Here is a 139,664-nt window from a genome sequence, read left to right on the forward strand (position 1 = left end):
CCAAGCTCCTGTGGGACTGAAATGTCCCTTCCAAATGCTTGGGCTGCTCGGTGGGGAGGTGCTGAACTGCCCAGGAGCTCCGGCAGTGACACATGTCCCCACAGCGAGGAGCTCAGCACCCTTCTGGCTGGGTGCTGGCTTCACCGTGAGCCCCGCCGTGGTACAGCTCTCTGTGTGTGTCCTTCAGCCTCCTCCCCAAACCCCCATCTCCCTCCACCTATCACATTTGCAGATTCCTTTGCCTTAAAATAATAACCAAGCCCCTGCTGTGAGGGGCTCACTCCTGCCCTGCTGTAATAAAGAGGGAAGATGAAAAGACGGGGAGAAAATTTGCTTCTGTAGCACCTCTCTGTGCTTGCCATCCTTATTCCTCATTCTCCTTTCCAGGAGCTGTCTGTAACCCTTTGATAACACCCTCCTCTCTCCCAAAAGCTGGTGTCCCCTCCTGCCTGTGCCACCAGACGCGTCACACGCCCCTTTGATGTCAGGATAATGCACAGACGCAGCCCCGTGTTCGTGTGTGACAAACACAAACAGCCAGCTCTGTCCCAAATCTGCTAATTCAGGGAGAAAAGGGGGGAAAAAGACATCTTAAAATGAATTCTTGCTGGCCAACACACACACAGAGCTGGTCTGGGTAGGCTGGGCCCCCAGATGGCCAGTGCCAGGGCTGTCCTGCTGACCCCCACTACTGAGCCCTGGGGACAGCCCTGGCAGGTCTGTGCCCAGAGGTGACACCCTGCAGCCTGGGCAGAGTGTGGGGCTGTTGCCAAGGACCCCCTTAGAGCAAACCAAGCAGCTCCAGCCCCGGGTTTGGCCTAAGGCACTTTGAGGATGGATTTGCAGGGAGCCCTCACCCACTGGCAGGGCAGGTCCCAGGGCTGCCCTGCTGAGCCTGGCACCCCCCACACCCCATTGTCCCTTCCTGCAGCAGCCCCTCTGCAGGCCCTGCTCCGGGATCACAGTGCCTGTAGAGCACCCAGAAACCTCCCACTGCTCCCTCTGTCCAGCCCCTCTGACTGAGGAGGGGTTTCTCTGATCCAAGTGAGCCCACACGTTCCTGTTAGGATGGAGGATGAGCCCCTGCCCTGCCCTGCCCTGCCCTGCCAGCATGGGGGCAGCCCCTGACCCCTCCAATCCCACACGGCTTGGAATGAGCACAGGCAGGAACCATCCCAGGAGTGATTTGGATGTATCCAGCATCCAAAATGGATGGGCAGACAAAGGATTCTGTTCTCAGACCCTCGGGTGTTCCCCTGGCTCTTGGGCCCGGTGCCAGCAGGGACACATCCCGCTGCAGTCAGGGCATGGTGTGACCATGGAGGACGGACAGAGCAACCCAGATGGCCGAGGAGCCCCTCCAGCGCCCCGATCCCGTGGGAAGCAGCACAGCCCGGAAAGCAGGCAGAGCTCCGTGTCCTTCCCCACAGGGCCTCTCCCCACCTCTCACGGCCCAGCATCATTTCCATTTCCATCCTCACATCCTGCTCCTGCAGCAGCTTCACGACCAGCCCGGCACATCCCTGACTCCTCACATCCGCCAGGTCCCTCAGCAGGAGCCAGAGCTGAGTGTGCTGCCAGCACATGGAGGGAGCAGGGCTTGATCCCATCAAACCCAGTGCTAATGCTGGTGCCAACATTCCCAGTGCACGTGGAGCGGCTGGAGGGGAGGGCCTGTGGTGGGTCGGCCCCTGTTTGCCTAAAGCAGCCAGTGATGCCTGGGGCCACCAACTCGTCCCTGGGGAGCGTGACAAGCGTGGCAGGCTGGCAGGCAAGCCCACGGCAGCAATGACAGCTCCGTGTGACTGCCTCAGGCTCTTGCTCATCCCGGCTCCGTGACTCACAGCACACAGAGGGGCCGGGGGGTGTGGGGGACACTCACCCCAGCACGGGGGTCAGGCTGGGACCTTCTGCCATCAGCAGGAACAGCAGGTCCCACCAGGGGCACTGGGGGCAAGAGCAGGGCAGTGAGTTGGGCACGCTGTTGGGACAGGCTCTTCCAGAGAGCTGGAGATTGTTCCACTCTGGATCCAGGCTCTGACATGCACGGAGGTCCTGCTCCATGGTCACACAGTGACCCTGCTCCACATGAAGACTCGGATCTGCTCGGTGATCCTGTCCCACAGGGTGACCCTGTTCCTCACAGTGACCCTGCTCCGGGGTGACCATGCTCCACGTGAGACACCCTGCTCCGTGATGGCCCTGCTCTGGACAGTGACCTAGCTCCACGGTGGCCCTGTTCCACAGTGACCCTGCTCCTGTGCTTTGTCCCCTGCAAGCCACCCATAGCCAGGCCTGGCTTGAGGCTTGTACCCCCAAAAGAGCTCTCCCCTCCTGACCCAGAACTTTCTGTAAGAGCAGGGACTGCAGTGAGAGCAGCTCCTGGGGCTCCTCGCTCCCTGCTCCGGCCACGCTGCCCCTGCACCCCACAGACACCTCCTGCTGCTCCTCCGGGAGCTGGGGGCTCTCACTGTCTCGGGGTGCAGCTGTGGGGGGCTTACAAGAACGAGCTCCAAACCTGGAGCATGTGGCTCCTGAAGTCTCCAGCGACTCTGCAGCCTTCCCTCAAAATCGCTTCCCTTCTCTTTTTCCCTCTGCTCTGCTGCAGACCCTCAGCATCGGGGGAGCCGGGGGGACTGGGGGAGCATGGACTAGATGGTGTTCTCCTCGTCCGTGCTGCTCACCTGCCCTCTCGGAACGCCCCAGACCGCTCTGCCCTGTTCATGGGAATCTGGGAGAGGCTGGGTTTGTCTAAGCCGGAGTCACCCGGAGCAGCGCTCGTCATTAGCGGTGAGTAAAGCGCGGTGAGTCACTGCTGCCATTACCCACACTCCGCGGAGGGCCGGGGAATGCAGCAAGCAGGGAACTGCTGCTCCTGGTAGCTCTTGCCTTCTCCCAGCATCTCTGCGCTGCCACCTGGGACGGCTGTGTCCCCCTCCTGCCCCACGGGTGGCTGCCCCCAGGGCCGTGTCCCCAGGCCAGGCTCTTCGCTCGGGGCTGTCACCCTGAGCCGCGCCTGCCCCACTCCCCCGAGCTTCCCGGCTGCTCCTCGTACTCCGGCGTTTCTAAAGGTTAATGCATGCAGGACACTTGTGCTTTTCCCCAGCTAATTGATGCTAAAGACACCACCAGCAAGGAGCTGCTCGGTGCCACCGTGGTGAGGGCAGTGTGACCCTGTCCCATGTGCTGCTGCCCCTGGGTCTGCCACAGCCCGATCCTGCGTGTCACCCCTGTCCATGGACCCGGAGCTATTTGTGAGCCCAGCTCCCGAGGCCACTCCACTGCCTGTCACCTTCCCCTGGCTCAGCCCCACCGCACCCCACGGCCACTGCAGGGACGCTGCTGGGACCCCCTGGGACCCCCACCTCCATCCCCACCCCTGCCCTGCTCCTGTGCCCTGTCCGAGGGTCACACAGAGGCACTAGCACTTGGGATAAGCTGTGGCTATCACACCAAACTCCTGCTCCACACGCTGCCCTGGATGGCCCGGTTCAGCCTCTCTCCCTGCCCATCACAGCCGGGGCTGCTCCTGCTCTCTGCCTTGTCCTCTGCTCACCTCACACCCTCATCCCCTCTTCCCTCACTCCTTGTTTTTCAGCTTTTTGGCTTTTTTTCCATCCTCCTGCTCCAGGTCTCCTTTTATCCTCAGCACTGAAAACACAAACGCCAGCACACCTAAGGCCAGACCCCTGCTGGGATGGGTTTGCCCTGGGGATCACCTTGGCCCCAGCCCATCCCAGCTCCGGTGTGGCCATGCCCAGCTGGTTTGCCAGTGCTGCAAAAGGGCCCTGGTGACCAGGTACTGCCACTGCCACCACCGCAGGGACAGCAGGAGGTGACCTGTGGCCCTGCTGCTGGGGTGCTCTGCTGGGTACCACAGAGAGAAATGAAAATGCCAAAACTCGGAAGAAAGCAGAGGGCTCATGGAACCTGAGAGGGGAGAGCAGTTCCTGCCGGCACCAAGAGGAGCCCTCATCCCTGCCCCAAGAGCTCTGCTCCATGCTGCCACCCCTGTGTCCTGCCCAGGCTCCAGGGCGAGGCACTCAGATCTTCCTATTCAAACGGATTACAAATTACTGTCTGATCCACTAATTAGGACGGGAAGACGAGTGTGCTTCTGACCGTGCTGTTTAGCAGCCATTTAGAAATTGCTCTGAAGGCACCGCACGGCGAGGGGCCACATCTGCTCCAGAAGCCAGCCTGGGACCATCCCCGGGGCCACCCCGCCGGCCCTGCTGCCAGCAGCTCTGCCCGACCCCATCCCACTCCCAGCGCTGGTCCTGCCCCGCTGCAGAGCCCGCCCGGCTCCCAAGGATGTCCCCAGGCCGTTTGGCTCCCAGCCCTGCTGCCATTACTTCGTATTTATTTAACAAAATTAAAACCTGCTTAGTGGGGCCAGGGAAGGCAAGGCAGACAAATCGGATCTGCTGCTGCTGCTGCTGCCGGGGAAGGGCAGCCTGGCGCCGGGCTGGGGCCACCTGTGCGGCCTTAGGGGCACATGGACCCTCCTTCCCGTAACTGGGAAGTCCCACCAGGGGCTGGGCAGCAGCACGAGCACCCCAGCTCCCCCTGACCACTGGTGACAGAGGGCTGGGTCCAGCTGGGGAAGGACTCCAAGAGGAAAGCCCTGGGCTGGGCTGGAGTCCCCAAGAGCCATGGGGTGCAACCAGGCATGGCTGTAAATCTGAGAGGAACCCCCTGCCCACCTGCTGGGCATGGGGGCAGCAGCCTGTAGGGTTTGGGTGATGCCGAGTGTGTGGAGGCTGCTCTGGACTCCTCCTTCAGGCATTGTCCAGGCACAGGATGCTGCCCCAGCCCAGGAGGGGCCTCATCTCCCTCTGAGCCCTCGCTGTCCCTGGCAGGGCCTCTGTGTCCCTGTGGCCTGTAGCTCCTTACAGGACCAAGCCCCTCTCTCCCAGGTGAGAAACCTCCTCCGGGTCAGGCAGGAGCCCAGGTGGGCCCAGGAGCCCCTCAGGAACAGCTCTACAGTCTTGGCCTTCCCAAAAGCCATCGTAGTGCTGGTCCCCATTCCCCAGCCTCACACCCCTTCCAAACCCACCCCAGTGATGGGCACAGAGCCAGGAGGCCCAGCTCCCTCCTGAAGTGCTCCAAGACTTTCCACCGGAGAGAGCACAGAGCCAGAAGCACAAACCACATCCCCAGGGCACCAGGGCAGGGATCCCCCTGCCCTCCAGCTGGGTGGGACCCACCGTGGGGTCTCCCACCTGGGCACTGAGCCAGCCCTGGCACAGCCCTGCTCCAGCATCACCCAACACAGGATTGCAAAGCCACTGGGAGGGCAGAGGGAGGGGTGGGAAGCTTCAGCTACAGGTACAGGCACCCACAGAGGAGCAGCTTCACCACAGAGCCTGGCCCAGCCATTACTGGAGGAGTTACAGTGCCATTAATGAGTGCTTTCAATTTTAATGAAGTTAATCTACCTCTAAAAGCTCTTTATGCCCACAAACATATGATCTGAGAGAGAATAGGACCTGCAGCTACATTTTTACAGCACTTGAGCATGGTTTTTGCAGCCACCTATTTCCCAGCAGAGCAGCTGGGGGAAGAACACCCACTGACCAAACTGCAGCCCCTCCACTGTGCCAGTCACATGAGAAGGTCCATGGCCTTCCAGGAAAAGCAAGAGTCCATGTTCCCATTATGACAAAACTTGGAAAACCAGCGAATTTCAGTGAAAAAATAGACATTGTCTTTTCTCAGCTGGGGAGGAGATGGTGCTGGCAGAACGAGGTGCTCAGGGAGCTGATGAGAAGCCCCTGCCCAGCACAGCCCCCAGGCCCCTGGGCTCTCCCTGTCCCCCTGCTCCCATCCTGAGTGGAGAGCCCATCCTGCCAGCCAGGCTCTCAGCAGGAGCTCTGCTGGGTCCCTGCCTGCTTTGCCAGCTGAGGATCATTTTTCTGACACCTGTTACTCCTGGAACAGGGTGCAGGTGCCCTGGGTTTGATTGTCTGGCTCCTTTCCAGTTTCCTCTTTCCCATCACTGGGAAAAACAGGAGAGTTGGAGCGTGATGTAAACCTGGGATGAACTCCTCAAATCCAAGGTCTGGATTTGTTGCTCCCTCGTCCCTGTGAATCCTGTGAGACTGCCCTTCCCCAGTGTGCCAGCAGCCCCCAGGGCAGCAGCCCTGCAGGGGAGGACAAACAGAGCCACCCTCCCCAAAAACGTCCAGCTGAGCAGAAACCATCCCATGGCACCGGCAGAGCGAGGGCGGAGCAGGAATGGCACTGGAGGTTAGAACAGCTCAAGGGACAGGACAGTTTTCCCCCAGGAGAGGCAGGCGAGGCTCTGAGGGCTCCGAGGGCTCTGAGGGCACCGTGCTGGGCAGCAGCTGCTCTGATCCTCGAGGAGAGGCACAGGAGGGGTGGCCTGGATGAGGGATGGCCTGGGGCTCTCCCTGGCCACAAAGCCCCCACCAGGACCCCCTCTGCGGGGTGCCTGGGCTGGGCCCAGGGCAGAGCTGAGTCCTCTCCAGCCACAGTGGTGGTTTGCTCTCCACATTCTGCCTTTCCAACCAAAAATACCTCTCCCTCCAGCCTGCCCCAGCCCCTGGCAGCATTGCCAATGGCAGGAGATGCCCTGTGCCATGGGAGTCCCCAGCAGCACCCAGTCCTGCTGCCACCCCTGCTCCTCTTGCCCTGTTCCCACAGCTCTGTCACAGCCTGGTGGGTCTCAGGAAAACCTGGGAGGTTCCCCTCCTACACTGGGGCATCACCACAGGCTCCTCCTGCCACCAGCTTCCCCAAAGGCCACAATGTGCTGTGACTTCTCCTCATGGAAATCCTCATGGAAAAGGTCCCCATGTGCCCCCCAGTCCCAGGCAACCCCTTGGGGGTGACTCCCTGCCCACGGTGGGGGATGTCAAAGCAGCTGCCCCTCTCCCTCTTGCCCCTCTCCCTCCTGCCCCTCTCCCTGCCAGGAGAACAGCTCTGAGACCCCAGCCCTGAGCCCCAGGCACACGGAATATCCCTTCACACCCCTCTGAGACAGGGAGGTTCCAGCAGCTTCCCAGCTCCAGTGGAAGCCAGTAGCTCAGTGTAAACAGACGTTTGTGGAAATAAAACTCCTTTTATCTTTCTCTGAAATTTGCCTCTGTCCACAGAGCCTTGGCTGCTCCTGCCGTGGGCTCTGGGATGCTCCTGGAGCACCCACAGATCCACCCCAGACCCAGATGGGAGCCTGCAGAGGAATCCTGATGGACCTGGCTTGGGCTGAGCCCATCCCTGTGGAAGTGGCTGGAGGAATGGGGATGCCAAACACATTCCTGGCTTCTTGGCAGGGGCAAAAATGGCTGAATTTGATGGTTATGAGGTCAGAACCACAAAGCAGGAGTTCCTACAGAACCACAGAATATCCTGAGAATATCCTATAAGGATCTTTGAGTCCAACCCCTGGCCCTGCCCAAGACACCCCAACAATCTCTGGCAGCGCTGTCCAAACGCTCCTGGAGCTCTGGCAGCCTCGGGGCCGTGCCCATTCCCTGGGGAGCCTGGGCAGTGCCCAGCAGCCTCTGGGGGAAGAACCTTTCCCTGATATCCAACCTAACCCCGCCCCTGACAGCTCCGGCTGGAAATTCCCAAACAGCTACAACTCATCTTCTTGGGGATAACCAGTCCTGGAGGGTCCAGCGGATCAGCCCGGGATGTGTGGAATGCTCTGGGGGGCATTCCCAGGGGCAGAAATGCACAGCCATGCTGAGTGCCTCAGGCATGGGCATCACTGAACCTCAGGACCGGTGTTCAGAAGGACAGGGCTCTCCAGAGGCAGAGCAGATGCAGTTTGGGGTGTTCTCTAACGAGGTAAAGCCTGACTCAGAGGGACCTCTCCAATCCCCGGTTTGCCTGTGGCCTTCGGCAGTCCCATGGCCAGTCCCATGTCCTGCAGCTGTGTCAGGCACTGCATTTGGTCACTCTGTCCCACAGGGAAGTGAGATGAGGGCCTGGCCTGGCTCCTGCCACCATCACCTCCCTGACCTTCTCCTGCAGGTCAGCAAGGTCCCCCAAAGCCACCAAAGCCCCAGCAGAGGAGAGGACACGTGGTCATCCAGCCTGGAGACAGCGAGGGAGGAGCCCAGCAGGCAGGGCTCCCTGCTGGAAGTGGCTCACCTTCGCTGGGACAAGCAGTGCCACCAAAGTAGGGCTGCGGGGCTCCCGGGGCCGCGGGGCACAGCAGCTCCCTCGGCACGGAACAGGGCATCTCATCTAATTATATCAGCTGTGTCCCACAAAGAGCAGCTGGCAGCTGGGCTGCCCTATTTCCTGAGCCCTCCTTTGGGCCCGGCAGCGCCGCGCTGGCACCGGCCCGGCCCCGGCCTGGCACTGGGATGGCCCCGCAGCCTCCGGCCGCAGCGGCTGCAGAAGGGCCAGCAGCCACATCTCCGCACCCAGGATGGCCCAGCACAGCCCGGATGGAAGCTTCCTTCTGGGCAGGAGATGCATGCACAGGTCTGGGGCAGTTCTGATGGGCTGGTGGTCTCCATCCCCCCTCCAGACCGTGGCCTGGCTCATACTGGGTTCCTGACGGGCTGTGAGCGATCCCACCCTGCCACAAGGTCCAAACACCAGAGCGGCGTGCTGGGGACAGGAGCCAGCCCAGCAGTGCCCTCCCACAGGACTCTGGAGTTTGTGGCCAGGGCAGGTGTGTCCCCACTGCCCCACCTCCCACCGGCACCAGTGCTGGAGCTGTGGAGGGCTCTGCAGCACAGAGACTCCCCCAGCTCCGAATGGGTGCCATGGGCACCCAAACCTGACAGTGTCCTCACACCTCCTCCTGCCCCACTCCCTGCCCAGCTCTCACTTTCCAGCTCAGCTCAGCCCAGCCCCTGCCCCAGGAGATCCCGTCCCCCTCAGGGCTGTGGTAGGATCTCAGAATCCCAGAATGGTTTGGGTTGGAAGGGATATTAAAGCCCATCCCATTCCACCCCTGCCATGGGCAGGGACACCTTCCACTGTCCCAGGTTCCTCCAAGCCCCATCCAGCCCGGCCTTGGATGCTTCCAGGGATGGGGCATGGATAGCAGCCCTGTGCCAAGATCCTCTGGAGGTGGCTGGAGCCATCAGAAGGTAAATGCCACCTCAGGCAGCACCAGGGCTCTGCCAGGAGCAAATTCCTCCTGCTCGTGATGGAACAACTGGAATGAACACATTATGCTGGGGTTATTCTCTGGCTTGGACAGTGCCAGGCAAGGGACTGGGCCGGAGCCAAGGACACTCAGAGCTGGTGGTGGAGGGGGTGACAAGGGGTCTGTGGGTCCCATCCAAAGTCCTCTGTGCTCACCTCCCAGAAACTTCCCTCTGGAGGTCCTGGCACAAGCCTCTCTCTCCTCATCTGGGATCTCTGGATGCTCCAGATAATCAGCAGCCTGTCCAAAGGGTGCCAGAGACCTGGCCCCTCTGTGCATGCTTGGAGATGCCCCTTGGACCTCCCTGGGAGCCAATCCTGTGGGACTCCCTCCCTCCTTGCACCCAGCTCAGCCCTGGAGCCGCTGCCGCTGGGGTGCCGGTGGCAGGCGCAGTCCTGCTCCAGAGGGCTGGCAGGAGAGGGCTCCCCCAGCCCCATCCCGGGGAAACCCAGGGGCTGGGGAGTGGCTGGGGGCTGCCTGGCCCCTGCCACCCAGGGGGATGATGGTTTAATCCCCGGCTTATTTCGGTTGCTAGGTGATCAAATCATCCATCTGCTTGTGACGGGAGAGCGCCGGGAGAGCGCCGTGAGTCAGCCCCTGCCACAGGCAGCAGAGGGGTGCACTCCAGCCCACCCCCAGCCTGGCCCAGGGCCCTGTGTGCCCACAGGGTGCTCTGGCAGCAGAGCCTGCCATGGACAGGGGAAACAGGTCCTGCCTGGGGAAGTCAGGCTGCCATGGGGCTGGGGGCATCTTCCCACGTGCTCCTGGAGGACAGGACCCCCACGGCATCTTGGAGAGCACCTCTGAGCTGTGTCCTCACTGCACCACCTTGCACGAGGGGTTTGCCCTATTGCACTGGATTTTTGGAAAAAATTCTTCCCTGTGTGGCTGCCCCTGGATCCCTGGAAGTGTCTAAGGGCAGGTTGGAGGGGCCTTGGAGCAACCTGGGACAGTGGAAGGTGTCCCTGCCCATGGCAGGGGTGGCACTGGATGGTCTGTAATGTCCTTTCAACACTTTCAGTCCCACTCTGGGATTCAGTGATTCAATCCAGAGCAACTCTGAAGGATCAGATGAGCCCCACTTGAAGTATGGGCAGGTTTGGTGTCCCCCCCCCCCCGCACAGCTCAGCCCCCCCAGCACCTTCCCCCTTCTGCAGGGACATCCCTACCCCAGCACACTGGGAGCTCAGGGAAAGCCAACAGGCTGCTCAGGAGAGCAAAGCAGAAAGGCAACAGTTTGGGAGAAAATAACATTTTCATAAAGTGTTTGAAGTCATTTGGAGGAGGAAAGTGGGAAGGGAGAGGAATCAGAGTCTCTGTGTGTGTGATGCGTGCGTATGTGAGAGAGCGACAACAGGAGCCTCCCTCTCCGCAGAGCAGAAACCATCTCAGTTTCTCAGGTTTGGGAGAGTGTTGAGACACTGGGAAATTAAAGCAGTGCCCACAGAATGTGTTTGCAAAGTCCAGCTTCTTTGGTGAGGCACCACGTGTAGGTGTCACACTCGTGCTGCCAGCGGGCACGTGCTGGGGACGGGCGCTGGCTGCGGGGCTGGGGGATGCCCGGGACCCCCGCCCTCTGCCACGTGCAGCCCTTGGGATCTGAAGGCCACCAGGGCCAGTGGACATCTCCTGTGAGATCCATGGGCCTCTGTGGGAGCATCAGCGGCCACCTCCTGCCCAAGGCAGCCCCGAAGGAGGAGCTCTGCAGCAGGATGAGGAACACCATGGATGGCAGATATGGGGCAAAACCATGGCAGAGCAGCTGGGAGCTGCCCACTGTCTCTGCCTCCTGTCACTGCATGTGGGCAAAAGACCCCCTGACTGTCCCCGCCCTCTTCCCCCACACCCCTCGTGCTGTGCCGGGGGCTCAACCAGCACCGAGGCAGCCCTGCAGCATCCCAGCCCCAGTGCCCAGCATCCTAAATCCCAGGAGCTGGGCTGGTGGCCTCCCCGCTGCTCTCCACAGACCTCCCAGGTCCCCTGGCAGCTATCACGACTTCTTAGTGCAAAGAGACTCATTAATGAAGCGGAAAAGGAGGAGGAGGAGCAGGCTGAACGGTCTGTCCTAAGGGACAGTGCAGCAAGCAGGAGGAGGAGAGCGCTGAGCATTGATCTCAGGATAAGCAGCCACCCGAGAGGGGAACGACTGCCTGGAAAACAGCGGGCTGGAAGGGCCGAGGGCAGGCAGAGGCAGCCTGGGGGTGGGAGCCGTGCAGGTGTGGGCAGGCAAGCAGCCCCCAGCATCACGGTGCCACCCGCAGCACCCTCTCCCGAGGCAGGAGGCACGGGGAGCCTGCAGCGCTGGGGGCAGCAGGGCTGGGCCCTGGGGACACCCGTGGCACCCACTGCCTGCCCTGGAGCTCAGGTGTGCCCGTCCTGCAGGGCACCAGCCCTTCGCTGTGGGCTGCAGCTCCCGCAGCAGCACCGGGAGGGCAGGAGGGAGGGAGGAGGGCACGCTGCGATGGGTGGGAAGGGCGTTTTCTGTGGCTCAGCGGTTCCCAGTTTCCAAGCTGGCTCTGCAAGGCCTGGCTGCCTGTGGGAAGCGCTGCCGGGGGGCTGGAGGCAGCCACTGACCCCCGGCCACCTCCCCTGGGCGGGCAGCATCCCCAGGAGCGGGGCTGTTCACATCTCGGGTGGGCAGTGCCAGAGGCTGCCAGGGAGCCACGGGAGGGGAAGGTTTCCATCCCCAGCTCACAGCTCCAAGCAGAGGACAGGAGGCATGAAGGCAACAGGGGCACGTGGGCAGCAGCTCCTTGCTCTTCCCAAACCTAGGGAGCCCCAGAGTGCAGCAGCCTCCTGTCCCCAGGTCACACAGGGGGCTCTGAGCCCACCTGGGCTCCTGTGTGGGCAGGGGAGGGCTGCTGTCCCCTGCTCAGGGCTGGGGACAGGACTCCTGAGCCTGGCCTGTCCCAGGAAAGGATTGAGGAGCTCATGGGGAGCTTGGGTGTCCCACACCTGCCCATCCCTTCTGCCTCATCGTGCAGGGCACACAACTTCTGGGAGCATCACCCCTCCATGAGCATCACCCCCTCAGGATGTGTCACCCCCTCAGGGAGCGTCACTGTCTGTGCTGAGCAGGGGCAGGACACACCTCTGTGCTGTGAAGGGCTGTCTGTCCGTGTCCCTCCATATATCCAGTATCCTGCTTGGAAAGCACAATCCAAACCTTGGCCTGCCATGAAATTGGTTTTCCCATCCCAGAGGCTTCTCCCCACAGCGGGCAGGAGAGGCAGGGAATGGTACCAGTGGCTGTGAGCTGAGTGCTGAGAGCTGAAAGCCGCTCTGTGCTCCAGCCAGCTGAAACACCTCTGAACACATCACTGTCACTGGCCTTTGGGCTCTTCCCAAACCAGCAGCAGTGCCCAGCTGAGACGGAGGGAGGGTGGGCTATTTAGAAAATGCCAAACCAGCCCTTTCTGATCATTCAGAAAATCACCTCAAACTGTTCAGAATGAGAAAATCACTGGACAAAGGACCTCGTCCATCAGCTGGATCTGCTCAGTCCCAACCCCAGCCCCGAGCCCTGGCTGCCCCAGTGGTCCCCAGGGCAGGGCAGCAGGTCCCTGCCCCACCTGCGGTGCCCATGTCCAGGGCTTCCCCAAGCCCACGGCGTCCCAGCTGAAGCCCCGGAGCAGCCATCCCATCTCCACCATCGGTCAAGGAAAACAGTGAGGGAGCGTCACCTTCATTCCCGCAGTGAAAACTGTGCCATTAAAATCCTCTCTCCTATGACACACACCGAGCCTATTTCCGTAATAGTTTGGCAGGGGAATAACATTACGGAGCCTATAAATACCTCGTGGGGTGCTGCTCTGCTGACGGAGCAGCAGGACGGGCCCCTGCCCGCCCCAGCCCAGCCACCACCACCACGGCACCGCGAGGGGGAAGGACAGGAGAGCACGGCAGGGCTGTCCCAGCCCGGGGGACAGCGGGTGCCTGGGAGAGGACCGTGGTCAGTGGGGACAGAGCAGGAGCTGGGCAGGACAGCGGAGGGGACAGAGCTGAGCCGAGGGAGCACGGAGGTAAGAAAATGGTGGAAAGCACTGGCACCCTGAGCATGTTCCCAAAGCAAGCTGTGAGGTCCCTGTGGCTGCAGCCGAGGACTCTGCTCTGACCCAAAGCAGGCTGGCACACAACCGGCTCCTCTCTGTCCTCCCCATGGGGACCCCAGGTGCAGAGGGGGTCTCACACCAGAGCAGGCACCAACGGAGGCTCCTCAGGGCACAAGGGGATGCCCTGGAACACCCCAGGGATGCTCGCTGTGGGTGCTTCCCAGCTCACCCAGCAGAAGGAAGCTGCTCCCTGCGGAGTCGTGGCCGTCAGCTGGGCCACCCCAGGACCCAACATGAGGAATCAGTGACCACCTCCAGCACCTGCTCCTCTACCAAGGCCCGGAGGCACTGTGGGTGAAGAATATACCTCAGCCCAGCTGAGAGGGAAGCAGTGGGGAGGGGATCCAAGCCTCCCAGCCCCCAGCCAGGCTGTCCAGCCCCCCCTGGAATGACTGGAGCCTGGTGCTGTCACCCGTCTGCCACCTGCCAGGGGAAATGGTGTGGGTGGTTCCTGCCCTGCAGAGACACACGGAGACAAACGGCTCAGGGATTGGGATATTAAACACTTGACGTAAGGGGACTCTCACGATGCTCATCACAGGCCTTACCACTCCTCCTGAGCACAAGTGTCACCTCAAAGCTCCAGCAGAGAGATCAGCTCCTCTGAGTCCTCAGCAACAGCCCTATGGACAGCACAGGACATCCAGGGGACACCAAAGCCAAAGGCAGCTGTTGGAGGCCTGAGGGAATGGGGTCCTCCCCTGTGGGAGTCGATCAAGGGATGTACAGAAGGGCCCACACATCCCAGGGACTGCAGAAGCCAGGCCCAGGAACATTTAACCATCCCACAGCCAGCAGAGTGTAGGTTTGGGGCTGCCTGTCTCTCTGACGCCCCATCCCATTCTCCCCCAGCGGGCATAAACCCACCAAGACCATAGAATCAGGGGATCAGAGAGTGGTTTGGGTTGGAGAGGACCTTAAATGTCACCTAGTTCCAACTCTCTGCCACGAGATCTCCGTAACAGCTGTGGAAGCTGTGCTGTGCCTCCTTGCAGCAGCTCTGCTCTCTTGGCGAAGAGCTGCAGCCAGGCCTCAATTGGGCAAAGCTCTCAGGAAAGACAATTTTCCTGACAGCCCATGGTCCAGACGCACCAGGCAACCACAGGAAAGGCTGACATCCACGGGAGCCTTCCTGAGCAGAGCCAGAGCAGGCACGGGAGTGCTCAGCGTGGTGGGAACCTTCCCTCTACAACGTCTCTGCAGCAGGAAGGGGCTCAGCACCTTCTCTTGCACACCCAAAACATGGGGTCACACCCAGACACCACAGCAGTGTCCCTGGGAGCTGCATGGTTGGCATAGCCACAGTCTGTGCCCACAGAGGGACCCGGGTGGCAAGCCCAGGTGCTCCCAGAGCAGAGCTGTGAGCAGGTATGAGGTGAGGAACAGGCATCCACAATCCCTGCCACAGCGCTGCGAGGGAGAGCAGCACGTGCCGAGCCCGGGCTGCAGGAGGATGGTGCCAACCCCTGGAGTGTGGCTTCAGCTAAACTCTGCTGCGGGCACCCAGCTTTCAGCGCCTCAAACCTTGAGCCAAGGGCTTCCCCCCACACCTGAGCACAACCTTCACCTCTATTCTGCACGGAGGTAAACACACCCCCAAAACGAGAATAACAAGGCAGCCTCACTGCTCAAACTGACTGCCCCTGACCACCCCAGGGACAGCCTGACATCACCTGCAGCCCCTTTGCCTCAGTGAGTCCGACCAGAGCCCCCCTCCAACAGGCACCGGGGGGGAGGTGGGCGATGCTCAGCCCACCGTGGGTGCCCAGCACAGCCCACCCCGCTCCCAGAGGGGCTGTCCTGGGCTGTGGCGCTGCTGTGAGGGGCTGCCCACCCCAATGTGGCCGGTCCAAGCACAGCCAGCTGCGGTTCCAGGCTGGAACCAGGGCAAGAAAAACCCCGCCAAGCTCCGAGTCAGCTCCCTGAACCCCATCCAAGAGCAAACGGGAGCCAGCCCAGCTCCTGGCAGCCCGGCTCTGCCTCGCCTGGGGCTGGCAGCGCTCGGCACGAGCTGCCGGCCCCGGCCTGAGTTGGGCAGCAGAACGGGGGGCGCAGGTGGCTGTCGGGGACAGGGCCCTCCCAGGGCCAGCCCTGGCGGGCTGCTGCCCTGCTCCGCTGCCCTGCTCCGCTGCCCTGCGCTGCGGATGGCGAGGGGAGGATGCGGGCAGCGAGGAAGGCAGCTGCCATCTGGATCCAGGGCTCTCCATCTCTGCGGCGGTGGCAGCAGCGGCTCGGTGCTGATTGTGGGCAGATTAGAGGGGACACAGCGTGCTCATCCCGATCCTGCTGCGCTGCCACTAGCCAGGCTGGAAATAAAGCCTCGTTTTTCATGCAAAGATGCACAATGGTTAACAGGGAAAAGCTTGCCTGGGAGGCATGCAGGTAGCAAACCAATTTCCAAACGGGTCTCCAATTACTCCTGATGGTTATTCGATTTACATTTTTTTCTGGCTCACCAGATGTTGATGCTCCGAGGGTGAAATTGGGCCCAGCACGAGGGTGTGGGAAGGTGCAGGAGTCTCCTGCTGCAGAGTGGCACGTTTCCCTGGAGCTGCTCTGTTCCTTGCCACTCGCAGCCGTGCTTCCAACCACACCGTGCGTCATGGACATGGAGAGGAGCGAGGGAGCCGGGCTGCTGCAGGCACCGGAGCCACATCTGCCAAGCCCACAGCTGGAAAAGCCCCATTTTCCTGCCGGCACAAGCAGCAGCCCCATGTCCCAGAGCAGGAGTGGCAGCTCCTAGCAGGCGACAGCTTCCTGTGAGAAGCCCTGAGCTGTCTCTGTGCTCTGCTTCCTCGGAGGAGAAGCAGCTGGAGGTGGATTCACGAGGCTCCGAGAGTCCATTTTGCAGAAGTGCTCCAAGATGCCCAGGTCCTGCGGAGCGCCAGCCCCGCGCCTCTGCACGGACACGGCTGCTCCTGGCGCTGCAGGTGCTGGCCCCACACCAGGCACGGGGTCAGGAAGGTCACCAAGGCTCTGCTCCTCAAAGGCATGTTGGTGCCAAACTCCAATGGAAACGATGGCAACAAGGCTCTAAATCCTGTTCCTGCCCGGGCCTCATCCTGGATTGGAGCTTCCAGAGTGCGTCATGGCAAAGGCCCACAGGAGAGTTTGTTATGTGGCACCTCTCTCCTGGAGGGGACTGGCACATGGAGGGCATTCGTCTGCCCCTCCAAAAGTCTAATGATAGTGCAATGACCCAACCACCACCCTGGGACTGATCCAGGCCCTTGCTGCAGCTGGAGGGGCACCGGGGGTGGCACACAGGGACAGGGACAGCAGGCACTGACCTGCCAGGCGCTGCCACTCGCTGCCAGCCAGCTCCATTCCCTGCCCACTCCATTCCCCCCGGTCCCGCTGGCTCTGGACAACCTGGAGCACCTTTACACAGGAAAACCCGCGGGAAGAGGGGTGAGGGTTGGGCAGAGGGGTGAGGGTCGGGCAGCTCTGCCCGCAGCCACTGCCTGCACACTGCAAACCATCCCGGCTGAGGGGAAGGACGGGACACATCCCAGGCACAGCAAACACAAGCCGGGGCCATGCTCAGTGCCGGTGGCCACTCGTGGGGACGGGGCCAGATGCCCAGAGACCGGCGGGGCTGCAGCCAGCTCACACAGCTCCCCACACGTGCCCGCTCCCTCCATCACCCCTGTGCGTTCCCTGGCACACACCTCCAGCCCCACGCCCTGCACACCGCAGGGACATCACCACCGACCGCTGCACACGCGTGTATGTGACACGCACCCCCGGCGGGGCACACGCACGTCCGAGCCAGAGCACACACGCATCCAAAGGGAGCACAAGCACATCCAAGGGGAAGCACACGCACGTCCAAGGGGAAGCACACGCACCTCGAGCGGAGCACACGCAGGCGCGGGCCGCGCACACCCGCACGCCCGGGCTGGGGCCGCTCCCCCGCCCCGGCTCGCTGCGGAGGGCACGCACCGGGAAACGGGGCCACCCTCAGCCCCGCGCCGCGGGTCCCGCAGCGGGTCCCCCGCACAGGCGCCGGGCCGGGGTTCCCGCACACGCAGATATTTGTGCTGCGGGGAGCAGCGAGGCAGCGGCGGGGCCGGGCTCTGCCGTGGCTCCCGCACCCTGCGCAGCCGCGGCCCCGCCACGCCGCAGCCCGCACCGGCACCGGCCGCTGCCCCGCACGGACACGCGTGGGGTGGGCTGGGCCACGCCCCCGGGGTGCTGGACCTCACATACACACACACACACACGCACACACACGCACACACACACACACTCTGAGCCCCGTTGCTCCGCAGCCACTTAACTCCTTGTTGCCCGTTCCCGCACCAGTCAGCCCAGCCCTGCACCAGCCAGCCCCTTCCCGCACCGTCCGGCCACACACCCCGCACCGCCCGGCCATCTACCCCGCACCGTCCGGCCACACACCCCGCACCGCCCGGCCATCTACCCCGCACCGTCCGGCCACACACCCCGCACCGCCCGGCCACACACCCCGCACCGCCCGGCCATCCACCCCGCACCGCCCGGCCATCCACCCCGCACCGTCCGGCCATCCCTCCCGCATCAGCCAGCCCATTTCCGCACCGCTCGGACCTTCAACCCGCACCGTCCATCCCTCCATCCCGCACCGTCCAAGCCGTTCCCCACACCGTCCGTACCTTGGCCCCGCACCGTCCATCCCCTCACCGCCCTCCCGCCCCGCTCCCGGCGCCCCCGGCCCCCTCGCAGCCCCTCCTCACCTGGCCCGGCTGTGCGGGTCCCGTGGCGGGGCAGCGCCCGCTCCTCGCAGCGTCCCGGCGGGCTGGGCGGGGGGCCCGGCTCGGCTCGGCCCGGCCCGGCCCGGCCCCGGCCCCGGCCCCGGCCGCTGGCCGGCCCCGCTGCCCCCCTGCCCGCGGCGCGGTGCGGCCGCCTCGCCCCTATGCGGAGGCTCGAGCGGCACCGAGGCGATGCCCATTCATTCAGCTTGGCCCCCGCAGCCCTCCCCTTCCGCCCCGCGCCCCAGCCGCCTGCATGGAGGGGGCTGGCGATGCTGCAGCGGTACCCAGAGCCCCCGGAGAGCACAGTGCGGAGAGGAGGGAGGGAGAGGAGGAGGAAGGAGAGCAGAAGGAGGGAAGAGGAAAGAGGGAGAGGGAGATGGCTGCCCCCAAAACCAGAGCTGGATCTGGAGAAGACTCCGGGATTTCCACCAGGAAATCAGGGCAGGGAGTGGAGCGGGGCCGGCGCAGCACCCCCCGCCCAGCCCGGCACGGCAGCCCCCGCCCGGCTCCGGGGATGCCAAGGCAGAGGCTGGGGCTGCGGGCGGTGGGCACGGCCCCGCGCAGGGCCAGGGCAGGGCACGGCCCCCCTGCAGAACCCAAATGTCCCCCCTAACCCAGGGCTGGCCCAGCCGGGGGGCACCAGCCACCCCAGCCAGGAGCTTGGCTCGAAGGGCATGGAAAGCTCCGGGGGCACCTTTTGATGGTGTTGCCAACCTGGTGTGCAGGGGCTGCACGCTTGGCCCCACATCTGCCCTTTTTGCAGAGCCCAGCTTTGCTCTGATGGGGCCCTTCACCCTCACACACAGTAAGGACCCCCTCCAATCACTGGGGTCCTGAGCCCCAGGATAACATCCTGTACACCACATCAAAATTTCTCAGCTTTTCCTAATCTGGGTCTTGCTTAACCCTCTGGAAAATAATCCACTGACCATCTGCCACGGTGAAATTCATTTACAGCCTTGCACAAATTAGGCTCAACTGTTCACTTCCTGCTCCTCTTCTGCTCAGGGCTTTTGGTCACTCAGGTGCCTGTGTGTCTTCCTTCCCATGGGCTGGGATGTCCTTGCCATGGGCTGGCAGTGACCCTGCCATGGGCTGGGGGTGACCCTGCCATGGGCTGGGATGTCCTTGCCATGGGCTGGCAGTGACCTTGCCAGTGCTGGGCTGCAGGGCAGTGCCTGCTCCTGACACGATCTTGGATCTCAGGGTGCTTTGCTCCTGGCAGGATGGCATTCCCATGCCCAGCCTGCACAGGCAGGGCTGAGGAGCCTTTTCGGGGAACAGCCTCTCTCTCTGGCTGCCCTTGGAGGTGTGTGCAGGGCAGGTGAGGAGCTCTCACGGGTCCAGGCAGGACAGAGAGCAAGAGCTCTTGGATTTCCCTCTGCCAGGGATTCCCAGCCTGACCTCAGGCGATCCAGGTATTGATCCAGGTATTGGTGGTTTCAGAGGTGATTATGAATCCGTGGATTTTGCCAGTTTGGGATGCCTGGCCAGGGCTGCCCTATGGGTGCCAGGACTGCTCAGTTCAGTGAAACACCTCTGCAGTCTCTGCACCTGCGTTAGAGCCTGGCCTGAGGGGTGAGCACGGTGTGGGAGCAGCCACCATGGGGATTTTCCCATCCCTTTGCCCTGGTGCCGTTGCAAATGGAGAGCTGCCTTTCTGGGGAAGAAGCTTCATTCTCTAAGGAAAATGGAAATATACAGATTTTTTTTTTCCTTCCTGTAGCAGATTCAGCAAAAGTGCAGCTGCCTTCCCAGTCCTGAATACAGAATTGACCATTCAGTTCATCCCTAAGGGGAAATGGCCCAGCAGAGAGGAACAACGAGCCCCACAGTGCTCTCTGCACCCTCCAAAGTCTTTCTCAACCCTGGCATTTTCCTCTCCCAAATTCCAGGGGTGCCTGTCTCCCTTTGCAGGGCAGTGAAGGTTTTCCTCATGCTTCCAACCCCCCTCTCTGAAAGCCTATCAGCCTCAAAATGTATCTTTTTTCCCCTTAAATTGCAATTTGACAGGTTATTTGGCCGTGCTGGCCTGGGCACTGGAGGCACTGGGACAAGCAGAGCAGGAGCTGGGTGAGTGACTCACTGAAGGGCACCCCAGTGGCAAAGGGCATTCCAGCCCAAAGGGATCCCAGAGCCCGGAATCTTTTGGCTGTGAGGAGCAACCCCTTTTCCATCATCCTGCCTGTTCCTGAGCCTTATGGCTGAGAGGACATGGAATGAAGGAATGAGTGATGATGTTTGCTGCTGATCTCACCGGGAGTGTCTGGGTGCTCCTCAGGAAAGTCACTCGGTGTCCTGAGCAGGCCAGAGCAGGTGCAGTGCCGGGGGGATGGAGCAGCTCTGGCAGGCTGCAGGAGCCCCTGCTGGGGTTTCAGTCAGCAGCCCAGCAAAGCCCGTGTGCAGGAAAGGATAAGAAGGGATATTTGGAATTTAGGAAGACATTTAGGAAAAAATTATTTTATAATATTTGAGAAGAAATTCCTCCCTGTGAGGGTGCTGAGGCCCTGGCACATCCCTGGGAGTGCCCAAGGCCAGGTTGGACAGGGCTTGGGACAACCTGGCATAGTGGAAGGTGTCCCTGCCCATGGCAGGGGGGGTGTAACAAGATGTTCTTTGGGGTCCCTTCCAACCCAAACCATTCTGGAATTCTGGGATTCTGTGAATGAAGGGCAGATGGGAAGGTGTGTCTGTGAAAGAGCCCAAAGCCTCATTTCTCAACAGGAGTCAAGAGGGGGCTTGGACACCTGCAGGAGAGCCACAGGCAGCTACAGAGGCTTCTCCAAGCAAAGACAAATGGTTCTCATTCCTGGTGATCCAGGAGGGAGAATCACAGGGGCCTAGAAAGAGGTGACACATTCAAGGCAAAGGGGAAATGATCTCTCCAGGAGCTGGTGTGGTGAGCCCTGGGCAACTGCCAGGCTGGAGAGCTGAGGGCAGCCCTAATCCAGGGGAAACGCCCCTGAGCCCCGGGGAGTGCTGTCCCTGAGGGACAGTGGTGGGGAGAACGGGTGGGACTCAGGCGCAGCTGGGAGCGGCAAGCTGAGCTCGAGGTGGAGGAGAGCAGTGTCTGCCCAGCGGGGATGGGGGAAGGCTTGGGACCAGGGCGAGGAACTCTGCTCCCCGTGTGCTAGAACTGGGCTGAGGGGCTGACCCTGCACCGGGAAACGCCAGCCAGGCTGGCTGGGTTTCTGAGAGGAAGAGACAAGCGTGGCACTGCACGGTGGATCCGAGAGTCACCATAGTGATAGCGGCTGGAGCGGGTGGGCGGTGGGGATCAGCCAGCGGCGGCTGTGAGAGGGGAGCAGGCTGCAGGACAGCGTGCTCCGGGCACCCAGCAGGACAGGGAGGCAGGGGAAGGGCAGGCACAGATGACAAAGGCACATAGGAAACAAGGGAAGGGCATCAGAGAGGCTTTCTAAGCCTTTCTAAGCGTGGCTGAATGTGTGGAGAGCAGGAGAAAGATCAGAGAGCTTTGAAACCTTTGGGAGGAACCTGGGGACAGGATTCTGCTGGGCAGGTGGGACAGAAGGCAGGGACAGTGGGAGTGTGGAGGTGGAGGAGGAGGAGGCCTGGGAGGTGGGGCAGCAATCCAAAGGGATTTCTCCAGGCTTAGAGATGGTTGTGCTGCAAACCTGAGGGGCCCTGGCACTGGTTGTGGGGACAGCAGAGCAGAGCTGAGGGAGGGTGGGATCAGGCTGTCCCCATGGCAGGGAGCTGATGGTGTTGCCAGGAGAACCAGAGGGATCCAGAAGAGCCCCACCAGGGCAGCAGCGCACAGCAGAAGAGGGTGAGGGCTCACAAGTGATGGGCTCTTGCATCCCTGAGAAGGATGCTGTGTGGGAGGGCAGCCAGCTGAGAGGAGCAGGGTCCTTCAGAGAGGAGGAGACGGAAGCAAATCCCAAAGGAACTGTTTAGAGCTGAGGAGTTGCCTTGAGGTGGGGTCTTGCATTATGGCTTGCTCCATGGGCACGCAGAGTGTGTGACCCCCCTGCTCGCACTAAGACCCTTCGATTTCAAGTTTCATCCTGCCAGGGTTTAGCTGGTGGTGGCTCTGCAGCCCACAGGACAGGCTGTGCCTGTCACTCTGCTCTTAGGCAGGAACAAGTCCCCTGGCACCGTGTTGCTGCTGTCTGCAGGGGTGACAGAGTGGGTCAAAGGTGACAATGGCCAGTTCAGCTGTAATGGGCCAGACCTTGCTGCCAAGAGGAGAAATGATGGGTCTGGCTCTGCCCAGGAAGCTGGGGAGGGACTGGGGGAAAATGTGAGGAGTGGAAGGTGAGAGGAGAAGCCGCGACCAAGGAGGCAGCGCCCAGGGATGGACACAGTGCCCAGGGGTGGACACAGCGCCCAGGGGTGGACACAGCGCCCAGGGGTGGACGCAGCACCCAGGGGTGGACACAGCGCCCAGGGGTGGACACAGTGCCCAGGGATGGACACAGCACCCGGGGATGGACACAGTGCCCAGGGGTGGATGCAGTGCCCAGGGATGGACGCAGTGCCCAGGGATGGACGCGGTGCCCAGGGATGGACACAGTGCCCAGGGGTGGACGCAGTGCCCAGGGATGGACGCGGTGCCCAGGGATGGACACAATGCCCAGGGGTGGACGCGGTGCCCAGGGATGGACACAATGCCCAGGGGTGGACGCGGTGCCCAGGGATGGACACAATGCCCAGGGGTGGACGCGGTGCCCAGGGGTGGACATGGTGCCCAGGGGTGGACGCGGTGCCCAGGGGTGGACGCGGTGCCCAGGGGTGGACACGGTGCTGAGCGCACTGAGCAGTGCTGGGGCTGCTGGGGCTGTGGGACAAACAACCAGGGCTGGCCCAGGACTGGGGGGACAAGGAGGAGCTCTCAGCCACACAGGGGCAGGAACAGGGACATGCACTGACCACTTGGCACCCCCCAGACTCAGCAAGCTCTGAGCCCTTCCAGGGACATCCTACAACCTTCTGCACTTCGGGGTGCTGCAGATACCTCTGGAGACCGCTGAGGGGTGGAAGGGCAGAAAATCTGTGGTGGGCTGTGAGAGATGGGGGATGTGTGCCTGGCAGGTGCAGACATCCCTCTCCTCCCCACCAGGCACAGGACAGGCCTGCTTTGCTTTGCTCTCCTGCCCACAAATCTCTCAGAAGTCAACTCTTCCCCTCTCTACTCCTCACTGAAGTCAAACACTGGTGAGTAGCAGCCTGTTAACGCAGCGTGGTGCCCAGAACCTCTGTGTCCCTCTGCCCCTGCCTTGCTCCGACGTGGCAGCCCCTGCAAAGCCTGTTTCACATGAAGGAACCCTCTGCCACAGCAGCCTCTGCTGCTCTTTGTCCCACAGCTCCTCCTGACCAGGTTGTGGTTCATTCCAGGCCACGTGGCTCTGCTGGAGGTTTGAAATTCACTCTGAGGACACATGGGGGTTTATTCCATGGGCAGCTCTGGGCAGATCAAGGGGCTCTTGCCCTGCCTGGAGGCCACCAGCACGACTGAGGACAGACGTGTTCCATGCAGAAAAAATGCATCATCTACAGCTGGTGAGATCTTGGGATAAAAAATGTCCCGTGCCCTATTCTTGGAGCACATGGAAATAGTGCTGAATACCCAGAAGGGTGAGAGAACTGAACAGAAGTCAGTCCAGCTCTCACATGTGGAATGTTGGGTTCCATACATGATGAGCCAAGGAGTGAGCACAGGCGGGCTGGGAGCATCTGTGGTTACCTGCCAGGGAAGAGCACTGAGGAGGAATGGGGTAAAACTGAAGGGAAGAGCTCAGTGAGGTTCAGAAGGGAGATCAGGCACTTAGGGAGCAGAGGAGCACCTGCAGCCACGTCAGGCTCGAGGAGGAGGCGAACAAGGGACTGCAGCCCAAGTGCTGCTCCAGCCGGGACCCAGCCCCTCAGGGCAGGGCTGCAGGGCTGGAACCCAGAGTCATGGAATATCCTGAGCTGGAGGGGACCCCCTGGATCTTCAGCAACTCCTGGCCCTGCACAGACACCACAACAATCCCTGGCAGCGCTGTCCAAACACTCCTGGAGCTCTGGCAGCCTCGGGCCGTGCCCATTCCCTGGGGAGCCTGGGCAGTGCCCAGCAGCCTCTGGGGGAAGAACTTTAAGGGTGTTTAAGGACTTCCTTGGGAGTGTTTGCCATGAACCACCGTTGAACACGCAGACAGGGCACCAGTCTGCTCCAGCGTGATGTCTGCAGGTTTTTGCAGCAGGAAACCATGGCCTGGGCATGAGGACACTGCTGGACATTGTCCAGCTGCTCCTCAAGAGCTGCCAGTGCATGTGGCATCTGCACAGCTCTGAGTGATATTCTGTGACAAATGAGCCTGTACCAGAAAGGAAGATGGAAATTAATAAGGCAGCTCCAATCTTCCCTCCACAGCTCAGGAGCTCCCGGTGCCGCTGTGCTCAGAGCACAGCCCGTGGGCTGGGGAGCAGCTTCACCATGGAGCTCCAGCCCCTTCCCTGCCAGAGCAGGGCTGGGGGGCCCAGGGGCACCAGAGCAGGGCAGGGGGATGTGCTGTACCCATCAGGATGGCCCTGAGTACCAGAGCTTTGCAGGGCTTTGTTCCTGGAGCCCGGCTCAAGGTGCTCCCCTCTGCTGCCAGCCTGGCCAGAGCACTGCAGGGAGGTGCTGCGGGCAGGGCAGGGCAGGGCTCTGCCAAGAGTGCAGCGGGGCAGGGGCTGATGTGAGGCAGGAATCTCTTCCAGAAGGAGGAGATGAGGAGGAAGGTGGTTGCTGAGTAGGGATGAGGCAGAGCAGCGTGGCAGGACCCTCCCTGCGCTCCGACTCCTGCCCGTGTCCCCGCGGGCTCCAGGCTGTGGCAGTGCCAGCCCACACGCTCCTGTTTGCCCCCTGAACCAGGGGCCACATCCTCAGGTGTGGGAATGCCGGGCTTGGCCCACAGGGCTCCTTCATGCAGGGACCAGACTGCAGCCCCAGAGCATCCCAATTCCTCTCACAGGGAATTGCATCCCCACGTTACTGAACTGAGCTCCTGCTGCTCCAGCAGCGCTGGGGTGATGGAGCCCTGAGTCACCACTGTGCCTTGGGTCCCATCCAGCGCCCCTGCCGGTGTCCCCTCGGCTGAGTGCCTGTGCAGGAGGGGCAGGCTGGCCCTTCCCGAGGCTGGGAACACGGACGCCGGGTCCCTCCATCTCACGGCGGAGATCAGCTGCTGGATGCTCGTTGCTTGGCAGCCACAGGCTTAGAAATGTCAATTTCTAATTAAAACCATGCACCCAAAATCTGCACACGCTCCCCAAAGCCCGGGATTTTGTACCCTGTTCTCAGCTGCGGGGGGCACGGCAATATCCCCCAGTGGGCCAGCACCTGGGAATGAGCCAGGGTTGTGCCAGGGAGGAGCCAGGTGAGGCACAGGCACCAGCTGAGCAGGAGGGCATCCAGCTAAAAAAAGCAGATGCCAGCTGATAAGGAGGGAGATCAAAGATGTGACCCAGAAGCAGGAGTGAGGAGCAAAGCCAGGGTGCCAGGTGCAGAAATGAGGGCAGTGGGATGGGAATCCCGTGGGACATGGAAGTGCTGGGACCTGGACATGGGAATGAGGCCACAGAGGAGCGGGCAGCCCCCTCTGCCAGGGCAGTGCCAGCACCCAGGGCCAGCCAGGCCACGTTTCCTTCCCTTGGGGACACGTGTGTCCCTGGAGCCTGTGCTGGGCAGTGCTGCCTGGAAAGCACCAAATCCAGAATATTTTGGGTAGGGAGGGACCTTAAAGCCCATCCAGTGCCACCCCTGCCATGGGCAGGGACACCTCCCACTGTCCCAGGCTGCTCCAAGCCCCAATGTCCAGCCTGGCCTTGGGCACTGCCAGGGATCCAGGGGCAGCCACAGCTGCTCTGGGCACCCTGTGCCAGGGCCTCCCCACCCTCCCAGGGAACAATTCCCAGTTCCCAATATCCCATCCAGCGCTGCCCTATTGGGTTTCCTTGTGCGAACTGCTGTTTGCAGCGCTGGGATCTTGTCTCAGGGTGCCAGGCACCTGGTCCCTGGTTCTGCTTTGGGCAGGGACACAGCAAATCCAGCCCCTGTGGCTCCAGAAAGAAGAAGGTAGCTCCGTGGTAAAGACTAAGCATGAAAAAACTCAACCTCACTGAAAAGTGCAATAAAAGAAATCAGTGGTTTTTAAATCCATGTCATTGGATCACAGATTTGGAGAGATTAAAAATAAGAATTGTTGGCTTTATGGTGTCTGAACCTTTAGAGTTTGTATTTCTATGCTCTTGCTCCATGAGAATGACAACAAGGAGAGGGGGAAAAGGCACTGGGACCCCCCAGTGAAGCCCCCCTGCCAACGAGGCCGTGGCCAGCGCTGGGCTCACAGAAGCAAAGAGCCTCACTGGGGAAGGGATTTTATTTTTTGAAGTTTGCAGAACCTCTTTTTAGCATTTTCTCACGGAATAATTCTGGGTTTCTGCTTCCAAGTGACATTCAATTTCCACATCTGAGCTGGGGATAAAATGAATATTTTTACAACCTGACTGAATTCAAACCAAAATGCTCAAAAAATGATGAAACTGTCATCCGTGGAGCCAGGCAGGGGTGGGCAGGCAGCTCCAGCTGCTTGATGGCTGGGGGGGTTGGTTTGCCCAGTTCAGACTGGAGGAAGCTCCAGTTTGCCCAGTTGGTGGCTGCCCAGTGCCCAGCCGGGGGTGCCCGAAGGAGATGGGCTCCGGAGCAGCCTCAGGGCACAGCCTGGGCAGGGGCTCTGCCCGTTCTGGGGGCTTTACCCGGTCAGATCCGCCGCCGTACCGGGCTCATCTCTGCCACCCTCTGCCTCCCTTATCTCCTTTCAGCTGATCTCAGGAGACATTTGATTGGCAGGTCATGCCAAACACATTTGCTTTGAAGTTTTCCCAGTTTCCTCGGAAGAGACTTTCTCATGAAAAGGCCCTCGATGCCTGATTTCCCTCAGGGGGAGAGCAGAGCCCTGAGATGGGGAGGGCAGCAGATGCTTCGCTGGGCAACCTGGGCTACTGCAGGCCCCGTGGCAGGGGGTGGAATGAGATGGGATTTATGTTCCTTTCCATCCCAAACCAGTCTGGGATTCTGTGCTAGATACATCAATAATAATAATACGTAATTTTTTTTTCCCCAGGGTCTCACATCCCCTATGCCATAAAATCATCCTTTAATTAGTGAGGCCAAAGGGTTCCATGGTTAACAGTGGGACCTTGCATAATGGACACACCTAATTAGTCAGGTTTGGTTAATCCTGGGTTTGCTCCACTCTCATCCTTCAGCATCTACTGGGCTTTCTAAAATCTCCAGATTCTGTCTCAAGATCCAATTCCTGGCTGAGGCACAGACAAAACAGCATTTGCCCCCTGTTTTGCAGGGTTCTTTGGGAAAAGACAGCTGGGAAAAGACCCAGCTTTTGGGAAAAAATGCAACTTCTAGGTGTCAGGCTGGAGTTCCCTCAAGAGAAGTCGGATTTCCAGGGACTGGGAAGCAGCAAACACAACACGTGGGGTCACTGGGCTATCCCAGAGCAATTGGCTCTACACCAGTGCAGGGGGAAGGCTGGGAGCGTTATTCCTGAGGATTTTGTTAGTGGGATGCTGAGGTGTCCCCCGGCAGGATGGGGTGGGGGGATAGGGCTGGCTCGGAGGTGCAGCGTCAGCATCCCCTAGGCCTGCAGTTAATTACCCAAAAAAGCCAACTCTAAGCTTCATAAAAGCCTATAAAGGCGTCATAAAAGCCTAATAGAAATAGAAATAGCTGTGCTTTGTTTTTAAAATCACTTACAACACGGATCATTATTAGTCTAATTATCTCCCTGCAGTGTGGCGATGCCTCGTTTGGGGCTTTTTTTTTGTATTTTTCAGGCACAGAAAGCACACAAGGCGTGTTTTGGAGATGGAATGGGATGGAATAGGAAGGCCAAGTGGGAGGCAAGGAAAGCTGTGCTGTCCCAGGAGCCCAGGGCTGACTCCTGCCCCGGTGTCCAGCTCCCTGCTGCCCTCCCCACTCTGGATCCTGGATCCAACCGTAACAAGGTTCAGCCCAAGGCTGGGCTGAGGGGGGCGGAGCTGTGGCACCCCTGGCACAGGGCGGTGAAGGTGCCAAGAGTGATGGAGCTCGAAAGAGAAATGAGTGACAGCACAGCACAAGTATGAAAAGTAAATAAATGGAAATGAATTAAACCCACGGGCACGTTACTGACCATCCACAGACCAGGTCTGTGGTGTGGAGTCCCTGAACGGAGCTGGAGGAGCTTTAGGGTCTTTTCCAACCCAAACCTTCTGTGATTCTGTTGTTTGTGAAATCCCCATTCTGCGTTCAGGGCACTGACACCAACAAGATACTGCAGCCAAAGGACACAGGGGACATTCTCCTGAATTACCGTGCCACGTTTAGTGGCAGATACCCTTCTTCCCTGCCAGCCATTTATTCTCCTTTACTGACATTCCACCCCTTTCCTGGTGGCTGCTGCTCCCTGGGTGCATTAACAGCAGCAGCTCAGCACATCCCAGAGTCCCTCCCGAGCTCCTCGTGGAGGAGCAGTGCCTGGCCCAAAGCCCGTGGGAGGTCACAGAGGTGGCACTGGGGGTGAGCAGCGAGGCAGGAGTGACCTGGTGAGCAGCGGGGCCAAAGGCACTTTGCACTGGGGCACCCAAGCGGGCACCGTCCGTGTGCTTTGGGCACAGCCAAGGGCATCCTTCCACCCTCCAAGGGCACTGCAGGACACACAGGACTTCCCTGGAGCTGAGGCCACCGAGCTGGGATGCAGCCACTCCAGCTGGGAGCCTGCCTGCTGCAGCCCCTCTCTGTCCATCTGCTGCAGATGGAGCCCTGCAGGCACTCCGTGGGCACAGGGATTGCTGCTGCCCTTCACGGGCACCTGTGCAGGGGCAGGGACCCTGCAGACACTCTTGCCAAGGTAGAGAGGTTCTTTTAGCATCGCTTCAAATGCCACGCTCCGAGCGGGCTGCTCAGAGTGTCCCTGTGCCCTCGCCTGCCCCTGCAGGAGCTCCCTGCCTCGAGCCAGGTGGGGGTGGGTGGGGGAGGTCAGGCGGGCACCTCTGTGGGTTGGTGTGCTGGGATCTGGGAGAGAGAGGAGGGCAGAGGTGGTGCCCAGCCTGGCATCCACCCAGGGAGGGCAGAGAGGGGCTTGGCTGGGCTCGTGTGCAGGAGGTGCAGCTCTGCCTCCCTGTGTGCAGGGTCTGGACATCAGAGCTCTCCTCTGACACATTTGTGGCCTCTTAGCACTTGCCCAGCTCCAGGTGCCTCCAGCAGGTTCTGGCCCAGCCCTGCCAGGAAGGAGGGAGAGATCCCAGGCATGTGAGGATGGATGGGCTCTGTCCCCTGCCAGGATCACCTGCTCAGCATGTACATGGACACCCGTGGGACAGAAAACACCAGGCCTGGCTGGTTTGGGTGCAGAGCCCACCAGCAAGGGCCTGTCCTGTGCTGGGACAGGAGCAGTGGCCACGGCATTGCTCAGGATGGGGAGAGTGACAGAGCTGTGCCTTGGGGGAAAACAAGGGACCCTGTGACTCTGCAGCCCGGGAATCCCAGAAGCCCAGAATGGTTTCGATTGTAAGGGACCTTAAAGCTCATCTTCTTCCAGCCCCCTGCCATGCTTGCTCCAAGCCCTGTCCAACCTGGCCTGGGACACTTGCAGGGATGGCACAGCCACAGCTGCTCTGGCAGGAGCTTTCCTGGATCTCCATGAGGCACCAGAGCAGCCAGGACAGTTAATGCCACACCACTCGCCCCAGCTGCCTCCTGCTCCTCCAGAACACGTGGAGGGGGAGCAGGTCCTCCCAGCAGCCGTGTGAGAGTGAGGGACACACGGCTCCCTCCTGCTCCCGGGGAGCTCTGGGATAACAGCACGGCCTCCCGACGGGGCTGGGCCTGGTGTCAGAACTGGGGCCCAAAGGGAGCGGCAGAGGCTGGGCACGACTCCCTTGGATGCTGTTTTCCTAACAGCACCATGGGTCCGTGGAGAATCCCAGCATTCCCAACAGCTCTGGCTGCAGGAACCCCCTCCAGGGCTGGGCTGGGAGCCTGGGGAGCGCGGGGCAGCCCCTGGGGAGCGCGGGGCAGCCCCTGCTCCATCCCCGTGTGCTCCCACCCTTGCAAAGAGTGGGGAGGAGGAACCCCCTGCAGCCCCTCTGTGGCAGGGGGTGAGGTGGTGGCAGCTGGGCACAGTCACGGGCGCGTGCCCAGGGTACTGCTGACAGGAAGGGACATCCGCACCTCCTCTGGCCACCAGCCCACAAGGGACAGCAATGGGCAGCAGGAGGGGTGGCACCCAGCTGTACCTCAGGGCGGCTGAGACTTGGCAACTGCGGCTAGTGAGAAACTGCCACCACCTGAAAGCCGCATCAATGGCAGCTGAGGGGAGAGCTGTGCCATAAAGAGAGCACTTCCAGAATAGCTATAACTGGGGAAACGAAAGCGCAAAAAATAAAATGAACCTTTGAAATAAAGTGCATGAAATTTAGGATAAAATACCATTTCCCAGGGATGCGAATGGTATTTCTCCCCACTTCTCTGACCCAGCAGTGCTGTGTAACATGCACCAGGCACGCGGTGTGGCAGAGGACTCCTGCTCTTCCATTAATTTATTCCCATTGCTGTATTTGTTTTACAACATTCAGAGCAGCTTTTACTCAGTGTTGATTGAAACATCTTATTTTCCAGATCAAAGTGCTGCTTTGTGCTTTAATGAAATACTTTGACACAATAGCTCTGCGTTTGTTGGAAATCATTATTGAATATATTGAGAGCTGCTGGTCCTCTCATTAACTTGCTGTGTGCTTGTCTTCCCGTCTTGTTCAAAGTGTCAAAACATTTCATACAGAACAATTCCATCAGGATACACCAGCAGTGGTTGCACACACCGGGATGAGGCTTTGGATGGGATGTGGGTGCTGGCCCAGTATCAAAATAATAACAACAGTGAAAATTAGAGGCTTGAAATTAAAATTAATTTTGAGTGTAATTGTTGTTTCCGCAGTGAAAAATTTTTACTCTTTGCCCAAATTCCGCCCAATTTCTCCCCTTTTCTGTCCCTCACCTGTCCCTTTTTCCCATACGTTCATTTCTCTGCATCTGTAAAAGTCCCTTTTTTCCACTCGGAGTGCCCAGCAGGGGCAGTGGAACAGGGAGCTGCTCTCTGCCAGGCTCCTCTTCCCTCGTCAGGAATGCAGCAATCCTTCCGTCTCCACAACACATTTGCAAAATCCTACAAATATTTTCACTAAAAACTGCCAGTTTCTCTAATCCCTGGGAAAAGTATAGGAAAGAAACGAAGAATTTAAAGTGTGATTTGAATTGTCCTCAGCCTGGAAATATCCATTTTGTGTCTCTGAGAGAAAAGGCTCAACTTTAAGAGCAGCAATCGCAGGAGTGGAGGAGCAGCGGCAGAAATTTGGGCTGTGCAGAGCTGAGCTCCGGCCATTCCCTGCCCTCCTGGGCTCGGGGTTTGGTGCCACCCGGGCTCGGGGTTTGGTGCCACCTGGGCTCGGGGTTTGGTGCCACTGCTTTGGCAGCGATGGGGACAAAAGGCTCGGGCTGGATTAGTGGGAGCGCCCCGGAGAGATGCTGCATCCCTGAGCTCCCGCAGAGCGAGATGTGCCCTCTGTGCTCACTTACTGCACTCCAGCTGACCCGTGAAAGGCTTTTGAATGCTTTTCCAGCCCGTGCCAGCCCCTGCCCGTGTTCACCCAGCCATGTGCTCCCTGGCAGCTCCCGGGGATTCGCTGGAGCCGCTCCCGCTGCAGCCGCTGCCTGTGCGGGCACAGCGGATCTTGCTCTGCGTGTGAGCGTGTGCCTGGCACACGGAGCTCGGGGAGAAACCCGATTCCATTATTCATCTTTTCTTTTTTGGCCGCTCTCGTGTCGCAGGAAGGCGGCTGAGGTGGCTCTGACGGGCTCGGGACGGAGCCGTTCCTCAGCCCAAGCTCCTGCCTCACCCTTTCCCCAGCCCCTCCGGGAGGGTTTTGTCCACTCAGCTGCGGAATAACCCAGGGCTGGGCCAGGGGCAAGGGGCTGGGGGCACGGGGGGGAGGGCAGGGAAGGGCTGGGCACGACCCCGGCACCTCCTGCGGGAAGGCATCCGGTGCTTCCCGTGCGGAGTTCTTAACCAGACCATGGACCACCGCCTGCTCCCGTGCACCCCCACAGACCCAGCGATGCAAAGGCTTTGCTCTGGGGGAAAAAAAAAAAAAAGCAGGGAATTGTCCCATCAGAAAAGTCCCAGGCTATGGGTGGCTCCTGCAGGGTCCTTGGGGCACCTTGGATGGGGACACGAGGCAGCACTGGTGGTTCACTGTCTCACGGCACAGGAGCTAATCCAGCTCAGATGCTGCCACACAGAGGGTTTGAAACATGCAAAAGGCAGGGTCTGCTGTAAATATGTGAGGGGGAATTACGGAGAATGAGGGAATTCGGGGTGGGGGAGGTCGAACATCCAAGGTGATGGTCTGCACACAGCCCCAGCAGTCTCTGGACCAGCAGTGGCACCTCAGCGAGGCAGCTCTGGAAGGAGTTTGGGCTTGTCATGCTCCCTCAGCATCCTCCGCTGGCCACAGGCTCTTGTGGCAGCAAAGCCTTAAAGTTCCTTTCCTCAATACCTCGAACACCTCGGGAGCAGCACCTCCTCTTTTCAGAGAAAATCTATCCCAGAATCCCAGAATGGTTTGGGTTGGAAAAGGACCTTAAAGCTCATCCCATTCCACCCCTCCTGCCCCCCTCCCTCTAGACCAGGTTGCTCCATCCAAGCTGGCCTGGAACACCTCCAGGGGTGGGAAGCAGGTACGGGCTCTGGAGCCCAGCCCACGGCCTGGGACAGTTGGATTTTGTGCAGGGTGTCCCTGTGCCCCTCCCTGTCTCTGAGCTTTGATTGAGAGGTGCAAGACATGGCCATGCTTGCCCAAGCGTGCCTGTCCCGGGCTGCAAGTCCAGCCAGAAGCACAGCAGGAGCTCTCAGCCAGGTGCACAGAGCCATGTTTCATTCACCTTAGGTACATAAAGCAGGGTTTGCCTCACTGCTCTGTTCATTCTGCACCACAGATCAAAGGAAAAGATCCCTTTCAGCGTGGCACTGCCTGCTGGGCCACAGCCAGGGCAGGGCGACATTGCCAGCAGGGTCTGTCCCAGGATACCCGGGCAGGGGAGCAGGGCAGGTCCAGCCCAGAGCTACCACCACCAGGGCAAGAGGAAATGGCCTCAAGTTGTGCCAAGGGAGCTTTGCAGTGGATATCAGGGAAAATTTCTTCAGGGAAAGGGTGCCCAGGGCAGTGGTGGAGCCACCATCCCTGGAGGTGTTCAAAGAAGGTGTGGATGTAGCACCTGGGGACAGGGCCTAGTGGTGACCTTGGTGGTGTCTGGGGACACGGCTGGACTCGATGATCTCAGAGGGTTTCTGTCCTTAGCGAGTCCATGCTGTGATCGCACTCTGGTGGTGGCACAGCTCCAGGGCCAAGCCGGGCAGGCGACTCCAGGAGCCAGGGTCAGGGGTGGCACCTGGGGTCAGCCCAGTGCCCACCCAGCAAACCCCCAGCAGGGCAGCAGCTCAGGAGCCAGACAGGCCCTGGGTGCAGGGGAGCGCAGTGCCAGTGATGGGATCAGCCCTCACCCAGCCCCTGCAGAGCTCTGGGACTGCACCAGGGGCCCCAAGGGACAGGGACCACCCTGGGGCCTCGCCAGACCAGCCCTCGTGGGGGGATGCTCTGGGGACCCACCCTGGGGGTGCTGGGTGGCAGAACACGACTCACCAGCCTGGCAGGGATGGTGGCACGGGCACTGCCAGCACCCAGGCGGCAAAGTCCTTCAGCTCCGGGGTCAGACAGCCTGTGGCAGCCTTGGTGGGCTGGGGTGAGGCTGCCCGCCCGCCCTGTGCCAGCACAGGTACACAAACACAGCAGTGCCCCTGGCTGTCCCTGGGGCAGGGACCTGGAAATGTCACTGGGGTGCTCTTGGGAAGCCTCCAGTGCCTGGCACGGAACAGGGACGTGCCAGGGGAGCTGCTAATGGGGGGTACAGACCCCCTTCTCAGCCCACCTGCCTGTCCCAGGCTCCTCTGGGCTCTGGGCAGCAGGCCTGGCACTCTGCCTGTGTAACTCCCCGGGAGATAAACACTGCCCCAGTGGCTGTCAGGTAATTGTGGTTTTGTTTCCCGATAACCGCTGCCCAGGAGAGGTGCTGGGGTAAAACAGCACTCGAGGAACATGTGCAGGAGCCACCTGGGAGGCAGCTGGGACAGGCTGGCTGCAGTGCAAGTTGTGGCTCATCCCCAAATCCCAGAGCTGGGCTGAACTTAGGTGGGAACCAGAGTCCTCACTGTCCCTGGGGGTGGGGGACCCTGCTGTCCCTTCCCCCCAGCTGCCACGGACTGATTATCACACCTGTGATACAGGTATGTCACAAATGAGCCCGAGGACTCATTCAGGACAGGACCTTCAGTCTTCCTCAAAGCACGAGAAGACACAAAAATGGTGGGTTTGTCCTTCTTTGGACCTTCATGCCAAACTCTGGTGGTTGTATTTGTGCCTGTGGGAGACTGAAGTTTGGTCAGATGAAATGAACTGGTGACCACAAACCTCCCCTGAGACATCCGAGCACTGAAGTGGTGGAGAAGGCACAGATGGGGCAGCAGGATCCTGCTCGAGGGCATCGGGAGCAGCAGTGCGGGGTCAGGATCCATGGGGATGAGCTGGGGGTGAGCAGCAGTGCAGGGTCAGGATCCACGGGGATGAGCTGGAACAGGAGCAGCAGTGCAGGGTCAGGATCCACAGGGATGAGCTGGGGGTGAGCAGGACCCCGGCCAGGCTGGGAGGGGAGGCCTGAGGCTCCTCCAGCAGCGAGCCCAAGCAGCAGCCGTGCAGCTGGGACAGGAGGGCGTTGCACAGACTCCTGTAGGAACCTTGCACTGCTCAGGTCACCCCAAGCCTCCCCAGCCCCTTCTCCTGCCCGCTGCACTTTCGAGGCACTGACATTCCCTGCTCTCCCCTCTCTGGCAGCAGCAGCTCCTGGCAGAGCACAGCTCCTGGGGAGCTGATGGATCCTTCATGTGCAACCACCTCAGCCAAGGGACAGGGTAGGGCAGGGGCTGCCCCCAGCTCTGGCACCCCGAAGGGGGCTGTGGGGGTGGCACAGGGCAGCACCTCGGGCAGGGGGGGGCATGTTTGGCAATGCACAGAGCTCGGGGTTGGTGCCCTGGCTCTGTCCTGCCCTTTCTCACTGCTTCACTGACTCTTGATCCAGCTCCCAGAGAGCACCAGCCAGGAGAGGTGCAGGACATGAGGGGACATCCCTCAGGTCCCCACCCTCACAGCCTGGGGTGAACCTGCCTGCTCTGCCAGCAGCCAGATTTGCCCTGTGCTGGTGTCACTGGTGTCACTGGTGTCACTGGTGTCACTGGTGTTGGCCAGTGACTGCTCAGAGCCAAGTCTGGCCCCTCACTGTGCCCATCACCACCCCAGACATGTTATTTACTGACTCCATCCTTTTCACTGCTTCATCTCCTGACTCTTCCCAAAACTTTGTGGGGTGGTGTCTGTGATGGTTTCCCTTGGATTTAGAGGTCCCAGTGGAGCCCCTGGGCTCTGCCCTGCTCTCCTAAATGCACCATTTCACGTGAAGCCCCTCAGGGCTGACCACAGTGTCAGTGTCAGAGAAATCTCCTCTTGTGGGAGATTCTGAATCCTCAAAACCCTGTGCTCGCTTTCCCTGAGGGAATCTTCCAGATGCTGCAGGTACAGCCAGGGCATGAACTGATTTGGGGGCCATAGGGGGTGTGGAGGCAGCAGAACATGTTTTCTTGCAGAATCACAGTATTCTTTCAGCTCCCCTGGACCCCAGCAGTGACCAGGGGAGCGACACTGGCTTCTCCCACCCCTCTGTTTGCAGTTTCTCACCCCTCTGTGCTGCTGCCTCAGTGCACGTTGCCCGTCCAGAGCCCTCCTGCAATCAAAGGCTGATCCAGGTCCTTCCTCCCCACCCTGAGCAGCTCCTCTCCCCCTTCCCAGCCATTTCCCATCCAACACTGTGACTGCAGCCCCTGCAGACCCACTCTTTGCAAACTCCCACCTCGTGTCCTTTCCTGGAACAGCCAGATCCTCTGCCAGGGCAAGAGCATCAGGGCGACTCATGCTCCATCAGCCAGTTATTGTGTTTGCCTTTGGGGAGTGACTCCTGATCAGTTTGGGGTTCATTCTGTGTCCTTCTGGTGGCTTTCTGAGCTTTTCCCTCATCTCTGAATTGCTAAAAGGCCTCATCTCCTCTGAGGAATCCATCAGCCCTGGCAACGTTGCCCCCTCAGATTCGCAGGAGGCACAAATTCTCTGTGCTGATTTCTGTGCTCATTCAAAGCTGCTCCTCAGCTCCTCGGGTTTTACGAAGGGCACAGAACTCCTCGGTTTTCCCTAATTCCCAGTGATCATCATCTTCCTCTGCCTAGATTGATTGAGAGTACCACAAACATCCTGTGCTTCAGGCTCTGGGTGGGAGGCAAGGAGCTGCCTTCCCTCACCCTTCCCTCTCCACCTTGCAGAGACCTGGGGCAGCACCCTGAGCCAGCTCCCAGCCGGCCCCTTCCCGAGGGGCTGTGCCTTGGGCAGGGCTTGCTGCTCCCCTTGGGGATGTCTCCAGGTTGGGTGTGAGCCGTGGGTACCAGGGATCAGCCCCTGATGCCAGGCTGGGCACGGCACTGGGAGCAGCCTGAACCTTCCCCCTGCTCAGCAGGGCATGAAGGGTGATCCCACCTTTGCCTCAGTCCTGTGGAGCAGCCCCTCACTTGGGGCTCAGCCCCTTGCTTTGGGGGTCCCTGCAGTGCCGTGCAGCAGCAGCAGGGTTTGGGGTGGGCTGAGGGGAGCTTTTCCAGAGCCTTGGAAGCGCCATGCCAGACACCTGGATCCCTCTGCCGGCAAAGCCTCGGTCACTGGGACCATCCCTGCAGCCAGGGGCTGCTCTGAGCCTCTCCATCCCCACACCCCCAGAACAGCCCCTCGCCTCTGCTCGGGGTGGGTGGGGACTCTGAGGACCAGGACAGCCACATGGAGCAGAACAGTGGCACAAATCCCATCCCACAGGACTCACCAAGGTGCTGAGGTGACCACTTCGCTCCTGGGATGGATGGAGCCTGTTCCACAGCCTTCCTATCCTCTGCCAGCTGGGAGGCTGAACGGTGCCCCTGCCCCCAGAGCCAGCGTGGGCACAGAGCGCCCGATGGTGTGTGGTGGGAGGGGTGAACTGGGAGCTGCTCTGGGGACTCGTGTCACCTGTCACTGCCCTGCTGAGGGGGCCAGCTGACACCGGGGTGGGCAGGGCACATGGCAGTCATTGTGCAGGGGCTGTGGAGGAGCTGAGGAACTCTCAGAGCCATCACAGTCCCACAGTCTTGCCCAGCACTGGCTCCCCCAGAGGACACAGAACCAGCTCTGGGCTGCCACAGGTGAGGCTGAACCCTGGAACCCTCCTGTGCCCTCCTTCTGCAAGGTCACCCAAATCTCTGGAAGTCACTAAATACTGTGAATTGCTGTGATTAGTTGTCCCACGATGCACCAAACACCCATCACCACCAGTGTGCCACCAGCTCTCTCCACTCTTGCTTCCCCCAGAACAGCAAGAGAGGATGCACCGCCCGAGCAGGCCTCCTCCTCTGCCTTCTCCTCCTTTTCCACCTCCTCCTCTGCCTCCTCCTCCTCCCAGCACTGCTGAGGAAGGCAGGTGAGGTCCTGCCAAGCGCAGCCCTCGCCTCATTCTGCCATTAAGCATCACGTCAGGGCAGTGATTACCTGCTGTCAGCCCTGCCTGTGCCTCCACCCTGAGCACACGAGGGACCAGGGCCGCTCAGCACCCGCTGAGAGGTGCAAAGGTCCCAGGTGGCCTGGGGAGCCAGAGCCGTGCGCTTCCCCGGCCCTGGTTTGCTGCAGAAGAGGCTCGTGGGTCCCAGTTCTGTCAGCCCCATTTTCAGGCTTCGCTGGAGAGCAACTGGAGCAGCAGTGGCAGCAGGATCAGCACGGCTGCGTGGGGGACACTGGGGGTCTCAGGGGGGAGCTGTGTTAGCCTCGAATGCCCAGCTTGGAGCAGGAGCCCTCGGAGCAGCCGCTGTCGAGGTGCTTTGGGGTGGCTGGAGGAAGAGCAGGGCTGGCACTCACCTGTGCTGCAACCCTTTGTGCTGAGAGCGCCTGGGGGGCTGCACCTGCAGCCTGGCCCAGATGTGAGCTGTGGCACATCTGTGAGGAGAAAAGCTCTCAGGACATGGCCAGAAACTATTTCCCTTCTGACCTTTCCCTTCAGAGCAAGAAAAAGACAGTCTTGATCTAAATTGGAGCCTTGAGGAGCACAGCAACCTTTAACCTGTCTCTGCAAGCTTTTTCTTCTAAGACACCCAAGAAAGGGTCTGCCCCAGTAGAAGCAAACCCAACTCACTTGATTCCAGCGAGCCATGTGCTCCTGCCCAGCAAACAGCCTGGGAAACCAAACTCCAGCACCAGCCACGGACAGGAATTGCTAAGGAATGAGCCCAAGGGTCAGAAGGGCCGGGAGCCACAGCACTGCCTGCAGGAGCCCCAGCGTGTCCCTCGGATGGCAGGCACACAGTGGGGAGAACACCCGTCTGCTCCCTCCTGCCAGGGCACCCCTTGCTCCCTGACAGAACGAGGATGGGGTGGCATGGGGACTTCGGGGGTTTGGGGCCCTCCTTCCCCATTTCCCTTGGGAGGGAGAATGCTTTGAGTTGCGACTGCTTTTTTACATAAATCGTGGCTTTCTGTCCGGGATGTTTTGCCTCAGTCTCGGCTTTGTGACAGTGCTGCTGCTGGGCCGTGCCTGGAGCAGTGGTGGCAGGTGGCTCCGTGTCACTCTGTCCTTGCCAGGGCCCTGCAGGGCTGATGGGCACAGCGCTGTGGCTCAGCTGTTCCTCTGCAGGGGGCCCAGCCTGGGGGCTCTGGCCCAAATCTTGCCCCCTGTCCTTCATCCCAGCAATCCTGGGGTGGCAGAGGGCGGGGCAGGGCTGGGTGTTTGTGCCCAGGGCTGGCAGCATCCCTAGCTGTGCTCACAGCCAGCCCTGCTCCTCAAAGGATCGGAGAGGCTGGGGCGTCCCACCGGAGCCAGGGCAGACTCAGGCGCTGTGCTACCCATACCGGTGACCCTGCCACCCCTCCCTCTCCCCCGTCCCACGGAGTGCTCCAGAGCACAGCACCAGCTGCTCCAGCAGCATTCCCAGCCTTTGAAGTCTCGTCAGCCTGGACAAGGCTGCAGAGAAAGGGATGAATCGCTCCAGGGGCTCCTCTGCTGCTCCCGTTGCTGCAGCCAGCCAGGGGAGATGGCTGGGGGTGCTGTGGCTCTGCAGGGATGCGGTGAGGTGTGTGTCACCGTGGCCAGCAGCCCAGGACTGGCACACCACAGTGCTCCCAAAGGCCTGGCAGAGATGGCATCAGGTGGCTGGAGGTGCTCAGGGAGGGCGCTGAGCCTCCGAGGCAGCGTCTGTACAGATCTCCTGGATAATTCCAGGACAGACTCGTAGACCAGGCAAACCCAGCCAGATCCAATTGGCAGATTGGGTTAGTGAAGAGAGATAAGCCGATCCACTTAGGGGCTTTGCTGGGCTGGATTGGCTAAACCAGATTAGGTGCAGCTGCTCGGGAGGCGGCCCAGGGCTGGGGGGCCAGGACACAGCACCAGGGCTTCCCTCCTGGTAATCTCCAGGGTCACAGGGGGAGAGCTGCAAAGTGGCATTAATGCAGAGTGATGGATTAAATGGGAGGCTGGCAGGTAGCACTAGGCACAAATTTCTGCTTTGGCTCACTCCAGACACCTCCCCCCAGCCCTTCTGCAGAGACGGGGGATGCACCAGTGCTCAGCCCCTCTGCCAAGTGCTGCCCTTGGCACCCCTGGTCCCTTTGGCCAGGCTGCTCCAAGCCCTGTCCAGCCTGGCCTTGGGCACTGCCAGGGATCCAGGGGCAGCCACAGCTGCTCTGGGCACCCTGTGCCAGGGCCTCCCCACCCTCCCGGGGAACAATTCCTTCCCAATATCCCATCCATCCCTGCCCTCTGGCAGCGGGAAGCCATTCCCTGTGTCCTGTCCCTCTTCAGTGCTCTTGGAGCCCCTTTAGGCACTGGGAGCACCTCTCCCATGAGGAAGGGCTGAGAGAGCTGGGGCTCGGAGAAGAGAACGCTCCAGGGAGACCTCAGAGCGCCCTTGAAACCCGGGGAGCTTTAAGATCCCTTCCAACCCAAACCACTCTGGGATTCCATGATCCATCCTTCCTCCTGTGATTCTCCCTGCCCAGCGCAGCTCCTTCCCTCTGCCCTCAGCCGCATCCAGAGGTGACAGGGAGCGGGCACATGACGGGAACAGCTCCAGTGGAATGTGGGAGGAGCGGCTCCCGTGCACCTGGGGCAGGTCCCGGAGCCGGCCCCGCTGAGGGCGGCAGCCGCAGCCCCGGGCAGGGACAGCTCCAGCGAATGAATGAGGCAGCTGATGAATATTCAGGATTGGCAAAGCAGATCGCTTTCAGCTAAATTCGATCACAATACAGGATAAATTAAGCCCCGGGATGAATGCATCTGCAATGAAGATTAAAAGAACTCTCTGTACAAAGTCAGGAAAGTAGGTTTAGCCAAAATCTGACAATGTACACAAACAGATAAAAATAAAGTTCCTTTCACTGAGCAAATAATGAGGTCGGGATCAGCCTCTCTCCAAGTTCCTATGGAAACATGGTATTTTTTTCTTTTTAATTTAAAAATAAAGGGGGTGGGGTGGGGGGAGAATGCCTGGGAAGCAAATGATGCTCAAAAGGTCCACGAATAGAGGGAGGTGCTCAGCACAAGTGGTATCTGGTGAGAAAATAACCTCCCCTCAGGGGAGGGCCGGCGGGGGCTGCCAGCCCCTGGCCCCCACACCCAGGGAGCTGCAGGACCAGCACAGCACCAGCCCCAGCACTGGCACAGATGGTGCCCAGCTCAATTCCAGCTTGCTGAGGTCCTGGATCAGGGCACCGAGCTCTTCTGGCAGCTGGGAGAAGAGTGAAGAGCAGGAGGAAGCTTTTGGGTTTGCCATGGGAGCACAGGACTGGAGAGCTGGCAGGAGGCTGAGGAGAGGAATGGGGGCTCACGTCACATCTGCTCCCAGGTTTGGAAAATTCAGATTATTGTGGGCCCCTAAAGCAAAGCCAGGGATGGCACAACTGGGGCAACTGAGGCAGGGAGCTGCAGAGCAACCTGCCCAGAGGCTGCCAGGGAGCTGGGTACCCGCTCCCAGGCACGGGCAGGGTTTCCATCACCTCTCACTGGCGGTCCTGGAATTGGTGTTACCTCCAAGGGACCTATTCCCTCCCCGCCGCGTGTGTGCTGGCCAGGCAGGACGGTGGCACCCCTCTGCTGGGCGAGGAGGAGCATCCCTGTGGGGTGGGGTCCCCTCTGCCAGGCCGGGAGCCCGAGGGGAGAGCTCCTGCAGGGGGTGAAGCCCTTTCCGAGCTCGCCGTGCCCCGTCCCTGCCGGCAGCTGGGGACGGCCCCGCCTGTGGCACAGGGCAGAGGCTGCTTGTCCCGAGCCACGCAAAGTCAGGCAGCTCCTGCCGGGACCCCGCGGGCCTGGCAGAGCCCGGGCAGTGCCCTGGCAGTGCCTCCCCGCTGGCACAGCCCGCAGGAGCAGCAGGAAAGGGCTGTCAGCAGCTGACACGGCGCCTGTGAGCAGCCCCTGGCAGGTGAGAGGGAAGCATTAGCATGTGGAGAACGGGGGAGGAAGGCAGCGTGTGTGGCATTGTTGTGACTGAGCCGGCAGGTGAAGCCGGGGGGTGCTGGCCCAGCCTCAGACACCGGGAGCCGCTCCCTGGGGCTGGGCGGGGCCGGGGGGCCCCGGAGGGGGACGGGGACAGGGGAGCCGCTCCCCCAGGAGCACCCTGAGCTGCGGAGGGCAGCCCGGGCCGCTCACAGCAGCACCGGGCTGATCGATGGCCGCCCCTCAGCCCTTGGCTGAGGAACCTGATACCCGCGGGCACCGTGACCCCCTCCTTGTCCCCCTCCCGCGTCCCCGCGTCCCTCTGAGGGGGAGTTACTGAGCCGTCTCTGCCTAGGACATGGAAAGGCCGCCAGCGCTGGGGCCAGGGTGAAGCAGGGCGCCAGTGACCCCAGGAACAGGCCAGGCCAGCATTTTCCAACGCCTGGAATCGAGTGCGTTCCAGCCGGGATTTGGAGAAAGGGATTTCCAGAAGGAGATGGGCACTTGCGTGGCAGCTGGAGGGGGCTGTGGGGGCAGCCCCGCAGAAGGGCACAGGGACAGGCAGGTGCCACCCCAGCACGGGCAGGGAGGAAGCTGATGGTCACAGCAAGGGGTGCAGAGAGCTGGGGGATCGCAGCCCTCACCCTCTCCTTGAGGGTGCCCTCCTTGGAGCTTCCCTGCTCCCCTCTCCGCGATTGCCCACGCCAGGGAGCTCCCCAGCCCCGAGCCAGCTGTGCCCGTCGCACCAGTGCCAGCCAGAGAGCATGAGGCACCACTGCAGGGTGGGCTGGAGGGGCAGGACAAGGTCTTGGTCAGACAAAGGGCTGTTAACAGCAATGTCCAGCCTTGGCCCGGGAAGAAACAGGGATTTGAGCTCCCAGGAGCCGCAGCCAGTGGGGCAAGGAAGCTGAAGGCAGTCCAGGATGGCTTCCTGCCCTCCACACATCCCCACCCCAGCCCATGGCAGACCTCGGGAGCCGTGTGCTGCCTTTGTTGGAAACAACTGCTGCATCAGGAATATTTATTGAGGTATCTTTTTTTAGTGCTCAGGCTGGAAAAACAAAATAATGGTGATTTTGACCTTTTGGGGAGCTTTCCACAGGCAAGGAGATAGAGGTCAGAGGGTGTGAAAGGAAGGCCCATCTGCAAGAGGCTCTCCTCCTGCTTCCCAGGCTCTTCCCTGTTCCTCTGGGTTCCTTGGTGATGCCACTGTGCTCAGAGGGCCTCACCCCTATATCTTGTGCCCTCAAGGGGAACTTGTTTCTGTTCCTCAAATGCTAAATCCCTCTCTGTCCCCCACGTGAGAGCATTTGTGTCACATCCCGGTGCCCCAAGAGGGGGAGGAACCCAGAGATGCGGAGGCCTCAAACTGGACTCAGGGCCAGGGAGGGGCCAGGGGCAGCTCCTGGAGGGTCAAGAAGCCAAAAGTGCTTGCAGAGGTCCCCACCAGCTGCCTTCCACCAGTGCCACTGCCACGGAGTGACCTTCCCGTGGCATCCAAAGAGCTGGATCACGGAGCAGCCCTGCTCCCCTCCGCGGCCTGTCCGACCCTCTGTCCCCAGGGTCACATCAGGAGCAGGACAGGGCTTGGGGAGCAGGATCCTCCCTGCGTGACCTGAGCAGCCCCGGGTCACCTGCAGGGCTGCAGTGACACGCAGGGGCTGAGCTGCTGCAATTAGTGGCACTCATTAGAGGAAGTGCTGCATTAATTATTGACAGGTGGCAGCTCAACCCCCAGGTCTGGCACTCAGCAAAACTCCCACTTGAGTTGGCTCCTGCTCCAGGAGCTCCCCAAAGCCCTGGAGTTCCGTGGGGATGTGGGGCAGGGTGGGCGCTGTCCCGGGGCTGCTCCCTCCTCCTCCCTGGGGTCTGGAGGACCTGTCCTGTCTGAGGGACCAAACTTTTGGGCTATTTGCCACAGGCCACCAGGGGCCAGACAGCTTCTCTTTTCCTCCCCCACTTCCCACCCTCTGCTGAATCCCGGGGAGCCCAGCACGTCACAGCTCCAGAAGGAACTGAGGCCAACGGGCCACAGACGGTGTGGGGGGATTGTCCCCGCAGACCTCCGGGGGCTCGGGACCAGCATGACCAGTGCCAGAGCAGCACATCCTCCCAAACCAAGGAGGCCTTGGAATGCATGAGGTGGGATCAGGATGGAGCAGCTGCAGAACTGCCTTGGCCGAAGCTGCCAGAGCCAAGGGCATCCTGGCCACGGCCTGTGCCAGGTTTCCCACCTGTGCTGCTCTGCTCTCCTCCCAGGCTGGAGTTGAGCCCACCCAGCTCCCCCGTGGCTCCCCCTGCACCCCTGCCCGTGGGCCTGGATGTGAACCCCTCCTGCCTGAGGAGTTCCGAGAACACCCCTGAGCTCAGGTATTTTGCCCGAGGTTGATGGTTCTGAGAGATGGCAGCTTTTGGCTCTTTCTCCAATAAAGGTGTAGGGCTGGCAGTGCAAGTGGGAGCTGCAAAACCAGAGGAGTTTGGACAAATCCCTCTCGGCTCTGGAGCTCTCACAGAAGCCAGGACACAGCCCATGCTGGCCTGAATGACAGGAACTCTGTTCTGCTGCAAGGTTTGGTCTTTCCTGTTTCACGGAATCCACAGCTGGTGCCACATGATGGCGAGGGACCAGCGCCTTTCAGCTGCCCACAGGAACAGGATTCCATCTGCCACGGGCTGGTTGCTGCTTTTACACCTATTCCTGTGAGCAGCACCAGGAGCAGGACAAGAAGTGTCCCTTAAACCCTTTACATTCATTCCCCAACCTCACAGGAACAAAAAGATCATCCTGAGTCTTGAGTCGGAGATTCTGAGATCACAGAATTATCAAGTCATGGAATAGTTTGGGAAGGGACATTACAGACCATCCTATTCCATCCCTGCCAAGGGCAGGGACACCTTCCACTATCCCAGGCTGCTCCAAGCCCCAATGTCCAGCCTGGCCTTGGACACTGCCAGGGATCCAGGGGCAGCCCCAGCTGCTCTGGGCACCCTGTGCCAGGACCTGCCCACCCTCCCAGGGAACAATTCCCAATTCCCAGTATCCCATCCATCTGTGCCCTCTGGCAGTGGGAAGCCATTCCCTGTGTCCTGTCCCTCCAGGCCCTTGTCCAAAATTCCTCTCCAGCTCTCATGGAGCCCCTTTAGGCCCTGGAAGGGGCTCTGAGCTCTCCCTGGAGCCTTCTCTTCTCCGGGTGAGCACCCCCAGCTCTCCCAGCCTGGCTCCAGAGCAGAGGGGCTCCGGCCCTGGGAGCAGCTCCGGGGCTTCTCTGGTCTCACTCCAAGGCAAAGAGATCTTCTGCAACCAGCAGCTACTGCCTATAATCCCTGCCCCAAAATCAGGTGGAGGCTGAAGAAGTGAGGTGATTTTGATGGAGTCACGGGCAGCGTGCTGCAGGTCACCTCCCACCCTGAACTCATCCTGCTGGATTCCAGTGCACTCCTTCCCAAGATCCCAGCCTGGCACAGATTTCTGCCTCGTTGTTCCCGAGATGTAGATGTTTAAAGAGCTCCACCCAGCCTTACTTAAAAGCCACATGAAATTTTCATGCTGTCAGTCTGCGGGGACGAGTTTAATGCTGTTTAATAAAGGCTGATGGCGCCTGAACTTCACAGCAGAGTTCCTTGGCAGACTCCCTGGTGGAGGCAGTGCTCATCCCCACTGCCTCTTTCACTTGATCTGTCAGCATGAGGAACGAGCCCTGGTGAGCCACGTGGCAACCATGCTCCTGAGACAGCAGAGAAGGCCCTGGGTAGCTGTGGGTATCTTGTGCAAATGCGTCAGCGTGGTGAGAAGCTGTGCTCTGGGTTTTACACGCTGCCGGCTGTTGCTCTGAGCCGCGCCGGTCCGGGTTAGGGAGCCAGCCAAACGCTGTCCCTACTGCCCAGGAGGGGGCTGGGCAGAGGTGGGGAAAGGCAGCAGAGCTGGGCAGGACACAGCCCGGCGTGCTGCAGTGTGACACGGGCTGTGTCAGTGCTCACCTGGGAGCCCAGACTGCTGCACCTGGCGCAGGTGTGCCAGCGCCTGGCACTGCCTGAGCAGAGCCCCCAGCACGGGGACCCTGCCCAGAGCCAGCTCCAGGCTGGGGCTGCAGACCTCCCTGGCCCAGCCTGGAGCCAGGGGCACCAAAGAGTCCCTTACAGCCTTAGGAGCCCCCTCACACCAGCTGTGGGTCAGGCTCCAGCCCAGCCATGAGCAAACGCTCCACAGCCACCCCAGGGCTGCTCCCAGCACATCCAGAGCAGGTTTGGAGCCTGTCCCAGCACATCAGTCAGACAGGCTGGGCTGGGGTTTTGGCTAAGGCATGGCAGACTCCCAGTCTGATGGGATCTATGGAGAAGAGCCTCCCTGGGCACCTCACGTTTGAGGTCTGGGAGCCACCAGTAAGATCTGGGATCTCAGATCTCGTCTGTTCAGGAGGCTGGAAGCTCCTGGGGTAACAAACCCCACCCAGGGCTCAGATACGACACCAGGCTTGTTATTTCCAAATTGAGATGGTTCAAGCCAGATGGCAGGAGGGTGGGAAGGGGCAAGGCAATCATTTCCCTTCCGCAGCTGGAATCACGGCCCAAGCTGGGGGACAAGCCAGGAGCCAGCTTTGTGCACTGCCAGGGGACAGAACAGACCCGCACTTATTTAGGGACACATTTCCTGTGGGTTTATCTCTGTAGAGGAATGGTGGAACTCTGTGCAAACAGAATATCCCACTGGAGTTACAGATCTTGAATTCAAAGTTCTCGGCTTTGAATGATGTCAATGGCAAATGCATCTGGGGACAGGGCCAAAAGGCATCCTGAGAACGGCACGAGGCAAAGAAGCAGACATCTTAGACAGGGGCCCCAGGGCTGTGCCACCATCTCCCAGATGGACTGGGGGCATCTCCCAGTGTCAGCCAGAGACAGAGGCAGGAGGTCCTTGCTGAGGAATGATCACCCAGGGCTTCACCTGGGTCCCCTCCATGGTGCAGGTCCATGACAGGGACAGCCACGTGGGTGTCACAGCACACCCGGCTGGCACGTGCAGGAGGGACCTGCCCACAGCTCTGCAGAGCCATCAGCACTCACAGGCTGCTGGTGCCCACCTCCCCTTTCTCCCTGGGCTCTGGAATGTGAGGGCACGGATGCAGCTCTATCCCTTGGAAATCAGAGCGGAAATAATCTCAGCCCAGAGAGCAAAGCCATCCCTGCTGTGTTCTGTGACAGGAACAGCTCCTGGGCTGAGCTCAGCCCTGGGGCAGCCCCAGTGGCCCCAGCATGGCACCCCAAAGCCCCTCTGGATCCTCTCTGGAGCAGGAGCCGGAGCACCAGGCCAGGTCTGCACTTCTGCTGGGGTCTCTGAACAGAGCCCTTCAGCCACTGCCCAAGAGCAGTGGGAGCCACAGGTGCCCCTGTCCTACATTCAGAGGCACAGCACCATCTGGTTATTTTGGGTTGAGCACCTGCCTCCTCTCTCCAGCGACAGCAGCGCTTTGCCAAGGGCCGGGATGGAAGGGCTGCAGGTTGGAGGCAGCTCGCCAGCCTCCGTGCAGCAGGGCTGTCCTTGGCCTCCTGTCCCCTCACCTCTGGCCCAGCCCCACCTGCTCTCCAGGGCACCCATGAGATGAGGATGGTCCCCGGGCCTGGGGCAGCCGTTTGTCCTCTCCTGGGGCACCAGGGGCTGCAGCCAGAGAGCAGATCCTGGCAGGACACAGCAGCCAAAGGAACAGAACAGTCATCAGCAGCTTGGACAGCCCTGGGCACTGCACAGACACAGTGCTGGCCAGGACATCAGGATTATCTTTCTCCATTAGCTAAAAGCACTATGGGAGTGCTGGCATCCACCTGGAAAGCCATCAGGGACAGTCAGGAGGAAATTTCTCATCAAGAAGGGCTGCTGCTGCTCAGCATTTGCTCCTGGGAGGCTTTGCCTTAGAGCCCTGGGTCCCCTTGAAATGACAAGCCTTTTCTATTCCATATCTTTATGCTTGGAAGGACAGCACAGGACTTTGAAGCTTCCCCAGGAAGTTCATTTGCACACTTGGCCTTGGCTCGCTCAGGCTGGGCAGTCAGAGCAGGGAGGGTTGAGGTGCTCAGACCACAGTGTCTGTGGCAGGGAAAGGGGCAGAAAGGCACAATAAAAGGGACTCAGGCCACCCTGATGCACGTGACCCCTTCCAGGCAGCACCCTCAGTCCCCCTCTGGCACTGCATCGACTCCACCAGCCCTTGCTGGGCTCCTGGTGTGTCAGACCCTTCACCAGCTCACACCACGGAGGAAAAACCTGGCAGCACCCTGGCGGTGCCAGGAGGAGCAGGAGGAACATTTCCTGCTCGTGTGAAAGCAAACTTCCCTCTGCAGCAGCTCACGCTGGGCCAGGGGTGACTGCAGAGCCACCTGCCTCAGTGCCACTGGGGGCTCTGGGGACAGCCTGGCAGGAGCAGGCACCTCTCGGAGCCCCTCCCAGTGCCTAAAAGGGCACATAAAAAAGAGAGAAAGCCACTTTACAAGGGCAGATAGTGACAGGACAAGAGGCAATGGCTTCAAATGGAAAGAGAGAAGGTTTAGATAAGATACTGGGAAGGAATTGTTCCCTGGGAGGGTGGGGAGGCCCTGGCACAGGGTGCCCAGAGAAGCTGTGGCTGCCACATCCGTGAAGTGTCCAAGGCCAGGCTGGACAGGGCTTGGAGCACTCTGGTCTGGTGGCAGGTGTCCCTGCCCATGGCAGGGGGTAGGATGGGATGATTTCAAGGTCCCTTGCAGCCCAAGCCACGCTGGGCTCCGGGGCTGTGTCCTTGCCCAGCCGGGGCTCTCCCGGGCAGCGTCTCTGCAGCGCTGCCAGCTCCAGGCTCTGCGCAGGGGCCGCGCTGCCCGCCTGGGGAGGGGAGGGTGACCTTGTCCTATATTTTAAAGGCCACTTTTCATCTACAAAAAGCAGCCAAACGAGGGCAGCAGCAGGGAGGAGAAGGATGAGCGATGCAGTGTGGCGCGAGGCACAGGCGATGCCTCCGCAGCCTCCGTCCCCTCCCTGGCACAGCAGAGCCTGGCAAGGGGCTGCCCAGCCCTGCTTCCCCTCCTGCCCTGCAACAGAGCTGTGGGGCACAGGGAGGGCAGCAGGGAGGTGCCCAGAGGGGCAGAGCAGGGGGTTTGGGACCCACGGCCCTGGGCTGGGGTCCCTGAGTCGCTTCCAGCAGGGATTGGTGCAGCACCCCGGCACAGAAGTCACAGCCCCTGGTCCCGTGCCAGCCTTGCACTGGGTCTCAGACACCCAGGGAGTTCCAAACCCCGCCAGGAATGTGAAGCAGGACCCCAGCACATCCCACAGACATCCTGCAAGTGGCCATTCCTATTTCCTTGGCGAAAGGTAAGAATTCTCTGCAAGGGAACCAAGTTGCACCATCGCACTCCAAACGTGTCCCTCAGCCTGGTCCAAAGCTTCAAGGCAGCAGTGGAGAAGCCCAAGTGCATGGTCAGCTTTGCCGGGGCAGCACAAACCCGATGGTGGCACACAGACACCTCCCCACCCACTTCCCAAGGGCCCTCCAGGGACTGTCCTGTCCCTATCAGCAGCCTCAGGGGAAGGGCTGGACCTTGTCCCTGCCTGTCCAGGGCCTGGGGAAGAGGCATCCTGGCTGTCCCATCTGCTGGCACAGAGCTGGGGACGAGAGCTCCTCCAAGCATCTTGTGCTGCAGCTGTGAGCCCTCACTCCAGGCTCTGGAAAGCACCTCAAAGATATTCTTCAGCATTTTGCTGCTTCAGGGCTTTGATGATGAGTGCATCACTTGGTTGGCAGGAGCCGGAGCTTCCCTCCTCCCTCGGAAGCATTAGCAGAAGAAAGAAAGGCTGCATTAGGGGCTGATGGTCCCCAGTCAGTCTCCCATTTTCTGGGAGGAAAGATTGCTCGAGTGCAGCCATTAGAGAGGAAAGCAGGTGCTGCCTCCCAGCCCTAAAATTGGAGGGTTTGCTCCGGTTAAAACAATTCAAGAATTCCTAGGAAGAAAGGCCAAGGTGTCTGCAGAGGAAAGGACAGGGAAGGTCAAAGCAGGGGTGCCAAGGGGACACAACTTCTGCACCTTTAATCCAGAGGCAAAACATTGCTGTGCGTGCAGGGCCCTGCAGGGCCCTCCCCGTGCCTCCCTGCCTGATGTGCAGGTGTGTGAAAGCCTGGAAGTGCTATTGGAGCATCAGTCTGGGATGGCCTCCTGCCCTCCTTCCCTCAGTCCCTCCCTCCCACCCACTCCTTCCACACTGCCAGCCTCTCTCAAACCTCCACGGTGCCACAGTTTGTGACATCTCTCCCTGCTGGGACCCCCATTCCTGGGAATGAGGGAGCCAGAGCTTTCCCAAACACCTGAGTGCTGCTCAGAGGTGCAGGCAGGGGGCTCAGCCAGTGAGGCTGTGGCTGCTCAGAGTTCCAGGCTCCCTGGAGATGCTCTCAGAGAAGTTCTCAGATGTTTTTGCCTCCAACAGTGGCCACAGTTTGAAGTGAAAAAGGGAGGTTGTAGCCACGGGGGGGGCTTGGGTTTTTCCCAGGTAATGAGTGACAGGACAAGAGAAACAACCTCAAGCAGCACCAGGGGAAATCTAGGTTGGATATTGGGGAAAATTTCTTCACAGAAAGGGTGGCCAGGCACTGGCACAGCCCTGGTGGGGTCATCATCCCTGAGGGTGTTCAAAAGCTGTGTGGCTGTGGCACCTGGGGACAGGGGTTAGTGGTGGCCGGGGGAACAGCTGAACTGCAGCATCTCAGAGGGCTTTTCGAACCAAAATGAGGGGCACTGTGCTCTGGTGGCACAGCTCTAGGGTCAGACTTGGACTCCATTTCCATGGCAGATCCTTTGGGATTGGCTCAGGGCTGCCGTTCATGAATGGAGCCAAACCTGGGAATGGAGGTTCCTTTAGGAAACACCAACCTCCCGTTAGTGCCAGGGCCCCGCCGTGGGCACCGTGCTGTGCCCACCAGCCAGCCTGGACAGGGACTGCGCAGGAACTCAGAGGGGTGCCCAGCAGCATGGAGGGAAAGGGGCACCAGGATTAGCTGGAACCAACACAGAGAAGAGAAGAAAATATAGTCACAAAGCCTGTTCTGTGAAAATCCCCCGTGTGTGGAGGAAAGGCAGGGCACGGAGTCCGGAGCTGTGCTGAGCCGCAGAGGTGCAGGACAAGCTCCTGGAGCCCTGCAGAGCAGCCAGGGGCTGTCCAGAGCTGCCTGGGCTGGGAACCTGGGCTGGGCACCCCAGCAATGCCCCAGTGGTGCTGGGAAGGAAATGAGGGGAGGAAACAAGGCCCGCAGCAGCCCCGGGGGCAGTTCTGGTGCTCGCTGTCTTTACCAGGGGTTGGGCTCGGTTGCTCATTAATGTTCATAGCTGGGTAAATGATGCACACTGTGCGTTTGCTTGTGGCATCCCCCAGCCATGCTCCTGCTGTCAGCCAACCTCCCCCCGGCACAGCGGCACCAGCAGCACCAGTGGCACCAGTAAGCCGCTGGCAGAGCCAAGGCTGCATGTCAAAGGGCTTTATTCCATTAAAAACACAGAACTCAAAGCAAACATGAGCACAGTCTGGCCTGGGGAGCCAACCCCTCCTGCCAGGGGAGGGACAAACAGCACTGTCACCTCCCTGCACGTGTGACAGGGGGGCCAAAGGGAGGGGCCCTCTGCCATAGAAACACAGGATGCTTTGGCATGGAAGAGACCTCAGGGCTCATCTCATTCCACCCCTGCCATGGCAGGGACACCTTCCACTGTCCCAGGCTGCTCCAAGCGCTGTCCAACCTGGCCTTGGGCACTTCCAGGGATCCAGGGGCAGCCACAGCTGCTCTGGGCACCCTGTGCCAGGCCCGCAGAGCTGGATGCAGTACTCCAGGTGGGCCAAGGTAGAGCAGGCACCTCCTGACTACCCATCCTCTTCCCCGGGATGGATCAGTCCCTTGCCCTGCCCTGGGGACATCAGTCCTATCGCAGCCTAGATCCAGACTTCCCCATCTCCTTCCCACATCTCCTTCTCTATTTTTTTCTCACGAGATGCTCTGCTCCTCGTATTCTGCTGCTGTCTCTTGTCACTGCTGGTGTGAGCCCAGATCACATCATCCTCTCATTACCCAGCTCCTGATTTCCTGGTACACGCTGTCCCCATCGGGAGGCGGCTCCAGCAGCCCGGCGCTCCCCTCGGAGCGAGCCAGGCAGCTCCTGTTGCCATGAGCAAAGCAGCATTCCTGTCTGTCATCTTCCGTGCTCCCAGCCCCCTGCACCGCACAGCGCGGGGGCTGCATGCCCTGGGGTTCCCCATCTCCCGGCCACACGCCCAGATTCCCCGTGGGCAGAGCTGCGGGCGCTGCTGCTCTGCTCCGTGTCCCGGGGCACAGGGCTGTGCTGCCCAGCAGCAGGAGCAGCAAAGGGGATTCTGCCCCTTCCACTTCCTGCCAGCGCTGTGACTGAGTCCCTGAGGGGCACCTGAGAGGTGCCACGGAATTGTTCAGGCTGGAAAAGCCCTCCAAGGTCACCGAATCCAACCATCCCACCAGCACTACCAGTGCCACCATTAACCCATGTCCCCAATGTGCCACATCCACACCTTTCCTGAATGCTTCCAGAGATGGGGACTCCACCACTGCCCTGGGCAGCTGTGCCAGTGCCTGGCCACCCTTTCTGTGAGGAAATTTTCCCTAATATCCAACCTAAACCTTCCCTGGTGTACCTTGAAGCTGCCAGAACCAGGACACACTACACAGAGAGCAAAGCACCCTTGGAATGCCCCACTGCCCCCCAGCACATGGAGCCAGGCTGCCCACCCTGCCAGGCGGCCCAGGTGCCACATCAGGGCTCTGGAGCTCCCTCCTTTGCCTGACCTGGGGTGAGGATGGAGGCACAGACAGAAAGGACCTCATGGCTGAAGAACTTCATGGTGCCAGCTCTGAGCAGGGACAGACCACGGCAGAAGCCTCAGGCTGTCCTCTACCCCTCACCCCAAATTCCCAGGGCAGTGCCAAAGGCCACACTTGGAGCACAAGCCCTTTAGCTAAAAAGTTTCCAACCTTGCAAGGAGGAAAGAGAAGAGCCTTGTGTGGGACAGAGTTATCCAGAAGAAGCTGCTCGGTCCCCAGGGACAAGGCAGCTCTCAGGCAGTCCTGTTCCTCTAGCTGCCCCGAGCACACGGAGCCAGGAGGGACAAGGACTCCCCATGGCCACCTCCAAACCCACAGACCCCCCCCCTGCACAAGAACAAGGCAGATGTTGCACTCCTCCCAGCCAGCCACATCTGGGGCTTGCTCAGCCACAGCCGGTAGATATTTGCCCAATTCTCTTGGCAGTTTTCTCTCTCATAGCTCTGGTCTTTACAACACCCTGTGAGGAGCCGCTTCCCAAGCAAACCTGGGGCTGGGGGAAGGAGGCTTCGAGCAGCTCGATGGAAGCTGTCCCGGGTCTCAGCTCCCCTCTACACCTCTCTGGCTTCTCAGGGGCCGTTCAGCAGTGCCTGTTGTACCCGAGACACAGCACCCCCCCTCCATCCCCGAACATCCCCCTGCGCCCCCCCCCCCAGCCCCGCCTGCCACTGCAGAGCAGGAGCAGGGACACTGACACACACGGGGTCCCCTGGGATCGCAGGACACGTGGGCCCAGGGGGGACAGACAGACAGACTGGCAGCACTGAGGGCACTGTCCAGGCCAGGTGAGTTACCTGACCAGCTGTGGTCACCAGAGCTCCTGGAGGACCAGAGTCACCCGGAGCTGAAATGCCGAGGTCCCTAGCAGGCCCCACGGAGGGCAGCTGTCCCAGCAGCCCAGTGCAGGGAGAAGGGGGCAGCGAGCCCTGGTCCTGCCCGTGCTGTCCCCCCCAGCAGCAGGGCCAGCCGTGCCCACGGTCCCCGGGAAGGAGGAATGAGTCAGTGCTCGAAGGCCACTCATGCACGGTGTGGGTGGAGCAGAGCTGCAATCTCTTCCCCAGGAGATTGCACTCTTTGCAAAGCCTCTTTATTTACTTCTCCTCATGGAACACAGCAATCACTTGCTCCCCGACTCCTCCGCACCCGGGGCTGCCACACGTGGGCAGAGGACACTCACACCCCCCCAGTGTGCCAGGCTGGCAGCACAGCACTCAGCCAGGGCCAGGAGCTCCTCCTAGGAGAGATGTGACACCGAGGAGTCAGGAACTGATCACCAGCTTCACCCCTGGGCCACAGGGCACCTGCACCCCCATTGCCACCCGAGTCCTGAGTGGGGCACCCAGAGTGTGGCAGCCAGAGGGTACCAGAGGTGCCCAGCAGTCAGACACAGCCTGGCTGGGGCGCTGGGGGAGACACAGGAGAAGCCAGGAGGATGCTGAAAGGAGCCTCAGGGCTCCTCCTGGCTCTGTGGCAGTCTCTGTGCAGGCTGAGATGGTGTCACCCCTGTCCCCAGTGAAATGCAGGTGTAACTCACTGCCAACTGCAGACAAACAGAGCTTCTAGTGCTGGGGACACTCCACGACACTTCCCAGGGGCAGCTGCGAAGTCCCTGCTCTGAACAGAGCCCTGGGGCTGCTGACAGCCCTTGAAGGGGAGCAGCAGCTCCCCTGCCCCTGCAGGACCCCTGTCCTACCCTGCTGGGGTGGCCACCACCTCCCCCGGCTCTGCCAGCGCTGGATCCTACCCTGCCTGGGAGCAGGGCTCGGGGACAGGGAGGTGAGGGAATGTGCTGAAGGGCTGCCAGAAGCAGGGCTGGTCACAAGCCAGGCTGTCCTTTGGGGAGGGGACAGGGCTGAGGACAGCACCCAGCTCCAATATTAGAGCTGCCTTCAGTCAGCATCACAAGAGTCCAGCGCTCCTCTGGGAGCAGCTTCAGGTGCTGCTGTGAGAGAACGGAAAATCCTACAGGTGTTGTCCAGGCAGGCTGGAAGGAAAGCAGAACCACTCCAGGAAAGGTCACCTCCAGGAAAAGCTCCTCCTGTTGTCCTCTCCATGAGCTCTCCTTGCTTGGAAGGACACAAGAAGGATTATTTCTGAAGTCTTCACATCACATGGCAGCTGCACTGCCTGGGGCATCTGCTGCCCACCAAGAGGGCACAGGGAAGCACCAGTGCCCCCATCTGCTGCCAGGAGGTGCCCCCCAGGGCAGCCTGCACCCCCCAGACCCAGCACAGCCTGTGGGACTGATGGGCTGTTGCTGCTTTGGTGCCCAATTCCTGCCCAGCACACAGCGGAGTCCAGGGCAGTATCGAGGTGTCCCCTGGGCAGGGTCACTCCTTACACACGTGTCACCCCCAGCTGTGGGGCTGGCAGAGGGATGTCCCTGTGGCTCTGCCCCAGTCCTGGGGCTGCACACACAGCACAGGCTCCCAGCTCCCTCACCCTGCTGTGCATTGGGGAAATCCTGCCCCTCCAAGCCAAGCCGCCTTCCCAGTGTTGAACTGAGTCCTCCCATGGGCACTGGCCCTGCTGTAGAGACCTTTCCCTGGCTGCTCACAGGGGCAGAGCCCTGTCCCAGCACATCCCAGGGAGGAGGAGCTGTGGTGTGGGAGGCAGAGACCGCCTTGTTCTGTCCCATCAAGACTCAGCCCTGTCAGATTTTGCTGTCCTTCCTCATGCCAGACACCACCTGCCTCGCCTCCCCCAAATGCCACTGTCCACACAGCTCCCCATCCCACCTCACACATCCCCCAAAACTGCCTTCCTCGTGTCTTCTTGCTAAATCCAAGCATTTGCATTCCACCTCCTCAAACCCACTCCTGGCTCATGTCCTGATGCCACAGGCCACCATCTGCACGTGGGAGGGTCTTCAGAGCAAGCCACTGCTCTCCTCCCCACATCTGCAAGGGCTCAGTGCTCTCCTGGCGATCCCACCGTGTGTTTGGGCTGCTGGTGCCACACAGGGATTCCAAAGCTGGGAGGGAGCACAGCACAATCCTTCCAGCCCCTCCTCAACCCAGCCCATGGTCCCTCCAGTCCTCAGCCACCTCAGCACCTCCACGCCTGCTTCACACCTGTGGTGAGCCAGATGTAATTTGTGCCCCCATCCCTGGCAAACCAGCCTCCATCGCTGCCCTTGCCTCCGCTGGTTCTCCAGGGCCAAGGGCTCTTCCACTGCTGCTGTGGCTCTGGAGGAGCAGCCCCTCGTGCTGGTCACACATCCGTGTCCCATCACACAGGACAGGCTCCTGTCACACCTCCTGTGCCAGGTCTGTGCCAAGCAGGGGCCAGGGGACGATGGCAGGAACCTTGGGCATCCCCCACACACTCATTCCCATTCCCTTTGGGAAGCAACCGCGTCAGGGAGGCGGGAAAGGCACGCGGAGCTCTCCACCGCTGCATTTCCCTATTGAGCCACAGGAGCAGGAGAGGCCGGGATAAGCAGCAAAGGGGGACACCAGGGGCGAGGGGAGGAGGAGAAACAGCTTCGAAACCCGGGCACAGACTCAGGGGATGGGTGCGCAGCAGTCGTCAGGCAGCAGCTGACCAGGAGCTCCCATTCCTGAGCACTTCCCTCACCTCCACTCCTCGCAGGACAAGTGGAGCTGCTGCTGGTGTCCCTTGGTGGCCACGAGCCTTTGTCACGAGCACCACAGTGAGGGCGGAGCAGGTCCTGTCCCAGCAGCCGGGCTGGATGCGGCCAGCCCTGCTCACCCCCCAGAACAAGCCCACCTCCTTGCCGGGGAGCAGAGCTGATTTGGGGACACCCAGGGGACACCCGGCCCAAGCCTCGCGGGGCACTCTACACCTGCTTTGCAACCGCTTTACACATTTGGGCAGCCCCTGAGCCCTTTCCCAGGGATTCTTCTCTCCAGCACCTCCCCTCCCGCCCTGCAAAAGCAGGAACCGCTCACCGCTCACCCCCCATCACCCACCAGGGACAAGAGGGAGAGGAGAGGTTCCGAGGGGCGCTGGGAGGACCCAGGGAAAGAAGCCGAGCCCAAACCCGCCCGGCTGCCCAGGACCTGCAGCTGTGTGCTGCACACACGGGAGCCGCCCTTTGTGAGCCCCTCGGGCTGCACACACAGCTCGGAGGGACCCTCCTGGGGGCACAGGCAAAGCTTTCACTGGGGTGAAAATTATACCAAGTTTAACATTTTTTATATAACTTTAATCAGGAGTTTTCTTCGCCCTTGGCACGGGGGAAGGGAACTGAAATTTCTTTTCAGGGCATTGGTGCGCCAGGCGAGGTCTGATGAGTTCAACAACACAGCAGACTGGGAGTAGCACAGCAGATACACAAAAGGTAATGACCATTAACGACCATCAACTCCAAACATCACCCCTGGCATGGTCGTAGACACCTGGTCTGGGAAAAGAGAGATAAGAAAACCAAGAATGAGAACCTAATCAACATCGAAGGCAAAGAGATTGATAACCAGTAGGAGACCAAATACTGAGAACTGCACTACGTGGGACCAGCGAACACTGAACCATTAGTTTCTACGGGCTTTGACTGTATAAGTACGTGGAAAATCTAGTAGAAGCCATGTGCCATGGAATGATTCTCTCTGCACACCTGGGCAATGTGTGGATGTGATGATTTCTGTGGTACATCCTGGCCGGAATAGAGTAATGCCTTGATTCTCTAACACTAAAAATGTTGTTGGAGGGTTTTTGTTCTTCCCTCAGTTTCAGTGACAACTGGGTGGTGACCATGGAAAAAAAAATGGTTTACTGCTGGCACACGACAAAACCTTCCATCTCCTTCCATCTCCTTCCATCTCTTTCCATCTCCTCCCTGTCCTGAAGTGTGGGGAGGCTGATGAGCTGAGTCTTGTTAGAGCTGGATGAGGACCCTTGCCACAATCAGAGGAGTTGTCTCATCTTTTGAAGAAGCAGTAAATGTTTTGCTACTGAAGAAGGAAAGGGAGAGGAAGAAAAAAAAATGTAAATCAAAGGTAGCTTTTCCCTTGGGAGTTTAAAAGAATCTTTGCAGGGAACAGTGGATAATAAGGAAGGTGGAACATCTTTTGCTAATGCAGGAGAGCTCTTGACCTACCCGATTCTGCTGAGGAATGAAATGAGTGAGAGCCCCAGAAGGAACATTAGATACACTGGTTATCGGTCTTGTTAAGGAAATCAGTCCATTAAATGAACACACTTGGGCAGTGAGAAGTTTCAGCAGTGCTGAGCATGCAGAGCCCTCTCCAGCGAGCTCGTGCTAATGAAATAAGGCCATTAGAGGCCCCGAGTGACCACCCTGCACAGCTGGGTGATGTGTTTAACTGCTCCCTGCTGCGCTCACTGCACAGGCAAGGTATCTCAGAAGTCTGTGGAGCTCAGCAGACTCTCAAGTGATGCTTTTTAAATCCTGAAGTGGTTGTCTGAAAAACAAAACAAAAATACTCCCAGACAGGAGGCTGTACTTCACACAAATAGAAAAATCGAGCCCAAGGGGTCACCCAGCAATTCTGCCAGGCTCCTCTCCTCTCCCAAGGTTTGCCAGCTCATCCCTTCTCCATCCTCTCCTGCCCAGGTGCCAGGAATTCACTCCAGGGACATTTGTGGATCTCACAGAGGTGGTCAGGCAGTCCTGTGGCAGGAGCCTGTGTCACTGCCCTGCTCTGGAGCCGCTGACCACAGGTGTCCCTGGAGAGAGCCATCCATGGGCGGAGCAGGGGATCCCACCCCACAGCATGTGTGTGAGCAGCTCTCATCACTCTGAAGGGCAGAGAACTTGCCCAGAGAAGGGTTTCAGCACTGAGTGAACACAATGTGGCCCCATAAAATCCTCCATCAAACCTTATTAAAGGATAATTCACTTTCTGTCACTGGGAGCAGTCGGGCTGTGCCTGGAGGGAAATGCAGGTTCCTGCAGGACTGCAAAGCCTGCCCTGGTGCTCCATGGATCGGGCAATCCTGGGGGCTGCAGCAGCCAGCCCCTTCCACACCAGCAGGAACGGGGGCACGTGGGAAGCACCGGCTCCCAGCTGGGATGTCCAGGACAGCTCAGGACATGTCACAGCGTTCAGCCATGAGGCAGTGCTCCCAGGGATAACCCTGGATAACAATTCCTTGGAATGACTGGAGTAGGACTGTCTCCTGCTAGCTGTGCCAGCCAGGCACGAGGATCCCCTGCAGCCCAGTGCTCACACACGCGGACGAATCAGGGACACAGAGCTGTTCCTGTAGCACGCATGCAGAAATTCCAACATCCGCCACCAAAGCTGTGAGGATGGAGCCACCCAGAGGTCCCTCTCCTGCTCTGCCAGCCCGGCTCTGCACAGCAGCAGCTTTCCCCCTCTGCAGGGAGCATTTGTTCCATCTGACCAAATTTTAACAGCAAAGCTGGATTTGCTGTTGGATGCTCCTCATGGGAACCCTCCCCAAAAAGGCAGAACAAGCAGCCCCTCTGTCCCAGAACACAAGGAAAGGTGTTTTTGGGGAAGCAATAAGAACTCCACCATTAACAGGGCTACTCCTGGAACATTTAACCCACGAGCTTCTAGCCAGGCCAGGGAAGGGATGAGCAAACTGCACAGCAAGGGCAGAGTCCCACAGGGAACTCCTGTCCTGGCTGGCCTGGGGCACCCAACTCCTGAAAAGCAGTCATTGGGAATTCCCACCATTTAGAATCCCAGAATGGTTTGGGTTGGAAGAGACCTTAAAGCTCATCCCATCCCACCTCCTGCCATGGCAGGGACATCTTCCACTATCCCAGGTTCCTCTAAGCCCCGTCCGGCCTGGCCTTGGGCACTGCCAGGGATCCAGGGGCAGCCACAGCTTCTCTGGGCACCCTGTGCCAGGGCCTGCCCACCCTCCCAGGGAACAATTCCCAATTCCCAATATCCCATCCATCCGTGCCCTCTGGCAGTGGGAAGCCATTCCCCATGTCCTGTCACTACATGCCTTTGTTTAAACAAAGATAATTCAATTTAAAAAAAAAAAGAGAAAAAAAAAAAATCTTCCCAGGATGAAAGAGGTCAGACTCTCAAGGAAATTCCTGTCCCCTGGAGATCCTTTCCCAACAGACATGGCCACCTTTTCGCTTGCTCAAGTGCAAAAAGAATCCCCAATTCTGCTCAGTCAAAAGAAACAGCTCTTGTTTCGTGCATCGTCTGAAACCTCCACAAATGCACATCTGCTGGGAAGGGATGTCTTTTCCAAACCCAGCTTTTCAAGAATAATATCCTTGACATATGTCTTTTCCAAACCTCTTCTCCAAACCTCTTCAGCCTCCCCTGTGCCCACAGCTATGCCCAAGTTAAGCTTTCCTGGGTGCTCCAGGCTCTTCCTTGCACTTCCAGCAGCTCCTCAGCTGAGGGAGGAATCAAGGATTTTTGAATAAAACCCAACAGTGATTTCCTTTTATTTTATTTATTTATTTAGAAGCTTGAAACTTGCTTTTGTATTTACTGTAATGTATAAACATCACAGCAATTCCTTTTCTGCTGCCCTCCCCCAAATGTGTGCAGGCACAGCTGCCACAGCCAGGGATGAGAAGCAGCTTTTGCTTTTAAAAACCAACAAATGTGGCTAAACCTGCCCTTGGAGGAGGAAAAAACACTAAAAATGCTGAAACCTTTAGTATAGAACTATGTCCCGTTTTGGGGAGCCCCGCACGTGCCATGGGCAACCAGTGCCACCCAACCTCCAGCCCAGGGGGTTTGAGGGGCTCCAGGCTCCCTCCCCTTATTTCCCCACTCTTCACCATCACTCCTTTACAAATACCAGCTGATTTCCTGAATTATTTAATGGCTGTGACAGGAAGAGACATAATTTTTTCCAGGCAGACACGGTGAGCAAATTGCAGAGGGGCACCACAGGGGCATTCCTGACTGCTGGCACCTCCCTCCTTCCAGGTCAGCCTTGCCTGGCCCTTGTGAAAGAGCTGCAACTCTCTCATCGAGGGAGGAAGCATTCCAGGGTTATGGCTTCAGGAATCTGAAGGCTGGGAGATGTCTCAGCACCCCTGTTAAACATTCCCAGTTTGATCCATGCAGGACACAGGAGGCACCGCCTGCAGCCCTGGGATGGAGCCAAGGGAAGGGAGCCCCGGTTCCTTCTCCCTGGCCCTTGCTGCCTGTGGGGGGTCAGAGTGTCGCCATGGAGAATGGCTCTGTCTGGCGTGGGGCCTCGGGAGAGACAAGACAAAGAGCAGGAGGTGAAACAACTAGCAGGAGAGTTAATGGGAGATTGGGCGAGGAGATTGTAATCGGGGGTCGTTGGAGATGTAAAACCTGTAACCTTAGAAACTGAAATTCTGCAGCTGCTGAACTGTTAGTTTGTAACAGTATATAAAAATGTGCCTTGTACAATAAAATTTGGCTTTGCAAGCACCCGGTGAAGTCCGTGATCAATCAACAACAGATGGTGCCCCGGGTGAGGAGTTTATTACACGCCGATCTGCACATCCGTTGGTGAGCCCCGCGGGACTTGGAGTGCTGCTGAGAGAAGCGAGAAACCTGGCCAGTGATAATCCCTGCAAATTGTAGGTGAGCTATGGAGGACGACATGGGGCTGGGCAGTCCTCATCGGACAGCCATGTTTTTGAACTCATATTTCGTTTACTTTAAAAACATGGAAAGTCTGTACCGTCCCAATCCCTTCAAATGATGCTGCGTCGGGTGGCTTCTAATGAATCACAGGGAGGAGGGGGAAGCAGAGGTTAAATGATTTGCTAAGAAGCTGTTTGTTAAAAGCAATGCATACAGCTTGCTCAACACTTATTGCGCCTACCAAAGCAGAACGAGAAGATAGAAGACTATTGATTAAGGGGAAGAATCTTGACCAAAGATCCTGTTTTTGAACCTAAAACTAACTTAAACCAGCCTTGAAGTTTGGACTTGGGCCAGGAACATAAAGAGCATGCGCAGGGAAGCAAGGTGAAAAGTTCAGAAGGAGGAAGACCCTTTATTTTGTCCCAGAGACCCCTGCCCACAACTACCAGACGACACTGCGCAAGTGCAACGCGGATGTAAATGACTTTTGGGCTTATTGTAATAGGAGGTGAGGCTAAGGGGAGCTAGGTAATGAATATGTATAGGCGTACTGGGCAACTCAATGACTATGGAACTTGTAACCTGATAAATACCAAGCTGAATGCAGCTGTCGGCACGCATGGTTTTGGAGGAGCTATCCCCCGTGTGTCCCAGTGCTGGAATAAACATACCTACTTTACTACTTATTCCAGTAGTAGAGTCTTTTCCGCATATCACTAAAGTGCCTGCGCTAAACCCGAGCAGCGCCTTTACATCAGAGGTGTGGGATGAGGTGGGAGATATATCATGGGACCACACTACGAGAGGAGATGAGGTGGCCGCTCAAATGCTGCCTGCCTGGAGGGCGATAATGGAATTAAAGCCCAGAAAAAACTAACAAAGAGAAAGCTGCTACTGGAAGCGGTTCCCCTTCCATGGAGGGGCTGGCAGCTGACACTGTGCTTTCTCCAGCCGCCCTTGTGATGTGTAGAAAAGACTCCAACTATAGCCCAACTATTTTTCAGCAATTTGTAGCACGTTTTGAGTCCAGTACGTCAATAAGTACCAGACGTGTTAACTTACCATTACATGGATGATCTTTTAATTGCAGCTGAAAGCCATCAACTCATGGAGAAAGCCCTAGCCCTTACCACAGATGCTGTAAACAAAGCAGGACTGTGTATATCCCCAGAAAAAATTCAAAAGCATCCCCCTTGGCAATATTTGGGCTGGCGCATCAAGTTCCAGACCATTCATCCTCAAGCCTTGAAATTACAGACAAAAATTTCTACACTTCATGATGCACAAAAATTACTTGGGACTATCAATTGGGCACATCCTCTATGAGGAATTTCAAATGCAGAACTTGCCCCTCTTTTTGCCTTGTTGAAAGGAGATTCTAATTTGTTGTCACCCCGCACAGTGACACAAGAGGCCGCTGAGGCCCTGCAGAAGGTCACTGAGGCTTTGCAGAAAAGGCAGGCATCTCAATATGCCCCAGAACTACCTTTTTGCCTAATCCTTTTGAATCCAGCAAAACAGCCATATGCCTTAATTTACCAATGGGATCCTTCTGCACCAGATCCTCTGCTAATTATTGAATGGGTCTTTTTACCACATCAGATGACAAGAACTGTTACCACACAGCATGAAATGTTTGCCATGTTAATTATCAGAGCGTGGAACCGCCTTTTTGCTCTAGCAGGACAAGATTTTATGCAGATATGTTTGCCTGTGATTTCACCTTACTTGCACTGGTTACTACAAAACTCAGGTGCTTTACAAATAGCTTTATGTGATTTTACAGGTCAGCTTACTTCACATCCGCATGCACACCACTTGCTGACTGTTTCATTCAACTTATTAGCCACACCGATGCTGTCTGAAGTTCCTCTGCAAGCCCTGACAGTCTTTACTGATGGGTCAGGACTACCACACAAATCTGTGCTTCTGTGGATGGACTCAGACACCCATCAGTAGACACCAGATGTTGCTATTGTGTCAAGTTCCCCTCAAATTGCAGAACTGGCAGCTGTTGTGTGTGCTTTTGAAAGGTGGGATACTACTCCCTTTAATCTTATCACAGGTTCCTTTTGTGTTGCAGGAATTGTTGAAAGAGCTGAATCTGCAGTTTTGCGAGAAATTACTAACCCATTACTTTTTCCCTGTCTCCAGAAGCTTGTTTTTCTTTTAGATAACCACAAAAATCCTTACTTTGTTTTATGCATGTTTGCTCACACACAACTCTCCCAGGTTTTATTGCAGAAGGTAACCGACAAGCAGACCTTTTGACATTGCCTATAGAGGTGTTAGCTAATCAGTTTGCCCAAGCAAATTAAGCCACTCCTTTTTCCACCAAAATGCTTCTGCCGTGCTACGATCCTTTTCACTCACATATCAACAAGCTAAAGACATTGTTGCTGCATGCCCTGGCTCTCAGCGCTATCATTTTACCCCCAGCTTGCATGAAATTAACCCTCGAGGTTTGCAGAGCCTCCAATTGTGGCAAACAGATGTTACACATTTTCCTGAATTTGGTTGCTTAAAATACATCCATTCCTCCACTTTTCAGGACACATTTTCAGGAGCCCTATCTCCATCTTGCCATGCAAGGGAAGCGGCAAAGGATGCTCAATGCTGTTTCTTAGCTGCTTTTGCCTTTCTAGGTGTGCCACAACAAGTTAAAACAGATAATGGCCCTGTGGACATTTCCTATTCTTTAGCTACCTTTTTTGCCTCATGGGAAATACAGCATATCACAGGAATTCCTCACTCCCCCACAGGACAAGCCCTCATAGAATGGGCTCACAGTACACTAAAACGCTTATTGGGGCAACAGAGAGGGGGAATGAAGAGTGCAACACCGCAAGGTAGATTACACAAAGCCTTATATGTTTTTAATGTTTTAAATTGCTATTCAGATAGCAAAACTCCGCCCATAATGTGGCATTTTGGACAGAGTGCAGCAGCCACTGAAATTAAAGCCCCAGTCCTAGTAAAGGACTTGGAATCAGGCAAAGTACTTGGACCTTTCCCTCTTATTACATGGGGGAGAGGTTATGCTTGCATTTCCACAGATACAGGACCTAAGTGGATCCCTGCAAAGAACATTCGCCCATACAGAGAGAAAAGACCAACGCCACCTGAGAGTGACCAACGCGAGGACTGGGAACGCAAAAACATCGAACACGAGCTTTGATGACCTTGGAGCGATGGTTTCACCTCCCCCTTCATGTTAGACCCACATAGACATAGAGTTTTTGCAGGTTTTAATTGCTGAAGAGGAAAGGGGGAGGTGTGGAGGTTCAGAGTGTCACCACGGAGAATGGCTCTGTCTGCTGTGGGGCCTTGGGAGAGACGGGCAGGCTGCATCTGGCAGAGGCAAGACAAAGAGCAGGAGGTGAAACAAAGCATTGGGCGAGGAGATTGTAATCGGGCGTCGTTGGAGATGTAAAACCTGTAACCCTAGAAACTGAAGTTGTGTAGCTGCTGAACTGTTGGTTTGTAACAGTATATAAAGCTGTGCCTTGTGCAAGAAAATTTGGCTTTGCAAGCACCCGGCGAAGTCCGTGTTCAATCACTGACAGCCGCCTGTCCGCAGGCCTGGCAGGAGCTGTGGCTCAGGGTTTTGGTTCCCAGTGCATGCAGCCCCTCGAGCTGCGGTGGCCAAGGGCTGCTGGAGCCCCTGCTCAGCTCCATGGCAAGGGGAAGGTGCCAACCCTGCAGGATGCAGGACATTCCTGATGCAGCTCCTCCCTTGGGAACACACGGGCAGGGCAGGAGTGGGACCAGGGCACCCAAAGCAGCGGCTCCATGGATTTTTTCCTCCTATTGATTAACCCATTTGGAGTTCATTTGCATCGAGGCTGCCTTCCGTCATTAGCGCTGTCCTAACGAGGCCCCTGCGCAGTCAGTGCCTCCTGTGCATTAATCCCAGGCTCCAGCACAGCCCATGCTCCCTGCAGCATCCCAGTCCCTGCTCCAGCTCCACCCTGGTTTGTACCACACTTGTCTCCAGGGACAGGCTCCCAAATCCCAGCGCAAAGCAGGACAGGAGGTGCAGGATTCAGGAGTGGCTGTGGAATAGCTGAGCACACCAGGAAGGAGTGGCCAAAGACAGCACATCCCTTTGCCAGGGCCAGGGCGGCCCCACACGCCGCTCTGTGGCTGTTTGACAATTACCAGCAGTAACAGGGGTAAATTATTTCCTTTCTCAGAGGAATCAAGGAGCTCCACTCCATCTTTTTCCATATTCCAGGAGCTCGGTGCCAGCCAGTCCATCTGCAGCAGCTGGTGCAGGCCATGCCCAGCTGCCAAGGCAGTGGCAGATATAAACATTGCTCCAAACAAAGGTGGTGTGTGTCTAAGAGACCCTGAAAAACCTTTCCCTCCTGGGAGTTGTTGGAGGCACAAATGGATTTCTATTGTGTTATTTCTGGAGAAAGATAAGGGTACAACAGTAACAAACACCAGGAAAACCTAATAAAACCGGAAAAAGACTGGAACTGAACCACAGTGGACAGAGACAGGCAGAGTTGCCACAGCAAAACACTGAGCAATTAAGATAAACAGAACTGCCCAATCAAAATTTATAAAGAAATAACATTTATTATGTGACCAAAATATCGGTCTCAAAAGCCACGATTGATAAAAGCAGCCCTGAGCCCGGGGTTGGAGCTGGGTGAACACGCATAGATCTGATCTCTATCGCACCAGACCTCCCAAGTTCACGAGTGCTGCTTCGGCTGGCTCCTTCTTAATACAGTTTTTGGGCAGAGTCCGAATTAATTCTATTCTTCTCGTAATTTTAGCATATTCATGAAGTTTTCTTGTCCCGAAGTTGGGCTGCACAAAGCCTTTCCTGGGTCTGATGAATTGTCCATCCTGGGTGATGAGTGGGCCATCTCTGGTGATGGAAGGGCCATCTCTGATGATGGATGGGCCATCTCTGGTTCCTGGAACAGTTATTTTTAGTTCCCGGAATGTGCGATTCCTTTTCAGATGAGATGTAGATATCAGAAGGTGGTGATCAAGTCGTCATGGTGTCAATGTCCCGGTGATAAGATCCAACCCCACCTAGGTGGAATCCTCACTTATTGATTAGATCTGTGAGAGAACTTCTTTTAGTGTTGTGAAACTTTTTTCTCAGCCAGGCTGGTGGAGGGATTTTGAAACTCTGTCTCTGCATGGTCTTATTACATTTCAGTTTTATACATAATAGCATGAATTACATACTTTATTTATAACACAATGAACAAAAATTCAACTTAGCATTGAGCAGGAAAAGAGAAAGCCCCAAGGAAGAGTTGCTGCTTCAAAAAATAATTAACCCTGAGCTGACTCCAGATTTAAAACTGCAGCACTGCCGAGCTTTCCACACCTTCCCACCTGCCCCTTTTCACCTTGTTTGCTTTTAGAGAACAAGAGCAAGAGCCCCCTGCTCACATGTGACACCACACAGATCCGTGCTGCTCGAGGGCTGCAGGCATCGCTGCCTCGGAGCTGCACAAACCCAACCTGAACCGCTGAACTACACCAGGAGTGATTCCCTGTGCCACACGGGATCATGGGCACCGATCCACCCCAAAAACGGCAGAAGTGGTCGGGCTGCTGCCTTGGCAGTGAGCAGCACGTGGTGGAAGTTACAGGGGAAGCCACGTGAGCCATTGGAGCAAAATGTGTCATTTCTCTTCCCAATAAAAAAAGGGAGTAGTGCCATGCTGTGACAGGAAGGCAGCTCCCCACAGCTTCTGGCAGCCCCCACAGCCTCGGGCAGCCCCCCACAGCCTCGGACAGCCCCCCACAGCTTCTGACAGCCCCCACAGCCTCGGAGAGCTCCCCACAGCTTCTGACAGCCCCCCACAGCCTCGGAGAGCTCCCCACAGCCTCGGACAGCCCCCACGGCCTCGGGCAGCCCCCCACAGCTTCTGGCAGCCCCCACGGCCTCGGACAGCCCCCCACAGCTTCTGGCAGCCCCCACGGCCTCGGGCAGCCCCCCACAGCTTCTGACAGCCCCCCACAGTCTCAGACAGCCCCCCACAGCCTCGGACAGCTCCCCACAGCCTCGGAGAGCTCCCCACAGCTTCTGACAGCCCCCCACAGCCTCGGACAGCTCCCCACAGCCTCAGACAGCCCCCCACAGCCTCGGAGAGCTCCCCACAGCCTCAGACAGCCCCCCACAGCCTCGGAGAGCTCCCCACAGCTTCTGACAGCCCCTCACAGCTTCTGACAGCCCCACAGTCTCAGACAGCCCCTCACAGCCTCGGGCAGCTCCCCACAGCCTCGGAGAGCTCCCCACAGCCTCGGGCAGCTCCCCACAGCCACAGACAGCCCCCCACAGCCTCGGGCAGCTCCCCACAGCCTCGGAGAGACCCCCACAGCCTCAGACAGCCCCCCACAGCCTCGGAGAGCTCCCCACAGCCTCAGAGAACTCTCCACAGCCTCAGGCAGCTCCCACAGCTTCAGGCAGCACATTCCATGTCTGAATTTGCAGGGTGGATGGAAGCAGCAGTCTCTGGTGTGGTGCAGGACAGCCCAGGGGCTCCACACCAGAAAACTCCCCAAGACTGAAAACTCAGATTTGTCCAACATCGCTGAGCCTGTGGGAGCAGGGAGAAGGACGGGAAGAGCAGTTTGGGGGTGGATATGCTCGCTCTGGGCTTTGCACAGTGACTGCAGGATCAGTGCAGCCATGGGGATACCCAGCTCACTGATTCCCAAGGGATCAGCCTCACCTGGGCTGAGCAGGGCTTTGCTCCACCCCAGCCTGTGGGAGAAGCACAGCTCAGAGGCAGGAATGGTGCCAGTCTGCCCCCTGGCACAGCCGGACAGCTGGACAGCTCTTCCCAGGAGAGGAGGTGGGTGGAGCTCACGCCTCAGTGCCCCTGCACAATGCTCCTGAGCCCAATCCAGCACGGAACCAGAGCTGCAAATCCCACCTGGTTGGCTTGCAGCATTGTGCATTTACACAGTCTCTCTTTCGCTTTTCAGTAACGACATTCATCTCAGCGGGAGGAAGGGGCAGTGTTGTCATCACCTAAGGCTTTGGAAGGGCAAGAAAATATTCCTCTATTCCATGCTGCCGCTTGCCTTTTACACATACCCTCCTTCCTGCTGACTCCCACCGTTGTCCCCCCCCAAATTTACATCCCCACCTTGTCAACATCCAACAAACTGCTTCCTATGTGCCCACTTCCCTTTTCCCTCCGAGTGTGCAGTGGGAGTGCAGTTGGATTCTGAGCATCTCCACCTGCATTTAGCTGAAGGTTTGCTGCTTAGTTTCCTGCCCCACAGAGGGACAGTGGTCCCATGGCCTGGCTCCTCCCCACCTGTTCTGTGGTCTAGTAAGAGATAAAAAGAGATATTAGGGGGCTTATAAAGAGAAGGGACATGGACATTTTATAAAGTCAGACAGTGACAGGACTGCCAGAGGGCAGGGATACATGGGATATTGGGAAAGAATTCTTGGCTGTGAGGGTGCTAAGGCCCTGGCACAGGGTGCCCAGAGAAGCTGGATCCCTGGCAGTGCCCAAGGCCAGGCTGGACGGGGCTTGGACGAACCTGGGCTAGTGGAAGGTGTCCCTGCCCATGGCAGCAGTGACACAGGATGGTCTGAAAGGTCCTTTCCAGCCCAAACCATTCTGGGATTCTATGATCAGCTGTCCCTACTACAGCCTTGCAAAAAGAAAATACCCACCACAATGGAAGTACAAATATATTCTTTTCTCAGCTGCTAAAAGTGCAGTTCATAATGGGAACCCGACCATCACAAACTGTTAATTTTCAGTCACTGTTTTTGAGCAAAACCATAGGATTTCCAGTTATAACAGAACAGGGGATCCAGTTCATGTGGAAATCTGATCCTTTATCTCATGCTGGCTCTGCTCTTTAACACCTGGGCGAGTACAGTCCAGTAACTATTTCCTGTCACCCAACTGTCCACATTCTTTTACACCAGGTAAAACAGTGGCAGCAGCAAATACAAAAGGGTTTAACAGAATGGGAGGAACAGGAATGAGACACTGAGGTGTTGGGTGTACAAAACTGAAGGAATTTTGCCGTGGCTTTGAGCCACCTCCCCAACAGATAAATCACAGTGAGCACCCCACACAGCAGCGCAACAGTCGTGGTCACACCAGTGCAACACGAGCCCAAAAGAGCTGAACTTCAGTTCACAGCCTGGGTTTGGGCTGCCAGAACCACTCAGTGGGCTTACACCCCTACACCACAGGTGCTCTCCAGGCAGGGCATCAGCCCCAGCCCAGCAGGAGATGGGAGCGGGGATGCAGAGGACAGCTGAGTGCAGGAGGATCTTGGCAGTGTTAGATTGAGGGCTGAACTCTGTGATATTGAAAGGTCTTTTGAAGCTTTAATGATTCAGTGACTTTGAATGTGGTGTTATGTTCTGTGAGGAGATGCTGCAGAAGGGCTGGGAAAACCCCAAGGGGTCTGAAGCAGCCATGTGGCAACACTCAAAGTCCTCCAACACGTCTGGTCTCCTCACAAAGCTCAGCATCCTCCTGGGTTTCCCACATCTGCTTCTCCAGCAGAAAGAGGATCAGCTTCAGAAGCATCTCTTAAGAAGCTGGCAAGGTTGGAGGAGGAAAGGGTCATTTCAAAAGCTGTTTGCTCCTGAAGGAGCCTTTGTCTCAGTCCACCTGCACACCCTCAGGCAGCTCCACCACCACAGGGGCACAGTCATCAGGCTCTGCTTCGAAGTCCCATTTGAATTTCTTTGTTAGGTGAGCCTTGAACTTTTCAGCCTTTTTCCTCAGAGTCTCATCCACAGCAGAGCTGCACGTGCAGGAGAACAGCACCTGAAACAACGAGCAGAGGTCAGGGAGAGCTCAGCCATGGCACCAGCTGGACATCTCCTCCCTACAAAGACACCAGGGAGCACCAGGAGAGAGCAAGGTAAGGATCTACCACCCTGGGACTATTCCAGCTTTGGGGGGACCCAACCAAAGCCCACACCACTCACCTCACAGCCTAAACCCATCCTGTGCCTTCACACCACTGAGTCAGCACCAGAAATGTCTGCACTCAGGTAAGAACTTTGACTGAAGCAGGAGTGTATTGGTAACTGAATTTGTACTGTGGAATTTTGAAATGTGCCAAAGTGTGAGCTAAGGAAAATGTCTTGGCAGAAGGAATTTAAAAAAATTAAAATACTAGTAGCCAATTTCCAGCAAGTGTCCAAAAGGCCAGTAGATAACTGAACCCTTTGTTCCCATGGGTAGAGATCTCCCAAAGCATTTTTTCATATGGTATTACCAAGTCTTTAGGATACAGAGGAAACTTGATGAAAAGGTCTTGAATGTAAGAGAGAGATGGGAGCTGTCTGGAAAAAGCCTGGTTATCCCCAGCACAGCCATTCCCTTGTGCCCAGGGTGCTGAAGTCTGGAGGAACCCCTGCCGTCCATCCCCCAAACACAAACCTATTAACGTGTCCCAAATCCAGCTTCTGCTGGCACCTCAGAGGGAAAGTATCTGTGTGAGTAATGGCACCCAGCCCCAGAGCCCAGCTCTGATCAGCCTGATTCTGCTCCTCCTGAACTTGTGATCCAGAACTAATTTCCATAAAAATAAACCTCCTCTGGGGAAAACGCAGCTTCTTATTTGGGAGAGACCTACTGAAAGCTGGGTAAAACACTGACAGTGAGCAGCAAAGTCCGTTGCTTTGTGGATGAACATTTGCGTTTTCCTTGCTCACTCTACTGGAAAACTGCCTCTTTCTAACAGAGCTCTTACACAGCAATGCTGCTGGTATGGAAAAATGGATTAGAAGATGATAGTTCCCACTTCTTCTCAATGAACTGCACATTAAATTTGTTATTTTACCAAGGTTTTTTTTTTTTTAAGCACTGGTAGTGCTGCACAGTCACTGGTGATGGTGCTCTGCTCTTCTTGCCTTGGATCAAACTCCAAAAATAAAGTTGCTGCTTCCAGAGCTGAGCAGAAGCTGCACAGACAATGCCCTCCCCCACAGCTCTGAGCATCTGCCCACGGCCAGCTGAGGCAGAGAATTCTGATGTCTGCATGTAAAGATGGGGGTAAGGAAAGGCCCAGAGCTTCCCTGGCACTACTGCGGGGAAATCCCATGGGAGCAGAGAAATGGAGAGCTCTGACTGAGGAAGGGCTCAGTCTGCAAGGCTTTTCTTTGGCACTGGGAATGTGGTGACCCCTGCCAGGGCTTGAGGGTGATCCTGACACCAGCACAGCTCCTGCTGAGGGAGTAAGACACAGACTGATGGAGCCCAGGGGTGGACAAGACTCAGGCAGCCAAAACCAGCAATAAGGGTTCCCCAAATTCCTAAATTCCCCTCAGGGGGAAAGAATGGCTGGTTGCCATATTCTGGGTACTGCTGTGAACTGACAGCACTGCTCTGAGTGTGCTGCAAACAGAGCTGGGCTGTCCAGTCCTGTAGTGGGATGGAAAAAATCTACCAACAGAAATAAAATATAAACTAAACCCCCCCCGAGACTTGTAAGAATCCCAGTTGAAGCAATGCCTCCCCAAACATTTTACCCAGCAACTACACCCAAACACCTCCACCCTCCCCAAAACTACAGGAAGAACTTGGGGTTAACAAAGAGAGGAATGGAACTGTTCCCTGGCAAAGGAGAGGGCACCAAACTGAGAGCACCTGTAACACAACTGCCCACAGCTTCCTGCAGGGCTGGTTCCTGTTGCTCATCTTCATCAGTGTGTCTGCTTTGGGCTTTTTTTGGTAAAGTAAGCCAGTTTGCTGCACTGCCAGCACAGTCACCATCAGTGGGAGTAACTGGTTTCACTGGGGCTGAGCCACAGACCTGCCCCCCCGTCTCAGCAGCAGGAGCATCTTCTGCATTAACCATAAATTCCCTCTGGATAAGAACCTGACTACAGGAAATCCTCAGCTGTGCTAAGGAATGGAAAAGCTTCTTAAATGCTATCAGTGGCCTTAGCTCAATAACGTTCTGCTGCAGCTTCCCTGCACACTGAGCAAACCATTCCAGCTGCCCAAAAATCAGCATCATCAGTCCTTTATGCCAAAGTCTTTTGTGTTGATTTTTGTTTTTAAGAAAGAATGGCATTTTGGAAAAAATTAAACAGAAATCACATTGCACTTGCCCTGCCTCTCTTGTAGCTGTTGAGCTGAACTTCTTGCTGAATAACAGAGGGAAAAAGTGAAAGAAAATCCCTGAGTGCTAAGGCAGGCTCCCATCTCCCACGAAACTTAACTCCTTTGGCAGCTTCTTCCCTAATCTGATGCCCCTTATGCCCTCCCTGCCACTCCCACTTCTCAGGGAACAGCCACAAAGGTACCTGTAAGGTGCTGGTTAAAAAGTTGTCCTGGGAGACAATGTCCACAAAAAAGTCTGCTGGGATTTCGTTGAGCTGGTGATACAGCACGGAAATGAGGTTGATGTAAAGGTCTTGGTACTTCCCTATGGCCTCCTCTGATCGGCACAGGATGTTCAGGAGTCTTTTCCAGTGCTCAAAGGCATCATACACGTTCCCAATCAGGAAGCAGATGAAGGCAAACTGCAGCTCAGCTGTGTGGGTTCAGAGAAGGGAAACAAAACAAAGCACGTAAGACTAAACAGGTATCCTGGGAACGTGCCCTCCCCAAAGCTCTGCAAATGATGTACAACCCCTGGTTTGGCGTTTGCAAAGTGAATTCATACTCCAAACACTGACCCTGTGCTGCTCTCCAGCTGGAGCAAAGCAGAGCAGAATGGGGCAGGTCACCTGTGACTGTGATTATCAGCACTGGAGGGACTTTACAGACAGCAAACACCAAACCACAAGCCAAACTCAAGCCAGAGCCTGCTGTTATGCTGTGAGTGTTCAGCCTGCCTGTGCTGAGTGCCCAGAGTCACATGGGACTGCAAATGCCACTGTCCTGGATTTCTGGGAGAGGTCAGCAATGCATCAACAAGTGTGTTTGCCTTGTTGAACTAAGAGCCAGGGTTCATCGCAGTGGATGCTTGGCATCAACTGCTTTGCTACCTTTCCCTAAGGTAATTTGTTCTCTTTGCATCCTAAAGTTGTCTTGGATAATTTTGAAAAAGAATAAATTGTATAATGTTAATGTACAAAAAATGGAAAAAGGGACAAACAAAGGCTTATTCCCAACCTGGGTTCCAGCTGGGAAGCTGGGAGGGCTTCTCCCTCCATCCTGCAACAAAACAAAACCCTACTCCAGGACTTCCACAGATGCAGTATTTCTATCACAGGCTGTAAAATAGGGTGGAGAGTAGCTGAGCTCCGGGAGGTCTGGTGCCCACAGCAGGGCTGGCACAGCCGGACACTGCCACTATGACCAGCAGCACATGGAGCACACACGGAGCTGCGCCAGGGAGGGACCGGTCACTGCACCACCAGCTGGGAGGCCCAGACCCCTCCCCAACCAAACAGGAACAAGGGTCTAGGGGTGTCCATCCCCACCTGATGCACCCAGGACTCTGTAAGATCTGTCCACAAGAGGTTCACTTAACAGGTCAAGTGCCAGACACAGGGCCAACCGTGACTGCTGCTTTTGGCTTAATCTGGGGCAATCTGGGCTGCAGCACCATGTCTTCACACCAGTCATGGAAAAGAATTACGGAATATCCTGAGCTGTGAGGGACCCACAGGATCATCCAGTCCAACCCCTACCCCTGCACAGGCACCCCAACAACCCCACCCTGGGCATCCCTGGCAGCGCTGTCCAAACGCTCCTGGAGCTCTGGCAGCCTCAGGGCCGTGCCCATTCCCTGGGGAGCCTGGGCAGTGCCCAGCACCCTCTGGGGGAAGAACCTTTTCCTGACATCCACCCTAAATCTTCCCTGACAGCTCTAGCTGTTCCCTCTGGTGCTCTCCCTGCTCCCACAGAACAGAGATCGCAGCTGCCCCTCGGGAGGAGCTGCAGCCCCCGAGGAGATCTGGCCTCAGTCTCCTCCAGGCAATGGGAACAGCCCCTACGGCTGCTAAAAACTCCACAAACTTCTGTGCTGCACTGAAGAGACGCGCGCCCGGGAACAGGCACAGGTTCCACCCTGCAGCCGTGGCTTTGCACAGCAATGAGCCGGTGCTCACCGAGCAGGCCCAGCGGCCGGCCGGGGTAGCGCTGCTCCATCACGCGCTGCAGGGCGTAGCTCAGGTCCATGCTGTGCCGGGTGATCTCCTCGGGGGTGGCCCCGTCGGGGAAGGCCTGCCGGGGCAGCTCGGAGAAGCGGATCTGGGTGCCGGCCCGCGGCCGCATGCGGGGCAGCCGGGCCAGGCCCTCGGCGTAGCTGCGGCACTCGGCGCCCAGCGGCGGCCGGCGCTGTCCGGCGCGGTCCCGCGTGTGCCGCCCCGCCGCCTCGGGCAGCACCTCGGCGAAGGCGCAGATCTGGCCGCTCTCGGGCTGCAGCTCCTCGGCCGCCGCCTCGCTGATGAAGTTGCTCAGCGACACCCACTTCTTCAGCGTCTCGTAGGGGTAGGGCCCCAGGAAGGGGTCCAGCTCCCGCAGGCTGTCCCGCAGCGCCTCGCCCTGCTCGGGGGGCTCGGGCCGCACGGCCTCGCCCGCGGGGTCCCAGCGCAGCACCCGCACCTCGCGGCGCCGCAGGCTGAGGAAGCGGCCGGAGCGCGGCCCCGCGTCCCGCCCTCCGGCGCCGGCCGCGCTGCAGTGCACGAAGTGCAGCCCCGGCGGCACCATCTTCACGCCGCGGAACCGCGGCCCCACGGCCCACGCGCTGTAGTCGATGCCGAACTCGGTGCCCTCGGGCACGTCCAGCACCACCACGGCCGCGCCCTCGAAGAAGAGCTGCCGGGCCAGCTCGGGGTCCTGCCGCAGGGCCGCCATGGCCGCGCCGCTCCGAACGGCCCCGCCGCCACCGGGCACCGAGCGGCCCTGCCCGGATATCCGGGGCCGGCGGTTCCGGCACGGCGGCGGGAGGAGCCTCCGCGCCGCGCGGCCCCGCCCGACGGTGGGGAGGTGTCCGGCCTGGGCTGCCCGGGCTGGCACTGCGGCGGTGCCCAGCGGACAGCGGGCACTGTCCCGCGATTGCTCCCGGTTCGCTCTCTGCCCCCGCTCATCCCCGCCTCGGTCCCTTTTCCCCCTCGGCCATCCCCCGCTCCCAGCCCCCAGCCCGGCGCTGTTCCCTTTTGCCTCTCCGTGGCTGGCGGCTGCTCCCCCCTGGCCCATTGTCCCCAAAGCCGGTCCCCAGTCCTCCCCCCACAGCTGGCTACCATTCCCCTGGGTTCCCCGTGCTCCCAGCCCCGCAGCGGGACAGGCGGACAAGAGCCCTGCCTGGGACTGATGGACCGAGAGCTCCCCCGGGACAGACACACGGGGACCGTCACCGTGACACACAGAGCCCTGAGCAGGACAGGCACTGTCCCAACACCCCGTCCTCCCTCCCGGGACAACAGACAGAGTCGGGGTCCCCAGGGAGGGGCAGTTCCCACCACTTCCCTGCATCCTGAGCATTCTCACAGCCACCTTCGCTGCCCACGCTGTGTCCGAGGCTCAGCACCTGCGACACGAAGCTGCTCCCGGCTCCACCAGCTGCAATTCCCGACCTGGCATCTTCATCTGCCCTTGGTGGGGTGAGATCACACCTGCAGAACTGCATCCAGCTCTGGGGTCTGCAGCACTGGAGGGACGTGGAGATGTTGGAGTGAGTCAGAAGAGGCCAGAGATACTCCGAGGGCTGGAGCCCCTCTGCTCTGAGCCAGGCTTGGAGAGCTGGGGGTGTTCACCCAGCTGGGAGAGCTGGGAGAAAGCTCCGGGAAAACCTCAGAGCCGCTTCCAGGGCCTAAAGGGGCTTCAGGAGAGCTGGAGAGGGATTTTGGACAAGGGCTTGGAGGGACAGGACACAGGGAATGGCTTCCCGCTGCCAGAGGGCAGGGCTGGATGGGATATTGGGAAGGAATTGTTCCCTGGGAGGGTGGGGAGGCCCTGGCACAGGGTGCCCAGAGAAGCTGTGGCTGCCCCTGGATCTCAGGAGGTCTCCAAGGCCAGGTTGGACACTGGGGCTGGGAGCAGCCTGGGACAGTGGAAGGTGTCCCTGCCATGGCAGGGATGGAACAGGATGAGCTTTATATTCCCTTCCAGCCCAAACCGTTCTGGGATTCCATGATTTCTACGATCTTCTCTTTAGACAAAGCCCTGTATTTCCATGTGCAGTGCCCCTCATTCCAAGGTTCCGCCTTCATTTCTCCATCCTCTCAGTAGGAAAGAGTCCACCAAGGCCCCAGGCTGATTTAGCATCAAACACATTTATTTCACTTTTATTGAATACAAGAACAGTGAGCACACACGCATACACCACCGAGCACTGAAAAGGAGTATGACCAAAGGGGGAGAGGAAGAACAAGGGAAGAGAAAAGGAGAGTTAGTGAAGGAACAACAGAGTGTTGCAGTTGGTTGGTAAGGTGCTTCTCAAATAAAAATAAATATTATTATTATTATTATTGTTACCGTTATTATTACTCATGCAATCGCAGGCCAGGTTCAGAATGAATTTGTGGGATTGGGTAAAAACAGGCACTCGTGTCTCCCACCCCTTTCCACAGAAAGGCCCCTGGAAGAAAACAAGCAGTGGCCAGCTATCTGAAACGGAGCGCGGTGATGGGCAGGCTGGGTCTGAGCAGCAGAAAGCCACACCTCGCCAGGAGAACAAGCAGTGAGCTTTTTTTCTTTCCTTTTTTTTTTTTTTCTCTTTTTAGTTTAAAGAAAAAAAATGTTTTGGACACTGCCACCCATGAACACGCTGGGGGAGCCAGGGGCTGCTCACTGCAAACGGAACTCACGGCAGTCCAAGCGCACAGACAGGGAGCCTAACTCTGAAAGGCTGCTCATTCCCACGGGAACCTTCGCTTCCCACACTGTGCACAGCGCCAAAGCAAGTCTGGAGGGTGCTGGTGGCCTTGGCTGGGCTGTGGAGGTGCCCAAGCCAGGTGGGCTCCCCCGAGTCTGAATTGTGCCATGTGCTGGTGAACACCAGCATGGCAGGCAGACCCCAGACCCTGGCCCTCACCACCCCTGGCAGCACCACTGCTTGGCACAGCTGGCTTGGGTGCACTGGGAAAACAAAAGAGAAAAGGAGCCTCTTTGCTACTGCCTTACGTGCTGTTAGGTTGGGGCTGTGCTCTCTGAGGGCGCGTGGCTGGAGCTGGGGAGTGGTGCTGGCACTGGCAGCAGCCCCCGTGCTCTTGCCTTCCACGCCTGCAGGAGAAACCTCTCTGCCAGGAGAAAAGACTCCCCAGGGATGCACTGGTGAGCAACTGGTGAGCAGCTGCCAGGAGCAGCTCCCTCCTGGGACAGCGAGGGTGGGAGCAGGGTCTGCCCACGGCATCCTCACGGCTCGGGCGCTCCTGCTCGGGCATCCTGCGAGCCCTGGCAGGAGCTGGCAGAACGCTCCTGTCCCTGGGCACAGTCTGTGTGAGGGGTGAGAGACTAAAGGCAAAATGGTGCAGAATCATGGGCCCTTCTGTTTCTGCAGGAGCTAGAGACAATTCCAAGAAGGAAACCCATTTCTTTCCTTTCCTTTCTGGTTTTGGTTCCAAGCCTACCCGAACTGCCTGGTTCACAGTGTACGGGGCCCTGGGCTTGGCCCACGGTCCCCTTCCAAAGGCAGCCCTGGAGGGAGCCTGTGGCTGAAGGCCGAGCTGGGAGCAGCTCCACTGACACTTCCTGGGCTCTCCCGTGCAGCCTGGCCTGCTGGGGACACTGCAGGGATGGACACAGCACGGTCCCTCCACTGCCCATCCCTAGGCAGGCCAGGGGAGCACTGCCATGGCCCTGCCAGCGCTGTCCCCAGCCCTTTGCCATCACACCCCGGGTAGTGGGCGAGGCAGGGCAAAACAGCCCCTCTGCCTTTGACCCTACTACAAAACTCAAGTAACTCCATTACTGGGATCCAGAAACAAAGCAAACCCACCCCACCCACCGGCACGGCTCTGCGGGCTGGAGGGGAGCCATGAGCCCTGCGGCTGCTCCCACCTCGCTCCCAGCTGATCCCGTGGCTCTGGGGGGGCTGGGAGCCCATCCTGCTTACGGCTGTCAGAGCTGGAGCCTTCCCTGCCCCTCCAGGTGACCGCTGCCCCTCCTCACCACCACACACTGCAGATCAGCCAGCAGGACATTCCTGTCGCCCTCTCCCCTTCCCCCCAAACAGCAGCAGCCGAAACCTTCCCCATTCCCTTCTTGCAGGACTCAGAGTCCCACGTGTGATCTAAGAGTCTCCAAATACACCAACCACAGTCAATCCAAGAGTTAATAATTTTAAAATGTCGGTATCGTCTGTACCAGCGCTGTTGAATTATTTCAGCATTGTTCCCTCCCTCCCCCTCCGTTATATAGAATAATATACAGAACTGAAATGCACATCCATATGAAACCCCATAGGCTGCTCGTTAGAGATGAGAAGCCATGTACATATCATTGGCTTTGTTTGAAATGAAACCCATTTCTAAATACCTTCAGAGAACAAGAGGTTGGACAAGTGCACAGAGAAGATAAGGAAGGGAAGGGGAAGAGTTAACAGAACCCCCAAAAAAATGCAAAAAACCAGCATAGAATGAGGAGAAGGGCGAAACGACACTTGTGAATTGGAAAATAACTCTAAGGTCATAACTTGAATGTTTTTCTCTCTTCTTTCCAGAGGTGGGGAATGGTTTTGCTTCTGCTTGTGGTTTTTTACTTCAGTTTGCTTACTTGCTTTGTTGCAAAGCAGTTTTCCTTTCCATTCAGTGTGCAACAAATGAACTCATGATTGTGTGTCCTTTCATGTAACATGCAAGATGGTGGCTAATTGTATTGTTACCGAGATTATTGTTATTATTATGACTTTTTAAATCTGATTTGATCACCAATCCAGGAAATTCTTCAATTTATCTGCAGAGGGTTGGCTTTGTTTGTTGGTGGTGTTGTTTGCTATTCATTTCCAGCATATAGCAGCAGTGCAAGGATGCATTTTGTTTCCTGTTTATATATATATATATATATATATATGTATGTATGTATATATATATATAATATATTTGCTATTCCTTTTTTAAAAATTTTTGTCTCTCGCCATGAACATTGCAGCCAGGATGTCTATGTCTTGCTGACAAATCCAGCATGAAGGCTTCTTCTCCCCTGTTCTCCAGGTTGGAATACAGATGTTGGCTTCCAGGAACATGTTGGTCAAGATTCCTGTGCAAGGCAGATGGGAAGGACCAAGTCACGGAGTGCCAATCCGTGGAGGCTCCTCTTTGGATGAGGGCACAGGATAGAGACTTTGCAAACACTTGGGGCCACAGTTTGCACTTAATTAGCAGGAGCTCTGGTAATTAGCAGGAATTCAGGCACTGGCTGGTGTTGGTGCATGGGGGACGTAAGGGGGAGTTGCTGCTCCCTCCCTTTAAGCCATTCAACTAAAACTGTGGATCCTATGGGATGCAGGAATGTCTGCGCTTGTCTGTGCTGTGGGACAGGACCAGGCAGCTCCACGAGCCTCTCCTGACCCTCCCAGCTGCGGTGCTGGTCGCTTTTCCAGGCTTAAAAGCTGCCAATCAAAACCTTCATACGATAAAGAAATGGAAAATCCCAGTTCCGAGGAGCCTCTCCAAACGCACCTGCAGCCTGGCTGCTGCCAGAGCCCCCAGAACTGTTCCCTGTCCTCTCCACCCCTGTGCCCACTGCTCCCACACAGGGGGCTGGTGGCTGTGCCAACCCAGCGGAGCTGCAGCTCCTGGCTGACAGGGGCAATGGGGTCAAGCAGGGGGTTTAGTGTGGGGCAGGAGTCCCCAAGCCATGGGGAATTGTCTGGGACTGTGACAGCTCTGGGGTGTCTGCAGGGAGGTGCAAACCTTGTGTGCTGCTGCCTGCTCCTGTGTGTGTATAAAAACTCAGCCTGGGGATCCGAGGGGGACTGAAGAAACTGTACGGTTCTTGCACAGAAATTATCATTTGTGCCAGCACTGCTCTGACACTTTGGCTTTGCAGAACCTGTAGCCAAGCTCCTCAGCCCACCCACAAACCTCAGGTGCCCTCATTCCCTCCCCAGCCCAGGAGGACGAGCAGGTCCTTTCCTTTTCACATCAAATGCCTCAGAGCCCTGTGCTGAGCAGGACAGCAGGGTGACATGCACAGCATTGCTTTTGGTGGCATGGTGGTGGCTTCCTGACCACAACCCGATGGCCGTGCTCAGAGCCACCATGCCAACACCTGTGGTGGTGGGGACCAGAGACCATGACCTGTTACACTCCCCTTACCCAGCAGGTGTAAATCACACCTGGCAGCTTCTCCACCTACCTGAGGTTTCTTGTCCCTTTCCTCTGGAGAGGGCTCTGTTTCTCTGTACACCACAGCTTTGGTTACCAGCATGTCAGGGTGCTGGAGTTTTGCCTCTTTGATTGCTAAAGCCAGTGCCTGGAAAGCAGAAGGGTGAGAGAGAGCATTTATCCTCCCTCTCCTGTAATCCTCCCTGACTGCAGCCAGAAAGCAGCTGAGGAGGATTCCAGGGAGCACAGTGGGATTCCAGGAGGACAGGGATGCTGGGGTTCAGAGCTGAACCCACAGCAGCCTGGCAGAAGAGGCTGGGGCCCAGCATGGGAATCCAGCATGACTGGGAATTCATCCACCATTGGGAGCCCTCATGTGCTGCCTTTCTGTGCAGTTTTTCTGTACAGAGGTGCTACTGAAACCTGGGCAAAGGAAAACACTAGAAAAATCTACAGGAATTATCAAATTCATTATGATAATTCCAAAAATTATTTTAGAGCCTTTTAATTACTTTTATCTCTTTACCTTTTTTTCTTAAGCAACAAATCCCAAACGGTGAGGCCACAGGAAAATGACCTTGTGGCCCTAAAGACTTGTGCCAGTCTTTGTTATTTCATCACAAAAGTGTGTCACTCTTTGTCCTCTGACACCGAGGCAGAGGCAAAACACCACGCATGGAGAGAGTCAACCTGCAGTGAGATTGTGCTGGAAGAGAGAGGTGACCTGGGTCACTGGAGTATTTCAACAGAGAAAGGGCACCTAGAAATGTGTTTATGGCTGTAAAAAAGTGATGCCATCCCTGTGTTCTGTACTGGGATGTGACCTTTGCCACGGCTTCATGGTGGGACATGGCCTGAGGGGCACTGCACCCATGGGGACCCACCCTGCTGGACAGGTTTGGGGCCTCAGGGGTCAGTTTTTGGACAAAAGGGGTAAACAGGTTCAGCCAGAGGCAGAAACATGCAGTGCTGCATCCAGAGACAGCCAAAATCAGGCAAAGCCAGGGCATCCTGCTCCTACCTGGTCCTGGTCCACATCTTCATCTCCCGTGATAATGATGCGCTTCTCTATCCGGGTCTCGGAGAACCCCCCTTTCACAGTCTGCATGAGGAGAAGGACAGCTCTCACCCCCTGTCCCAGCAGCCAGCTCCAGGCAGGGGGAACTCTGCCACAGGAGCAGGAACAGCACCAGCATCCCCTTAGCAACTGCCCTGGAGGTCAGCAGAGCTCCCACTGCCCTTGGCTCAGGGAGAACTGTGAGACACAGCTGCCCACAGGGGGAAGGAGAAGGGCTGGGGGCAGGCACCAAGCACCCTCCTGCTGCTCAGCTCCTCACTGAGCTGCTGCTGTCTCTGTAGATAATCACAGAACCACTGAGGCTGGCAAAGCTCTCTGACATCACCAAGCCCAGCACTGACCACGTCTCCAGGTGCCACAGCTACACATCTTTGAAACCCTTCCAGGGATGGGACTCCACCACTGCCCTGAGCAGCTGTGCCAGTGCCTGACCACCCTTTCTGTGAGGGAATTTTCCCAAATATCCAATCTAAACTTCCCCTGGTGCAACTTGAGGCCATTTCCTCTCATCCTGTCCCTTGTTCCCCGGGAGAAGAGCATATATTTAATCTGGGGATGCAATGGCTGTGGGTGAGACCCTCTGCTGCAGCCTCATCTCCTTCACTTCCCACCCCTGGCCTGCCCCTGGCTGGACGCACATCCTTGGCTGTGCCTGCCCTGCCTGCTGTGGTCACATGTGGCTGGATGGGCACAGTGCACGGAGCACTCTGTGGGATCTCCATTCCCATGGGACAGCGCACAGCTCCGGGCTTGTTGGAAGGAGAGGGGCCCTCTCTGCTGTACCAAGCACAATATAAATCCACCCATGCCCTAGTTCCAGTGGCTCTCAGGAAGCCCTGGAGCTGCTCTCACCTTGGTAACGTGGGTGGTGGTGGAAGTGGAGAGCGTTTCTGCAGTGGCGCTGAATATGCTGGTGAGCACCTCCTTCCCAGAGCCGCTGGAGATCTGCAGGACACGGAGTGGTGGAGTCAGGGGACATCATGGGGGAGCCCCCAGCGCCAGCTCCCAAAGAGCCAGGACCTTCCCACTGGGATGCATCCACTCAGCCAAGCATGGGAGGGGAGAGCACGGCAAGGGAAAAAGGCACTGAGTTGTGTTTCCAACTGCACCGAGGGTTTGTGGGGGACAGGGAGAGGTTTCCACAGGTATTCCAGGCCCACAGCTGCTGGAAAGGGCCTCTGCAGTAGACAGAGAGTCTCAAGGCAGCTTTTGGCTCTTCCTCACCCTCCCTCAGGGCCACTCTAGACAGAGCTCTCAGGCTGCCTCTGTCTGTGTCCATTCCACTGTGCCTGCCAAGGGCTGGGAAGGCCGGGAAGAAAGGCTGGGAAAGATGCACTGGAACCCCAGCCCCAGTGCCAGCTCTGCTCTCCCTGCAGCACAAAGGGATGAGCCTGGGGCAGCACCTGGTGTTTGGCCAGGCTGGACTCCATCAAAACAAGGGGATGGAGTAAGAAATCCCTTTCCAGAGGAAGGGCTGTGCTGGGCAGGGTGGTTGTTGACCATGACCTCCACTGGGAGTCAGGAGACTTTGTGGGTGGCCTTGGGTGACCCTGCAGGATGCCCAGGGCTGAATGCATCTCAGCCCACTGCACCAGGGACTGGGGTGTTTTTGGGAATTATCCTCCTCAGGCAGGTGCTCAAGGTACAGAGCTGGCATAAGAAAAAGCCCACAGGTCAGGGTCTCCTGGCATCTTGCTCCCCAGCCTTGTGAGCATCCTTCTGCCCATCCCAGCACCAACACATCAGCCAGGTACCAGTGCTGGGAACATGGCACGGGGCCCTGTGGGACCAATCCCACCCAATCCCAGACCCACAGGGCTGCCTTCCCCAGCTTGGCCTGGTTGGTGGCACCACATCCCCCCTCACCGGAGACAGGGAGCGAAGGTCTGTGCTGGGAGTGACCCCTTTGCCAGCCTTGGTGCCGTGATCCTGAAAGAAGAACAGACAGCCACGTTGGCCCAGGTGCATGGGGCAAACCCAGCAGGTGTCACCCTCCAAAGACACCCCCGGTGGGGCAGGGTCCCCCCAGCACAGCTGGCCCCGGTCACTCCTGCCGGAGCAGAGGGACCGCAGGGGACAGCGGCTCCCCACCCCTGGAGGGCCAGCCCTGCTTACTGAGGTTGCCAGCGGTGTCTCTGTGGTGCCAGCCTGGGCAGTGGTGGTGGTGTCCCTGCTCCCCGGGGTGCCTCCATCCACCTGCTGGGGCAAAGGAAACCAGGTGAGCCTGGAGGTGCCACCAGGGAGTGGGTGACACTTGCAGAACAGTTTGGCCATATCCCTGCTGCCAGAGGAAGCCAGGGAGGGCCGTGAGGCCACAGACAGCTGTCACCCACTGCAGACGTTCCTGTGTGCCAGCACTGCCTAGTGGCATGGCAGGTGGGGCCAGAGACACTCAGAGAATATCTCTGCGTGGGCTTTAGCTTGTGTTTTGGGGACTTCAGCAAGCCAAGGGCAAGCAGAGGCCCCCAGCCAGCCCACAAAGGCCCCACCCTCCCAGCACTGCTGCCAGGGACAGGCTTTGGTGGGCTGAGGCTTTGGGGAGTCTCAGGGCTCAGCCTCTTTGGGGCTCTGGGGAGCAGGGCCATGGGAACGGAGCCACCACGTCACCTGGGCCATGTCTGTGGTGCTGACCCGATGGGGAGCGGAGCCTTCTGCCTCGGGCTTCTTCACAGTCACAGCGTCTGCTTTTGGGGCTGAAGGCTGCAGGAGAAACAGCACAGAGTCAGCAGAGGCAGGCCCTGGGGCACGATGCCAACAGCCCTGAGTGCTCTGTCCATGGCAGGGCGCTGCGAAGAGATGACCTTTAAGGTCCCTTCCAACCCAACCACTCTGATTCTGTGCTCCTTGTGCACCAGCCCCTGGCAGAGCATCCCTGCCCCGCTCCTCCGCAGGTGCCACACACAGGGTGTCCTCTGAGTGTCACACCGAGCCCTGCCTGGGCAAACAGCAGGGCTGGGCTGCTGCCCTGGGCAGATGGGCACCACCCACAGTGCCCTGTGACCCACACACCCCAAATCAGGCCTGCTGCTCTGTCCCTGGGATTTTTTGGGTAGATTTATAGACACCATGGATAAGGACAAACTGTTCTTCAAAAGCTAAGTGAGACCCACCAGACCAGCTTCCCCCAAGTGCTGCAGCCATTTTATTGTGATCTGCACCAGCTCCTGGTGGCTCTGGATACACCCGGGGTGTCGGAGCCTCGGGGAGTGGACACAGGCTGCCAGCACTGCCCTGCTGCAGGAAACTGGAGCTGCCAAGGGCTCCTGCACAGGGGATGCTTCACCCGTGCTCAGTACTCCCGAGCCAACAGCGCCCTGCCCACACCAGCCCTGGAGCGGATCCCCCACGGCCACAGCACTGGACACTCCACACCAGGGTTTCCAGGCTGGCTCAGAGACAGCTCCCTGTATTTCTGCAGCTCCTTCCTGGCTTCAGGTCTGGACTAACCTCAGCAGGTCTGGACTAACCTCAGCAGCCCTGGCCAGCGCTGGGGACTTACCTGCAGGGCTGGAGGCTGCCCTGGGCTGGCTGGGCTGGAGGTGGCCCTGGCCCAGCACAGAGACAAGGCCACATGGAGCTGGGGCTGGTTCTGCTGTTCGGCCCCTGCGTGCACTCAGCCCCACACACATGCACATGCAGTTTTGTTAGCCCTGCTGTGATCCCTCCCAGCACAGAGTGACCCTCCATGAGCGGCTCCACGAAGCCAAGCCCTCCCGGCCCCAGCATGACCAGAGAGGTTAGTGGGCAGCACACGGCTCTGCACTACACAGACTGGTCACTGAATTCATGCAAGACATGAGGACAGCCCCGGTGGTTAGTGCCACGTGCCCTCCCTGCGGTGTGCATGCTGCCACGGGCGGGACAGCCAAACGCAGGGACTGAGAGGTGACAGTGACTTCTCGTGGTTAGCAGATGCACGAAGCACGTGACAGAGCCATGCAACACAGAACACGTGCAGGAGCAGGGGGCAGCCAGCATGCTCCTCCAAACCCGCCGGGAGTGCCGGGCACAGGGGACATGGAGGCACGATGGCACCGGGCCAGTCCCAGTGAAGGGCGTCCCTGTGTACCTCTGGCTGGGAGACATCTGGGCTGGGCTGGGAGACCTTATCCCTGCCTTTGACATCCACTTCCAGTCCGGGAACTACTTTGTCAGTGTGCTGGAAGGAAACCAGGCCTTCGTCCTCTGTTTCGCTTTTGTCCTTGTCCAGCTCGGGCAGGCTCCGGGAGATGTCCTCAAAGGCTGTGCCGTGGAAGTCCCCGATGACGGTGAAGTCCACCTCCGCTTCCAGGCTGGAGGTCGAGCTGACCGTGATGCTGGAGCACTTGCGCTCGATGGCCAGGTGGTTGTCCTTCAGGAACACCGAGTCCTTCTCCTGATCGGGCTCCTCGTCGCCAGTGTCGCTCTCGGGGGCCCTGTGCCGGGGCGGTTTCACCCTCTCCTCGGGGCCCTCCCTCACGCCCGCTCTCTGAAGGAGACACAATCGTGGAGAGACGGGCCCGTGAGCACCGCGGGGCAGCGCCGGCGGGGACATGGCGGGAAGGAGAAGGAGGAGGAGGAGGAGGAGGAGGAGGAGAAGGAGGAGAAGGAGGAGGAGGAGAAGGAGGAGGAGGAGGAAGAGGAAGGCTGCAGCAAACATCCACAGAGTAGAGTCAAACACAACTCAAGCATGGAGACCGAAACCTTTCTGACAGCAGCGGCTTTGCTGGGGGAGAGAAGGCGACTCAATTGGATTGTGCCGAAAGTTTGGTGGCAACAAATCATCTCAAAAAGGCTCGGTCACACGGAAAAAAAGCTCGGCCAGCTTGGAGGCACTTCAGTGCACTGGTGGAAGCAGATGGATGCAAAACAATGGGTCTGATAGGAGACATTCAGAAAGAGCTCAGACGCAGGGCTATCGGATGTCAGTGACTCAAAAAAAACAAACAAGGGAAAGAAAGAGAGAAGAGTTTGAAAGGAAAAGGCCCATCAGCCAGGCACGGTGAGGGAGAAGCAAAGGAGGGTGCCAATTCCACTGAGGAGGAGTGAGCCAATTCCACTGAGCATCCTGCGGAGCATCGCCCCGGGGGGAGGTGCAGCCCAACAGCTGCCCCGGGGTGAGTCTGCCCCACTGACACCACCTGCCCCTCCAGAGGCCTCAGGTGAGTCTCAGGGTGACCTGGTCAGTGTAATTGACAGCACGGCCAGAGCCAAGGGATGACCTCCCTCCATCCACTCTTCTCCAGACAAGGACATACCTCTCAACTCCGCCATCGGAGGGGACGTGTCCCCTTGCCACGCTTTGCCATGAAGCCATGGGAAATCTAGACCCAGTTGTCCCTTAGGAACAGCTCAAAGCCCATGATGCCAGAGGAAACCCCACGATGCCAGAGGAAACCCCACCTCCTGGCCTCTGCTCCGAGCGTTTGCAGCCAGAGCCGTCCCCCCACGGCCGGGCTGTGCCGGCACACTCCTCCCTCGGCACGGTGGGAGGTTGAGAGGTATGGGGGAAACACAGGGTGTCCAGCAGCCCCGGAGGAACACACCTGCAGACACGTGTGGGAGTGTGTGTCTGACCAATACATACAGAGAGCCCTGCAAAGGGAGCGGAGGAGCAGCACAGCCCTGGCCGCGGGGCGAGCGCTCGCACTGCCGGGAGAAGCACTTAGCAAAACAGCACGGAGACCTGCGAGACCACTGGAACAGCAGCCTTTACATTCTCTTCTTTCAGGCTGGATTTTACTGATGGGTCACATAAATCCTTTTCTTCCCCACTTGGTTCCTGAGATTTGCTCTGGATTAGAGAAAAGGGTTAGTCGGAAGGAAATGAACTCTGCAGGAGTGGCTCTAGCGCTCACAAGAGCGAGGGAAGCTGCTCCATCACCCGGCCACCAACTTGCTGAAGGCAGGACAGGGTGGGAGCTAAGCAAGAAGGGGCATCAACCAACGTAGAAAATGCAGGGGTGAAGCTGGAAGCGTGGGCACGCCGCTGCCGGGGCTGCGTGCCCGTGACAGTCCCAGCTCCTCCAGCCACCCCCCGGCGCCCTCTCCTGCTCCCGGCCACGGAGCTCGGGTGCCCCTCCTGGGTTCAGCGAGCGGCATTCTCCAGGGAGGCAAAATGTTGGGGGGGCGCAAAACAAAAGCTGATGAACCGACTGGGCAGCGGCCGCGCATGCAGCCAGTAAAGCCCGACCACACACACAGACAGAGAGGACAGGGATGCAAAGCGCCTGCTGCCAGTCAATGGATGTGTGAGGAGCCACTGGACAGGGGCAGAGCCACAGAACATGCGCACGAACGTCCTGTCCGGACGGTTCAGTGGAGTTACCACGGCCTCGGCCAGGGTGAGCTCGCAGCCGGAGTCGGGCGAGGCCAGGTCGGCACTGTCTTCTTCGTGCTCGGGGTCAGCAGAGACATTTTCCTTCAGGGAGCAAGGCTCGGAGGTGTCTCCTGAAGCAGCCCCTTGCCCGAGGGCCAAGGAGCCCACACTGGACACAGGTCCCACTGCAGGGGGTGAGGCGAGGCCGGTGCTCAAAGGCACGTCCTTTGCCAGATTTGTCTTCCCCGTGGCTGTCACCGGTGTCTCAGCTTCAGGCACACACTCCTGTCCCTCCTGGGCCTCCCTTCGCTCCACTTCACTTTGCTCAAACATCTTGATCTTGGAGGCCACGGAGGTTTCCCTGTAGCTCTCGCTGTCCTGCTGGTTTCCTGGGGCCACGGTGGCATCCCCGTGCTCCTGGGACACAGCTCCTGCCAGCCCAGCCACACACACCGACACCCCAGGCTCTGCTGGATGTGTCCCAGCATTCGATTGTCCTGCCCTGCCTTCATTCCCCAGGGCAGAGAGCTGGCATGTCTCGATTCCTTGGCACAATCCTGCTGCAGGGGACTGGAAGTGTGGGGCATCAGCAGCTTCTCTGGGAGGAGACTCATCCTGCAGTGGCTGCCCCAGGGCCAGGTCACTGTCCCTGCTGCTTTCTCCCACTGTCTGGCTCCCACCCTGTGGATCTTGTCCTACATTAAACTCCGAGTCCTGGTGTGGCTCTTGTGCTGTGGGATCTGCAGTGTGGAGAGGCCCTCCAGCCACGGGGCCCTCTTGGGGCACGTCTCTCAGGATGGTCTCAGTCTGGTGTTCTGCTTCTTCTGCCTTGGGGGGCAGCTCAGCCATGCCAAGGCTTTTGTCATGGGACAGTTCTTCCATCCCAGAGCCTTCATCTCTGGTCAGCTTCCCTGACCCTGAGCCCTGGAATAGCTCTTTGATCACGGGCTTCTCCTCCTGTAGTGGCTCTTCGGTGGCAGGGACATTGCTCTGTGCTGTGACAGGGTCCATGTCCTGGGCCACCTCCCTGCTGGCCAGGTGTCTGACCTGGATCAACTCTGCTGCAGTGCCTGCGTTTTGGGGTGGTTCTCCTGTAACAGGACTTGTCCCCTGGTGGGGTTTCCATGAGGCAAATCCCAGAGTTTGGGATTGTTCTTCAGCTTCAGGATCAGTGCCCCTGGGTAGTGCCACCTCTGTGGAGGGGCTCACACCCTTGGGCATGGCCACCTCTCTGGCAGGGCTGGTGCCCAGGGACAGGTCCGTGCCCTGAGGCTCCGTGCCCGGAGACAGCTCCGCAGGGACAGGGCTGGGTTTCTGGGGAAGGGGTGGAGGGACAGGAGCACTGGGTTTGTCCCCCTCCAACCCCACGGTGTGAGCGTGGCCCTGCCGAGACCCAGCTGGTGAAGGAGGCGACTTGGGCTCTATCTCTTCCATCTGAAGAACCACTCTGGCACTTTCCTCCCTGTCACTGTCTGCTCCAACCCTTCCCGAGAGCCCCTCCAGTGCTGGGCAGATGTCTGCGGACCGTGCTGGGCTCCCTCTGTGCTCCCCAGCCCTGGGGCCATCCCCTGCCAGCCCACACGGCTTCAAGCCTCCCACTGGGCTCTGCAGCTCCGTCTCCTCTGGTCCCACCTCCCGGGAACACGGTAGGGCTTCACTTCCCGTGGGTGCTCCCCCAGGCAGCGCAGCACCAGGTGCCTTCTCTGGCTGCAGGGACAGCTCTTCCCACCCTGAGAGGGGACGTTCCCCCAGGCTGGTCCCATCACAGCCCATCCCGGGCAGCTCCGGTGCTCCGGTGGGTTTTCCAGACACTGTCCTGTGTTGGTGACTTGCTGAGGAGAGGGGTTGGAACCCTTCTGCAGGTGCCACGTGCCCGGATCCCTCCCCAGATGTGTTTACTGGGGCTTCTGGTCTCTCCTCCAAGCCAAGCCACCCAGCAGTGCCCAAGACCAGGTGTGTTTTACTGTCCTTCTCCTCCCCTTCTGGATCTCCTAAGTAGATGATCCTCTGGGTTGCAGAAGTCTCTGAGCTGTCGTCGCCAGCCTTCACTTTAATTTTCAGGAGCTCTGGGGCCATGGGTGGCACTTTGGCCTCCTGCTTCCTGAAGGCTGCAGAAGCACGTTCTTTGGAGAGCACCTCACCTTCTCCCTGGCGAAGCTCTGGCTCCAAAATCTTGGTCCTTTGCCTCTCTTCAGGCTGCTGACAGGGCTTGGGCAGCCCTGGCTCCTTGGTGGCTGTGCCTTTGCCCGGCTCCTGGGGCTCCCCCTCCGCGCTCTCAGCGGGCGGATGTGCCGCCCCCGGGCTGGGCTCCCCCCTGCTTTCCTTCTCATAGAGCTCATCCTCCCACACGGACTCAAAATCCTCGGGACTAGCAATCATTTTGGCTCTCTTCCTCGTATCCGAGGCTGCAGCTGCCGGCTCTTCCTGGCCTGCCACGTCCTTGGCTTTCCCTGCCGTCACCTCCACTTTCGTCAGGCTCCCACTCGTGCTCCCCTCCGAGGTCCCTGCATGTGCTTCTTCCGTCTTGGCTCTCAGAGTTTTCCTCAGAGCTACAGCTTCCAGCCTAGGGGCTTCTCTCTCTATAAATACCCAGTGCTCCGAGCCCTGTATTGCAATTGGAGCAAGAAGAGTTAAACGCATCAGACACCCCGGCCCCGACTGCTGCTGGCACGAGTGGCACAGCTGGTCTGCCTGGCACAGACATCATTGTCATCGTCATCATTATCATCATCATCATCATTGTCATTGTTATTATTATTATTATTGTTATTATCAAAGCCAGAGTTGAGGCTCTGTACAAAGAGCCTGGAACTCATTGATAGAGAGAGGGACTGCAAGTAAGGGGCTGATGCCACACTGGGGACTGAGCCAGTGTGGCCTCTCTGGGGACAGTGCTTTGCTCTGGCTGGCGGCTCTCGGACACACCTGCAGTACCTGGGGCTGGGTTGGTGGCACAGAGTGGGAGTGAAGCTCCCAGCAGACACAGTGACAGCCACCGGGGTCTCTGCAGAGGCAGGGGCACACAGCTGGCTGCCCCCTTGTTTTCAGCTGCCTCTGGCAATTCTCAGGGCTGAGATTTCATTGGAAGCAAGGCCCTGGGTTTTGGGTAGCTTCACTCTCAGCTTCATCCATGTGCCCTAAGAATGTGTCAGGCTGCCACGAGCATGAGCAGGGAAAGAATCCACCTGAAGCCATCAGCAAGGCCCTGTCCCTTTCCTACCACATGCTGCAGCTCAGATTGCCCCAAAGGCCATCCCTCCTTTCCAGCTCATCAGGGACATCTCCTCAGAACCCAGCCATGCTGAAAACAAGTGTTGAGAAACTGTCACCTGGGAAAGGTTCCCTGTGAAGTGTAAAAGACCACGGGCTCAGCAGCAGGACCAAGCAAAGGCCACGGAGCATCCGGCAGCACGGACACAGCGAATGTCACCGTGCTGCTGGCAGGGGACACCAGGTCACTGCTGCCAGGGACACCTTGTACATCCACGTGCTCATCCTGTACGTCAGCTAAAGGCTTCAGGAGTGCCAAGGACAAAGCACTGCTAAAATCCAGCTGCTTTTGGAACAGCAGGTAGGAAATTACTCATGGGAAGAGAGTGGCAGGAGAACATCTGCACCGTGAGGCAGCTCAGCCACCCCTGGCAGCACGTGGAGGGCAGTGCTGGGGCTCCCCGTGGGACTGGCACTGCCCCTGGCACAGCCTGCCTGGCACAGCCTGCAGCAGGGGCGAGGACGGCCCTCGGGGGCACCAGGATGCACTGCAGGCCTGGGCAGGGGGCTGCCGGTCCGCTCCCAGCTCCACCCAGGACCAGTGATCCGTGGAAACGGGAGCCTCGCCCCATGCCGGGGGCAGGGGGGAATGTTTAGAGCAGTTGCACCCAAAATGCACACCTAGTGTTTGATACTGGAGAAGGGGACATGGGGGGCAGAGGGGAGCAGAGCCAGAGGGAGGGAAGGGAAGATAATATTAGAGGAGAGAAAGAAAGGAGGAAAACCAGTTACTAGTGGAAGAGCTCCCACAAGGAAATCAGAAATCAGTGCAAGCCCCCGGCAGAAAAATGCCATTCCCAGCTGCTGCCTTCTCTGCCAGGTGCCAGAGGAAGCAGAGCTCCGTTGGCAGCTGCCCCAGGCTCTGCCAAGATTCCCTCTGCCCCCCAAAATCCCCGGGAGCCTGCAGGGAAGCACCCGGGGGCTGCGCTGGGGCACAGCCCCCAAGAGAACACCCACCCCTGAGGGCAGGGAGGTGCCAGCTCCTCGCAGTGCCAGGACATCCCCGGGGATGGGCAGCAAGGGCACCCTCCTCCTCTGGTGCCAGAGGGATCCTTGGCAGGGACTCTGCCCTGGCCAGGCAGCCCCGCTGAGCAGCCTGCAGGGTGTGCAGGAGACCTGACCCCAGCCCGAGCCTCTCCCATGGCCCCTTACCCTGCCCCAGCTCCCTTCCTCCACACCTGCCTCCAGCGCAGCTTCTGTTCCTTCCCAGCCCACGGACATGGGAGCAGAGCCCGTCAGTGCCCGCCAGGGGCACGGGGCTGTGCCGCGGTCGTTCCCGGCTGGGTTTGACCCGTGCCAGCAGCACCACTGGCTGGGAGGCTCCGTGGGCTGGTGTCTGGCATTCCCTCAGCACTGCCTCCTTCTGCTCAGCAGCCAGGCTCAGCCACCACACCCTCACCTTCCTGAGGGTGCAGCAGCTTCTCTCCTGCTCCTGCTCCTGCCCTGCTGTCCCACTGCTGAACCCGTTCCCAACCAGGACAAGGATGGACATGTTGTGGGCACATGTACAAATCTCCTCAGCAAAGCCCTCTCATCCCTCTTGTGAGGCTGCAAACCAGAGTCCAGAGGAGACCTTCCCTGGGCAAAGGGGATGAGTTTCTTCAGGCTCCTCCTCTGAGTTAGGGCCCAAGAGAAATGTTGTAGATCAAAAAGTCTGAAGCCTGGAACATGTTCATCCATGACAGGACCTCTTCACCAGACAGGAAAACCCCAAAGCTTCAAATTTATTTCCAGACCAGCTCCTTCCTTCTCCTCAGACTCTTGAGATGAGCACAGCCCAGCTCAAGGGACATCCGGCTACTCCTTGGTGTGACGTGAACTCTGCTCTGGAGGGCTCAGTGCCAGCTCCAGCCGCAGCTCAGGACAGCCCTTGTGTCTCCAGAGCCTGAGGGCTCTGGGGGATGCTTGGAGCCAATCTCTGGATACTGGGGCACATCCCCCAGGGAAGCGGGGCACTCGTGAGCCCTGCAGGTCAGAGGGCTGGAGGATGGAGCCACGGCAGAGCTGCCTCTGAAGGGATGATGCTGGGAAGGCTCTGTCCAGAGACCAGCCCTGACTTCCCGAGGGAAAAGTGACTTTCACACTTCCCTGCCATCCCTCCCTCCCTCCGCATCTGCTCTAGGGACAGGAGCAACTGGGACACTCCTGCTGTGGCCTAAGGCAGCACAAGAGACAGAAGGAAAAGGTGACTGCAGGGAGCAGAGACAGCCTCTGGCCCGCCAACGGGGGCCACAACCCCGGAGAGCCCCGGGCACACGGGAGGCTTCTCCCCTGGGCACCCTTCAGTGCCCCTGGTGCCCTTCTCTGCTCTGGGGGAGACCCAGCTCACCTTCGGGGAAAGCACAAGCCTCAGGCAAGGATAATGAGGGTATCTGAGATGGTGGGACAATACACTCTCACAGCTGGACAGGCTCCTGGCACTGCCCAGCCCAGCGCTCCTGTCCTCCAGCAGGAGTGGGGACAGAGGGATGGAAGAGCCTGGGGTGACAGACCAAGCAGCCATGGGGGCATTCTGGCAGTGATGAGAGCTCCAGGCTCTGCAGTGTGCCATCCTTGTGCCATCACCCTTTGGGGCCATGAATGTCTCATGGAGACTGTGGGCTCTGGCCTGTGGGGATATGTGGGGACATGCCAGCGCTGAGTCTCAGGCACAGATGCCTGGAGAGAAACCACTCGTGAGGCCACCTTAGCACCTGCACCCCAGCTCAGGCTGGGCACACCAAGGGCAAGACTGGCTCAAGAGATGTGTGTGCACCTCACAGCTGCTGCTTCTGCCCTCTAGCTCCGAAATATTGCAATGTGGATGGTGCCAGCGTGGACCAGGAGATGCTGCTGCTCTGTTGAAGGTGCCATATCCTTGCTGAAGCCCAGGCTGCGCCCAAGCCCTCCCTGACACCCATCCTGCCTCCTGGGGACTGCTTCAGCTGGCCCAGGTTCAGGCTCCTGCCCGTGCTAGTGACTTTTGCATGGACTGAGGGGCATCCACGTGGAGCACGAGTGTGCCCAGCCTGTCCCCCAGCCCTCTGCCTCTGCCCCTCCCTGGGGTGCTCAGGCAGGACAAGCGTCCCAGCACCGCGTGTCCCTGGGGCCAACCACACCAGAAGCAAGGCTCAAACCCCAGCCTGCTTCTGCTCAGTGAAGGCACCACCCTCAGCTGTCCCCTGCCCTGAGCTGAACCCGCACACAGGGGGTGCTGAGAGCTCACAGCCCTCACGCTGATGGAGCATGACCTGGCTGTGCACAGGCAGGGTCCCAGGATGCCTCCAAGGATGCCCTTTGTCAGCGTGCCTGGGCCTAGGGAATTCCAGCTGCAGCCAGGACAGCCTGAGGCTGCTGGCACCAGTCCACCAGGCCACCCCTGCCTGGGGACCCTCAGCACTGGGCTCCAGCACAGCCCCACACCAGCACTGGGAGCTCGCTCCAGGACCACATCCCAGAGTCCCGCAGGAACAGCCAGGGGAGAGGATTCAGCAGCAGCCCTGTCCTGGGAGGGGTCCTGCCTGTCACCAGAGAGGGGACCCACCCATGGGCAGCTCTGCTCAGAGGGCACAAGACCCCTCAGCAGGCTGGAGACCCCCACGGTGAGAGTGAGGGGTGGGGGGGAGAGGGGATGGTGACAACCTCAGGAGAGGAGACAAGGCTTTTCTGCGTGAAAGACTCCATGCTTAGGGAAGCTCCATGCTCAGATGCAAAATCGTCTAAGGTGTCCTCTTCCATCATCTGTGCCAGCACGGAAACCCCAGCACCCACGGGGAGAGAGAGAGGGAGACAGAGACAGAGAGAGACAAAGAGAGAGAGAGAGAGAGAAAGGGAGAATTTGAGAAGGAATGAAGGAACAAAGGGTGGGTGGGTGGATGGATGGAAGGATGGATAGATAGATGGACAGAGGTCACAGCTGTGCCAGCTCTAGATGCTCCATTCACATCTCTGCACCGGATACATTCCATGGTAAAAGCAATGTGGGGGAAAGCCCCTTTTCCTCTCCCCAGCCGAGCGCTTTGCTGAGGGGCCACAGCCCCCCTGCAGCCCCCACCTCCGGGCAGGGCTGGGGGGGCCCAGCAGGAGCATGGGCACATCTCGAATTCCCTGCAGAGCCTGTGCCCTGTGCATGGCAGGGGGCAGCCAGGGCAGAGCAGCCCCACGAGTGGCACCCACCCTCCCGGGGCCACGTCCCCTGCTGCGGGCACAGCACTGGCTCAGAGCCCCACAGGGGACAGCAGGCAGGGAGGGTCCCCGGCAGGGTCAGGGCATCCAGGCTGGCAGTGGGGACACTCTTGTCGCATGCTGCCTGCACAGAGCCCAGCTGTGCCACGTCCACACCCCTCCAGCACCGGGGGCTCTGTCCTGGCACCCCAACTGCAGCGCTCTCCTGTCGCCCCCGTGGTCCCAAAGGCAGCGTGCAGAATGCCCAGAAGGGAGGATGTGGGTGTGGGATGCCAGCGTGGCACCACTTATCTTCCACCTCCTCCCACCACCCAGGTTCCACTGCTGAGAGCACCAGGGGGCACCTCTGCACAGGGGCCTGGTCCTGCTCTGCCAGGGACACTCCTGGGCAAGAGCTGAGCTGGCACTGCCCCACAGGCTGCCTGTGACAAGGGTGAGCAAAACCCCACCCCGTGGGCCACCAGAGCCACAGCCCACCTCTCAGGTAGCCCCAAAACACCTGCAGACAAGGGCTGTTCAGTCCCCTGCCTGGGATATCCCCCCCAGCAGTGAAAATGGTTCGAAAACTTAGAGACAACACCCCTGTCCCCAGCACGTCACTCCCACCGTGCTCCCTCAGGGCAGCACCAGAGCAGAGCCCCCGAGCTGAGGGGCTCCTCCCCAACAGATCCTGATCCTCTCTGGAAGAGAAGCAGCAGAACAAACCTCAGTGGCCTTTTCAGGGGTTCCCTTTGGTGTTTCATCCTCGTGCTTGGGTGAGGAAGAGGCTGGTGAGGAAGGCAGCCTCCTGTCCCGGTCCCTGTGAACCAGTTTGCTGTTGGGCTCCTTCAGGGTCCGCTTCAGCTCATTGATGCTGGCCTGATGCTTCAGCAAAACATCCTCTGGCTTGTCTAAAAACTTGGGAAGGAGAGAGGAAGAGAGAGGTGGTTAAAGCATCAGCCAAGTCCAAAAAGATGAGCAGGGGCACTGGGAGGGTTGGCTTCACACTGGGCTGGAATTTAGCCAAATGAGGAGCGCAAATGAGGAGCACCCTGGCCTGCAGGCCTCACTGTAGGAGAGGGAGCAGCTCTTTCACTGCAGGCAGCAGCAGAAGGGCAGCACGGGGCCGAACGTGTGTGGCATCTCCAGGGCTCTGCGTCCTCCTGGCTGGAGACAAGCTAAAGCCTCCTGGAGGGGAGAGTGGGCTCTCCCTTGGGATCAGCAAGGAATGGGGCCCTGCTGGAAGCACCAGCAGCCTGTGCTGCTCTCTGGTGCCCGGCACAAAGGGAGCCCAGGCTCCCTCCCAGAAGGGCAGGCGAGCGGCATTTCCAGCAGAGCTCCTCCGGAGCAGGCCCTGACAAAGGGGTGGAGGTCCAGGGCTGGGCAGGGATGTCCAGCACGGATCCAGGCCTGGATCCCCGTGGAGCAGCCCAGGGTGGGGTGGGTCTGATCTGCTGTGGAGAGAGGACAGCTCAGAGCGCTCAGGGGAGAGGGGTCAGGTGTCGGAGCGTGGCTCGGTGAGGGCACAGGCGCCGGGGTGGCCCCCTCGTCCCGCCGCAGAGGTGGGCAAACCGGCTCCCAGTAGGAACCTGGCTTCTGCCTCCAACCCAAACCCAAAGCTCTCCTGAGGTTCAAAAGGAGGCCCATAAACACCTCCCCGGTACCTCCTCGGCAACAGAGCAGAGACCCGTGAGAGTCCCAGGAAAAGCCCCACCGAATTTTCCAGCACAGCTCAGGAGAAATCCCGCCCTGGCCCCGCATGTCCGAGCTGAGGAGGGCTCAGGTGTGCCCACCTCTGGGCTGGGCGCAGCACATGCACATGCAGTGGGCAAGCGATGAGGCGGGCGGGGGTCGGGGCCGGTGCCCACCCCTGGCGGGGCTGCACTGGGTGCTGCCAGCGTGGCCAACCCCATCCCCTGGCCGTGCTCGCTCCCGTTGGCAGCTCCAGCCGGGATCTCTGCTCACGGAGGGGAACCCCCGGGGAGCAGCCCTGGATTTGAGGCCAGGACAAATGGCTCCTGAGGGGCCACCGCAGGCACAGCTTGTGCAGGGAGGGCTCAGCCTCCCTCTCTGCTCGGCCCCTCTCAGGGCGGGCAGGCACAGGGCTGGTGCCAGTGCTGGTCCCCTCAGGCAGCTCAGAGCCTCTTGGCCCCTGTGGGGGTGGGATGGCAGCCACAGCGTTTGGGGAGCCCCAGCCCAGCTCTCGGGGGGCTGCAGGAGAGCTGGGCAGGGGGGATGAGGCAGTTTGGGTCAGGCAGGAGCAGAGCGTGGTCGGGTGCCAGCAGGAGGATGGGACCAGCTCCACAGGAGAGGAGACACACGGCGAGGACACGGCGGGGTCAGGAACACGAGCAGAAGCCAGGTCATCCCAGTGGGCCAGGGGCTCTCCTGCCCTTGGGAGGGCTCTTGCTCACAGGTACGATCAGGACCACCTTACTTAGTGGGATAGAAGATGCCACAGCTGATCCCCAGCTGTCTGTTCCTCGGGCTCCTCCAGCACCCAACCCCCGGCCCGGTGCATCTTGTATTCCAGTAAATAGGGTGCCACATGGACTTGTTTTGGGAAGGATGGACAATATGATGCACCAATGAGGACTAAGATACTCCAGAGAGAGAATACCTCCTGCTTGTGCCTGGGGGTTGTTTCGTGCTCCGGCTGGCAGCAAAGAGAGGGTTAAAAGTAACCAGCAGGGTCAGTTGAGGGCACTTGTCACAAACACCACAGTTAAGTTGATGGGCTGGTAGGGACCCCCCTCCCCTCCCAGCATGGGGCTGAAATGGGCTGGGACAGCCCAGGGACCAGGGCAGGAAGGGGTGGGCCATGCCCAGGCGGTGGTGGGCACTGATGTGCTCAGCCTGTCCCCATCCCCGTCCCTGTCCCAGAACCGGGCTGCTCCCAGGTCCAGCCCTGCCAGGGGATGAGCCTTGAGACCACCTGGAGGGCTTTGGGGAATCCAAGTTAAGCTGAACCCCTGTGACAGCTCCACTTCCACTGGTGGGGCCAAGAGCCACATGCCAAGGGTGCCACCAGCCTGGGGCACAGCTGACAGCGACAGGGCTGCAGGGACCCTGCCCCGAGTGACCCTTCCTGCCTGTGCCCAGGCCCTGCCTGCTGACCCCTCCACCCCCACCCTCCTCTGCCCACCTCGGCTGTACCTTCAGCTCCTTGATCTTCGTTGGGGTGGTCACCTCCTCATCCTCCGTCTCAGAGCGTCTCCTGCTGCCAAACTCACCATCCTCATCCTGCTTCTCACCCTCGGGCCCGGCGTCGTGGTTCTCGCTGACGGAGGCTGGGCGCGAGAACTCTGCCCACGGGGAACAGCCGGGTCACCCCAGCCCTGCCACCCCGCTGCTGCCCCAGCCCCGCTGCCAGCTCTGCCAGTCGGGTCACCCCAGCCCTGCCACCCCGCTGCTGCCCCAGCCCCGCTGCCAGCTCTGATATCCGGGTCACCCCAGCCCTGCCACCCTGCTGCTGCCCCAGCCCCGCTGCCAGCTCTGCCAGCCAGGTCACCCCAGCCCTGCCACCCTGCTGCTGCCCCAGCCCTGCTGCCAGCTCTGCCAGCCAGGTCACCCCAGCCCTGCCAGCCCGCTGCTGCCCCAGCCCCGCTGCCAGCTCTGCCAGCTGGGTCACCCCAACCCTGCCACCCCGCTGCTGCCCCAGCCCCGCTGCCAGCTCTGATAGCCGGGTCACCCCAGCCCTGCCACCCTGCTGCTGCCCCAGCCCCGCTGCCAGCTCTGCCAGCCGGGTCACCCCAGCCCTGCCACCCCGCTGCTGCCCCAGCCCCGCTGCCAGCTCTGCCAGCTGGGTCACCCCAACCCTGCCACCCCGCTGCTGCCCCAGCCCCGCTGCCAGCTCTGATAGCCGGGTCACCCCAGCCCTGCCACCCTGCTGCTGCCCCAGCCCCGCTGCCAGCTCTGCCAGCCGGGTCACCCCAGCCCTGCCACCCCGCTGCTGCCCCAGCCCCGCTGCCAGCTCTGCCAGCTCACACCTGGGGCAGATGGTCCCAGGAGTCACAGGGCACAGGGGAGGGGGTGATGTGTCCCCGAGCTGCCTGACCCCAGCCCTGCCATGTCCCCACAGTGTGAGCTACCCCTTGGGGAGGGGACAGCCCCTGTGCCGGGGGATGTGGCTGGGGACAGCCTCCAGAAGGAAGCCTGATGCTGCTGTGACCCCGCCCAGCGAGGCCGGGCAGCTTCCCCTGGTTGCTGGCAGCGGAGCAGGGTCCCTCCCTGTCCCAGGGGGGCCGTACCTCCGTCCAGGCTGCGGGACATGGTGTAGCGTTTGCTGGAGGAGCGCTCGAAGAAGGGCGCGGGGCGGTCGATGAGGGCGCTGGCCTGGCGCGTCTGCGCCTGCGTGCGCCCGCTGTACCGAAACTTGGAGCCCATCACCAGGAAGCCCTTGGGGGGTGGCTCTGGGGACACCAGCCTAGGGGTCACAGGGGTGGGATGGTGTCAGCGAGCCCCGGTCAGGCCCCCCATGTGCTCCTGCTGTGGCAGGAGCAGGAGCGTGCCTGCCTCCGGGAAAGGAGGCCTGGAGAAGGTTCCTCACCTGAAGAAGGTGTGATGCTCTATGCAGACCTTCCAGAGCCTCTTGGCCGAGCGGTGGTTGGGCAGCTTGAAGCCAATGGTGCTCTCAAACTGTTCGTACTTGGGGGAGACAGAGACAGGCTGTTACAGGCACATCCTGCCCCGAGGGACATGGCAGGACAGCACCTTGCCAAGGCCCTCGGGTTCCCCTGGCAGGAGCCATAACCATTCAAAAAAACCCAAAAGTCTTCTTCAAATCTGTGCTGGGATGGTCCATGCCCAGCAGCATGCCCAGCAGGGGGATGGGATACACCCCACACCTCTGGCTGAAGCACTATCCTCAGCTGCAAATGGCTTTTCAGTGCAAGGTAAATTCCCTCAAGAAACAGAAAGCTTTTACAGCTGTTTTGGTCTGAGGGCATCACTCCCAGGTGTGCTGTCCTTGCCCTCCAGCCTGCTGGAACACGTGGGTGGAAATGCATTTTCCCACCATAAAAGAGCAAAAATAAAGTCTGAAAATTAATGAAAAAGCTTCCTGATTATTTTTTGTGAAGATGTGACAAAAATGGCCCTCAACCCCCATTCCTGGGCAAGCTCCCTGGCCAGGAGGGTCACGGTGTGTGTCAGGGATGGGATCCCGGGGTCCCTCAGCTGCTGAAGTCACGAGAGCACATGGAAGAAAATCCAGGCCACAGGAGATGTGCTCTCTTGGCCAGCATGGTCATAAACGTGGGATCCTTGGAGCAGAGGCTGAAGCCAGGTGAGGAAATCCTCACCATCAGCCCCAGTGCCTCAGGACAGGCACCTAGGGGCTGCACCAGCGCCTGGCACGCACCTCCCCCGGGCGGATCTTGATGTAGAAGTTGCTCCTCTTGTAGGAAATCTTGAGGATCTTGGGCCAGGCGAAGCGGTTGATGCGCAGCCGGTCCCTGTAGATGAGGAGGCCGTTGGCGCAGACGCCCAGCATGATGTCGATGCCCTCTGAGTCCTGGAGGAGGCAAGGGGACAGGAGGGGACAGCTCAGCAGCTCAGCAAGAGCCAGCCTGGCCAGCAGTGCCACATCCTTCCTGCACAGTGCTGCAGGGGCCTGGCTGGCAGAGGGGGCACTGAACCCCAGGCTGGTGGAGGTTGATCTCCAGAGCTTCTCTGGTGCCACCCAGAGCCAGCCAGAGCTGTACCAGGAGCCTTCCCTGTGGGAGGAAGGGTGGGCAGGAGGCAGGAGCAGGCTGGGAAGGGGCAGCGCTCTGGCAGCCCCCAGCCCCGTACCTTGGCGTGGTGCAGGTCCACCCCGTACATGGAGAGCTTCTTGGCGTTCTCCAGGAAGTGGATCTCTGCTTCCCCGGGGGTCATTCCCCTGCAGGGAGACAGAGAGGGGGACAGGTGGCCGGGCGCCCCAGGGGCGTGGGGCAGCTGTCCCGTGCTGTCCCCTCCCGGGGCTCACCGGTAGGTCTTGTGCAGCTCCATGATGCGCTCCTCCAGCTCCCGCGTCTGGTTGGGGGCGAAGCGCAGCTCGCTCACGTAGTTGCCCACGTGCTCCTCAGTGTCGTGGTCACCCAGCTCGGCCTGGACGGCGTAGGAGCCCAGCAGGGCGTGGGTGACGAAGGAGCAGGGCAGGCGCCCCGTGATGATGTCGGCACGGAGCTGCAGGCACAGGTAGTATCTGCAGGAGGGGCACAGGGTCAGAGTGCAGCAGGGGAGCAGGCTGGGGCTCCCCAGGAAGGAACCTGGTGCCCCCCAGGACAGGCTGAGGCTTCCTAGGAAGGTCTTTGACCCCCTGGAACAGGCTGGGGCTCCCCAGGAAGGAACCTGGTGCCCCCCAGGACAGGCTGGGGCTTCCTGGGAAGGTCTTTGACCCCCTGGAGCGGGCCAGGGCTCTCCAGGAAGGACATTTGTGCACCCCGCAACAGGCTGGGGCTCCCTGGGAAGGAAGCCCGTGGTCCTCACCTGGTGATGTCCTCTGTGAGCTGAGCAGGATCTGGAGGGTAGAACTTCACGGTGAAGGCAAAGTTCCAGGGCCCGCCTGGGGAGGGGAGAGAGCAGCTGAGGACAGCACCCGCGGGGCTGCACACAGGGCACAAGAGCAGTCGTGTGCCCACTGAGGATCCCGCTGCTCCCTCCAAGCCTTGCACAGGGCAGGGGCCAGGGGGCTCCAGAGGCTGCGGGGGGCACAGCCCTTGGGACTCCAGCATGGCTTGGTGAATCCTCCCCAAAGAGCTGGGGACAGCAAAGCATCACAGCTGCAGGAGCCACGAGCTCCGTGTCCCAGCTAAAGCCTCCTGTGTCCCAGAAGGTGACACCTTGGGCTACAGCTCTACTGCCACTCCAGCAAGGCGACACCATGGCAAAGGCACCCCAGAATCTGTCCCAGCAATGGCCCCTCACTCTCCCCCACCCTCCCTGTACCCCCTGCACGGGGCAGGTGGTGCCCAGAGTGGCACCAAGTCCCAGCCAGCTCTCCAGTGGCACAGACAGGGTCCTTCATCCCCCCACCTCTCACGAGTAAGAGAAGAGGTGAGTAACAAACAGCTGAACGAGCAACAGTGTCCCTGTCCCAGGCCAGCTGCCAAAGGTCCCCTCCAGGGCAGGTGGGGAGGAGACCTGCCACAGGACAGCCACACTGAGCCATCCAGGACACCCCAGGGCTGGGGAGGATGGACCCTCCCCGGGCACTTACTGCGGATCTGCTTCTTGATCTCCTTGGAGGGGTCCAGCCAGTTCTGCAACGAGGAGACAGCAGATTAGGGGAGCCCCCACCTTGGAGGGGGTGGCTGCAGAGGGACCCCCCGTGCTCACCTTCTGGCTGTCCGAATCACAGAAGGTGAGGCCGAAGTAGTCCTTCTCCAGGAGGTTGAGGTGCTCGCACACCATGTCAAAGAGCACCTGGCCCCGGGCGTGTTTCTGTCGGAGACATGGACAGATGATGGTCAGCTGGTGCCTTGGGCTCCTGGACACCCTCCAGGTGATCACCAAAAGGTGCTCTCACCCAGCATGGGCTTCACCACGTTCCATCCCTGCAGCCCCGGGACCACCTGGGTGTCCCCACAGTGGTGCCAAAGGGTGTCCCCGGGCTGCAGAGATGGGGCACCACTGTGGGGACACCCAGGTGGTCCCAGAGCTGCAGGGATGGGCTCCTGGTGGCAGTGGTGGCTGGGTCCCCAAGCACAGCATGACAAATGAGCCACCAAGAGGCAGGGCCATGTGCAGTGATGGAGAGCATCCATGGTATCAACAAATCCCAGAATGGTTTGGGCTGGCAGGGACCTTAAGGATGGTCCGGTTCCACCTCCCTGCCATGGGCAGGGACACCTTCCACTGTCCCAGGCTGCTCCAAGCCCTGTCCAACCTGGCCTTGAACTCCAGACACAGGAAGTGGATTCCCCTGAACTCCCCTTCGTTACTGGTGGCACCAAGGCACAGGCTTGCTCATGGCCACGGAAGAACAACCCTTCCCAAGTGTGTTTCTCCCCTATTTCCAGCCTGGCAGCTCCCATCTCCCCTCTCCAAGGCATCTACTTACTGAAGCACTGCCACCAGGTGCCCCCAGGATGGCAGCCCAGGGCACCAAGCAGCCCAGCCTGGGCTCCTGCTGCCCTCCAAAGCTTTTCCAGCAGCTGCCATCACCCTTCCTGGGTGTCCTCCCTCCTTCTGACCTGGGTTTGAAGGCAGGGGCTCACCCACACCATGTGCTGGGGTGTCACACTGAACAGTTTGACTCCCCTGTTGGATTTTACTGAATTAAAGTTTAATTAAAGCACATGGCCAAGGCACAACTATTCCAACAGGGTCTGCCAGAAAGAAAGAAGAAATGCAGCACCAGCATTCCTACCCCAAACCTTCTCCTCTCTGTCCCAGGTGGCTTTTAAAGAGCAGCTGAGCACATCCTTGGGTGACGTGGTGAGGGGCATTGCTCTGCTCTGCTCTGCTCTGCCAGCACCTGTGGCCTGAGATTCTCCTGCCATCCCAGTTTGGTTGGCCAGTGCTGCAGGGAAAGCCAGGGAAGGATGACTCTGCCAGGGCTCGTGAGCCCCTGGGACACTCCGCTCCTTTCCTTCTTCAGGAAGATTTTCCTCCTGGTGCCAACCCATCTTTCCACAGCTTTGTGACCAATTTTACTGCTAAAGTGACAGCACAGGGACCAAAGGCCCTGCTCCCCTGCCATGAGCAGGGGCCAGACCCCCCAGCCAGCCTCGGGTTGCTCCCTGCTCCCATCCCCTCCGTTCATCAATCCAGGCAGCTGAGCCCTGGGGCAGGCAGGACCCACACACAGATCTGCTCTGTGCTGCCAGCAGACACCCCTGTGCCCCTGGCCACAGCCAGGGCAAAGGCCTCTGTGGCAAAGGCTCTCAGATCCCTGAGGTTCAGGCTCCTGAACAACCTCAGCTTTTCATTTTTAAGCAAAACTGTCAGTCCTTAAAAATGTCCCTCCCTCCCTCCTGCCTCATGGTGCAGGTTGGAGCAAGCGCTGCCTTCCCAGCCTGGGGACAGGAGACAGCAGCAAGTGCTGGAGATGGGAACAAGGGCTCCTGGCATGTCCTTCAGCTCCCTGCTGCCTTGTCCTCATGGCAGGGCCACCAGAACCTTCCACAAACACCAGCCCCAGCTCCTGAGTGAATCCTGGGTGTCCCCCAGCTGTCCTGGAAGGGAGAGGTGCCCGTGCTGATGGTGGCTGAAGCAGCCCCGCAGCATCTCCCAGCGGTCAGGTGGCCACTGCCAGCTGTGTGTCCCCTGTCCCTCTGTGCAGCCACTGCCAGCTGTGTGTCCCCTGTCCCTCTGTGCAGCCACTGCCAGCTGTGTGTCCCCTGTCCCTCTGTGCAGCCACTGCCAGGTGCCTGAACTGCTGGGCAGAGCTCTATCCCCAGCCATTAAGCTTCTGACTTAGACACTGTTTTCTCCTGTGAGTAGCTGCCAAATTTGGTTTCACTAGGCTGAAATTCCCTGCAAGGGTCTTTCTTTACAGATTTTTAATTCATTTTGAATTTTCAGCTTAAATGGCTATTTCTGGGGGTGTTTTTTTCCCTAGGAGAGAGGTGCTACAAAGCTGTCCTAGGAAGAGTCCTGTCCTTGAGGACTCTCTGGACTGGGCAGGGTCCCAGGAGTGTCTCCTCCTTGGTGCCAGCACAGGCCCCCAAATCTGGGACTCACCTCCACCTCGCACTCATACTCGGAGGCATCGAGCAGGGTCACCCTGCACAGGGCACTCTTCACTTTCTTGGTGGTTTTCTGGGGTGACTTCTGGGTCTTGCTGGGAGTTGTTTTGTCAGAGAGTCCATCGGTCTCGCTGTAGTCCTTGTCCTCCATGTCTGTGCCCTGGAGCGGGGATGCACAGAGGGTTACTTGGCACCGCTGCCACGGGGACACAGGGCACAGGGGCAGGCTCTGCTCAGCACAGCAGGGCAGCTGCTGAGGGGCAGTCCCCAGCGCAGCCCAGTCCCACCAACCCACACTGCCAGCACAGCCCAGCTCCCTGGAAAATGGACACCCGGGGTCAGTTCAGCACCCAAATCCTCCCCGCCCAACCACCAGTGTAGCAGCTCAGCTCCCCAGCAGCTCCCCAGCCCACACCGGGCGCAGCCGGGGCTCCCAGCCCCGCCCGGGCCAGCTCAGCTGGGGACACGGCACCGCCGCCACTCCGTCCCCGTGCCCCGGCCAGCAGTGCCATCCCCACCCCGCCGGCACTCGGGGCTGCCCCGGCTCCTGCTGCCTGTCCTGCCCGCCAGCAGCTCTGCGGGCAGCTGGGGCAGCGGGCACAGCCCCGGCTGAGGGGCTCCTCCCGGGGATGTCCCCCTCGGGCACCGGGGACGTGCCCCCCTCAGCGGGCAGCAGCGAGCGGTGGCGCGTCCCCTCCAGCGCGGCTCCTGCCCGTGCCCCGGCCCCGGCCGTGCCCGCTCACCGGCTCCATGTGGCGGGGGTCGGGCTGTGCCCCGGGCTTCTCATTGGGGTCGGTGTCGCGGCCGGCGGGGCTGGGCGCGCCCGTGGGGCCCTGGGCGGCCGCCTCCAGCTGCTGCTGCGGAGCCTCTTCCTGCGCGTTCCTCACGTCCGAGCCGGGGCCCGTCTCCGTTGTCATGACCGCCGGTCACCGCGCTGCTCACCGCCACCGGGGGAGAGACGGCAGCTGTCAGCCGTGGCTGCGGGATGCTGGCCGGACAGCCGCCGCTGGGATGCCCTGGCTGCTCGGGGAGGCTGCGACAGGCTTGGGATGTGCCCGTCTCTGCCTCACAGGGATCCACTGCCAGCCCCCGGCTCCCTGTCCGTGCACAGATCCACTGCCAGCCCCCGGCTCCCTGTCCGTGCACAGATCCACTGCCAGCCCCAGCTCCCTGTCCGTGCACAGATCCACTGCCAGCCCCGGCTCCCTGTCCGTGCACAGATCCACTGCCAGCCCCAGCTCCCTGTCCGAGCACAGATCCACTGCCAGCCCCCGGCTCCCTGTCCGTGCACAGATCCACTGCCAGCCCCAGCTCCCTGTCCGAGCACAGATCCACTGCCAGCCCCGGCTCCCTGTCCGTGCACAGATCCACTGCCAGCCCCAGCTCCCTGTCCGTGCACAGATCCACTGCCAGCCCCCGGCTCCCTGTCCGTGCCAGGAGGTGGCTTTGCAAAGGGCTGGTGGCAGCAGCACAGCACACCAGGATTTCATAGTCTGAGCTGGAGGAGGAGAGCCAGCAGTAGGGAGGGACACCGGTGACAGGGAGCCACCAGGGACAGGGACCCACCAGAGGCATGCACGGGCTCAAGCCCCATCCCTGCACTCACAGCAGGCAGTGAGGCTGCTCTGACCCCCTGCTCCCACACCCTGCACCCGCCGGGATCTGCTCTTGTGTTCTCTAGGAGTGGGAGGAAAAGCCAGGCGGTGAGTCAGGGGAAGGCTGCACTGACACAGGAAATGGCAAACACGGACAGCTCCACAGCTCGCATCCGGGCTGGCTGGTCTGCTCCCCTCTGGCCACTCCAGCAGCAGCGGCACGCTGGGTTCCCACGGCCAGCGTGGGACCCTGTGGATTCCTGCCTCCAGCCCCAGCTGCCTGCAAAACAAACCCAGGCCAGGAACAGCGAGGGGAAGGCACTTTCCAGGCTGGGATGCTCAGCAATGTGGTTTTAGAACCATTACGGTTTGGAAACCTTTTATGCCAACACAGCACGGGCTGGCAAGATGTCCCAGGAGGGTCCACGCTCCACAGGTCATGGAGCACCCTTTGGACCATCACCCACTCTCCACTCAGGCTGCTCAGGCCCTGCCAGCTCCTCACCAGGCCATGCAGGACCAGCTGTGCAGGACCTGCTGGGATCATCCCCACCCGAGTCCGACGGCTGTGGCTGCACGAGGGGGCTCAGTTGGAGCATCTGTGACCCTGTGGTCACATCACCCACCCTGCTCACAGAGCAGCCACACCAGCAGCCCTGAGCAATGCCTGCAGATCCTGTTCCAATTCCAAACCCTGCCATGGCAGGGATACCTTCCACTATCCCAGGCTGCTCCAAGCCCTGTCCAAGCTGGCCTTGGGCACTGCCAGGGATCCAGGGGCAGCCACAGCTGCTCTGGGCACCCTGTGCCAGGGCCTGCCCACCCTCACAAGGAAAAGCTTCTCCCCAGTATCCCATCCAACCCTGCCCTCTGGCAGTGGGAAGCCATTCCCTGTGTCCTGTCCCTCCAGCCCTTGTCCCCAGTCCCTCTCCAGCTCTCCTGGAGCCCCTTTAGGCCCTGCAAGGGGCTCTGAGCTCTCCCTGCAGCCTCCTCTCCTCCAGGTGAGCACTCCCAGCTCTCCCAGCCCGGCTCGGAGCAGAGGGGCTCCGGCCCTGGAGCATCTCCATGGCCTCCTCTGGACTCACTGCAGCAGCTCCAGGTCCTTCTGATGTTGTTCCCCAGGGCTGGAGGCAGCTCTGCAGGTGGGGTCTCACCTGAGCGGGGCAGAGGGGCAGAATCCCCCCTCACCCCTGCCCACGCTGTGGGGTCAGCCCAGCACAGGGTTGGTTTCTGGGCTGCCAGTGCCCATGGCTGGGTCACATCCAATTTGTCACCACCAGCACCCCCAAGTCCTTCTCGAGGGCTGCTCTCCACCCAGCAGCCCCAGCCTGTGCTGGTGTGGGGCTGCCCTGACCCAGGTGCAGGACCCTGCACTTGGCCTGGCTGAACTTCATGAGGTTCACATGAGCCCACTCCCCCAGCCTGCCCAGGACCTTCCGGATGCCCCATCCCTGGAGGATCCACGCTCAGGCTCAGCTGTGGCTCCCCCGCCCTCACTGTTACAAAGCAAACCCATCCCACACCACAGCTCCTGTCCCACTGCTGCCCTTCAGGTGTCCTCAGCAGTGGGAAGATGTGAAACCTTCCCAGGAAAATGACTAAAACTGGCTCTGGGGGTGGAGGGAACGGAGAGGAGGTGACGGAGAAGACAGGGAGTCAAGCCTACGCCTTCCGCCGGATTCGCAGCCAGGAGACCCCGGGAACATTCCCCTCCCGTGCCTGTGCTGGCTGTGTGGTCACCACAGAAGCCTCAGCTCACACCCAAAGGCCCAGGATTTCACCCCCTTGTCCCAGGGCCACGTCCTGCTGGCCATGACAGGCTGGACAACTGGCCCTGAGCAGCATCGGCTCCTCGTGACAGCCCTCACTGCTCGGCCAAGGGCACCAGGAGCCTTCAGAGGTCACCAGTGGTTTGTTTTTTCCACAGAGGAAACAGGGCTGCTGTTTTTCCACTGCAAATTCAAGCAGTTGCTCACTCCCAGCCCCAATCCCTGTGCGGATCATTCCCAAGCGCTTCCGCTCGGATCTCAGTGTGTGAATTTTTAATCAACGTGAAATCTCTAAAATGACAACTTTGGGCCAAAAACATGCTGAGCTTTTCTCTTGACATTTCTAAACTTTCTTCCAAACTCCTTTTTCCCCACTGTGATCCCTGAGGAAATGAGGGGGTTTTTAAGGGTAGCAAGCTGGGAATTCATCCCACCTCACTTTTGCATCTTGAGCTCCAGTTCCAACCTTCTGATGGTGGAGCCTGATCCAGGGACTGGCTTCCAGCTGAAGCCAGTGAGAGCATGGCACAGCAGTGCCAGGGGGGCAGAGCTCTGGGAGGGAGCCTGGCAAACACCCAGGGACCATCTCCCTGCTCCCAGGGCAGGGAATCCCTCAGGCTCTGGCCTTGCAGCCGTGCTGGGGAGGCTCCGGTCCCCAGACGGGGTCATTGCTGGGGCCAGGAGCTGACTGAGGGAGCCAGGGCTGGCAGGGGCACGGCCCCGGGCACAGCCCCGCTCAGCTGAGCCCTGCAGCTGCATGGTCCCGATGCAGGGACCACGTTGGCACAGCCACAAGGGCCGCATTCAGGAGCTGTTCCCAGCCCGCCCTGGGGCTGAGTGGGGAGGCCGGGGCTCCTCCAGCACTGCTGCTCACCCCAGTGCTGCTGCAGCCGAGGGTCAGCCCCAGCCTGGCAGCACCAAGCCCCTGGGGACGGTGGCACCAGCAGTGGGACGCTGCCACCCTCCATGGCAGCCTGGTCGCCTGGGGCTGTGGGAGGACACCAAGGCTGACATGTGGGAGGACCACCAGCACCCTCGGTGCCAGGCTGGGGGTGCTCAGCACCCTGGGGGCACCTGCAGGCTCTGTAGGGACCTGAGCAGCACTCACACTGCTCGTCCCAGCCCCTCGTCCCTTTGTTCTGCCCATGGCCTTTCCCATGGCTGCAGAAGGAGATGCTGCCCTGGAGCAGCTCTGTGCCGTGGGCAGGAGCTGTCCCTGCTGGGAAGGGGCAGTGCAGCACGGACGGGAGCAGCGGCCACGGAGCCCTGCCCATCCCACAGCACCTTCCGTGTGCAAACAGCTCCTGCAGCCCCACAGAGCCCCCGGAGTGGGGCCATGGCTGCAGAAAGGACGCAGCTCCCAGCGTGCTGCCCAAGGGACAACTTCACTGAAGCACCTGCTGTCACAGACCCGTAGAAGAGGTTTACACCCCAACTGCAGAGAACCTGATGGACATCACATCACTTAATTTCTTTCTAAACACTTCCCACAGCAGGAGCAGGACCCATCCCACTGGGCACCAGCCTTCCCACGCTGTCCCAGCCCTTCCCAGCACCCAGCTTTGCTCGTGCCTGTCCCACTGGAGCAGCTCCCGTGCTGAGGCTGTTGGAGGCAGGACACAGATCCCGAGACCCTGCCCTGTGCAGGGCAGCAGCCAAAGGGCTCCTCCTGGCACCCACAGGCCCTGGTGCCCCGTGCCCAGTTTCCAGCGAGGGCTGGGGGATGTTCTCCTCAGGGGAGAGGGCTGGAGCCGGAGGGAGCTCCAGGCTACAGAGCAGGCACGTGGGGATGGTGACTGCAAAGGAAGCCTTAGCAGGATCAGAGGCAGACCTGCTTGTCATGCCTGGAATCTCCTCCCATCATCTGCCTGCCTGCTCCTCCTCCCCTCGGTGTTTTCCTCTTCCCCTTCAAGCCGGAGTGTGGATTTCCCAGCTGCTTTGCCCCAGCACCTTCCCAGCACATCCCAGCTCCAGCCTCTGCAGTGCTGCTCTCCCAGAGCCTTCCCTTCCCTTCCCTGCAGGCTGCTCTTCCCCTCCCCTGCCCAGTCACTCCCAGCTGCCGGGAGTTTCCAAGGCTGAGCATCCTCCTTTTCGCCTGGGCTCCCCCGTACCCCCCTCGCTCCCTGCAGAGGCTCTTGCCCACCCATGAGGCTTCACCTCTGGAGCATCTCGGTCACAGACAGGCAGCAGACCCTGCTGAGTGCCCAAACTGGGCTCCACAGAGATGGGTGACAACCCAGTGACAACCCAGTGACAACCCTCACCCTGCCAAGGGCCCGTGGGGCTGAGGGTGGCATCGAAGCCCCCATGACACGGTGGGATCACACTGGGGGACAGATGCTGCCTCGGAGACAGACGGGCACGGGGAGCAGCCTGCGGGGGTGGCAGCGGCTGCGTGGCACAGGGCAGGGGCCAGGCACCTGCCAGCCTCCAAGCAGAATGGAGATGCTCGGCAGGGCTGTGGCACCCCGAGGGGGCAGGGGCTGAGCTGGCAGGGGACAGGAGCACAAGGCAGCACCTTGCAGCCATCCTGGAAACCTGAGGGGAGCCCGGCGGGGAGTCCTGGGTACCCAGGGACACAGAAACAGCAAACAAGGAAAGCAGCCCCAGAGCCCCGGCAGCACACAGCACCCTGAGCCCCAGTGCCACCCCTGAGCCCCAGTGCCACCCCATGGGCCCTCACCCCCTGGCACAGGAAATCCCCACACAAATCCCCAAACTGCTCCGCAGTGCAGCCCAAGAGCTCTCCTGTGCTGCTCTGCAGCAGGGCCAGAGAATCATATGAGCTGTTTATGGTGAGGGGGGGATCAGAAACACAGGGCATCCCCTGCTCCTGGGGACTGAACCCTGATCTCCCCACGGGGACTGGCAGGGGCAGAGCTCTGCAGTGTCCCGAGCTGTAAAAGCGCCCCGTCATAGAATCATAAAACCGCCAAGTTTGGAAAAGACCTCTAAGATCAAGTCCCACCGCCCCCATCGCCGCCAGGCTCCCGGAGCCGCATCCCACCCGGCCGTCCCCAGGCACCCGCTGCTGGCTACAGCCCGGGCCGGCAGCGGCGGCGGCAGCAGGGCCGAGCATCGCCCTACCTGGGTGCCAGCTCCGCCTGGCTCCGGCGCGGCTCATCCCGCCGGGCTGGCGCTGCGGCCGAGGCAGCGCTTTCTGCAGAGCCGCCCCTTCCCACGCCCCGCGCGGTGACGGACGGGCGGATGGATGGATGGATGGATGGATGGATGGATGGATGGATGGATGGATGTGCACTGCAGCCGCAGAAGCAGGGAGCGGGGCTGCCGGGCTGCCCCCCAGGCGTGCCGGGGGCGTCTCCCGGGGGTGCCGGTGCCAGCCCCACCGCCCCCCGTGCCCGCAAACACCTGACTCATCCCGGCCGGGCGCTGCTGCCGGGATCCTTCCCCGCGCCCGCCCGGCCGGGAGGGAGAGCTCGGCTGCGCGTCTTTATGCCGAGCTGAGCTGGCACTGCCCTGCACTGCCCGGCCCCCCGTGGGTGCAGCCAGCACCGCGCTGCCACCAGAGCCCGGCACCCGCTCGCCCCAGGCAGCGGCGGCTGAACAGAGGCTCTTTCATGGGCCCTGTCCGGGGTGAAGTGCCAGCGTGCCAGCCGGCACATCCCTGTCCCCGGGGCACACGTCCCCTCCTCGTGCCCCGGGAGGGACAGCCCCACGGAGCAAGCACGGGGGGGACACTGCGGGGGTGCTCGCACCCCACAGCGCAACGGGGGGGTCCCCCGGAGCCCAGCGCTGACCCCGGCGGGCAGAGGGACAGGTCCCGCAGGCGGTGGGGACACCCAGAGCACAGGCAGGGGCTGGGGTATTCTGGCCAGGTGCGGGCAGCCTGCGGGAGCAGCAGTGCCCAGGCAGGACCCACCAGGTCTGGCACACGCTGATGGAGTCCCGGGCTTGCCGAGCCATCGGGAAGCCAAGGGGACAAAGCACAAGTCTGGGGACGTGCTGGGAGACTCCCGTCAGGCTCTGGCTGTCGGGATACAGGCACCCACTGTGTGGGTGACCACGCTGGATGCAGAGGCAGAAACCCCGCCTGCCCACTTGCTCACCAGTATGAGCTCCCCAAGTGGTACCCATGGGTTGGGATGCTCATGGACTGTTCCCCCAGCTGAGAACATCAGCCCTGGGGGAACCAGATGGGCAGGGATGGGGTCACAGCCCCCACAGCCCTCCCTGAGCCCTCCCCGGGGCTGGGCACCTTCACAGGGACTCACAGGGACTCCTGAGCTGCTGAACTGGGACAGCCCCGGGGGTCCCAGTCTCAAACACAGAAGCCTGCAGCCAGGAGAACCAGTAATCCCACACTTCCCAGTGAACTCGTACTCCTCCAAAATCCTTGCCTGGTCTGCACCCTCATCCAACACCTTGGCAGTGCAATCCCCACAGTTCAGGCCGGCCAGGGGCCAGTGGGGCCTGCAGCTCCCCCATATCCTGCAGCGCCCATGGGAGCACCCACCGTGCCTGGGCAGCCTTAGCATCCCCGAGGGCACTTCCAGCCCTGAATCTCTCCCCGTCCCCCTCTCCAGGAGGGTGCAGCCACTGGGGGTTGGGGCTGGGAGCTACCAGTTCTTGGCTGCTCAGCATTGGTCAGGGCTGGTGTCACCCCCAGCTGTACAGAGCCCCTGGGTGGCTCCATCATGCAGCCTAGGGAAAACGAGGGCAGGAAGGGTCTTCCCTCCATCCCTGGCAGGAAGCAATGATGGACCCAGAGAGAGGGGCTCAGGCTCTGGGGTGCCAGGCTGGAAGGGACCCGGAGCATCCACTACCCACTAACTGCAGAGGGGCCTGTGGAAACTCTTCTTGGCTCCAAAATCTTCATGGAAAGGGTGGTCTGGCACTGGCACAGGCTGCCCAGGGCAGTGGTGGAGTCACCATCCCTGGGGGAATTTAAAAGACATCCAGATGTGGCACTTGGGGACATGGGTGAGTGGTGGCCTTGACAGTGCAGGGTTAAGGGTTGGACTGGACACACAGAATCCCTTTCCAACCTCAGTGGCTCCATGACTGGTGAGACCCCCAGGGTGCACAAGGACTGGGGAGACCTGAACAGCTACAGGTTTCAAAGGGGGTCCTGCTGGCACTTGGGCCTTGTAGCATCAGCACCTTCACTGTGCCCATGGAGCACCGCACTGTGCCCTGCTGAACCCCTGCACACTGCCAGAGGCCACTGCATTGTGCTCGAGAAGTGGAACACAGGCTGGGGGAGGCTGCAGGCACCTCTGGAGGTCACCTTGCCCAGCCCCCTGCTCCATCAGGGCCACCCAGAGCCGGCTGCCCACGATGTGTCCAGGTGGCTTTTGAGTCTCTCCAGGGATGGAGACTCCACCACCTCCGCGGGCACCTGCACCAGTGCTCGGCCACCCTCCCAGTGCAGAAGTGTGTCCTGAGCTCGGAGGGCCCCTCCTATGTGTCAGTCTGTGCCTGTGGCTCCTGGGGCTGTCCCTGGCCCCATCCTCTTGGCACTCCATGGATGAGCTCCCACATTTTCTCTCTAAGGAGAGGCACATGAACCCCTTGGGCTGGCACAGGCCAACTCAGGCAGCACTTTGGAGAGGGAGGCAGGGCCCAAGAGACCTTCACCCGTGTTCCAGCACAGGGATGGGGCCAGCAGAAGGACATCAGCCATGGTGCCACCCCCCAGAAGAGCCCCCCCGAACTGCCATGGGGACAACAGGCTCAGCGAGGACCCAGCTAATTCCTGAGTCATCCCATGGAGATGGGCCTGGGCCTGATCCTGCACCTCCTCACCCACCAAGAAACCACACCAAGACACCTCCTGGAGGAAGGAGCAACTTGGGGACCCCACAGGTGCCCCCCCGCCCCCAAAAGTGCCCCCCAAGCAAGCACTGAGCCGAGCTCCTGCACAGGCAGTGCTGTTGGAGAGTCCTCCCTTGCTCCTGCTGACCCCGTGGCACCATTTCCTCACATCCCTGTGGTCCCACATGGCACAGGAGGGCATTGCCTGCATCCCCCACTGCCACCCTGAGCACGATTTGGTGACTCAGGCCCACAGTGGGACACAGCTCAGTCCTGGAAGAGGTCAGGGCTGAACTGGGCTTTGGTTTTAGTTCAGTGTCCCAGGAAGTCCTCAGATCCCAGCAGGGGATGCTGTGGGGGCAGAGGGCTCTCGTCCCTGCACCATCACCCTGGCAAAGCTGCCAGCCATCCTTTTGGAGGCATTTGGGAACCTGGAGGAAGGCAGAGAGCTGCTGATAGAGCCTCTGACTTCAAGCACCAACATGTTCCTCATTAACTGCGTAGAAATAAAGCTGGGGTGGAGGGAGGGGAGGGCCGGCAAAGCCGATCCCTTCTGTGCTGGAAAGGCTGGAAAATCAATTGGAAAACACCCCCCAAACTAGCCCTGGGCACATCCTGGACCCTGGCATGGCCACAGGGCAGGAGGGGAGTGCTGGGGGCACTGCAGCCCGGGGGGAGGAAGGGCTGGCACAGCAGCGGGGACAGGGCACTGGGCCCCGGCTGCACCAAGCCCGCTCGGGGCTGGCTCCGGGCCCTCGGGGCACGATGGCTCTCCCTGCTCGGGAAGGGGACTGCCTCCTGCTGGGGGACAGGAACATCCTCCCTGTGTCCCCTCCCTGAGCTCACCCCATCCCCACAGGGGAAACTGAGGCACGGGGGGCTCGGTCAGAGCAAGGCAGCCTCCCTGCCCCTCGCCCTGGCGGGGGTGTTGGCATTTGGCACCAGCCTCATCCTATACCCAGCTGCCATCTCAGGCCCCCGACAGGGAAATACCCCATTAATCCTTGAGGGTTTAAATCCTGCTGAGGGCTCATCATTCCCTGCAGCCTCCAGCCATCAGAGGCACCTCGGGCACCCCAGGCACAGCCAGTCACGGGGAGACACCGTCCCTACACGTGTCCCTGCTGCCCTCCCTGCCTGAGCACGAGAAGGGAGGATTTGGGAGGCCAGGGGCTCTGGCATGGCACAGCTGATCCACACCCACACCAGTCATTTTCCAAAATACCCTGCTTGGACCACTTGTCCCTGTCAAGGTCTGTCCTCAGCACCCACCTCAGAGCTCTCACTGGAGGCTGCTATTTGAATATTTGTGGGGTTTAGCCCAATTCCCCATTTTTGGGATGCCTGGCTCACACTTTCTGAACATCTACAGACACCAGAGTAGCCTTCCCTCTGGTTCCTCCCCACCTGACCCTCTCCCAGCCATGTTTGTCACAGAGAGGGGACCCTGTGGCTGCTCAGCCATGAGCCCCATTTCCACCACTGACAGACTGAAACACGACCGGGACCCTGAAAAACCCCGGAGTGTCCCCAAATGAGACTAAATAACACAAGCATGTGCAACACAGCCCCCCCTGCCCCTGCCAGGATCCCACACCACACCAAGCAACAGGGGCAGGGGCACCGACTCATGGGCAGGACAGGAACACCAGGGAGCAGCCTGTCCTTGGGGAAGACCCACAGCTCCAAGGAGAATCCGTAGGGCAGACGAGGAGGAACCCTCTGCCATGCATGGAAACATCCCCCTGCTATCCAGGATCCCGGGATGCTGCAGGGAAGGACACAGCCCCTCTGTGGGTGCCTGGGCAGGAGAAGAAAGAGGATTTTCAGCTTTTTCCAAGGCAAGGGCAGCTCAGAAGCCTCAGGGGTGCTCAGGCCTCGCAGGCAGTTATCAAAGATAAGAGACAAATGTTTTTAGGGGAAGGGATGCAAGAGGGATCAGAGAGGGGAGAAGAAAGAGCGAGTGAGCTCAGAGCTGCAGCAGGCTGCAGCACACGAGATTCCTTTATCAGCTCTGACCTTCCTTGTAGGGGACACCCTGGGACACAGAGGGGACTCGGGTGCAGAGGAGAAGGGACCTCAGTCCTGCCCCAGAGCTGAAACTGCACTGCAGGGAACCCCCCAGCCCCACACAGGTGCCCCCAGAGCTGCCCACACCGGGGTCCTGTCACCTGCCCCCACCCCAGAGGCAGGACATGCTGTGCCATGCCCCAGGTCCCGTGGGACAGGGGTGTCCCACTGCTCCGGGAAGCCTGCAGGGCCTCCCACAGCAGCCAGGCTTGCTGCTATCTCTCCTTGTGTTTTCCAGTTTATCTTGGACAGTGCTGCAGTGCCTGGGGTCCCCACGACCCCCGGGACTCTCCCTGAAGCAAAGCTCCCCGGGAGCTGAGACAGGGAAGGACCATGGCCAGACATCGCCCCGGGGCTGCCCCACAGCAGCCTTGGCACAGATGGATGGCAAGAGGCTCAGCCTGGAACAACCTTTCCCACCCGCCTTTGGCTCTGCTCTGCTGAGCAAACACCTCCCCAGTCTCCCTTCTGTACGAGCTCACAGCAGCAGCATTGGTGCCCCTACAAAGCCGGGCAGAATCCTCTGGCATCCAGGTGCCCCAACACTACAAACACCCAAACTGGGGCTGGACTGGGAACTCCTCAGTGCCTTGCAAAATGCAACCAAAGAAGCAAATCTCCCCAGGGGCTGTGCTGGCCGGGTCCAGGGCCCTGGCAGGCTCCTGCTGGGGGGAGCACCCCCCTTCCCCAGAGCAGCTCCTTGTGTAGGACAAACCTCAAGGGCACAGAGGAGAGGAGCCACCAGCCCTCCCCACCCTCCGTGGAGGAGACAGGGAGGGGACAGGCCATGCCACCCAGCCTGGAGGAGCAGGAGTGGAGCTGCCCCCTGCCCACCTCGCTGAGCCCCACATCAGCTCCCCACATCCCCCAGGAGCTGGGACCCCTCAGCCCCAGTGCTGCTGCACAAGGTGAGAAGTGCCCACACCCCGTGCTGGGGAAGGGATTTACTCCCATTCCCTCCTGCTTCACAGCCTTTAGACGTTCCTGGCTGCCTCTGAGCAGCCATCAGCCCTGCCCAGGCTGCTCTCCCTGCCTGTTTGCTGCTCAGGATGTATTTATAATGGATGGCTTATCCCCATTAATGCAGCGTCACCACTGCACAGCCAACACACCCTGACCCCTCCCTCAGCCTGCACAAACCCCAAAGTCCCCGGACAGCACCCACCCCTCAACCTGAGGGTTTGAAGCTCTCAGTCCCCGAGTCCTAAAGCACACGTGTGGCTTTGCTGGGCTCCAGCTGCTGCAGGGAAACTGGAACTTGGAAATTTCCATCCTCTGAAGCATCTCACAGATACACAAAAGGACTAAAAAGGTGTCAAAGGAGATTGAACAGGAGCCAGGAATAGCATCCAGGGAAGGACCATGGCCAGACATCCCCCTTGAGCCAGCCCACAACAGCCTTGGCACAGATGGATGGCAAGAGGTTCAGCCTGGAACAACCTTTCCCACCCGCCTTTGGCTCTGCTCTGCTGAGCAAACACCTCCCCAGTCTCCCTTCTGTACGAGTTCACAGCAGCAGCATTGGTGCCCCCACAAAGCCGGGCAGAATCCTCTGGCATCCAGGTGCCCCAACACTACAAACACCCAAACTGGGGCTGGACTGGGAGCTCCTCAGTGCCTTGCAAAATGCAACCAAAAAAAAGCCCCCGCTCTCAGGATCCAGCTTGGCACAGGGCACCTGCTCTGCAGAAGTCCTTCAGAAGGAAAGCAGGGGCTGGGAAGCACCGGCCTGGCCACGCACTGAGGCTGCAGAACAGCCTCTGACCCCACCCTGAGCTACAGCACCGAGGATGGGCCAAGGCCCTGCGAGCACTGTACCTGTGGGCAGTTCTCATGGCTCCAGGGGACGGTATCTGAGCCCAGAAAAGACATGGAAAGATGCCCAAATAAGATTTCTGAAGCATAACAATGGTGCTTGGGTTGGTTCAGAATAGCTGAATGGATTTCAGCCTGGAGAAGAGAAGGTTCTGGGAAGAGCTTAGAGCCCCTTCCAGCACCAGGAGGTGCTCCAGGAGAGCTGGAGAGGGACTTGGAACAACGGATGGAGGGACAGGACACAGGGAATGGCTTCCCACTGCCAGAGGGCAGGGAGGGATGGGATATTGGGAATTGGGAATTGTTCCCTGGGAGGGTGGGCAGGCCCTGGCACAGGGTGCCCAGAGCAGCTGTGGCTGCCCCTGGATCCCTGGCAGTGTCCAAGGCCAGGTTGGACATTGGGGCTTGGAGCAGCCTGGGACAGTGGAAGGTGTCCCTGCCCATGGCAGGGGTGGCACTGGATGGGCTTTAAGGTCCCTCCAACCCAAACCATTCTGTGGTTCCATGATTTACAGTGGTGCCAGATGTGCTGGAGCTCCCTTGGCAGGCAGAGCACATCTCCCCATCTAAGAGCTGCTGTACCTGGCAGCCAGGCTCGGGAAACGCTGATAAGATGAGGGAAAACATCTTCTCCAGCTCCTCCCGCGCTGCCCTCCTTCCAGCCCATTAATCCCCGCTGCAGCAGCCCGTGGCTGTCTCTCACCGCCGTGAATCATCGGCACCAAACGCTGACTCACAGAGGTGAGCGAGGCTCCGGATGCGGCTGACGAGGGAGCCCCGGGCCCGCAGCCCCCCCTGCGCAGGGAGACAACGCTCCAAGAGGTGCTGGAATGCACTCGGCTCCACACAGGGAGCAGCTCCATCCATCCCGGCCCGACGAGCCTTGAACGCTCTGTGACGGGAGAGGAGAGTGGATAAGGCCACAGGGATGCTTCAGGGCTGGAGCCCCTCTGCTCTGGAGCCAGGCTGGGAGAGCTGGGGGTGTTCACCTGGAGGGGAGAAGGCTCCAGAGAAACCCCAGAACCCCTTCCAGAGCCTAAAGATCACTGGAAATAGAGAGAGAGATATTTTTTACATGGAGAGAGAATGACAGGACAAGGGGGAGCTGTTCTAAACTAAAACAAGAGAAATTCAGATCAGATGTTAGGAAGGAATTCTTCCCTGTGAGGGTGGGGAGGCCCTGGCACAGGGTGCCCAGAGAAGCTGTGGCTGCCCCTGGATCCCTGGGAATGTCCAAGGCCAGGTTGGATGGGGCTTGGAGCAGCCTGGGACAGTGGGAGGTGTCCCTGCCCATGGCAGGGGTGGCACTGGATGGGCTTTAGGGTCCCTTCCAACCCAAACCAGTCTGGGATTCCATAAATCCTCTCCTGCACCATCACCTGTGCCAGGGCTTTATCCTCCTCAGCTTAGAGGGTTGTTCTCCCTCTCAGCAAACCTCCCGCCCTCCAGAGCTGGGCTGTTGTTGTCCCTGCCTTGAGCAGCCAGGACAAAGCTCCTTCTGCCTTCCCACTCTTTGAAGCTCTGCAGCTCCCCACTGTCCCCAGGCCTCCATGACCCCTCCACAGACCAGCCCTGCAGGGATCAGGTGGCAGCGACAGCTCCATCCTGCACGGAGAAGCCAACAGCCCTGGTGGGTCACAGAAGCCCTCTGCAGCCACCATCCGACCAGCAGGACCTGACTCCACCCCAAGCACCAAGTGCCTGCTCAGCTCCATCAGGCTCCAGCCTTGGTCCTTCCCAGGGCCGATCCAGAGGCTCTCCAAGAGCAGCAGGACTCCAGAGCCCTGTGGAGCTGCCCAGGGAGGACCCTGCAGCCCCAGCAGCTCCTCTCTGTCCTCCTGGGCAGGGGCACCGAGCGCTGCCGGGGCCCAACCCGACACATTCGGTTCCTCCTCCCGCCTGCAGGGCCTTGGCTGCTCCCTAAGGGAACAGACCCTGCAGCTGGATGGCCCCTGGGCTTTGCTGCTCCTCTCTGCCTGGCTGCTGCAGGTCCCCGTTAGCTGGGACAGCACAGCTTTGTGATCACAGCACCGAAATCTGCCCTCTGGTGCAAAACTTCCTCTGACCCCTCATCCCCGCACACTTCCCTCAATCCCCCTCTGTTCCCTCCTCAGGTCCAGCTATTCCCCCAGTGTTGCTCAGGTCAGTCACAGAGGGGTATTTCAGCCTCCCAATCTTTTCCCAGACAATCACAATCTCTCCTGCTGTTCTCCATTTACAGTGAGCAGTTCCTGCTCGCCTCGCACCGCATCCCCTGGGCACCTCGATTCCCACAGGAGAAAAGGGACACTGCGGTGCTGGGACAAGCTTTGCTCCTCTCCTGCCACCACCATCCACCTCATCCCACCCTCCCTGTGGCCGCCAGGTGCCTGCAGGCATCGTCCCTCCATTCCCTGAGCCTCATCCCACACATCCCTCCCTGTCCCCACACACGCGCAGGGTCACGGCCACGCTGCCCCAGTCCCCTCCAAGCCTGCTCCTGCCCACGCCTTGGCCAGGAGCCTTGGGAAGGATGTCAGAGCAGGAGAGCACATTGTTCTCCTGCCCAGCAGGATGCTATTGAGCTCCAAAACATCACACTGGGAACATGAAGGGCAGTGAGAGCATTCCCTCTTCACCTTCAGGTCCCCAGCCTGTGAGCAGGTTCCACACCAGCCCAGGTGAGCTCTGTCACCTTGTCCTGCCAACCTGACCTCAGCTGTCTCACCCCATGGCAGCACAGCACCGGGAAGCACCAGCTCCTCATCTCGAGTGCTGTGTCCAGTTCTGGGCCCCTCACAAGAGAGAAATCAAGGGGCTGGAGCGTGTCCAGGGATAAGAACAGAGCTGGGGAAGGGGCTGGAGCACCAGGAGCAGCTGAGGGAGCTGGAAAGGGGCTCAGCCTGGAGCAAAGGAGGCTCAGGGGGGACCTTGTGGCTCTGCACAAGTCCCTGACAGGAGGGGGCAGCCGGGGGGGTCGGGCTCTGCTCCCAGGGAACAGGGACAGGAGAGGGAACGGCCTCAAGTTGCACCAGCAGAGATTTAGATTGGATACCTTGGAAAATTTCTTCACTGAAAGGGTTGCCAGGCATTGGAAGGGAGCTGCCCAGGCAGGTGGTGGAGTCCCCACCCCTAAAGGTGGTCAAGAAACGATTGGATGTAGCACTCGGTGCTACAGTTTAGTTGACAAGGTGGTGATCAGTCAAAGGGTGGAGCCAATGATCTTGGAGGCCTTTTCCAACCGGAATGGTTCTGCAGTCCAGGAAGGGAAGAGCAAAGAGGTCTGAACCTGCCAGTGGAGGAGATCACCATGGACTGAGCACGGGAGGCTGCTCCCAGGGAAACTGCAGGGACATGTCCACTCCTGTCCCTCTGGCACAGAGGATGGGTCCAGCCCAGAGCCTGCCTGACCAGGGAGTGCAGGAAGGGCTCCTCCAGGCTGGCTGGACCGGCCCCTTCCTGGGGACAGGCCCTGTAGGGCTTTGCTGGTGACTCCAGACACCTTTGTCCAGACAGGTGGGTGCTGTCCTGCCCCGAGCCAGTGTGGCAAGCTTGGGCTGTTGAGCTGGTGTGCTCAGTTCCACTGACCTGACCTGGAGTTCCCCACGGATGCTGAGCCAGGGAAAAGGAGCCAAGCCCAGGCTGAGGCACCAGTGAAGCAGACAGAGCAGACAGCGGCTCATCACTGACACAGAGTGTGACAGCCAGGCTGGAGCTGCCAAGCAAAGAATTGGGTCAAGGGGGGGAAAAAGAGGAGAGCAAAGGCTGTAAGGGTGGGATGATCTCATGGGAACACACTCACACGAAGGCAGTGATCCTGTGGGACACCTCCACAAGCTCTGGGATCCACCACCCGAAAGGAGCCCATGGCGTGGGGGTCTCCCACCTCCCTGCAGCCAGCCCAGCCTTAATTGACATGTGTTGGATGTGTGTTTGGGCAATTATGGATTTACATTATGTCAGCAGCTGCCTGGAGCCCAGACATCTGCTCGCTCATCATGCCCGAGCCAGGCAGCGCGGAGACATCTGACCCTGGAGCACACAGAGCTGCCAGGCAGCAAAGGGCCTCCCCTCCGCAGGCTCTGTCCTCCCCTGGCATCATCGCCTGCAGGGCACAGGCAGTGACCTCCTGCCCACGCTGCCAGCCCCTGAGCTGGGGTTAATAGAGCAGCCTGAGCTTATTCCACAAAGCTACACCCTGGAAGTGGAGATTAGCATCCCTGCAGCTCCAGAGGCAGCGTGCCACATGTCAACAATGAATCATGAGAAAGTTGGGGGGAGGAAAAGAAGCCACCAAACTGACAGGGAGTCGTCCCCCGAGCCAGGCAGCGATGGCAGCTCACCGTGACACAGCTGCCAGAGAACTGCTGAGAGCAGCCGGGGCAGAGCCCATCCCGAGAGACCAAACCCTCCTTCCAGCTTGCTCTGGCCCCAACCCTTCTGGCACCAGGAAAAACCAGGGAAGAGGAGCACGGCCTCTGCTGCATCCCAGGGGGCCGGGCTGAGGCACCTCCTCCTCCTCTGAGCCTGCCAGGATGCGAAGGCAGCGTCCTCCCTCGCACGGCGGGACATGGTCCTTTTGCCAGACCTGGGAAGTTTGGGGCTGCTTTAAACAAGGTTTCACTCCTACCCTTTTGAGTGACACCTCCCAGCTGAGTAAATAAGTCCAGGAATGAGTTGCTGTGTCCCCTCAGAAGCCAAGAGACACCTTCCACAGCCTCATTAAGGCTCAAATGAAGATGTCCCAGCTGGTGGGCGGGAGAGCCGTGGGTCAGGCCCTGCAAGCACCCAGTGCCTCTCCAGATGGAAGCACAGCCCAGACACCACGGAGCAGGGAGAGGGAAGAGCCAGCACACTCTGCAGCCCCCAGTCCCCCCTGGTTTCTGTCCCTGCTCCCACCGGAGCAGGAGGGGACCAGCAGCAGTGCCACAGCCACCGTGTGCCACCACTGAGCCCTGGAGTCACAGCACCGTCCTCGGGGCACACCACGTCCTGCCCACTCAGTGCTCTGGGGGCTTTCCTGCTTTCCTTGGCACCCACGGGCCCCTCCCATCTCACCTGCAAAAGCCAGGCCCTATTGATGCCCTCAGCCACACCAGGGCACCTGCCCAGCAGCTCCACAGTCCCACAGCCCCTGGAGGTGCCACAGGCATGATGCTGTTCCAGAGCTCTCCAGTTCCAGCCCAATTCCCTCACTCTCTCCCTGGGACTCAGCAGCACAAGCAGAAGTTCCTCTCTGTCAGCAGTGGTGAAAAACCATCCTCTGCTCCCAGGCAGAGCCTCGGCTCCGTGAGAGCCACCCCTGCTGCTCACCAGTACCCTCCCTGACTGGGGACCTTCATGCCAGTACAGCCACACCTGCCTGCAGGCTCACAGGGACCCCAAAACTCCGCCCAGAGCACAGGATCCCATAATCCCAGAGCGTGGCACTTGGGAGCAGCAGGTGCATCAGGGACAGGTCCTTGTGGTAGGATCCAGCAGCAAACCAGGCATTCCCTGTGCCTGCACAGCCACCAGCAACCCCACCCCACTGCCTGATCCCTGCCCACTGCTCCAGGGAAGAGTCCAGTGCTCTGGAAGTCCCTTGGGGCTTCCTGCACAGCCAAAGGCTGCCCAGCTTGTCCCCTCCATCACTCCAGGCAGCCCCGTAAAGCCAGGAATGTGCCTCTTCCAGGGAAACACCGACCTTTCAAAAGGCACGGCTTGCACAGTCAGCAGAGTAGGGAGCAGAGTGCACCAGCAGAGGAGAGAGGGGAAATTCCCGATCCGACAGCACAGCCGGGGCTTTCAGCTCTTCCAGCAAAGTCCAGCAAGGAGCACTGGCTGGACAGGAGGAGGCTGGGGAGAAAGCAGGTGCTCAGCACACAGCATCCTCCAGTGCCGTGGCACGTGGTGAACCAGCCCTGGGGAGGCACTGAAGGGCTAAAGCCACCCCCAAAACATCCTCCCCGTCCTCCAGGCACACAGAGAAGGCTCCTTCCCACCTGCAGGGTGTCACCTGAGCCAAACACCCTCCCAGTGCCTTACAAGCACCTGGCCTTGGGAAGGGCATAAAGAAACAGGAGCCAAGGCCACAAGGTACCCAGGCAGGGTTGGGGTCACCCTGAGGGCCACCCAGCCCTCCTGTACCAGCCTGAGTGTCCCTGTCCCAACACAGCCAGCACCTAAGGAGGGCCCAAGGTATCCAGGCTCCCTGGGCACAACTGTCCCAGAGGGGAAAGCTGCTCCTGCAGCACTCCACAGCCAGCCCACCCACACGCCCAGCCCGAGGGCTGCAGGGTGTCTCACGGTGCAGGAGCCTTGGGGCTCCCCACTTTTGGCCCTGCTTCCCAGAGCCAGGCAGCGAAGTAGTGCTGAGGTGGGAATCCCAAGCAGAAGGGTCAACAGAGCTCCAAGACATCTTCCTTCCCCAGGGAAGGGTTTCAGTGATCTTGGGCAGAGAAACCCCAAATCAGGGTTTGGTGGTGCCCAGAGACACCCTGGAGTGCTCTCCTGCCCCAGGACAGGGTGGTGTGGGCAGCATCGTGGAGGGGAGGATGTGGGAATGCCAGAGCAGGCAGGCAGGGCTCGGGCAGGGATGCGCTGGGAATGGTACCCGGGAAGCTCCACCTCTGCCAGTTGCTTAGCGACCGGCATCCCGCAGGAGCTGCCGCCAGCAGCAGCCCTGCTGCGGACACGGAGCAGCTCAGGAACCGGCCCTGCTGCGGACACGGAGCAGCCCAGGAACCGGCCCTGCTGCGGACACGGAGCAGCCCAGGAACCGGCCCTGCTGCGGACACGGAGCAGCTCAGGAACCGGCCCTGCTGCACACACGGGGCAGCTCAGGAACCGGCCCTGCTGCGGACACGGGGCAGCTCAGGAACCGGCCCTGCTGCGGACACGGAGCAGCCCAGGAACCGGCCCTGCTGCGGACACGGAGCAGCCCAGGAACCGGCCCTGCTGCGGACACGGAGCAGCTCAGGAACCGGCCCTGCTGCACACACGGGGCAGCTCAGGAACCGGCCCTGCTGCGGACACGGGGCAGCTCAGGAACCGGCCCTGCTGCCCGCCAGCCTCCCCTCCCCATCACAGCACCAGGAGCTGGCTCCACCACCGGGATGTGCCCCGCTGCACCCCACAGCTCAGCCCCACCTCAGCACAAAGGCCTCCAGCAAAGGGAGCAGCAGTCTAAACGAGACCCTCCCACCCCAGGTCCAGCTGCTGCCTCCAGAAACTGATAAATGCTATACAGGGCAAGGAAAAGGACACATGGGAACACCTCCAGCCCTTCTGAGCCCATCTCAAGAGCCAGTCCAGCTGACTGGGATCCCGGAATGGTTTGGGTTGGAAGGGACCTTAAAGCCCATCCAGTGCCACCCCTGCCATGGGCAGGGACACCTTCCACTGTCCAGCCTGGCCTTGGACACTGCCAGGGATCCAGGGGCAGCCACAGCTGCTCTGGGAATTCCATCCCAGCCCCTCCCCACCCTCACAGGGAACAATTCCCTTCCAATCTCCCATCCATCCCTGCCCTCTGGCAGTGGGAAGCCATTCCCCTTTGTCCTGTTTCTCCATCCCTTGTCCCAAGTCCCTCTCCAGCTCTCTTGGAGCCTCTTAAGGCACTGGAAGGGCCTCTAAGGCCTCTCTGGAGGCTTCTCCTCTCCAGGCTGAACACCCAACAGAAGCCAACATCCTCCAAACACCTCAAAATTCATTTGCATGGAAGAAAACGCTACGAGTTCACAGGAGAAGAGCAGCAGGTCCATAAATGAAACAGGCAGGAGCTCAAGGGACAGAGGTGCTCTTGCAAATGTCTTTTTGGGCCCCGCCTGCGATTTATGCTGCTCTTCATCTCCCCTCCAGCTTACCTGGCTGCAAAGAGGTGCAGGAAACTGCTGTATTAACCATGGAAAATTCCAGCTGGAAAACAGACCTTTGAGGGCTTCCTAAAACTACCCCCAGCACTGGTGTCTCTAGCAGAGCTCTGACCTCTCACAGGTCAGAGGTACAGAGTAAATCCAAGCTTTCCCTTTGACTCAGCACCCGAAAATCCGACTGATCACCAGTGCTGCAGGAAATCAATGCACCCACCAGCACATGGAGGCTCCCACGAGCTTCCCACCCTGGCACTGCCCCCTTGCCCCCTTGCACTGCACCCTGGGCATTGAGGAGCCTGAGAGAGCTGCAGTTGGCTGCTCCCCAAAGTCCCCAGCTGCCCCCACCCCCAGCCAGGGCACCCATCCCTGCTGGCATATGGATGTGCTGGGGCACAGCATCCCACACTGCCTCACCCACCAGCAGCATCAAACCCTAAGGTTTTTCAGGGAAGTGGAGGAGAATATCTTAGGTGGGTTATTTTGGGGTTTTTTTTTTAAGATATGGTAAGGAGATTTTTTTTTTTTTGCAACAAAATGCCTATTGCTATGAGGGTTTTAAACCAAAAGAAACATCCCAAAAATCCATTCTTCCCCGAGCACAGGTTCACCAAGGTTCAGGGGGCTGGTCACAGGCCCCAGCAGGGCCAGGGCAGCCCCGAGGAGCCCAAAAGGCTGCTCTGCTGAGGCCTATGAGGTGCAGCTGACACCAGCTTGTGCCAGAGACCGAGGTGCTGACACCTCTCCAAGCGCTGCCTTGATCCAGGCCTGACACCACAAACAATGCCCCTGCTTGGGATTTATTCCATTTGCTTTGTATCACTCCCAAAGACAAAGCTGAAAACTCCTTTTTTGCCCCTGCTGAGCTGACAGTTCAAGCCTGACTCAGCCCTGGCACAGGCAGCAGCGGCTGCAGCTCCATCCCCTCCCGGCCTCCCCTGCCCACGCCGTGCCCTCAGAACCCGGCGGCTCCAGGCCAGGTGTGCCCCCAGCTCTGCCATTCACCGAATGCTGTCCCCCTGCCCCGCTCCCACAGGCTGGGGGGAGCTGAGCTGAGCCCCTCCCACACAACCCCAATCCCGACAATCGGCCCCAATCCCGACAATCGGCCCCAATCCCGACCCGTCCCAGGGCCAGCCCCGGGCGAGGCACGGAGCCCCCGCTGCAGAGCTGCTCCAGCCTCCAGTGCCCCCATCCAGCTCCCTCCAAGACCTCCCCCCACAGAGGGTCCCCCATGCCAGCCCCTCCCAGGCACAGGGAAGACATTTTCTGGGAAGCAAATATTGCTGCTTTTCCCTCGCTCTCCCCCAGCCCTTCCATTTTACCTCCTGGACAACCCTGAGCACAGCAGTTGTTCTTCCTGGCTGTTTAATCTTTCCCCAGCTCCCAGAGGATGTTCGCTCAGTGCCTGCAGAAGCTCAGCTACCTTTGATGTGTCTCAAATTCTACCCCCAGGCAGGTGACAAGTATTCAGGGAACTTGGACAATTAAATGACAAGAGAAGGAAGGGCTGCAGAAAAAGCTTAAAAACATAATAATAAATAAATAAAGGGGAAGCAAAAAGCAAATCGGAGCAAAGCCTCCCCTCCCCACCACACCCAAGGGCAGAGCCCGAGGAGGGCAGAGCCTGAGAGAGCCACCAGAACCTCCTGCTCTGAGAGGAGTGTCCCAACCCAGGCACCCTGAGCCCTACCTTGGGAGCAGGGATCCCACAGCCAGGATGGGAGCAGGGATCCCACAGCCACAGCCAGGATGGGAGCAGGGATCCCACAGCCACAGCCAGGATGGGAGCAGGGATCCCACAGCCACAGCCAGGATGGGAGCAGGGATCCCACAGCCACAGCCAGAATGGGAGCAGGGATCCCACAGCCACAGCCAGGATGGGAGCAGGGATCCCACAGCCACAGCCAGAATGGGAGCAGGGATCCCACAGCCACAGCCAGAATGGGAGCAGGGATCCCACAGCCACAGCCAGGATGGGAGCAGGGATCCCACATCCACAGCCACAGCCAGAATGGGAGCAGGGATCCCACAGCCACAGCCAGGATGGGAGCAGGGATCCCACAGCCACAGCCAGGATGGGAGCAGGGATCCCACAGCCACAGCTGGTCTGGCCCCACCACAGCACATCCCAACACAGGAATTTGTGTCCAGGGTCCTGGACCAGGGACCAGCCCAGGGCAGAGGCTGGCACTGCTCCTGCCCTCCCAGCTGAACTGGGAAAGCTTCAGGCAGGAGCAGGAACACAAAGCCACAGGTGGCTCCAGCTCAGCCAGTCCACTGCAGCCTGAGCCCTCTGCCCCACCCAGCCTGGGCTGGCACAGCACCATGTGCCGCTGCTCGCCAGCCCCTGGGCACCCCTTGGGCACCTGAAGGTGGTCCATGACTGGTCCCTTCTAGAAGAGGAGAGAAGCCTGGACTTTCCAAGAGCTGGGGCTGCCCACCTTGGTCACCAGGGGGATGAGCTGAGTGGTGGCAAGGCCACCTGCCTCCCCAGACAGCATCACCCTGCTGGGGCTGGCACAAGGGACACCCTTGGCGATGGCTCTGGAGCCTGGGCCCTGCTCCATGCCACAAGCACCCACAGCTGCCCAACTCTTCCCAGCCTGCCCTGACCTCAGGGCACCATCCAGGGCACCCACAGCCACCAGGAGCCACCGGTGAGGGTGCTCACAGCACCAAGGCCTCTTGGCACACACATGGCTCAGCACTGCGCCCCTGCAACAGCCTCAGGGACTGTCCCTGGGGCTGTCCCTGCTGGCAGCCAAGGGTGGGACACGATCCGGTCAGGGACTGTCCCTGGGGCTGTCCCTGCTGGCAGCCAGGGGTGGCACAGTCCTCCCCGCACGGCCGCAGCATCCGCCACATCCCACGGCTCTGTCTCCCCGGCAACCCGGGTACCTTCTCACTCGCAGCTGAGCAGGCTTGTGCACAAAAGCCGAGCTGAAGCCAGAGTAGGATTAGGGCAGCCCTCTCCTTCCCTCATCCTCCCGAATTCAGCCATTCCCAATTTGCCATCCAAAACCCATCACGAAGCACAGCCTTGCAGTGAGGAACAGGCTGCTCCCGCCCACCCCACCTGCCCCCACACCAGTGGCTGCACTGGCAAGCACTGGGATTCTGGCTGGAGGAAGGTGGGACCTGTGGAGCAGGTGGAGTGACAACACTGCTCAGCACTGGCTCCCTTGAGTGACAGCGAGCACACGGGAGCTGGGCAAGCATCTCCAGGTGGCACCACTGGCAACCAGACCCAACCTCCCACTCCACCCGGCAAGCCTGGTGGCCTGAGGCTCTGACAGCTCCTCCACAGTGCAGAGCTCCCTTCAATGCCCCACCAACCCCCCAGCGTCCCACCAAGCGTCCTGCCTGCTGCACAGGGGCTCCCAGAAAAAGGAAAGAATGGCAAGGGCTGTGGGAAATGGGCTGGAAGAAGCCAGAGAGGTGCTGTTGGAAGATGATGCCCCAGAGCACAGCTGCACCAGGGCCAGGTGCTCTCCTGAACACGGTCCAGCCTCTGCTGCTCCCTGGGGAGCAAGTCCTGCAGATCCCCAGCCCACAGTGGGCCTGCTCAGATGCTGCCCACAGCTCCACATCTCCTGGGCCCTGCTGTGCCAGAAAAGCTGTTAAAACACCACTCCCGGGTGGCAAATCCTCCTGCCCAGGGATCTGAGAGCAGACAGCTCTTCCTCTCCACCCAGCCCCACAGGGATCCCCAGTGCAGCAAGGCAGGAGCCAGCCCAGCCCTCAAACCCTTGGCCAAGAGCAGTGGGGAGGGTGGGACAGCAGGTGGGAACAGAGCTCTCCAGCACCTGCCGAGGGCCTGGGCGAGCACAGGGCCACCAGGGCAGCAAAGCTGCACCTTCCCAGGAAAGCCCCAGCTCCTGTTGCCTGAGCAGGCAGCCCTGCATGCCAAAGGAGTGGCAAGATCCCAGCGTGGCTCTGGGCAAAGCAGGCTCCAACAGCCGGGCACAGGGGTCAGAGTGGGTGGGCACCCCAGCCCGCCCCGCCGTGACCCGGCACGGGGGAAGCCCAGCTCCTGAGCGCTGTGATGCACAAGAGGTTAAAGGGTGGGCCAAGGCAAGCAGGGGGTTGGCCAGCGGCCAGCCTTTCCCAAGAGTTTGAGGGAGCTGGCAGCTCCCCCAGGCTCCAGGGCCCGCATTGCCACATACCACAAACCTGTTTGCTCAGCCCAAGCAGCTGGGATGGCACAGAGCAAGGCTCATTGACCGAGGCATGTCTTGCAGCCAGGATGGGCCCCAAATCAAGAGGAAAGTGCAGCAGCAGCCCCGGGGCAGGGCAGGGCAGGGCCAGGCAGGGCACTGCCCTGGTACCCGAAGGCAGCACTGCCAGCTCCCACTGGCTGTGCCATGGCTGTGCCAGGGCTGTGCCAGGGCTGTGAGCCCTGCCAGGGTCCTGCTGTGGCAAGTGGTGAAGGGCAGGGAGCACAGAACAGCCTCATCCTCCCAACTACTCTGTAAAACAGCCCGACAGCCTTTCTGAGGCCAAAGGGGATCCGTGCAGTGTCCTGGGCCAATTCCTTTTACAGAGACTTAATCCTGCCCAGGCTGTTGAGGGGGCATCTCAGCAGGGGCTCCATGCCCACCTGAGCTTTGCAGGCGTTAAAAGCTGCCCGTGAGCAGAGCTGTGGGACTGAACCCCCCAGTGACACATCCTGACAGCCCCGGGGCTCTGCCTGGGGCACGGAGTGGCCGTGCCAGGAGCTGACCCTGCCCTGCTGACCCCCTGTGCTTTCTGGGATGGGGAGTGACTGTCCAAAAGGTGCCACAGCCAAGCAGAGCGGTCAGCCCAGGCAGGGGGCAGGACCAGCAGCCCTGCAGCCATCCCTGCCCTCCTGCTCCAGCCCTCACGTGGGGATGGCAGCAGAGCACAGCCCTGGGATGTTCTGGCGCAGCAGGGGAGGGACACTGAACCAAAGGCTGTGATGGCAGCAGCCAGCACCCTGCAAAGCCAGTTCAGATGCCACTGCCCACTGTGGAGCACCAGCAAGGCCCCTGGGTGGCACTCCAGGAGCAGGCAGGGGTGTGGAGCCCTTGTGGAAGGGCCATCACCAGGGAATGCCCTTCCCTGCCCCTGACTGGCAGAGAGCTGCTCCCATCCTTCCTGCCCGCAGAGGAAGGCAGAGACCACGGGTTCAGCTGCCTTGTGCTGGGATGTGGCAGCCAGGGGAGATCAGCTTCTCCCTGTGCAGGAACACAGGGCCAGACACCCTGGGAAGCAGCGGGTTGGAAGAGGAGAGGAGCTTGAGGAGGGGAACTGCACCCAGAGCAAGGGGAGCCACCAAAAGGTGCCCAGTCCGGGCACAGGCTCAGCCCTGCCTTCCCCATCTTCTCTGCCTTCCAAAGGAAGGGCCAAGCACTCTCCCCACCATCATCATCCTCTGCTCTGCAGTCCCACAAGGGCCCTGTCTCTGTCTAAAGTGGTGATAAAGTGTCACTTTCCCCAAGGTAGTGGTGACACCTTGTGCACCACTTCGAGGAGGATGGGGTAGCTCAGCTGGAAGGGACCCTAACCCTAACCCTAACCCTAACCCTAACCCTAACCCTACAGTGACCATCAGGCCAATGGATTCCCAAGGAATCAGCCCCTACCCAACCCCAGCAGCCAGGAGCCCTGCCCAGGAGCTGGGGTACAGCAGCAGCTGTGCGGGAGCTGCTGGAACCCAGAGACAGGAGAAGCTCATTGCCAGCACAACCCCTGTGCCACGACCTCAGTGCCACCACCCCTTACTGAAGCAGGGGGACACCTCCCTGGGCACACAGCAGCAGCTGGCCTGGCTGGCCCGGGCTGTGCTGGCAAGGATCTGCTTGCCCAGACCTGTGGGGGAGTTGGGACCTGGGGGTGACTGGCACAAGCTGGGAGAGCAGGGACACAGAGCAGCTCTGCTGCAGCTGCCCCAAGGCCCAGCACTCACGAGATACAAGGGGGAACTGTGAAGCCAGAGACAGCCAGACCTGGGCCACTGCCCCCCAGCTGCACCTGGGCCACCAAAGCCACCAGCAAAGACAAGGGGTTGGCTGGGTACCAGGGGTCACCATGGGGATGGCACATGTCCTGCTCCTCATGCCACCCCAGCACAGGGGACCCCAGCAGGGATTTGCAACCCATCCAGGGGCAGAGCTTCCTGGGGCATTGCCCAGGAGCAGAACACTCCCACATGGGTGCCCAGCCTCCCAGGCAGCCTTCCTGGTACAGAGCCCAGCACAGAGCCCAGGGCACCCTGACCCCACCCTCGAGGGACACTGAGGCCATGCAGGAGCACATGAAATCCACCAGTGACATTGGGCCTGCAGCTCTGCCTCCACCAGCTCCACTGGTCACCCCACTCCCAAAGCCCTGCCATCCTCCTGGCTCTCCCTGCAGCCCCGGGCACGGGTGGAGCTGGCATCTCACAAAGTGCCCGGAGGAGGAGAGCTGGTGAGAAACTGCTCATGAAACGTGGAGACCTGCCCTGCTCCGAGCCAGAGCCAGCTCTGGCCCTGAGGAGCCCATCAGAGCAGCCCACCACAGCCCTCAGCAGGGACTCAGACCCCCTGCCCACATCCACACCCACAGTTATGGAATATCCTAAGTTGGAAAGGACCCACAGGGATCATCCAGTCCAACCCCTGGCCATGCACTGACACCCCAACAACCCCACCCTGGGCATCCCTGAGAGCTCCTGGAGCTCTGGCAGCCTCAGGGCCATGCCCATTTCCTGGGGAGCCTGGGCAGTGCCCAGCACCTTCTGGGCATGGAACCTCTGGATGAAGAACCTGCACCCATTGCCTCGTGTGGGCAGGAGCCAAACCCTGTGGGCAGCAGGGTCTGAGCCCTGTGGAGCACACTGCCACACACTTCTGTCACCTGGGAAAGAGCCAGGACAGCAGGGTGCAGCTGTGGAGCGCCTCATCCCAATTTTCAGACAAGGACATCATCCTCCCACCTCAGCCCAGGATGAGGGTCGTGCTGCAGCCCTGCTCTGCCCAGGCTCACGTCACTCTGCAGGTCAGAGAGCCACAGCCAGAAGCAAGACCTTGTCCCCCCAGCCAACCCCAGCCCACACGGGCCCCTGGAAGCAGCTCACATCTGGTTTCACATGGATGCCACTGGACTGTGCAGTGGGGCCCTGGAATGGAGCAGCTCAACCAGCTGGAGGGACCCGAGGGTCCCTGAAAAGGCCTGGACCACAAGCCCTCGACTCTTTCAGGCATCACAGCAATTGAATTCTGCAGCTCAGACCTTTCCTGTGCTTGGCTCCCAGCTGCCCGGCAGTGCCGGCCTTCCCGGGATGCGCCTCAGGCCAGCTGTGCCCAGCCCCGTGAGCCCAGGGACCTGAGCCCTGGGCAGGGATCTGCAGCCAGCAGAACACCACTGCTGGTTTGCTGCCTTCCTGAGAGCCTCCACACAAAAGAGACCAAGGAAACCCAGAGCAGGGAAGCCCAGTGCTGAGTGTGACATCCCAAAGCCGCTCCGTCGGCGCACAGGGATTTGGGCAGCCTGCAGGAGCCTTTCTGTTGGCAAAGGGGCTGTTGCCTGAGCCCCAGCTAAACCAGGCAGCAATCCCAACACAAAGAAAGCCACCACAAGCCCAAGCCTAGCAGTTTGGTGTTTTGGTGGGAGCAGGCCAGATTCCCAGGGGTTCCTGGCAGACGAGCCTCTCCCTGCAGCACCTCTCCGTGCTGAGCAACCTTTTCTGTGCTGCAAAACCCACTCAGCCTCATGTGGGATGTGGAAAGGAGAACAAAAGCTTTCAGGATAAACTCACGCTGCTTCCAGGGGCTGCTCTCAGCACTTGCCTTGGGCACGATTCACAACCTGCAAAAAAGAAATCAGATTTGGTTAGAAAGGAGGGAAAAGCCCTTCCCAGAGATGATGGCAAGCGCTCGGAAGGACAGCTACAGCTGTCACCAGAGGGTGCCTGCCCGGCTCCGGCGCTGTGCTTGGATTCCACACAAATCTCCCTGCTGGAAATGGGAGCTGTGGATTGCTTTAGACGTCGTTTCGCTCTCCTGATGTGCAGCCAGCCCCGCTCCTTCCCAGAGAACAGCAAATATTTACTACGGCAGTGCTGCAGAGCCCACACAGCTCCGAGTGCCACCGGATCCCCTGGGCACGGCCCAAGGTCTCCTTTCAGGCCATCTGTGCCTTTGTCACTGTCACCCATCCTTGTGGCTCACGGTGACACCGAGGGCAGCATCTGGTCGGCAGGGCCTTGGCTGCGGGCCCCGGTGCGGGGCAATGGTGAGGGACCCCTGGAGCCAGCCCCGCTCCCCCGGCCATGGCAGCATGAACAGGGACAGCCCAGCCTGCAACAGCCCCTTCAGAGCCACTTTGTACACGCTAACTGCACCTGACAAGGGAGAGAATCTGCCCGGCGGCACTGCCGTGTCACGGAGGAGGAAACGCGGTCTGGCACAGCAGGGACACCTCCCGCTTTTCCAAGGGTTAATTTTCAAACATCCTTGGACAGGCAAGGCCCAGCCTCCCCCCGGGCAGAAGCAAAGCAGGCCTATGCAAAGCTCCCACCCCTCCCATGGATTCAGCAAAATCCTTTCACTCTGCACAAGCAAACATCAGCTGTGTGCAGCCGACAGGCTGCCCTGAGCAGCACCGACCCACGGCAGCTTTCCCAGGAGGCACAAAAGCTGCTGCGCTTTTCTTTGGACCGAGACAGAAAACTGATGCAACAAGGCTGTGAGCTTCAGCACCTCCAAGGAAACAAGCCCACCCCTGAGCAGGTGATCAAGAGAGATAAGGTGAAGAGGAGGGGGTCACAGCCACCACCTGCGTGGCCCTTCTCTGTGTCCGTCACCCTGGGGAAGCACAGGCAGCATGTCGCCATGTGCTGGTTCTGGGTACACTCCTGTACACCCCTGCCCAGCGGGCACAGATTCCCTCCCAGCTGTGTGGTTTTACTGGCTCAGCTGTCCTGGGGTGTGGGGAGCAGGGCTGGGTGGCCACGCAGGGCACCCCTGTGCCCAGCTCCAGCGCTGGTGGCACGCACAGGCACCGCAGGGTCACTGTCACGGGGCCTGTGCACTCCCACACCAGTGCCCAGCACCCGAGCATCCCAGCGTGACTGCCCACGGACCCAGGGATGCCACTGGTGTGCAGGGGCTGCTGTCCCATGCCCACACCACTCCATCCAGAGCCCAGACAAACCTCCCTCTCCTTCACCTGCCTCCTCTGCTCATGGAGATGCCCCTGGCTCAGAGGCTCAGGTGATGCCTTAGGTCTTAACTTTTATATTTTTCAAATCCTGTACTGCCTGGTGTGTAACTCTGAAGTTTTGTGTGGCCTGTTAGCTGCTGTTCTTTCATGCTGGTCAGGCATAACAAACCCTCTCTAGGTTTGCTCCCCAAGGACACCTTGATTGTTCCAGGCCCCAAAATGTGAAAACTAAAGCCTGAGAAGAGGAGGGGCAAATTGGGGTAATTACATCATTAACTGAAATGATAATTGGAGAATTAACCCTGATGTGCAAATGGACCAAACTTATAAAAGTGTGAAGAACCCATGACCCAGCGTCCATCTTGGGTGGAGCCCCTTGGAGCCTTTACACTCCCAGGGTGTACCTTTGAAGGCCCTTCAGATAAATACCTGCTTTTATTCTCTTAGTCTTGTCTAGCCTCTGTTTTCAGGCAGCCACTTCAAGGCATCACAGGAGCCAGGGCAGACCAAGAGACCCATGAGAAGGGCTCTCTCTCTCCAGCAGGACACATGGGTACCCCAACAGCGAGCTGACCCAGGAATGGACTCCAATACCAGCAGCTGCTGGCCCCAGCTGCAGACACAGGTGACACAGGGGATCTGTGGGATTCTCTCCCCACGCAGGCGCAGCCTCCACGGCCCTGCTCATTCTCTGCTGAGCCCAGTGATTTCTCTGGGTACTCCACGCTGCTTCCAGGTTTATGTGCCTGGATTTCTCTTCTCCCAGCTCAAGGGGTGTCGATAGATGCCCGGCAGAGATGGGCAGGCAGGTGCAGGAGCAGCCAGCTTCCCACATATCCTGAAGGAGGAGTATGGCTCCAGTGGCCCCAGCAGCCAGGGCTGTGCCCAGGGCTGCACCCCGTGTCTGCTGCGAGGGAGGAGGGAGGATGCAGCCACCACAGGCAGTGGCACTCAGCACTCCCCAGCCTACCTGTGCTGACACTGCCAAACAAAGCCCCTGCACTCCCCATCAGCCCCAGAGCATCCCTCCTGCCCTGGGAGAGGCCGCAGCCCCGGGACTGCTGTGCAGCCTCTGAGCTCTGGCCATTTTGGGATGTGAGACACTGCATCAATTAGGATCATTCTCAGAACGCTTCATTAATATACCAGCAGTGGGAGCAAGGCCTCCCCCAGCCCTGTTCGCTTCTGCCCACAAACAACAGCTCCCCATCACGCTCCTGCGAGCAGAAATCCACGCCAGACTGCGCCACGACCTCCTGCCACGCAGCTCTGCCGGCGCCGGGCTGGTGTGGACAGCCTCTGAGCCACAGACACTGCCCCGGGCTCACAAACATCCCACAGTGACCCACATTGTCACCACCCCGTCATCACAACCAGCCAGCCTGCCCTGACAGGTCGGCGTGACGCTGCCTGGGGACAGGCGCTGGGACGTGGTGGCACACGGATGAAGGCACCGCTGGCTGGGCTTAGGAAGGAGCCCTGCACTGCTCCAGCTCCCTCAGATTTACACCAGCACCTTGCAAACCTGCTGATGGGTCCAGCCAAGGGACAAGGACTCGTAGTGTCCAGAGCAGGAGCACACACAGGGTAGGGAGCGCTGCTGGAGAGGAGCCCAGGAGACACGGAGGAGTCCATGGACCATGCCAGGGACCAATCCATGGACAACACCACCGTGGCCTTCTCATGCCTGGCCAGGGTGGGACTGAGCTCCAAAGCTCCATCAGCAGCATGGAGGTGGCCAGGAGGGCTGACAGTCACCCTGTCCCCAAAACAGGGGGAGCTGCACCTTCTCTACATCCCTTCCCTTGGTCAGGCCAGGTCAGCTGCATTTCTTACAGACAGGTCTCACACCAGACCAAGGTGACAAGCAGGGATTTACTCATCCCATGGAATTCCAGAATGGGATTGGAAGGGACCTCAAGGCCCATCTCGTTCCATCCCCTTCCACTAGAGCAGGATGCTCCAAGTCCCATCCAGGCTGGCCTTGGACACTTCCAGAGATGTTATGCTACCATGGCCACCATGCCCTACCAGCAGGAAGCATTCCTTGGTTCCCTGAAGAACAGCCCCAGGGAATTTGCAGAGGTAACAGGGATGTGCATACCCAGAGCCAGCTCAGCCCTCACAGGAGGCTTCTCTTGTTCTGGCCAGCTCACTCCACAGGACCTTCATCTATCAGGACTTGAGCAAACCTCCTAAAGGGAAACACTGCTGAGAATTCGGGCTGGAATTTTCCCCGCCAAAGTTCACCATCAACATTAGTCTGTATCCTTGTCAAAAACAGCGCCTTCCCACAGTGAGCAGCAGCCCCAGCTGTCCAACCACCCCTCTCCCACCTCGAGCCCTTTGCCACATCCCTCTCAGCATCACCAAAGCAGGGCCCCAAAGCTTTGTCAGGCACCACGAGCCTGGGGGCTGCCGGCACAGACACTGCCAGCCCGAGTGCTCCTCATTACAACACCCGGCTGCTTCCCTCCCGCACAGAGCAGCGCTTCCCACGGCATCCAGAGAGAAAAACCTGCAGGACCCCCCCACCAGCACCACAGCCCTTCATGTGTGGCCACCTGGGGATGGTCCTGTCGGGCTGGGCCGGGGGCTGGTCCACCCCCTGCCCTGCCTCCAGCCCGGCCAGGGTGTCTCGCTGCTGGCACTCGCCCCAGCCAGGCCGATTAGCTGATTACAAAGCGGAATGTGTCATTTCAAACACACAATCAGATTTCCCGGCCCTTCTGCCCATAACAAAATGTCTCGTGAAATGGCTCATTCTGTTCTCCCATAGAAACGTGTTTCCCTTCAAAAGCCTGATACGAGGAGAGGAGGGGAAAAAAAAGGAAAAGGCAAAGCTAAAAATATCATCCAAAAGATACCATGACAGCAACAGATTCACAGGAAAATGAGGTGGGAAGGGGGCTGTGAATGTGTTAAGATCCTGTTTAATCTCTCCCCAGCCACCTAAAAAAATTCACCGAAGGCAGAAACGATACCTCAACATTTCCTTTGTGCGAGAGCTGACTCCACCCTGTGTTTTCCTCTCCATCTGATGCTCGGGGAAGGATACCAGCAGACATCTCCGCTGCTGCCAGGCAGCGAGGGGCCCCGGCAGTGGGTTAGTAGGAGCAGAGGGAGGAAGGAGCCGGTGGGAGGAACCTGGCACCAGGGCTGGGCTGTGAATCCCCATTCAGCATCGCCTCAGACGCAGGATGTGCTTTGCACTGGCGCAGCACCTGCTCCTGTCCCCACCCCAGCCCCTCGCCGAGGAGCAGCGGCCCTCAGGTCCCAGGAGGGCTCGGGGATGGCAAGACCCAGTGAGGTGGGCCCAGGGTCCAGTTACAGCTGGTGGGCAGCAGGCTGGGCACTGAGAGGGGGATGGAGCAGATCCCGACCTGTGGCCACATTTCACTGCCACAAAGAGGCCAAATGCCTGACTGAAACTGCTGACCTGCTGGCAGCCACAGATCTGCCGCTTCAGCCTCATTTGTCTCGTGTTCTGAGCACAATAGGTCAGCCCAGTGTCCCCTTGGCGCCGTGATCCCGCCAGGCCCGGGTGCTGTGCAGCTGCTCCCAGCCACGGCAGCTCCTGTGTGAGGCTGGCCCGGCCCGGGGCCCTGCTGAGCCCGCAGGGAGCCAGGATTGCCCTGCAGAGGACAAGACATAGAGCATCCGCAGGAGATGGAGAGAAAATCCCCTTCCAGAGCATTAGCGTCCAGATTTTAAGGCTCTGTCTGCTGCTCCCACACCTGGGGAGGGTGCAGGAGTGGGCTCAGGGGCATGCACACACCTGTCAGGACACTGACAACTCTGAGCTGCATCCAGAGCCCCCTCAGCTGTGTACTGGGACAAACAGACACGAGAATTTGTGCCAAATCACCCATCCAGGGCTCTGGGATGTCTGTCCCATTCCACACAGTCCCACCACTCCCTGCCCAGTGCAAGGAGAGCAAACCTTGATTCTTGTCCCAGTCATACCAAACTTCAGCCCAACAGCTCTTCTTAGGACTGGATATTAGGGAGAAATCCTTCCCTGTGAGGGCAGCCAGGCCCTGGCACAGGGTGCCCAGAGCAGCTGTGGCTGCCCCATCATTGGAAATGTCCAAGGCCAGGTTGGACATTGGGGCTTGGAGGAACCTGGGACAGTGGAAGGTGTCCCTGCCCATGGTAGGAGAGTTGGAATGAGATGAACTTTAAGGTCCCTTCGCACCCAAAGCCACGATTCTATGGCTGCACACATCCCCAAAGAGTTCATCCCCTTGGAGCAAGGCAGGGCAGAGGGAGCAGCTATCCTCCAAGACAAGGGCCATCCATGGGGCCAGGGGCCAGCACCCAGCTTTGCACCAGGGACATGCTGTGTGGGGGAGAGCTGCTGCAGGAAGCAGCCACTGCTGCCACACTGGAAAACGTGGCTGCCCAGATTTCCTCCTCTTCACTTGAAGACACACTTAGGTCCTGGACAACCCACAAGCTTCCACTCAAGGGCTGGAAGGAGAGGAAGGCTGGATCTGCAGCCACAGGGAAGCACTGCAACATGTCCCCATCAAAGACAGTCTTCTCTCACCACACTTTCCACCGCCAGACAAGAGGATGATGAAGGACCAGACCAGGAATCCTGGCCAGCAGCAGTGATGCTCAAAGACCCGAATGGCACAGGCTAGGAGCTGGAAGGGGTTCCTGAGGGAGGCTGTCCCCCAGCTCCCACAGACACAACTCCTTCCAGGCTCAAGGGACAGCACAAGCTGGCAGTGCCTGTGAGTGCAGGCTCACACCCCACATCCCCCCGCAGCAGGGTCAGGGCCAGCCCCGCTGCTCAGCACCACAGCACAGGCTGTGACAATCCCAAACCTGCTGACTCAGAGTCACCGACTGTTCCAAGAAGAACAATGAGCCACGCAGCCATCGCTGTCACAGCCTCAGCGCCAGCACATTTTAGGTGCAGCGAG

The 139,664-nt window shown here is 59.5% G+C and overlaps 2 protein-coding genes across 2 annotated transcripts; both read right to left on the minus strand.

Annotated features, from left to right (window-relative positions):
• Nucleotides 1-68,742: 68,742 nt before the first annotated feature.
• AAR2 (AAR2 splicing factor) lies at nt 68,743-74,857 on the minus strand. Its single transcript, XM_082292640.1, has 3 exons — nt 74,082-74,857; nt 72,327-72,556; nt 68,743-69,834 (listed from the first exon to the last, which is right to left on the minus strand). The coding sequence occupies exons 1-3, from the start codon at nt 74,827-74,829 to the stop codon at nt 69,667-69,669; spliced, it is 1,146 nt and encodes a 381-aa protein (XP_082148766.1). The 5' UTR covers nt 74,830-74,857; the 3' UTR covers nt 68,743-69,666.
• Nucleotides 74,858-79,161: 4,304 nt separating this feature from the next.
• Nucleotides 79,162-105,620, minus strand: EPB41L1 (erythrocyte membrane protein band 4.1 like 1; the record flags this gene model as incomplete). The annotated part of the gene is made up of 23 exons (XM_082292966.1): nt 79,162-79,170; nt 80,272-80,388; nt 81,262-81,342; nt 82,171-82,263; nt 83,185-83,247; nt 83,434-83,514; nt 83,926-84,018; nt 85,388-85,786; nt 86,984-87,091; nt 94,508-94,606; nt 95,756-95,947; nt 97,650-97,685; nt 98,186-98,334; nt 99,280-99,455; nt 99,579-99,676; nt 100,392-100,544; nt 100,823-100,910; nt 100,998-101,216; nt 101,501-101,576; nt 102,231-102,273; nt 102,350-102,454; nt 104,699-104,863; nt 105,447-105,620. The coding sequence occupies 23 exons, from the start codon at nt 105,618-105,620 to the stop codon at nt 79,162-79,164; spliced, it is 2,817 nt and encodes a 938-aa protein (XP_082149092.1).
• Between the last annotated feature and the right edge of the window lie 34,044 nt (nt 105,621-139,664).

This window comes from Coloeus monedula, assembly GCF_965178545.1.
Source record: "Coloeus monedula genome assembly, chromosome: 17".
In the NCBI taxonomy this organism is placed as follows: Eukaryota; Metazoa; Chordata; class Aves; order Passeriformes; family Corvidae; genus Coloeus; species Coloeus monedula.

Bases quoted from the DNA above. Each gene is read 5' to 3' on its own strand.
- AAR2 (XM_082292640.1), bottom strand. From the start codon at position 74,829: ATGGCGGCCCTGCGGCAGGACCCCGAGCTGGCCCGGCAGCTCTTCTTC. The intron at 72,557-74,081 runs GTGAGCACCGGC...GAACCCACACAG, and splicing joins CCGGCCGCTGGGCCTGCTCG to CTGAGCTGCAGTTTGCCTTC. The intron at 69,835-72,326 runs GTACCTTTGTGG...TCGTTGTTTCAG, and splicing joins TTTTAACCAGCACCTTACAG to GTGCTGTTCTCCTGCACGTG.